The sequence below is a fragment of the Nicotiana tabacum genome, chromosome 20, assembly GCF_000715075.1.
Source record: "Nicotiana tabacum cultivar K326 chromosome 20, ASM71507v2, whole genome shotgun sequence".
NCBI lineage: Eukaryota > Viridiplantae > Streptophyta > Magnoliopsida > Solanales > Solanaceae > Nicotiana > Nicotiana tabacum.
Genome location: NC_134099.1, coordinates 12,166,666 through 12,310,844, shown reverse-complemented (window position 1 = coordinate 12,310,844; position 144,179 = coordinate 12,166,666).

The following is a 144,179-nucleotide window of genomic DNA, read 5'->3' as shown; positions in this document are numbered from 1 at the left end:
ACCATAACAAACGAAAAAAGCCTTATTTAGTAATTATGCAATTCATAAGAAAATAATACATATTAATTAATGCTTATTAAGAGTTGAGCAAGTTGGGCTATGACCCAAATTTTAATCCATCTTGACCCAGCACATCTCAGCCCAATAATTTTAGACCGGCCCATTAATTGATTAAGTCAATTTAGGCCCGCTCAAAATTGGTCCAACCCTCCCATTTAAAACCTCTATATATATATCCAACAATCAACCATCTTAAACAAATAGCTTGAGTCATGAAATCTCATAGCACAAGATGAATTTATTTTTCAAAATGGAGTAGGGAAAAAAATAACCTTAACTTTTGTGAATTGTCGTACATTATATGCCTCTCAAATTTCTCAAAGATTCTTTAATTTAGATGTAGGTATTTTTAGATAAACTTAACATTTTGAGAGGAATTACTCATAAAGCTAGAAATTGGTAGGAATTACTCATAAAGCTAGAAATTGCTGAAGAAGGTTGTATAAGGTAAGATATGCTATGCTAGATGGCCGCTTAAAAGAATGACACGTGGAATCGAGAGCAATTATTCTGTTTGGCATCATGGGTAATGAGACTCATAAAACGATAATAAATACTTCCGCCCGGTGACATTAATAAAGAATATTTCAAGGCATTAAGTGCACTGTCCATTATGAGGAATTTGTCATTTATGCTCACCATCACATCTTCATTAATGGCCCTCATAATTGATATTAAAGAAGAGCACGATCCTATGACCTAGTTCCCTAGACGTAGATACAAATAGTGAGCTCTGTTATTATTGTAAGGACACGAATTTTCTATAAACTAACACTGCAATCTATTCAAAGCTTCATATAATTTTGTCTTCTTATTTTCTGTTCTTATTACTGTTGCGTCGTGAGGCTTCACTGCCAGAATCTTTATTTTTGTCATTTAGTCTTCATATCAAGGGTAAATGTTATATACTTCTTCAATTATCTTATTATTTTAGGATAAAATTAATTCACTTGTCTAGAAACTACGTATAAATTCAACTGTATCGTTTTACGGGTAAACAGTTTGGCGCCCACCGTAGGGCGTAGATAGTCGTGTAATTAAGTTGATCCTTACCGTTTTCACTAACGTGTTTTGATTATTTTGACTTAGAAAAAATCATAAGAAATGGAAGATAACGGTGTTAACAACACACACAATCCCGAGGTTCGAGGATAGTAGCCTCATTTTGAGGATTTAATCAGTGATACCCGCAATAATGGGAACGATGCCACGCTAGTACACGACATGCGATATCCTCGACATGTTCGGTAGGTAACACTCGATGACGCTGAAGAGGGGCATGTTGTTGATGAGGTAAGGGTCCTATAAGAGCAACAAGCGATTATTCTGGGCCACCTCACGCGACAGAATAAGGTTATGACAGAGTTGAAGCATGCGTTATCTGGGGCTTCCAATAACACAAATAGGCGAGATACAGTTCTTCCTGATGCTCCCAAAAATCAAGCAATGCAGATAGTTGGATAACAACACCCTGAGGGGGGAGATCGGTTCTGATGGAGCTGGGTGAAGCAGATCCAGACCCAATAGTGGAAATGACTCCTTCAAAAATGAACTTTTACGGTTTATGAGAGGGATAGACACTCGCATGGACCAAATTTCGAGCGCACAACAAATGCTTAAAGGACCGAACTCAAAGAAATATACTCAGTTGCCATACAAATCGAGCGCTACACTAGAATTAATCTCGAAGCGGTTTAAAATGCTTGACGTACCAAAGTGTGATGGAACATCAGACCCTTAGGAACATATAACCACTATATGATGGCAGTAAAGGGAAATGATATAGCTGCTCATGAGATTGAATATATTTTGCTGGAGAAATTTGGAGAGACACTCACGGAGGAGTCTTGACGTGGTATTCAGTATTACTCGAGCATTCCATAGATTCATTTGATATGCTCGTAGATTTTTTTTATTAAGGCTCATGCTAGGGCCCGAAAGGTGTGGGCCCGAAAGGCTGGCATATTTAAAATTGCACGAGAAGAATCCGAGTTGCTATGAGAATTCGTTACCCGATTCATAAAGGAAAGGATGTTGCTACTGGTTGTTCCCAATGAATAGGCGACTGAATTATTCACCAAAGAACTGAATCCGAGAAGTTCAGATGCTTTCCCGAAACTGAAGCAAAGTTTGCTTGAGTTCCAAGCAACTACTTGGGTGGGCGTACACAACTGATATGTGTCAAAGATAATGATCAAAGATTATCAGGTTGCTTTTCCATCATCGGCGAAGGGATGGGAGAAGAATAATGAAAAATCAAAAGATGAGTTCGATGCGGATAAACAGTCTTCGAGGGGCCGATTTTTTCCCTACGAATGGATAGACGTCTGCAATAGAGGTTTTCGATCAAGAGATATATTCACTATGGATAGAAGGTCTGATCGCGGTCGAAACAATAGATCGTTGCAAGACAAGTAAGCACCAAGTTAGCGGGATCCTTCCTACCCCAGGCTATCAGAATACAATTTCAATGTGAACGTAGTAGAATTGGTATTCGCTATGAGAAACATCAAAGAAGCACTGTTTTCGAAGCCAATGAGATCCGATCCCGGCTAGAGGGATCCTAACCTGTAGTATGATTACCACGGGACGAATAGACACCAGACTAGGGACTGCTGACATCTCCGGGAAGAAGTGGCGACATTGTTAAAGAAGCGTCATCTTAGAGAATTCTTGAGTGACCGGGCTAAGAACAATTATAATCTTAAACGGGACAATGCGAAACCCTCGAAAGCATTGAAAAATCCCCCGTGTCTGACGGTCAACATGATCTTCGGGGGGAACAAGATCAACTCGGTCAACTTCTTGGTAGGAAAAAAGATGAAAGCATCAATAACCCATAGCAAGAGGCTCCAGGAAGTCACCGAAGACAATATCACTTTCACGGAGAAGGATACAGATGGATTGCTGCTGCCGTATAATGATGCACTGATAATTTCTTTAAATGTGCTAGATTTTAAAATTAAAACTGTTCTAGTGGATCGAGAAAGTTTGGCTAATATCATATAATGGAGAGTATTAGATCAAGCTAAACTCATCGGAAGCATTATTCTGGCCACAAAACTCCTCGCCGGATTCAACCTCACGAGCTTGACAATTGAGGAGAAATTTTGTTACCCATGAACGATGAAGGAGTGATGAAAATAACTCTTTTTGAAGTAGTAGATGGTGATATAGGACATAACATTATTCCTGAAAGACCCTGGTTGCACGAGATGAAAGTTTTACCATCATCAATTGTTGAAGTTTCCAACGGCTAAAGGAGTTAAACAGATAAGAGTGAGCAATCGGTGGCAAGAGAAATGAATGCATTTTTGTTCTCTATCAGCAAAGGGAAGGAACATGCGGCAGAGCATCTACGGGAACCGGCGCCCTCTCCCGAATCGGATGAAGTTATCCAGGGGTAGAAGCATCATAATCTTATCAGGTGCCAAGGTATTTATCGGTTCCAGAAGAAACGGACACAACAAAATCCATAACGGAAGAGATCGAGCAAGTTGCATTGTTTGAAGAGTTCTTAGAAAGGAAATTCTACTTGGGAACATGACTACACCCCAAGCTTTGGTGTGGCTTTATTGAATTTCTTAAATCTAATAACAATTGTTTTGCATGGTCGCATGCGGATATGACAGGTATCCCGATGGAGGTAGCTGTACACAAGTTAAGTATGGATCCCAACATACCTCCAGTAAGACAAAGGAAATGCCGTATTCTTAAAGCCCGAAATAAATTCGTCAAAGAAGAGGTAACTCGCTTACTTAATATCGGTTCAATCTGAGAGGTAAAATATTCTGACTGGTTAGTTAATGTAGTCATAATTCCTAAGAAGAACAACAAATCTCGCATGTGTGTAGATTATAAGGATTTAAATAAGGCATGACCGAAAGACTCGTTCCCACTGCCAAATATCAATGAAATTATCGATGCGATGGTCGTGCACGAGTTAATGAGCTTTCTCGATGCCTATTCCGAGTACAACCAAATTAAGATGAACCCAGATGATTATGAAAATACTTCATTCATAACAATTTTGGCACATATTGCTATAATGTATTCCCTTCAGATTGAAGAATGATCGCAGCGGACTCAAACTGAGGAAGAGTGGGCACTAATACTTTTACCCAATAGCGGTATCGGGGTCAATTTTCCACAGGGAACTTCAATTTGGAGTTGCGTGTTTGTATAGTCTAGGATTATGTTTTAGCTCCTAATTGATCTTCTAACATTTTTGGTTTTCTTTTGATTAATAGCTACAATTTATCAACTACAATTGTAAAACTAAGTTATGCTAAAATTATGATTCTAAGTTGTATGCAATATAGAGAAAGGCACTAGGGTCGTGGCATGTACCTAGGTGGTCAACTAACAGGTAGAGATTCCTAATGCAAGAATGATGACTATGGGACTTATGCTATAACCGTTGCATTTTTGCACTCACTCTCACACCTCTCGGTAGAGAGAGTGATTTTGCCCAATTGACTTTCTCGAGACCAATTGGGTAGGCCAATTTGCCCAAGCAACTTATGGTTCAAGTTGGGTAATTACTCTCTCGAGGTTTAACCCGTTAATTGGGACTACCATTCTCATGGGTCCATCCCAATTCCTTGTTGGAATTAATCTTGGGGTCATAGACTCTCTTTCTCAAGAAGAGTCAAGACTTACTAAGCTAGACTTAGTATTTGCAACCACCAAATCTTAATAAAAACATAAGATTAATTCAAATAACAAATACCCAACATCATTCATGCACTAAACAATCACACCCATTAATTACCCACACTAGGGTTGAGCCACAACCCTAGCTAATGGGTTTAGCTAGCCATAATAGAAACAAAAATTGAAGAAATAATAGATGAAATTGACATAACAATTAACTACAATGTTAATCTACTCAAATCCATGTTAATACTAGAAGAAATTGCCCAAAATAGGCTAAAAATCATGAAATCCCGAGTTCAGCTACTCTATGCTCTCAAAACAGATTTGGAAAAACTACTGCTAAAAAGTAAAATGTTCTATTTATACTACACAGGAAAAACCGGATAAAAATACCCCTGAGGGTCTGGCGCTGATCCCGCACAAATGACGCATGGCCGTATAGGGGTTTGGGCCTTCATATCTTGCTTCTAGCATTGGGGGGGGGGGAGGGGGCGCGGACCGCACAAAAGTGACGTGTGGCTGCGTGAACTTCATCCACGCAGACTGCACTGATTAGGTGCGCTGTCGCGTGGGATTTTACCTTGAATGATTGAGTCTCTGATACTCTTAGGCGCGGACTCCGTAAAAAGGGGCGCGGACTGCGTGAAAATGGGTCGCAGACCGCGCGAAAAGAGGCGCGGACCGCGCAGCTTGACGTGAAGATATCATGACCTCTGAACTTTCCTGCACGGCCGCGTGGCAGAGCAGTGCGAACCGCGCAGGTTGAACTTGAAGATGTCCAGCTTCTAAACTCTCCTGCACGGCCGCGTGACAAAACAGTGCGGACCGCGCAGGTCCTTTTGATCCCCCCTTTCAGTTGTCTTTTGACACTTGGCAGATTTCACTCCTTTTTGAGCCGATCTTTAGTATTTGTCATCTTGTCGCTCAAACCTGCAATCCGGCGCAACTTGTAAGCATTTTGGGACTAATTTCTGGCAGTTAATGCACAAAGCTTAGGTAAGAATGGGTATAAAACATGTAGGAATCACAGTTATCAACTCCCCCAAACTTAAACCTTTGTTTGTCCTCAAGAAAATAAAATGAGACCTACCCTTCAATGGACAACACTCGAGTAATTCCTGTTTATCCTAAAATAATCTCAACAAGCATCAACTGGGACTAACAATTGCCCTCAATGCGAATGCATCATTAACACATTAAACTTTGCAAACTTGTGGATCAAGTGCGACGCAAGAACATCAAGAGTTGACACATTTTATCAAGGAACCTTTCTCAATTTCTTTGGTCATTGTGGAACTCAAATTCACACATCCTCGACTTTCCCTGAGTGAACCTCACCTTTTAGAGTATTTTCACACAAATCGAGGTGAATGGACTTCTCTCTCATCTCTCACAAAGAAAAGGCCCTAACTCCGTCTCTAAGTACCATATGCTTGCCCCTTATGTAAGTATCCACTAATGTAGGCTTCCCTCAACTCAAGATCATATATGGCTTTTGAGGAGTCATGAAGGCTTTGGGTAAAGGTAGGACGTGTTTTTGTTCAAATGGGTTCAATCTTCCCTCAAACACTTCTTTTGATTTATTTTGGCACACTTTCTTGACTCAATTGAGTAATTCACTTCTCTCAAGGGGTTAGAGGGACGCATTGTCACTCTTTCTTTTGCAATTCAAATCCTTTCTCCTTTTTATCCCTTTTCCACACCTTTTTCACCTTTTTGTTGTCCTTGGATTCCCTTTTCGGTTCTTATTCATTTTTGTCTTTCTTTTGTCTTTTTGTCTTTTTCATTGCCTTCCTTTTCCTTTGCTTTTGTGCCTTTTTACCACATTGATGCCTTTCTTGTCTCTCCCCCCCCCAAACTTAGACATTTGCCATTTACTCAAGGGAAAATTTGGGTGCCAAGAGAGGGTTTAGTTAACAACGGGTATATGCTTGTAGCTTGGTTCATGAACAAAAAAGGTTTAAGGCTCAAAGGGGTTGAACTAGGGATTATTTCATTGGTAGGTCATGGAAATTGTTCAAATTTTGCATTTTGGATCAAGGAGAGCCTATAATCACGTCTCAAGTCAAGTTCCACCTATGATTTCGCCTCAACAAACATTCAGGGCAAGTTCTAGACCATCGGCTCGGTACTTGGGCTCACGATTCAAATTCTCACTACACACACTCAAGGATTGCCTAAGACGGAATCGAGGTCCCACAATGACCTTAGATATGATTCAAGCGCACAATGGCCCAAAATGACCACATGATGATTGTTTGGTCAACACAAGAGTCTCAAGGCCAGAACTTTCACCATCCTAAACACAACATAATGTCTTTGACCATAGGATCAAAGGCAAATGTGCTAGGTCCAAGTGAGGCTTTGCCTGAGGTACCCTTTACTATAAAAACATGAAAATCAAAAAAAGAAAAATAAAAAACGGACTCAAACCCTTAAGAAGGTTGTCATGCCATCTATCATTGGGAAGAGCCACCCGGTTCGCACAACATCTACCCTTGGAAAGAACCGTGGCATTAAGAAAACCAAGGGCTTATTGCAAACGCCAAAACAAGATAAAAAGTCTACGAGCCTCACTTTGCAACTAAGACGAAGAATTTTAACGAGAAATAGAAAAACATGCAACTAAAACGAAATATTTTATCGAAAAATAGAAAAACAAAATGAAAACCGAATGAATATGTACAAAAGGGGAGTAGAATATACAACCAGAGGGGAATGAATATATACATAAAATCTGAAGAGCATCTGGAATGAACAGTTATATACTAACCATCTACCAATCACTATTGTCAACAAGCTAAATGTAAAGATAATATGTACAGTAATCTAGCAGTTAATCAAAATAGTAGGGCCACACCCCCACGAATAAAATCTAGCATTGTCCCCAATGCTAACTACCAAATAAAACATCAAAAATCAGCAAAGGATATAGAGTGGCCCCTCAAGCCTTATCAAACTGGTCCCCAGCCTGCTGCTGTTATGCTGTTGGGACAGGTGTCTACTCCTGATCCGACTCATCAACTGGTAGAACTGAAGAGGGCTCAACATCTGCAGTACTAGAAGGGCCTACCTGAACTGGAGCCACCTTGATCACTATTCCCTCTGTGCTAGGGATCTTTCTCTTCTTCCTTGGACTATCCTCCTCTGCCTGTGGCTGCATTGTTGCTGGCTCTCCAGCTGGATCTCCAAATTGTAAGTCAAGTGGCATCTGATCCGCTAGCAGCTTGTCCACATCCACTCTCAATTGTGCAACTGACTCCTTGGAAGCTTTCTGCTTCCTTAGCTTCTTGTGCTCCCGAGCCAACTTTTCCAATGCCTTTCCATGTGCCCCAACCACCTTAGTCAAGGCATCCTGCGTCGCCATCATCTTTTCCTGGTTGGCCAGGATCTTCTTTAATGCATCCTCAATGGAGGAGCGAATCTCAACAGTAGCTGGTGCTCCCTGTGCCTGCACAACAGTGGTCAAAGTAGACAACTTGGATGTCGCAACTGACATCCAGTTGTTCAAACTAGCAAGGGAGTGAGTGAGCTGGTTGGCAGTGAACCGGTGAGTCTTTGATGAAGGAATCACCGGATCAACTGCGACAGATAGATCAGCTGTGGAGGAAGGGCCTGGGGGCAGTGCCTCATCAGTAGTAGGCTTAGGGGGCTGCTCAGTAGCAACTGGCTCTTCAGACTGGCCAGGTGCGGAGGAGGTAGAAGCTTGATTCTTTTTGCCTCTCTTTGGGTTCAGCGCGGACCGCATAAAAATGGCACGCGGACCGCGCTGAGAAGGTTCGTCATTGCACACAAGGGGCCACGCGGACCGTGCAAGAATGCTGCACGGCCGCGTAGGGCAAATATAACTGAGCCGGGATATTTTTCCATTAAGTCCCATTTTTGTTCATAATTTGAGTCCTAAGTGTCCCTACTCAATTAATTAACATGCATTTATTCCCCATGATTCAACCAAAACAATAAAAATCTAAACTAATAGTTAACTAAGAAGAAAAAGGACGAAAATAAGAAGTTATACTAGTAGGGAGTGATTAAAAGAAACAAAAATTAGGCTATGAATGAAATAAACAAGAGTTGTTACCAGGGATTAATGAGAAATCAACTAACTGAGCAACAGATGCGGATGTACAGTGAAATTTAAAGCTCCAGATGAAAATTTGCGAAAATGTTCAAATGAGGCCCAAGTCTTCTATTTATAGAAAAACCCTGGGGACTCACAACTTACCTACCAGCGCGGCCGCACGAAAATGGCCGCAGTCCGCGCTGGTTTTCATTCCTTCACATTTGACTGCTCAGCCCACGCGGACCGCATTGTTTTGGTGCACGGCCGCGTGGAAGTTATCAGAGACTTGGTGATTTCAGCTTTTCCCACGCGGACCGCACTGCTTCGGACCGCAGCCGCGTAGGAATTTTATCAGAGAGCATGCTATTTTAAGTTTTCACATGCGGACCGCACAGCAAAGGATGCGGACCGCGTTGAATCTTCTATGAATGAACTCTCAGCTGCTCAAGCCCACACGGACCGCACTGCTTTGGTGCGCGGCCGCGTAGGCCATTATCAGGGACTGACCATTTTTTGCACTTTTGCCCTGAACTGGTTCAACATTATTCCCTGCAACACTTCAAAAATTATCAGCTCAAAAATCCTACTCTACAACAGAAAAACAAAGAAAAGGAAAAAAAAGGACATGGGTTGCCTCCCAAGAAGCGCTTGATTTAATGTCGCGGCACGACGCATGTTACCATCACAGTCATTTCAAATGAATGCGTGCCACCACGTGGCTGTCATCAATCTTTCCCAAACAGTGCTTGACACGATGCCCATTGACTCGAAAAACTTCACCATTTTTATTTTTGAGATCAATGGCACCAAAGGGAGTTACACCAACCACTTCAAAAGGGCAGCTCCACTTAGACTTCAGCTTGCCCGGAAATAACCTCAACCGGGAATTGAAAAGAAGAACCATGTCACCAACTTTGAATTCCTTCCCTCGGGCATACTTGTCATGAAGGTACTTCATCTTGTCCTTATACAAGGACGAGCTAGAGTAAGCATGAAACCTAAACTCATCAAGTTCATTCAATTGCTCAACCCGGAGATTTGCAGCTACATCCCATTCTAAGTTCAACTTTTTTAGAGCCCAAATAGCCTTATGTTCCAATTCTACCGAAAGATGACAAGCCTTCCCAAACACCAAATGATACGGCGATATACCAATCGGAGTTTTTAAAGCTGTACGATAAGCCCAAAGAGCATCATCTAATTTCTTCGACCAGCCGGTCCTATTTGCATTGACAGTCTTGGACAAAATACTCTTGATCTCATGGTTGGACACCTCAACTTGGCCACTCTCTTGAGGATGATAAGGAGTGGTCACCTTGTGATTTACCCCATACTTGGCTAGCAAAGAGTCAAAAGCCCGGTTGCAAAAATGAGAACCCCCGTCATTGATGATAGCACGTGGAGTGCCAAACGTCGTGAAAATACTCTTTTTCAAGAACGCCACCACACTTCGAGCTTCATTATTTGGCAAAGCTGTGGCCTCAACCCATTTCGACACATAATCAACCGCTACCAAGATGTAAGTGTTGCCACAAGAACTTACGAATGGTCCCATAAAGTCTATCCCCCAAACATCAAAAATGTCAACCTCTAGAATCGTGTTAAGGGGCATCTCATCTTTCTTCGAAATCCCTCCGGCACATTGGCATTCATCACATCTTTTCACAAAGTCACCGGCATCCTTGAACAAAGAAGGCCAATAGAAACCACAACTCAACACTTTAGACGCCATCCTCGCCCCGCCATGATGGCCACCATAGGGCGAAGGGTGACAAGCTTCCACATTACTCAATTGCTCTTCTTCGGGAACACACCGGCGAATTACACCATCAGTGCAAATTTTGAAAAGATACGGCTCATCCCAATAGTAGTCCCAGCAATCCCGCTTGAGCTTCTTCCTTTGGTTAGAAGAGAGCTCATACAGAACAACACTGGTAACAAGATAATTGGCAATGTCGGCAAACCATGGCATGCTAGCATTGAAACCGAGAGGAGTTGTTCATCCAGAAAAGCATCATTTATCTCAAGGCTGTCCAAAGGCTTCCCTTCCTCCTCCAATCGAGACAAGTGGTCCGCCACTTGATTTTCACTACCCTTTCTATCAACAATCTCCAAATCAAATTCTTGAAGAAGAAGCACCCATCTCATTAACCTCGATTTAGAATCTTTCTTCATCATCAAATACCTAAGGACAGCGTGATCGGTATGAATAATCACTTTGGCCCCCATAAGGTATGGGCAAAACTTCTCCATGGCAAAAACAATGGAAATCAATTCCTTCTCGGTGACCGTGTAGTTCCTTTGAGCTTCATTCATTGTCTTACTTGCGTAGTACACCAGATAAAACATTTTGTTGATTCTTTGGCCCAAGACCGCCCCCACCGCAACATCACTAGCGTCGCACATGAGCTCAAAGGGCAAGCTCCAATTTGGTGTAGTAATGATGGGTGTAGTCGTCAACTTTTGCTTTAGAAGCTAGAAAGCCTCCATACATTTCTCATCAAACACATATTTGGCATCTTTCTCTAGCAATTTACACAACGGGTTAACTACCTTAGAGAAGTCTTTGATGAATCTTCGGTAGAAACCCACGTGACTAAGAAAACTCCTCACCCCTTTGACAGAAGTAGGGGGAGGGAGCCTTGAGATAACCTCAATTTTCGCCTTATCAACCTCAATCCCTCTTTTTGAAATTTTGTGACCCAACACAATTCCTTCTTCTACCATAAAATGGCATTTCTCCCAATTGAGAATCAAGTTTGTGTCTTCGCATCGGGCCAATACACGATCCATGTTTTGCAAGCAATCACCAAATGAGTCCCCAACCACACTAAAATCATCCATGAAGACCTCCAAAATGTCCTCCACCATGTCGGTGAATATTGCCATCATACATCGTTGGAAGGTCGTCGGTGCATTGCATAATCCAAATGGCATTCGAGAGAAGGAGAATGCGCCATAAGGACATGTGAAGGTTGTCTTTTCTTGGTCTTCCGGGGCAATGAGAATTTGGTTATAGCCTGAATACCCATCCAGAAAACAATAGAAAGCCCGGCCCACAGGACGATCAAGCATTTGGTACAAGAACGACAATGGGAAATGATCCTTTCTAGTCACCTTGTTCAACTTCTGGTAGTCTATGCATACCCTCCAACCCGTCACCGTACGAGTCGGACAAAGTTCATTGTTGTCATTGGTCACCACCGTCATTCCTCCCTTCTTTGGCACACATTGTACCAGAGAAGTCCATGAACTGTCAGAAATTGGATACACCACACCGGCGTCAAGTCACTTGATGACTTCCTTTTTAACCACCTCTTGCATGGCCTCATTGAGTCTCCTTTGATGTTCAAGAGACGGCCTAGCATCCTCCTCCAATATTTTCTTGTGCATGCAAAACGCGGGGCTAATACCCCGAATATCCGCCAAGGTCCATCCAATCGCCCGCTTGCACTTTTGAAGAACCGCCAAAGTGGCATCAACCTGCAGCTAGTCAAGTAAGAAGAAAGAATAACCGGCAAAGTGAAATTAGGACCAAGAAATTCATACCTGAGGTGAGTAGGAAGTGGTTTTAACTCCAACACCGGTGGCTCCTCAATAGATGGCTTGGTGGGAGGAGTTTTGCGATTTTCAAGATCAAGAGATAACTTCCTCGGTTCATAAGAATACGAGCCCATTCCATGTAATGTGTTCACACACTCCACCCTTCTAGCATCATCATCAACATCCATGTTCAATAGCACGGCCTCAAGTAGGTCCTCAACATTTGCCATTGCGCTTGTGTCATCCACTATCACTGCCATGACAATGTCAACAAACGAGCACACCTCGGTGCTATTTGGTTGCCTCATTGATTTGCATACGTGGAACACCACCTTTTCATCACCAACACGGAAGGTCAATTCTCCCACTTCCACATCAACCAAGGCCTTCCCCGTAGCTATGAAGGGCCTCCCAAGAATAATAGGCACCTCGAAATCCACTTCGCAATCCAAAATTACAAAATCGGCTGGCAATATGAACTTATCAACATGAACAAGGACATCATCAATAATTCCCAAAGGCCTCTTCATTGACCGGTCCGTCATTTGATGCCTCATAGAAGTTGGACGGGGTTGTCCGATTCCCAAGGTCTTGAAGACCGAATATGGAATTATATTGATACTTTCCCCCAAGTCACAAAGGGCTTTTGCAAAGTCGGCACTTCCAATGGTACATGGGATAGTGAATGCACCGGGATCCTCAAGTTTTGGAGCCATAGAATGCACAATTGCGCTCACTTGGTGGTTCATATTGATTGTCTCACACTCCATATATCTCTTTTTTGTAACCAAATCTTTCATGAACTTTGCGTATCCCGGCATTTGCTCGAGTGCCTCCACCAAAGGCACGTTGATAGTCAAACTCTTCATCATTTCAATGAATTTCTTAAATTGGTTGTCACCCTTTTGCTTGGCCAACCGTTGAGGATAGGGCGGAGGAGGTCTAGGTAAGGGTGCCTTGGCTTTTGGCACCACCAGTTCAGGTATATCAATGACGTGTTCCCTAAACGGGTTCACGGCCTCTTGAGTCTCCTCCTCACCTTCATCAATTTCAATTCTCACATCATCATTTGCACTTGGTTCAACAACATCCTCAACTACCAACGGGATCTCATCATTTTGCAACTCATCTTCATCTACCGTAACTTGGTTTCCTCTTCAGGCATGCACATCACCGCCTCTTCCACTTCACGTTGTCACTGCCATCACATGATTTTTGTGCCCACCCTTGGGGTTTACTACCGTATCACTCGGTAGAGCACCCTTTGGGCGAGTATTTAAAGATTGAGAGATTTGGCCTAATTGCACTTCCAAGTTCCGGATAGATGTGTTATGAGAAGCTAATTGGGCCTCGGAATCTTGACTCTTTTTCATCATTTGCTCGAACATGCTCTCTATTCGACCCGTGTCATTGCCCGACGAACTCGACCCTTGAGATTGAAATGGAGGCGGGTTATTGGGTTGTTGATACATTTGGGGCCTTTGAAAGCCTTTCCCACTCTTACCTTGTCCACCATTGTTGTTCCAACCACCTTGACCACCATTGTTGTTGTTCCAATTGTTGTTCCCGTTCCAATTACCTTGATTCCCCGAATTATTGTTCCCCCAATTGCCTCCTTGATTGTTGTTGTAATTCCAATTGCCACCTTGTTGATTGCCCCAATTACCTTGGGGTCTCCATTATTGATTCCCTTGATTACCTATATTCCCTTGGTAGTTGTTGACATATTTGACTTTCTCACTTTGGTCATCAAAACCTTCATTCGAATATCCATTACCATCATTGTTGTTGTCATATTGTTCACAATTACCTTGAGGTTGTTGCCCCCTTTGCCTCCTTTTCAACATAGTAACACCTTCCATTGCGTTGACTTGGCGCGGGTTTTGGACTTGTTGCAATTGCGCCTTTGACAATTGATTCATAGTTGTTGTAAGTTCGGCTATAGCTTGGCCATGATCATTCAATTCCTTGTGCAAATGGATGATTGTGGGGTCACCTTGGGGCATGTTTGCTCGGCTTTGCCATGCTGAAGAGGTGTTGGCCATTTCATCAAGTACATCACATGCCTCTTGGTAAGAAAGTTTCATAAAATTCGCTCCGGCCAATTGGTTCACAATGCATTGATTTGTGGTGTTGATGCCCCGATAAAAGGTTTGTTGAATCATAGCCTCGGTCATGTCGTTATTAGGGCACTCTTTCACCATTGTTCTATATCTTTCCCATATCTCATGCAAAGGTTCCGTTGGCTCTTGCTTGAAAGCTAGAATTTCATCCCGAAGAGCTGCCATATGACTTGGAGAGAAGAACTTGGCAATAAATTTGTCCGCCAATTCATCCCATGTTGTAATAGAATGATTGGGGAGCCTTTCTAACCAATCCAATGCTTTACCCTGAAGAGAAAATGGGAAAAGCCTCAATCTCAACGCATCCTTGGACACGTTTGTCTGCTTGCTACCCCAACATGTATCCACGAACCCCTTCAAGTGCTTGTAGGCGTTTTGATCGGAGGCACCCGTGAAATAACTTCTTTGCTCGATCAAGGTCAGCATAACATTTGTGATTTGAAAGTTCCCCGCCTGGATTCGTGGAAAAACAATAGCACTGGCGTATCCTTGATTTGGTAGAACTCTGGGAGCCACTCTCGACGGTTGCGAAGGAGGGTCTGGAATGTTGATGTTCTTATTTGCATTTATATTGACATTTCGGCCTCTCCGTGGAAGTTGAGGTAAGACCTCATCTTGTTCTAGATATTCTACCTCCTCCCCCGCTATCACATTGCCGAGAGGGTCATTTGCATTAAGAGCCATTGTACCTGATTGATCAACTCACACAAAGTTAGTAAATAAGGAGGAAAGAGAAGCAAAACACAATACTAGCTGCACAAATAGTCAACACCGTAAAGTTCCCCGGCAACGACGCCAAAAAAGTGATCGTAGCGGACTCAACCTGAGGAAGAGTGGGCGCTAATACTTTTACCCAATAGCGGTATCGGGGTCAATTTTCCACAGGGAACTTCAATTTGGAGTTGCGTGTTTGTATAGTCTAGGATTATGTTTTAGCTCCTAATTGATCTTCTAACATTTTTGGTTTTCTTTTGATTAATAGCTACAATTTATCAACTACAATTGTAAAACTAAGTTATGCTAAAATTATGATTCTAAATTGTATGCAATATAGAGAAAGGCATTAGGATCGTGGCATGTACCTAGGTGGTCAACTAACGGGTAGAGATTCCTAGTGAAAGAATGATGACTATGGGACTTATGCTATAACCGCTGCACTTTTGCACTCACTCTCACACCTCTCGGTAGAGAGAGTGATTTTGCCCAATTGACTTTCTCGAGACCAATTGGGTAGGCCAATTTGCCCAAGCAACTTATGGTTCAAGTTGGGTAATTACTCTCTCGAGGTTTAACCCGTTAATTGGGACTACCATTCTCATGGGTCCATCCCAATTCCTTGTTGGAATTAATCTTGGGGTCATAGACTCTCTTTATCAAGAAGAGTCAAGACTCACTAAGCTAGACTTAGTGTTTGCAACCACCAAATCTTAATGAAAACATAAGATTAATTCAAATAACAAATACCCAACATCATTCATGCACTAAACAATCACACCCATTAATTACCCACACTAGGGTTGAGCCACAACCCTAGCTAATGGGTTTAGCTAGCCATAATAGAAACAAAAATTGAAGAAATAATAGATGAAATTGACATAACAATTAACTACAATGTTAATCTACTCAAATCCACGTTAATACTAGAAGAAATTGCCCAAAATAGGCTAAAATCATGAAATCCCGAGTTCAGCTGCTCTATGCTCTCAAAACAGATCTGGAAAAACTACTGCTAAAAAGTAAAATGTTCTATTTATACTACACAGGAAAAACCGGACAAAAATACCCCTGAGGGTCTGGCGTGGACCGCGCACAAATGACGCGCGACCGCGTAGGGCTTTGGGCCTTCATATCTTGCTTCTGGAACTGGGGGGCACGGACCGCACAAAAGTGATGTGCGGCCAAGTGAACTTCATCCATGCGGACCGCACTCATCGAGCTCAATCTCACATCACAATGGGTACCCGCACTCACTGGGGGTGTACAAGCTCCTGGAGGGGCCCCTTATGACCCAAACGCAATATCAAGCCACCTCGTGGCATCATTACTAGGCCGTCGGCCTCATATTAATCAAGCCACCTCATGACTTACATATCTTAGGCTCTCGGCCTCATAATCAGTATCAAATCCTCACAACATAGGCCCTCGGTCTTACTCAGTCAAAATCCTCACAAGCCACTCGGGAAATAGTAAAACATGTTTCTCAGCCCAAAATATCATTTAAAAGATCATGTAAATGCTAAAACAGAGTAAACATGGTTGAGTACGAAAACATTGAAATATAACATGACTGAGTTCAAGTAAAAAGTCAAAACATGAGGAAATATCAATAAAAAGCCCCGAAGGGTTCAAATAGTTGGCATTCAGCCCAAATAATGATGATAACAAATAGTTTTCAATCAAATACGCTGTAAAATCATCAACCGGGACGGACCTAGTCACAATCCCCATAAGTGAATGACCCCACGCTCATCATCAAACATGTGCCTCACCTCAATATAGCACTACTATGCGCAATTCGTGGTTTCAAACCCTCAAAACATCATTTACAATCATTACTCACCTCGAACTGGTCAAATCTCTAACTCGCGACGCCTTTGCCCCTCGAATCGGCCTACGCACATCGAATCTATCCAAAATTAGAATGAGGATGTCAAAATATGCTAAGGGAACGAAGCCGAAGTGAAAACAATCAAAATATGACACAAATCCTGAAATTACCAAAACCCAACATCCGGGCCCACATCTTGGAATTCAATAATTTTTACATCAATAGATTTCGTATCTCCCCACGAGTTCATACATATCAAAAATTCTGAAATCCGACATCAAAAGGTCCTTCAAATCCCCCAAGCAAAGGTCTATGTTTCCAAGCCCTAGTTTTCCCAATTTTCACCCTTAATTTCCATGATTTCTAGCTCTAATCCATGAAGTAATAGCATAGGAACGAGTTTTAGGTCCAAATCCCTTACCTCAATGAAGTTCCCTTGAAATCCCTCTTTCAAATCGTCCAAAAAGCTCCAAAGCCGAAGTCAAAAATGGTGAAATAGCTCAAATTCGCGAAGGCCACAATTTATACCTTTTGCCCAGGACTTTTTGCACCTGTGACACAATACACGCTTCTGCAGTACCGTATATGCGGCCAAATTACCTCTTCTACGGTCAACTCTCCGCACATGCGCCTTCGCAGGTGCGGTCACACTACCGCATCTGCGTCTCCTGAGGATTCCTCCAAAATTTGCTTCTGCGGCTCCTCTTCTGCACATGTGGCATCGCACCTATGGTCCCCAATCCGCAGGTGCGAAAATACCAGAAGCAACTGAGATTCTGCAACTTTACAAGTCTCAAACCTTTCCGTCAACCATCCGAAATCACCCCGATGCCCTCGGGACCTCAACCAAAAGAACAAACATGTCCTAATACCTTGTTCAAACTTGTTCCAATCATCAAAACACCTCAAACAACATCAAATCACCCAAAACACATCGGATTCAAGCCAAACTTTCTAAAATCTTCCAAATTCCGCTTTTGATCAAAAGCCCAACCAAACCACGTCCGAATGACCTGAAATTTTGCACACAGATCCCAAATGATATTACGAAACTACTTTAACTCTCGGAATTCCATTTCGACCCCTATATCAAAATCTCGCCTACCAACCGGAAATCGCCAAAATATCAACTTCGCCAATTCAAGCCTAAATCTACTCCAAACCTCCAAAACTCATTCCGATCATGCTCCTAAGTCATAAATCACCTCCCGAAGCTAACCAAACCATCGAAACTCACATACGATCCCTCTAATACATAAGTCAACATCCGGTTGACTTTTCCAACTTAAACTTCCTTAAAAGAGACTAAGTGTCTCAAATCTTGCCAAAATTATTCTGGTTTCGATCCAACCAACCCGATACTACAAAACATAGATAACAAGGCATAAAGAAGAAGAAAAAGGGGAAACAGAGCAGTAACTCATGAGATGACTGGCCGGGTCATCACATCCTCCCCAACTCAAACAAATGTTCGTCTGCGAACGAATCAAGAAACATACCTAAAGCCTCAAATAGGTGAGGATATCTGCTCTGCATCTCCCACTTGGTCTCCCAGGTAGCCTCCTCCACGGGCCGACCTCTCCACTGCACTTTCACTGAAGCTATATCCTTTGACCTCAACTTTCGAACCCAACGACCCAAAATAGCTACTGGCTCCACATCATAAGTCAAATCATCATCCAACTGAACCGTGCTGAAATCCAGAACATGAGATGGATCCCCAATATACTTCCGAAGCATAGAAATATGAAATACCGGATGCACACTCGACAAGCTGGGTGGCAAAGCAAGCTAATAAGCCACTTCCCCAATCCTCCGAAGCACCTCAAAAGGACCAATGAACCCGAACTCAATTTCCCTTTCTTTCCAAATCTCATAACAGCCTTCATGGGCGAAACCTTCAACAGAACCTTTTCACCAACCATGTAGGACACAACTCGAACCTTCCTATTAGCATAGCTCTTTTGTCTTGACTGCGCTGTACAAAACCTCTCCTGAATCACCTTTACCTTTTTAAGGCATACTGCACCAAGTCTGTCCCCAATAGCCTGGCCTTACCGAGCTCGAACCAACCAACTGGAGATCTACACCACCTCCCATACAAAGCCTCATATAGAGCCATCTGAATACTCGACTGGTAGCTATTGTTATAAGTAAACTCTGTGAGCAGTAGAAACTGATCCCATGACCCTTCGAAATCATTGACACAAGCACGCAAAATGTCCTCCAATATCTGAGTAGTGCGCTTGGACTGCCCGTCCGTCTGAGGGTGAAAAGTTGTGCTCAACTCAATCTGAGTACCCAACTCTTGCTGCACAGACCTCCAAAACTGCAATATAAACTAAGTTCCCCTATCTGAAATGATGGAAACTGGGACACCATGCAAAAGAACAATCTCCCAGATATAGATCTCTGTCAACCGCTCTGAAGAATAGGTAGTAAACACAGGAATGAAGTGCGCGGACTTGGTTAGTCGATCCACAATCACCCAAATAGCATCGAACTTTCTCAAGGTTCATGGAAGTCCAACAACAAAATCCATAGTGATCCTCTCCCACTTCCACTCTGAAATATCTATTTGCTGAAGCAAGCCACCCGGTCTCTGATGCTTATATTTCACCTGCTGACAATTGAGACACCGAGCTACAAATCCCACAATATCGTTTTTCATTTTTCTCCACCAATAGTGCTGCCTCAAATCCTGATACATCTTTGTGGCACCTGGATGAATGGAATACTGCGAGCTATGGGCCTCCTCCAGAATCAACTCCCGAAGCCCATCTATATTGGGCACACAAATCCGGCCATGCATCCTCAACACCCCATCATCTCCAATGGTCACATCTCTAGCATCGTCATGGTGAACTCTGTCCTTAAGGACAAGAAAGTGCGGATTATCATACTGGCGCTCTCTGATGCGATCATATAAGGAAGACCGAGAAACCACACAATCCAATACCCGACTGGGCTACCAAATATCTAACAATACAAACCGATTGGCCAAGGCCTGAACATCAACTGCAAGAGGTCTCTCCCCAACTGGAACATATGCCAAACTCCCCATACTCACTATGTTTCGGCTTAAAGCATCGGCCACCATATTGGCCTTTCTCGGATGGTACAATATAGTGATATCATAATCCTTAAGCAACTCCAACCACCTACGCTGCCTCAAATTGAGATCCTTCTGTTTGAACAAGTGCTGGAGGCTGTGATGATTAGTAAACACCTCACAAGACACACCATACACGTAATGCCTCTAAATCTTCAACGTGTGAACTATGGCGGCCAACTTCAAATCATGAACGGGGTAGTTCTTCTCATGGGGCTTCAACTGACGAGAAGCATAAGCAATAACTCTACCCTTCTACATCAGTACACAACCAATGCCAACTCTCGAAGCATCACAATACAAGGTATATGAACCTGAAGCTGATGGAAAAAGCAACACTGGAGCTGTGGTCAAAGTTGTCTTGAGCTTCTGAAAGCTCTCCTCACACTCGTTCGACCATACAAATGAAACACCCTTCCGAGTCAACTTGGTCAAGGGCGATGTGATAGGTGAGAATACCTGAACAAACCGGTGATAATATCCTACCAAACCAAGAAAGTTGCGAATCTCTGTAGCTGAGGACGGCCTGGGCCAACTTTGAACCACATCTATTTTCTTCGGATCAACTTGAATACCCTTGCTGGACACCACGTGCCCCAAGAAAGCTACTGAACTGTGCCAAAACTCAGACTTGGAGAATTTTGCATAAAGCTTCTCCTCTCTCAATCTCTGCAACACAACTCTCAAATGCTCTGCGTTCTCTTCCTGACTACGTGAATACACCAAAATATCATCAATGAAGACTATGACAAACGAGTCAAGATAAGGCCGGAACACACTGTTCAACAAATGCATGAACGTTACTGGGGCATTAGTCAGCCCAAAAGACATCACCAAGAACTCATAATGACCATATCGAGTCCTGAAAGCTGTCTTAAGAATATCTGAGTCCCTCTTCAACTGGTGATAACCTGAATGGAGATCAATTTTGGAGAACACTATCGCTCCTTGAAGCTGGTCGAATAAATCATCTATGCGAGGCAAAGGACACCTATTCTTAATTGTCACCTTGTTCAATTGCCTATAATCATTGCACAGTCTCATAGTGTTATCCTTCTTCTTCACAAATAAAACCTGCGCACCCCAAGATGACACACTAGGCCGAATGAACCCTTTATCAAGGAGTTCCTGAAGCTGCTCCTTTAATTCTTTCAACTCCGCTGATGCCATATGATATGGTGGAATAGAGATGGGTTGAGTACCTGGCACCAGGTCAATATCAAAATCAATATCCCTGTCTGGTGGCATGCCCGACAGGTCTGCAGGAAACACATCGGGAAAATTCCTCACAACTGGAACAGAATCAATACTGGGAGTCTCAACACCGACATCCCTCACGAAGGCTAGATACAAAAGACAACCCTTCCCAACCATACGCTGGGCTTTCAAGAATAAGATCACTCTACTAGGAACATAATGAGTCACACCTCGCCACTCGATCCATGGCACACCCGGTATAGCCAATGTGACTGTCTTAGCATGACAGTCTAGAATAGCATGATATGGAGATAGCCAATTCATGCCCGAAATGACATCGAAATACACCATACACAATAATAAAAGAACCACACAGGTCTCCACACTCCCAATAGTCACCACACACGATTGGTACACATGGTCTACAATAACAGTATCGCCCACTAGGGTAGATACATGAACAAGTAAAGCAAAAAACTCATGGGGCGTACCCAAATAGCGAGCAAAGTATGATGACACATAAGAAAAGGTGGAATCGGGATCAAATAATATAGAGGCATCTCTGTTGTAGACTAAAACAATACTTGTAATAACAGCATCTGAAGCAATAGCATTGGGTCTTCTTGGAAGTTCATAAAAAATGGATCTGACCACCACCTGATCGACCTCCCCCTCTAGGCGACCCCTAACATACTGACCTCCACCCCTAGCTGGCTAGGCAGGTGGAGGTGAAGTAACTGGCACTGAAGCTGATGACTGACCCCTCTGCTAAGATGAGCTCACAAGACGATAAGGGCACTGCCTCTACATATGACCCATCTCACCACACTCATAACAACTCCCAGGTGCTGGAGAATGGGACTGAAGGGAACCCCTCGCACTCGAGTGACTAGCAGATGCACTCGGCATAGAAGAGCCCTGGACTGATGGAGCACGAGACGAACTCTAAGCTAGAAGGGCACTAAGTGATGACTGGCCCTGATGAGAACCATGGCCCGATAACGCCCCATGATAACCTGGGCGAGCTGGCTGAGCATGCCTGAATGGACGACCTCTGCCATGCTAAAACTGACCCCTCGAAGGAGTACCACTGTAACTACCAAATCCTCGAGGCCTCTTGGCCTCCTTCTCCTCTCGCTCCTGGTGAAGAGCACACTTAATCTCGCAGGCAATATCCATAACCTCCTCGAAAGTAACACCAATCACCCTCTCCCTGGTCATGAGAATACGAAACTAATAAGTGAGGCCATCAACAAACCTCCTAATTCTCTCTCTATATGTCGGAACCATCCAAATAGCATGACGAGATAACTCGGACAACCTCATCTCGTACTGTGTCACAATCATCTCTCCCTAATGCAACCACTCAAACTCTCTACGCTGCTCTTCTCTGTAGGACTGCAGCACATACTTCTCCAGAAAGAGAACGGAAAACTGCTGCCAGGTAAGTGGTGCTGCACCAATAGGCCTACGCCTCTCAAAAGCCTCCCACCAAGTAAAGGCAGCTCCAGAAAACTGATAAGTAGTGAAGCGACCCCGCTGGTCTCCAGAATACCCGCTGTACGAAGAATCCTTTAATACTTATCTAAGAAACCCTGGGTATCCTCACCCTCTTCACCACTGAAGGTCGGAGGCTACAATCTACCACACCTCTCCAACCTACGCTACTCATCCTTCGGCATAGCATGAACTACATAGTCCTGAGCAGCTGCAAACGGCTGGGCTAGATGTGCCCCAATGGTTTGAAGTCCCTATACGACCTGCTTAGGTGTGCAAGCAGCGGGAGTCTGATTGCCTCCCCCTCCTGAGAAGTAGTTGCGACTGTAGTAGTTGAAACCGCCTGAGCTAGGCTAGTGCAAACTAATAAGATCTGAGCCAAGGCCTCCTGAAGACCCAGAATCACAATGGGCATAGCTGGTGTATGAGCTAGTGCTGCAGGAGCATCCATAACTTGGACCTGATCCTAACTGGGGCATCTGGTGGATCTGCAGGTGCTGATGTAGCTGCTCTGCCTCTACCACGACCACGACCGCATCATCGGCCTCTGGTATCCATGGCCGGTGGTACTGGTGGTCGTCCATCCTGACCGGTAGCGTGTGTCCTCACCATTTGTGAGAGAATAGAATAATAGAAGTTTAGAACTCGGATCAACAAGTTCGCACGACAAGAATTTCAAGAATATGAAACTTTTCCTAAAGGTTGTGCAGCTTCTCGAGGATAAATACGGACGTCTCTGTTCCAATCTGCGAGACTCTACTAAACTTGCTCCTGACTCGTGAGACCTATGTAACCTAGGATCTAATACCAATTTGTCACGACCCAAAAGCTAACCCCTTCGTGATGGCCCTCTTGTGAAGACAAGACCAACCAACTATCCCCAATTCAATGTTAAACAGTTAAACAACAGGAAAACAATCTAAAACATGATAAAATAATCCAACGTAGCAGATAATTTCATAAATACGCGGAAGAACGACCCAACATAGCCCGAAACTGGGGTGTCACTAGTCATAAGCATATATAAATCCTACTACAAATCCGATAAGTCTATAAACTATTGCAAATATCTGATAAGAGATAGAAAAGATAAAGAAGTAGAAACACGGGTCTGCGAACGTCAAGAAGCTACCTCGTGAAATTTGAATGTCCGCCAGGAGCTCTGAACTCGCACTGGCATGATCATCAATGCCTGAATCTGCACACAGGGGTGTAGGGAGTAAAGTGAGTACTCCAACTCAGTTAGTAACAAATGTAAATAAGGACTGAAAGTAAGAAATCACGTAAGACACAAACCATTCCATAATGAAGCAGTAGAACCATTTAATATTAGTAAAATAGTGAAAGATAAGTAAAATCCTTTAACTCAAATGTAGTTACATAAAAATCTTTTTTCAATAATTAAGCAGGTAATTGACGGTCAACTATGAAAAAGTAAACACATAAAGTCTCGCCCTTCGGGCACTGTATCAATAAATCAGCCCCTCGGGCAACATCTCAGAATAGTACCAGCCCTTCGGGCAATCACATAGAACAATACCAGCTCCTCGGGCTCAATCTCATATCACAATGGGTACCCGCGCTCACTGGGGTATAAAGACTCTGCGCTACCCACGAGTCCATACATATCAAAAGTTCTGAAATCCGACCTCAAATGGTCCTTCAAATCCCCCAAGCAAAGGTCTAAGTTTCCAAGCCCTAGTTTCCCCAATTTTTACCCTTAATTTCCATGATTTCTAGCTCTAATCCATGAAGTAATAGAATAGGAACGAGTTTTAGGTCCAAATCCCTAACATCAATGAAGTTCCCTTGAAATCCCTCTTTCAAATCGTCCAGAAAGCTCTAAAATAGCTCAAATTCGCGAATGCCACAATTTATACCTTTTGCCTAGGCCTTTTCACACCTGCGACACAATACCCACTTCTAAGGTACCGCATATGCGGCTAAATTACCGCTTCTACGATAAACTCTCCGCACCTGCGCCTTCGTAGGTGCGGTCACATTACCACATTTACGGTTCCTGACAATTCCTCCAAAATCCGCTTCTACGGCTCCTCTTCTGCACGTGCGGCGTGGCACCTGTGTCCCCAATCCGCAGGTGCAAAAATACTAGAAGCAACTGTGTGATGACTCGGCTGGTCATCTTAATAATTAACGCCCCAATCCTTTATTAACTGCTTTCCCCAAGTTTATTTCTCCTAATGTGATTTGTTGGGATGCTCGATTTTGAGTTTTGGGGAGTTTTGGAACACTTAGTCCCTAAATGAGAGCTTAAGTGTTGGAAAGTTGATCGTAGTCAAATCAGGGTAAAGACTGACTCAGAATGGAAATCTGATGGTTCCGTTAGCTTTGTTGGGTGATTTTGGGGGTTAGCATGTTCGGACTGTGCTTTGGAGGTCCGTAGCTAATTTAGGCTTGAAATGCCGAAAATTGAATTTTGGAAGTTTCTAGTTCAATACTGAGATTTTTATCCGAGGGTTAGAATAAAATTCGAGAGTTGCAGTAGTTCCGTTATGTCATTTGGGATGTGTGTACAAAATTTCAGGTCATTTGGACGTGTTTTGGTTGGATTTTTGATCAAAAACGGAATTCGAAATATTTTGGAAAGCTTAGGCTTGAATCACATTTGTTTTGGTTGATTTGATGTCGTTTGAGGTGTTTTGAAGATTTTTACAAGTTTGAATAAGGTTTTCAGATATGTTGGTGCTTTTGGTTGAGGTCCCGGGGGCCTCGAGTATGTTTCGGATGCTTAACGGATCATTTTTAGTTATTAAAAAGTTGCAAAATTGCAGGTTCAGCTGTTGCAGATATTTACTCTCCGCGTTCGCGAGTGGACCCTTGTGTTCATGAAGAGTTAGTGGAGGTTAGTGAAATTTTAGCCTTCGCGTTCGCGAGGAAGGCTCCGCGTTCGCATAGGGCTAGATACTTATGAACCGCGTTTGCGGTTGGTCTTCGCGTTCACATAGGTGGAAAATTGGCTCCGTAGAATTTACTCATCGCATTCGCGAGTCCTTGTCGCGTTCGCGTAAGAGGACTTTTGGTCAACGTCATTTTTATGCTTCGCAAACGCGAGGCCTTAACTGCATTCGCGAAGAAGGAATTATATGCCTGGGCAGAATGTTTTAAAAGGGTTATTTCGTGAATTTTAGCCTAGTTTCCTCCATTGAAATTTTGAAGCTTTTAAGAGAGATTTTTGAGTTTAAGAGGCCTTTAAATGAGGGTTTGAGGGGTCATTTGGACTCCGATTTCAGTGTTCTTGTTATGTATAGACTCGTGAGAGTACGAGGTTTTTGAAAAGTTTCACCTGATTCCGAGACGTGGGACTAAGGGGCATTTTGCTCATTTTACATAATTTCTTGTATTAGCTTAGAGTTTAATTGTAGAATCAGTTACTTGAAGTGTTATTTAAATTATGCAATTGAATTGAATAAATTTGGGTCATTTGGAGTCGAGTACTCGTGGCAAGAGTGTGGTTTTGGATTGATTATTGAGCTGGTTCGAGGTAAGTGGCTTGTCTAACCTTGTGTGGGGGACTTTTCCTTAGGATTGGTATTGTGATAATTGAAATGCCTTGTACATGAGGTGACGAGTGCGTACTTGTGCTAATTGTCGAAAATTCGGTTTTCATTAAGTAACTTTAATTGTGTTTTCCCTTTCTATTTATGTTACTTGCACCTTTAAACCTGTTGTTAGTTAGAGAAGCATGTCTAATTGGCTTAATTTCTTTATTTTATTTAATTGCCTTATTTGTATTACGTGAAGCATGCTAGGTTAGAATTGTATGTGTTACCTTGTTATGAAGTTGAGTTTATTTGAGTATTCTTTGCTCCATTGTTGTGTGTTTTACTTTGGGACTACAGGACGGCATCCTGGGAGATCCCTTGTACGCATTTACAATTTGAGCTGAATGGTGGGATATAGAGAGATCCCTAGCACGTATATTCAGGATACCAAGAGATCTCTAGCATATATTGAGGATACCGAGAGATCCTCGGGATACCAAAAGTTCCCTAGCATATATTGAGGATACCAAGAGATCCTCGAGATACCAAGAGATTCCTAGCATATATTGAGGATACCAAGAGATCCCTAGCATACATTGAGGATACCAAGAGATCCCTAGCATATATTGAGGATACCGAGAGGTCCTCGGGATACCAAGAGATCCTATCATATTTTGAGGATACAAAGAGATTCTCAGGATACCAAGAGATCCCTAGCATACATTGAAGATGCTGAGAGATACTCGAGATACCAAGAGATCCCTGGCACATATTGAGGATACTAAGAGATCCTCGGGATACCAAGAGATCCCCGGTTGTCATCCTTGTTATGAGTGGTACTTCCTTGTGGTTTGCCTTCATCTCTGTTTCCGTTATTGTACTCTTATTATCCTGTATAGATTCTTGCTGTAGATTCTCAATTGCACTGCTTATCTTATTTTGTCATCTTTATATTTTATTTAACATCAGTAGGGCCCTGACCTTCCTCGTCACTACCCAACTAAGATTAGGCTTGGCACTTACTGAGTACTGATGTGATGTACTCATGCCCCTTCTGTGCATGTTTTCAAGTGGAGATCCAGGTACCACTACTCAGGACTATCATCCTTAAGGAGGCGATTGCTCTAGAGACTTCGAGGTACATCTGTCGCATCCGCAGATCGAGAAGTCCCTTTCTATTCCTGCTTTAGGTATTTAGCCCTTCTGTATTTTTCTGTTCTTATTAGACATTCCAGATTTAGATCCATGTAGTATTGATCTTAGCTTGTGATTCATGGGTTTCCAGGTCTTAGATTTATGTTTGGTGTTGAGAGTTAAACAGGGTGTATGTCGAGCAACACATTTAAACATTGTTACTTCTTTATTTATGTTTTAAATTGTTTACTTCCGCAAATTTTGGTTTTTCTTCCGCATATTAGGCCTACATAGTCGTACAAACTAGGTGCCATCATGATGGTTCACGGAGGGCGAACCGGGGTCGTGATAAGTTGGTATTAGAGCTCTAGGTTCATAGGAGCCATGGATCACATGTCGGTTTATTAGAGTCTTGTTGATCGGTACGGATATGTTTGTACTTATCTACGAGAGGCTATGTAACCGTTAGGAAAATTCCACTTTATTTGATTTCCCTGTCGTGCGAGATTTTTGACATCACGAATTCTGTACTTCTATCTTCTATTCTCTCAGTGATGGTGAGGACACGCGCTACGTGAAATGATCAGGCACCCGCGCCCTTGCGAGAGTCACCAAAAGTCGGGGTCAAGGTAGAGGCCGAAGATGCGCACGCGCACGCGATGAAGCAAGAGCACCTGCGCGAGCTGCCATCGAGGAGCCACTAGCAGTTCCAGCCAGAGCCCAGGCACTGTATGCGCCTATTGCTATTACTGCTCTAGCCTTTCAGGAGACATTTGCACAGTTCTGAGCATGTTTGGTATGTTAGTTCAGGCAGGGTTAATTCAGGTTGTACCAACTACTTTACAGATCGGGGAAGGGACCCCGACTTCCACCACCCCCACACTAGAGCATCGAGTTCCCATTGTTCAAGTTCTAGGTGTCATGGCGACACAACTTGTGGTCCTAGTTCAGTGGGTCGTGAGGACCTCTCGCTGAGTAGAGGACAGGTGGATCTAGGAGAGAAAGGACAGATGAGGTTAGGAGAAAGAGTATAGGGAAGTAAGGAGACCTTATAGATTGGAGAGACCTATTGGTCCTTATTTTGGAGAAAGAGTATAGCATGGTAGAGTTTTTGTGGGTCAGCCGACTCAGTTTGTATCTCAAATTTCACACAGTGTTTCAGGTGTTCAGAGGTGTTGGGGTACCCGTACCGCATAGTTACCACTACCACGTCCTCCTAGAGCTTGTATTGAGTGTGGTGACACACGCCATGTGGTGAGGGATTGCCCCAGACTTGGTAGTGTCGCACCTCCTTTTTACCGCGCCCGCGGGGCGCGTGGGGGAGTTTTCTCCAATTGAAGGACAGTCGAAACGGGATTTATTTAATTATTTTAGAGTCGCCACCTGGGAATTTTAAGGCGTCCCAAGTCACCAATTTTAATCCCTGAATCGAGGAGAATATGACTCTGTTTATTATTCTGCGAACCAGAAATCCTGAGTAAGGAATTCTGTTAATCCGGAAGAAGGTGTTAGGCATTTCCGAATTCCGTGGTTCTAGCACGGTCGCTTAACTGTTTTTATTATTGGCTTAATTATCTTGATTTTACTAAATACTTTTTTATTGCATGATTTTACTACCGCTTTTTAACTTATTGTTTACAATTATATGGACGAATTACGCATACATATATTCGTATTATATACTTTTTATAATTATCGGGGATCATGCCACGAGTACGTGTACACAATAAAATTGTCCATGTTATAGTTTTTATAAAAAATATATGTTCGAAATTTAAAATAAAATCAGGAACATCATCACCCTTTTTTATTTAAATAATGAACTGCACACCTCGGGTTATATGAAATTATTTTAACATCCTTGGAAAAATCCTTTTCTTAAATATTCGCTCGAAATTACGCGTACGCATAATCCGAATTTGCTTTTTAAAAAATAATCAGGGCACGCGAACGTATCCCTTATTGCGTAAAATTTTTGTAATAATATTATGGATTTTCCACAAAATTGTTTATTATATCTACATATTTTTTATATGAAATTCTTGTAAAATTCATATTTTAGGGGATGCCTTTAAATTCTTAAAAGAATTCACAATTTATTAAGTATTGCCTGTTGACTATAATTTCCGAGTATTAATTATGTTCATCCCAAGACTATTCAAATTCAAAGTAAAATAAGAACATGATTAATACTATTCTTCACAAATACAACATATACATATACCAAAGGATGAATGCCATATGAAACTCACAAAAATAATTTATGAAGGGAAGAAGTATTTTTGAACAATTTTTATTTATTTTAATTAGTGCAAATTCTACTTTTATTTACCATTGATATAAAGTGTTGCGATTTGTTCTTATACATATCACCTCATTCTCACATGCTTGTTTTTTATCCAGAATTATAATTGCTCAGTTTATTTATAACGATAAATAATCAAATTGATGAGAAAAGAGTTATTATTCAAATTGATTCAATTCGAATTGTATTACATACAACATAGTTGTACGCCTAAACATTCATAATATTCTTAACATCATGACGAGCTATACCAACTCACTTTACTCATATGATTATACCTGTCATCATACCATATAATAACTTATACCAACCTAAACAAAATCATATTTGTTACAAGATATACTACTAATGTAACTTCTTAATATTTCCATTCTACTTTACATTTAGCTAATGGTATTATGGGATGTAATCAATGGCCCATTTTTATGCCTTACTCCCTGTTTTGACAATTCACATATACCTATACCAATGAGATTTCGGAATGGCTAACATTATTACAAAGCTTTATATGAATTTCAAAATAAGACAATTAACTCATAGCTATCAAATTGAATTCACTACTAGTTAACTACATGAAACAAAAAAAAAATGAAATTTAAACTAATGAACTTGGACAATTGGAAACGGAATTGCAATTCAGGCTTCATGGATTTGTCATGTTGAATCTCTTTTCAACATAAAATTCAAAAGATAAGTACCTGGAAATGAAGGTAGAAGAAGTAAATTTCAGCAGTAGCAGCAGTAACAAAATACAGGTAGAATATCAGTATTTCCACAGATTTGAGCAATAACAAGACCCGAGAAACCCAGATTCACAAGAGTAAAGCTTCTTAAAGAACTTCAGATTTTAAAACCAAATAGTATCAGTACACAGACCCGGACAGATTCCAAAAAGAACAACAAAGTCAGATTCCTAAATCAGATTTCTTCTTCTTTCAAAATCAGATTTTTCTTCTTAAAATCTTTCTGTTTTAAAATCTGCCTATATCAGATTTTTCTCTTTCAAAAAGTGCCCTCAAATCTGATTTTTTTTTCTTTCAAAAAAAAAATTTCTCTTATCAGATTTTTCTCTTTCAAAAATCTGACTGAAAGCTCTCTTTTTTCCTTGTTTTTCTTTCTTCCAAAGAGCTCCCTTAAATCAGTCCCAATCCTCCTCTATTTATACAAGGTTGTCCTATACCCTTCTAGTGCTGTCAGGGCCCTTTTCTCCTTTAAAAAAAATCAGAAAAGTTCCATTAAAACTACTTTTGAATACTTTAAATCCTATTGAGTGCTATTATCCTGTTTTCAGCAGCCCATTATCCCTTGTTCCCCATTAGTATCTTAAATTATAGCCATTAACATCCCACTTTCAGTCCACTATTCTATCACATTACCCTTACTGTTCTGTCCCAAAAATATCCCAGAATTCCTACTGTAATTACTGTTATTACTGCCTTAAATTCAGAATCTAACAATACAGATTTTAAAATCTGTTTAAGTAGTTATAACCAATCCTATGATTTGAGACAGTACATCACATTTATGCACAAGAGTTGAATTTAAATAGATGATTCTCAATTGAGTACTGAACCTGAATAACACACACTAACATTACACAGAACATGCAGGATTATTTCAACTGAGATTCAAAACTGAACCAAAAAGCAAACAAATACAAGAGCATTGTCAATATACTGACAATGCCCTAAAACTCAATGCTCAGAAATCAACACATACACCACATTCATTTGAATTTACTGGTTTATTAAACAAGAACCAACTGATTAACAATAACTAATTAAATGGTTATAGCAAAATAATCTGCTCAAAACAGGTTGTCTCAGTCAACATTTTCAGAAGCAAGATTCACAATACAACTAATCGACGAACTTAATCGAGTCGATTACACACATTGTACATAATCACAATCAACATAAACAATTCACATTTAGAATCAAGTAGACGGGTAGGGGACAGTATAACAAAATTTGACTAGAAAATTATGAAAAATTAAACAAACTAATGAAACGAACATAGAATACACGTAGAATGCACATAAGAAATAGAATTTTCCTCTGAACCTTCAAATTCAACCGGACTCAACTCAATTTGGATTTGGACTTTGTTTGAAATCAAACAGACCTTAGTCGAAGTATTTTCTATTGAAAATACTTTGACTAAGGTCGATTAAACCTCAATCTTTCGTCTGAAGTGCACAGAATCCAAAAGTCTGGTATTTCTAGGGTTTTAGAAGGTTCGATTTGGGACTTAACCATTTCTGGTCAGATTCGAGGGGGACCAAATACGACACAAAGGTGAGGGTAGCCTAGGGGTCATTTGGTGTCAGTTTAGAACGGATCTGAGTTTGTTCTTGTTTGGTCCGAATCTTCAAAAGAAGATTCGAGAAGCTCGGAACTGATTCGAGCCAAACAAACATCAGATCCATAACAAGGCATGCTAGGGGGTACTATGGTGTTAACTAGGGGTTGTTTGGTTTAGATCTAAGCTCGGCTCGAATCTTCAAATGAAGATTCAAGAACCTTCAAGAAGATTCGAGCCAAGTGGCTAGCATATCTGGATAGAGGATGTTCAGGGGGTTCTAGGGTGTTATTTTGGTGACCGGCGGCGTTGTTGCCGCCGGGTTTCAGGCGGTGGGATCCTAGGGCGGCTAGGGTTAGGGGTGAGTTTCGGTAGGGACGATGAATAGGGAAGGAGGGGGGGTTGGGGGTTTGGCTAGGGGGCCGGGGTAAGGTTTTGGTCCTTATATAGGGGTGGGGTGGATTAATCTTGACCGTTGGATCAATGAGAATAGATGGCCAGGATTAGTTCACTTAGCCAAACGGTGTCGTTTGGTTTACTGCTGGGGTCGGGCTGAATCGGGGCACTGGGTCGGGTAATGGATATGGGTTAAGGTTCGTGGGATCTCAGCCGTTGGTTGGCTTTGATCCAACGATCCCTGATAAACTACAATCAAACGATGTCGTTTTGACTCATTTGATTTGGACCGGTGCCTGGGTTGCCTGATTGGGCCGAAGGGGGAGTAATTTGGTTTTGGGCATGGATTTTAATCCAGGTCCAATTTTTATTTTACAACTTATTTTATTTTATTCCATTTTATTATTAATTAATAAAATCCTAATCAAAAATTATAAAAACAAAATTATCATTACAATAATACTAATTATCTTTAAATAACCATTAACACGTAGATAAATCATTAATCACATAACGACACATTTAAAAATAGAACGAATGCATATTTTTTGTGATTTTATTTAAATTATCTTTCAAATGCATAATTAAATCCTATATGCATGCAACATGTATTTTATCTTAATTTGCATTTCATTATGACAAAGTAACATTTACGGACATAACACAAATATTTAACACCACGCAAAAATTCAAAAATTACACAGTAAAAGAAATTTATTTTATTTTTTGATTTATTTTGGAGTAGTTTCCGTAAGGCAAAAGTCACGTGCTCACAGCTGCCCCTCTTTGTGCGGAAACTCGAAGAGTTTTCGTGCAAAGATAAAATGAGCGGATACGAGCGATTTGTGCCCGTTCAAATACTCCGTGGGAAGCATTTTTTGAAAGATTTGACTGAACCTATGCTTCAAAGATTTCCTACATATCCTTGGCTATAAAGGAATCAGGTCAATGTAGTTCGGGAAGTTTTGGGTAGCTGGGACTACCGTGGGACTGTGATGTTACTGCTGCTTCGTGCTGTTTTTACTGCTTGCTGACCTCCTTATTACACCTTACTTCAAAGGTAATACAAAAACTAAACTAGATTATGGTACAGGAATTAAAAAAAACTTAACTAGATCATGCCCTTGCCTTTCTTGTTGTCTTGATATCTTGGTGACTCTTGGGCATTTGGCTTATTCCGTATTCTTTTTCATTATGTCCCGTATTTTCTTTTGGGACTCTTGTTGTTTCTTGCTGGGGATTTTGTTGGACTCCTCTGCTTTATTGATTCTAAATGTGCTCCTTTATCATATGAGCGGGCTTTTGATTTCAACACTTCAATTGTTTTCCCTCGTTCTCCAGGTGGGTGCCTTGACTGCTTCTTTTCTTTCTTCATCCTCGTTCTCCAGGTGGACGCCTGACTTCTTTTTAACTTCTTCATCCTCATTCTCCAGGTGGACGCCTGACTTCTTTTTAATTTCTTATCCTCATTCTCCAGGTGGACGCCTGATTTTTTTTTAAATTCTTATCCTCATTCTCCAGGTGGACGCCTGATTTCTTCAGTTCTTTGTCCTCATTCTCCAGGTGGACGCCTGACTTCTTTAATTCTTATCCTCGTTCTCCAGGTGGACGCCTGACTTCTTTAATTCTTATCCTCATTCTCCAGGTGGACGCCTGACTTCTTTAATTCTTATCCTCATTCTCCAGGTGGACGCCTGACTTCTTCAATTCTCATCCTCATTCTCCAGGTGGACGCCTGATTTCTTTTTAATTTCTTATCCTCATTCTCCAGGTGGACGCCTGATTTCTTCAATTCTTTGTCCTCATTCTCCAGGTGGACGCCTGAATTCTTTTCTCATCCTCATTCTCCAGGTGGACGCCTGACTTCTTCTTTTCTCATCCTCATTCTCCAGGTGGACGCCTGACTTCTTCAATTCTCATCCTCATTCTCCAGGTGGACGCCTGACTTTTTTTAATTCTCATCCTCATTCTCCAGGTGGACGCCTGACTTCTTTAATTCTTCATCCTCATTCTCCAGGTGGACGCCTGACTTCTTTAATTCTCATCCTCATTCTCCAGGTGGACGCCTGACTTCTTTAATTCTCATCCTCATTCTCCAGGTGGACGCCTGACTTCTTTAATTCTCATCCTCATTCTCCAGGTGGACGCCTGACTTCTTTAATTCTCATCCTCATTCTCCAGGTGGACGCCTGACTTCTTTAATTCTCATCCTCATTCTCCAGGTGGACGCCTGACTTCTTTAATTCTTATCCTCGTTCTCCAGGTGGACGCCTGACTTCTTTAATTTTCATCCTCATTCTCCAGGTGGACGCCTGACTTCTTCTTTTCTCATCCTCATTCTCCAGGTGGACGCCTGACTTCTTTAATTCTCATCCTCATTCTCCAGGTGGACGCCTGACTTCTTTAATTCTCATCCTCATTCTCCAGGTGGACGCCTGACTTCTTCTTTTCTCATCCTCATTCTCCAGGTGGACGCCTGACTTCTTTAATTCTCATCCTCATTCTCCAGGTGGACGCCTGACTTCTTTAATTCTCATCCTCATTCTCCAGGTGGACGCCTGACTTCTTCAATTCTCATCCTCATTCTCCAGGTGGACGCCTGACTTCTTTAATTCTTCATCCTCATTTTCCAGGTGGACGCCTGACTTCTTTAATTCTTCATCCTCATTCTCCAGGTGGATGCCTGACTTCTTTAATTCTCATCCTCATTCTCCAGGTGGACGCCTGACTTCTTTAATTCTTTACCAGGTATTTCCTGACACAAATATTGTCTTTGCCCCTGTTTTAAATCAAAGAAAACTTCGTTAGTTTAAAGCAGGGTGGTTAACTGGGGTATTCTTGCCGATGGTGAGGCTTCTCTTCGTCTCTTTTTTATTGCCTTGGAATGGTTGAAAAAGACCGTTTTGTCCTTGTAATTAATCCTTGACTATAGGATTTCCCTCTGTATGTTTTCCTTCAAATCCTTTTAACTATAATCATATGTCCCTTCTGACTTTGCTGATCCACTTTTGATTTCACTTTTCTTACACCTATATCTTTTTATCTCCCGCCTTTCATGGCCGTATTTTGCATCATGTAACCTTGAATCTTGGTAGTATACCTTGACATTCCTTCTTATTTGTTTGGAATAAAACTTATCTCAAAGCTTTAGAAAAGTAAGATTATTAGTGACGAAACGCGCTGATTTCGACAATTATAGAATGAAAAGAAAAATCCAAATTTGGATGACTGTCGGAGAAGGAATAAAACTTATCTGATTGGAGTTACTGACGCCAATGATCAGGGTATGCATTTCGGATTAATCAACCCAGTCTTTTAATCAATCTCCTCTCAATTGTCTCTTATTTTTGTTTTCCCCAAAATTTCCATAATTCAACTTCATTTTTCATTTCACAGACCTGTTGGACTTGCAATATCTCAAAGAGTTTTCACCGATAAACCTTCCTCATTTGTTCATTTCTCACTTCCTTTTCGCCTTATGGTGCCTACGAAGGTTTTCACCAATAAGACTCTCTCATTTTTACTTTTCTCTCAACTTCCGTCACCTTATGGTGCCCGTGTGGGTTTTCACCTATAAGAATCTCTCATTTTTACTTTCTTTTCTTGTTTGTACCAGAGTGTTATGAACCATCTTCATTTGCTTGTCTCAGCATTTTTCTAAGATTGATCGAAAGGTCTTTTTGGTATGGGGTTAGAAATGGAAAAGGTATTAAAAGCTAAAAAGTTCTTGGTATGGGTTAAAAATTACAACTCTTGGAATCTTTTTCTTATTTGCAATACAGTTTCTTTGCCCCAGTTTTTGATTGGGGTCACTTGACATAACCTTTTGTTCACATTATGTATATTGTGCACCCTATGACCGAGCCGTGAGGCGCCTACGTATCCTTCTTTGAGGAATCAGGTCAAACGTAGTTCACTAAATAATAGTGATTTTCTCTTCTTTTTTTTATTATTATTATTGTTATTATTATTATTGTTACTTCAATTTGATTTTCATCGATTCCAAGAGAGGGTAGGAACGAAACAAATTTGGCTCAAAAGGGGAAGCAAAGGGTATAGTGTTTGGATAGCATAATAAATTGCCTTTGTCATTCCAATCTTCGAAATAATGCTAAATACAAACATTCAAAAGTTATGCGTAATATCTCTTTACCGCGTCAGAATTGATCGCCATGTCCATGCATTTGCCTTCAATATTTGTTAAGCATAGTGCACCATTTGACAATACTCTGGTCACAATGAATGGTCCTTGCCAATTCGGGGCAAATTTGCCTTTCGCCTCAACCTGATGTGGAAGAATACGTTTCAGCACATGCTGACCCACTTCAAACTTCCGTGGACGCACCTTTTTGTTATATGCTCTTTCTATTCTTCTTTGATATAATTGACCATGACATACTGCGGCCAATCGTTTTTCATCAATCAAGTTTAACTGTTCCAGACGGGTTTTGACCCATTCATCATCATCAATCTTTGCTTCGGCGATGATCCGAAGGGAAGGAATCTCAACTTCTACAGGAATTACTGCTTCAGTGCCATATACCAATAAATAAGGAGTTGCTCCTACTGAAGTGCGAACAGTAGTGCGATATCCCAATAATGCAAATGGTAATTTTTCATGCAATTGTTTTGAACCTTCTACCATTTTCCGAAGTATCTTCTTTAGGTTTTTGTTGGCTGCCTCTACTGCTCCATTCGCCTTGGGCCGATATGGGGTAGAGTTGCGATGTGTAATCTTAAACTGTTGACATACTTCCTTCATTAAGTTGTTGTCAAGATTAGCACTGTTATCTGTGATGATCACCTTCGGGATTCCGAATCGACATATGATATTTGAGTGGACAAAATCGACCACAGCTTTCTTGGTCACTGATTTAAATGTTTTGGCCTCAACCCATTTGGTAAAATAATCAATGGCTACCAGAATGAACCTATGCCCATTGGATGCTGCCGGCTCAATTGGTTCAATCACATCCATGCCCCAAGCAACGAAGGGCCATGGTGCCGACATTGTGTGCAATTCGGATGGTGGAGAATGAATCAAATCTCCGTGTATTTGGAATTGATGACATTTGCGTACAAAACTGATACAATCTCGCTCCATGGTAAGCCAATAGTAACCAGCTCGGAGGATTTTCTTTGCCAACACATATCCACTCATGTGGGGTCCGCAAACTCCCGAATGTACTTCAGACATGACAGCTGTAGCTTGTCTGGCATCTATGCATCTTAATAATCCAAGATCTGGTGTTCTTTTATACAAAACTCCTCCGCTTAAGAAGAATCCATTTGCCAATCGCCTAATGGTCCTCTTTTGATCTCCTGTGGCTTGTGCGGGATATATCCCCATCCTAATATACTCCTTGATGTCGTGGAACCATGGTTCACCATCAAATTCTTCTTCGACCATATTGCAATAAGCGTGCTGATCGTGGACTCGAGTATGTATCAGATCTACATAAGCTTTGTCCGGATGATGTAACATTGATGTCAGGGTAGCCAATGCATCGACAACCTCATTACGGATTCTTGGAATATGTTGGAACTCCACTGATTGAAACCGCTGACAAAAATCATGTAGACATTGTTGGTATTGTATGAGTTTCAAGTCTCGAGTTTCCCATTCTCCTTGAATTTGATGTACCAAAAGATCTGAAACTCCCACGACTAAGATTTCTTGGATACCCATATCTGCGGCTAGCCTTAACCCCAAAATGCAAGCTTCATATTCAGCCATATTATTGGTGCAATAAAATCGCAATTGAGCCGTAACAGGATAGTGATGCCCTGTTTCAGAAATGATTACGGCTCCTATCCCGACTCCTTTCATGTTAGCGGCTCCATCAAAGAAAAGTTTCCAGCCAGGTTTTTTAATTCGCTCCACCTCGTCGATATGCATTGTTTCTTCATCAGGAAAATAGGTTTTCAACGGCTCGTATTCCTCATCGACCGGGTTTTCGGCTAAATGATCGGCCAGTGCTTGAGCCTTCATTGCAGTTCGAGCCACATAGATGATGTCAAATTCTATGAGCAATATCTGCCACTTTGCAAGTCTTCCTGTTGGCATAGGCTTTTGAAAAGTGTATTTCAATGGATCCAACCGAGAAATGAGGTAAGTAGTGTAGAATGACAAATAGTGTTTCAATTTTTGAGCTACCCATGTTAGGGCGCAACATGTCTTTTCCAGATGAGTATACTTAACCTCATAAACTGTGAACTTCTTGCTAAGGTAGTAGATGGCATGTTCTTTTCTGCCAGTGAGGTCATGTTGCCCCAATACACAACCAAATGAATTTTCCAAAACTGTTAAGTAAAGAATCAAAGGTCTTCCTGGCTCTGGCAGGACCAACACGGGTGGGTTCGACAAATACCCTTTTATTTTGTCGAACGCTTCTTGACACTCATCGGTCCATTTGACCGCAGCATCCTTTTTCAACAATTTGAAAATTGGCTCACAGGTTGTTGTGAGCTGAGCAATAAAGCTGCTGATGTAATTTAACCTTCCCAGCAAACTCATTACTTCAGTTTTGTTCCTTGGAGGTGGCAATTCTTGGATGGCTTTGATTTTTGATGGGTCTAGCTCGATACCTCGTCGACTGACTATGAATCCTAGCAACTTTCCAGATGGAACTCCAAATGCACATTTGGCAGGGTTAAGCTTGAGGTTGTACCTGCGAAGTCTTAAGAAGAACTTCCTCAAATCCCCAACGTGGTCGGCCTGATGTTTTGATTTTATGATCATATCGTCCACGTATACCTCAATCTCCTTGTGTATCATATCATGAAACACTGTGGTCATTGCTCTCATATAGGTTGCTCCGGCGTTCTTTAAACCGAATGGCATTACCCGGTAGCAATAAGTTCCCCATGGTGTGATGAATGCCGTCTTTTCTGCGTCTTCTTCATCCATTAGAATTTGATGATACCCGGCATAACAATCCACGAAAGATCCTATATCATGCTTGGCACAATTGTCGATCAAAATATGGATATTAGGTAATGAGAAATTATCCTTTGGACTTGCTTTGTTGAGATTGCGGTAGTCAACGCATACTCTAATTTTGCCGTCTTTCTTTGGTACAGGAACGATATTAGCCAACCAAACAGGATATCGAGTGACTCGAATGACCTTTGCTTCCAATTGTTTGGTGATTTCTTCCTTCATTCTCACACTCATGTCAGGCTTGAATTTTCTCAGCCTTTGCTTGACAGGAGGCACCGTTGGATCGGTGGGCAATTTGTAAACTACTAAATCAGTGTTCAGGCCCGGCATGTCGTCATATGATCATGCAAAAACAACTTTGAATTCTATGAGTGCTTTAATTAACTCTTCTCGGATCTTTGGTTCGAGACGGACACTTATTTTGGTTTCCCGGACATTACTCGTGTCCCCTATATTGATGTCTTCGGTATCACTCAAGTTAGGTTTGATTTTTTCCTCAAAGTGAATTAACTCTTTACTAATCTCTTCAAAAACCTCATCTTCATCATATTCTGATTCATAATCACAATATATTTCTTGAATTATTACTTCGGAACCAGATTGATTTTTAAGATTGGGCTGAGGATTCCTCATGCATGCCATATCACTAGAGCCAGCGTAAAAAGAACTGTACAGAAAAAAGAAAAAGAAAAGAAAAATATCAGGAATGACAATAAAAAGGAAACTGCTTTTTATTGGATGATGAAAGATAACAAGGTTTTCACACTTCAAACAAACTGTAAGATAAGCTTTGGGATTACAACCCTGAAATAACCCAAACAAACTCGAAAGAAAATCAAAATAAACTACCAAGACTCCTTTCGAATGGGGAGAGGAATGGCTTTCCAATTATTAAGATTTGTTTCTGGCCCAACGAATTGAACTTCCGCGTTGCTACACCCTTCTCCGCTTTCCAACATATTCACATCATCAAACAACTTCTCAAATCTTTCAATTAACTCCTCCTCAGGATTGACCCGGGATTTAGGAATTGCTGTTATCGGGCGATTTCTAGCACCGGTCTTGACAAAAGATTTTGACAGACGTGGGACTGGTTTTGGAAGAACCCATGCTTGGTGTTTCAACTTTCTGGCTTTTATTACGTCATTTATAGTGGGTGTGAACCCCAAACCGAATGTTCCCCAGTTCTCGGGGAGAGATAATGGTTGTATAATTCCTTGCAAAGATAAGCCCAGACCTTTGCCGGGTATAAAACCATTCTTTAACATTTCATAAGCTATCATGACTGATGCAGAGGATATCTTTGGATTCGGAAGGTATTTCCCCTCTGGAATTTTCTCTACCGACACTGTGTCGGATACTTGGTATACCCATGGTCCCTGGTCATTTTCTGTTCCCTCGACCGGTACAATGGTACTGCTGCGAGCATTTAAACTTTCTTCCCCATGCACAACTATTTCTTGATGATCCCATTCAAACTTGACAACCTGATGTAGTGTTGACGGGACTGCTTTAGCAGCATGGATCCATGGTCGGCCCAATAACAAGTTGTAAGAGACAGTTATGTCCAACACTTGAAATTCCATTGTGAATTCAACTGGCCCTATTGTTAGTTCCAACACTATGTCGCCAAATGAATCTCTGCTTCCACCGTCAAACCCCCGTACGCAGATACTATTCTTCTGGATCCTCTCCTCTTTAATTTTTAATTTGCTTAAAGTGGAGAGAGGGCAGATATTTGCACTTGACCCATTGTCAACCAATACCCGGGTTACTACAGAGTTTTCACATTTCACGGTGAGGTAAAGAGCTCTGTTGTGCTCAGTACCTTCCACAGGTAATTCATCATCAGCAAATGTAATTCTGTTTGTCTCAAAGATTCTGTTGGCTATTCTTCCTAAATGATTTACGGAGATCTTTTCAGGAACATGAGCCTCATTTAGGATTTTCATCAAAGCCATACGGTGCTCCTCTGAATGAATCAGTAATGACAACAATGAAATTTGAGCGGGCGTCTTCTTTAATTGATCCACAACAGAATAATCATGGAGTTTCATTTTTCTTAAAAACTCTTCCGCCTCTTCTTCCGTCACAGCTCTCTTTATTGGTGTTGGATTGTTTTTAGTTTTTCTTAACTCTTCGGGCGTAAAACATCTTCCCGAACGAGTCAAGCCTTGCACCTCACACACTTCTTCCTTTACTTCTTTTCCTTTGTACATTACAGTCACCCGTTCGTAGTTCCATGGGATGGCTTTGTTGTTGATGAACGGCAGCTGGATTACAGGTGCGATAATAACCCGATCTATATGGGCTCCTTCCACGAATACAATGGGTTTGTTAGCAACCCTTGGTACTATCATTTTTGGCCTTTCTTGTTTTGCGGTAACTTTGCTCGATGATCCCTCCTCGATTATCATAGATGGTCCATCACCGTTTCTGTTCTGCTTAGGTACCGGCTTCTCCTCTGTTAACTGCTTATCTGATTTGGCTTCATGAGACTTGATCATTATGACAGTTTGTGACGGCTTCTTTGTCTCCCCATCAGCTTGTATGATTTCTATCATATTAGCCTCTTGATGGGCTGGCATTGGATTTCTATTGATATTTGGGGCTTCGGGGGTTTGAACCTCGATTTTATTAGTATCAATCAGCTCTTGTATTGCATTTTTTAAATGCCAGCATTTCTCCGTATCATGGCCTGGTGCACCGGAGCAATATTCACAGCTAATGGTGTAATCCAGATTCTTTGGAGGAGGATTGGGTAGCTTGGATTGTATTGGTCTCAACATGTCTAGCTGTCTCAGCCTGTGGAACAGACCAGTGTAAGACTCTCCCAATGGAGTGTAAGTTTTCTTTTTCTGTTCTCTTTCCCCCTGAACGCTGGCCTCGGCCTGAAACCTGGTCCGGGATAGGCTCGTGGGTAAGTACTTGGTGTGTCAGGAGCACGCCAATTGGTGTGAACATGTGGCTGATTGTATGCTTGAGCATGGTTAATGGAGAAATGAGGCTCCGAAGGGTGATAGTAGTGTTGGGATGAATCATGGTGGTAAGCTGATTGGCGAGGTCGTTGTTGATTATAGTAAAGCGGTGAACCTCTGGGTCCCGACCAAATTCCTGAATCAACTACCGCTGCTTCCTCCCTCTTCTTTCTTCCGATTCCTCCTACCCCGCCTTGAATAGCTTGAGTAGTTGCCTTAATTGCTGAATAGCTCATAATTTTATTTGTTTTGAGACCTTCTTCCACCATACCTCCCATCTTCACCACTTCGTTGAATGATTTTCCAACCGCTGAAACCAGATGGGCATAGTAAGTTGGCTCCAAGGCTTGGAGGAAGTAGTCTACCATTTCGCTCTCCTTCATAGGAGGATCCACTCTTGCTGCCTGTTCTCTCCACCGAAAACCATACTCTCTGAAACTTTCATTGTTTTTCTTCTCAAATTTTGTCAAATATAATCGATCTGGGATGATTTCCAGATTGTATTGGAAATGGTATGCGAATGCTTGTGCCAGGTCATCCCAGGTGTACCATCTCCCATGGTCCTGGCGTGTATACCACTCCAAAGCTGATCCGCTTAAACTTTGACAGAAGTAAGCCATCAATAATTCATCCTTTCCCCCAGCTCCTCGCATCTTGCTACAGAAACCCCTTAAGTGGGCTACTGGGTCGCCGTGCCCGTTGTATAGGTCAAATTTGGGCATCTTGAAGCCAACTGGTAATTGTACATTGGGGAATAAGCACAAATCTTTGTATGCTACACTGACTTGCCCACCTAATCCTCGCATGTCTCTGAACGATTGTTCTAAACTCTTGACCTTCCTGAACATCTCTTCTTGTTCAGCATTTTTGGCTGGCTTGTCAATTTCGGTTGGGAGATCAAAACGAGGAGCAGTTGAATTAATTTCGGAGGCTTTGAGGATGGGTTCCGGGGGGTAATATTGGTTGTCCTGGGCTTGGAATGTAGGCTCACTAGGAGATTTGTGAAATGTAGCAGGGGGAGGTGCTACGAAAACAGGAGTCATAGGTGGAGGAAAGTATGGAACTGGTTTCGGAGGTGGAGACTGTGGTGTCTGAGAGGTGGTGCCTCGGTAGTGCTGGTAAATGGGGAAGTTTGGGGATAATTCAGTGGTAATATTATCCTGAGTTTGGGTCATTGATGGAGCAGGGTTATTTGGGTAAGATGGGGGTAACTGTACTGTAGACCAGGCTTGGTACATCTCAGCCATTTGCTGCTTGAGTTTAAACATCTCTTCTTTCATTTTCCCGACATCCATCTCCTCTAGCTCCATACCTGTGTCAACATCTGGGACAGACATACTTTCGGGTATTGGTCCTTTTGATATTGTGTGATAGTGATAATATGCCAGTATACTCTTTAGAGAAACTAACTGCTTGAATTCTGGAAATGAACAAACTTGTTAGTTTTGAGAGTTTAACACATATATAATCACACGTTGAGATGCAATGCTCCTAGACAAATAATCCCTTTCTGTTATGCATTTGCTCGACTGCTTGTGTTGTCCCAGCTTTCTTATTGTTATTCACTTCTATTTATTATATATATCTTTCATCGTGGTGGTCGAATCTTATAGAGATTGCCTACGTATCATGCCCTTACATGAATCAGACCTTGCGTAGTTCGGACTAAAGGCAATCACTTTTATTAATTATACAAAGATGGAATTACATTTGAAAACTTTAAGAAAATGTCTTGAAACACACACACACTTAAATCAAAATAAAAGATACAATTCTTAACATCTCACAACGTGCCCCACTTTCCACTTGTGTTGTATATTATTAGACTATTTGCTCAATGTGGAGCTTGACCTGGATGACCTCCCAGCATACGATACATCCTTTCCAACTCCATTGCTAGATGACGAGCAAAAGTGGGTGCATGCTCTGTAAACCTTTCATAATCCATTCCTTGGCAGTTTACATAACTTTGAGATGTGAAGACTGCCAGGTCATGGATTTGTGCCCTGAAACCTTGGAGACGTTGGTCTTGGTCTTGCAATGGCTGCTGACGAGTGGTGGCTATATCTCTGACACGGTTTTCACGATCTAGAGCTAATTCTAACAAAGCTCGGAGTCTGGCCTGCTCTAATCTTGCTTGCGCTCTTTCTCTGTCGAGGTCTGCTTGTTGATGTTCTCTGTTGCATCTTCTTGCCTCTTCTAGTTGTGCACGAAGCTGGTTTTCTGATCGTATCCAATGGTCCTTTTCCTTCTTGAATTGTGCCCTGTCTTTTTCGGATTGCCTATCTTGGCGTTCCTTATTAGACATGGCTTCTTCGTTTATTCGTTGGATCCTTTCTTTTGCTTTGCTCAACGTCCTTTCGTTTTTTGCAAGAATAGAATCATAATCTTGCATTCTTTCAAAAAGATTGGCGATGGTTTTTTGATCCTTCCAGCTCCTCTTTGGTGTTTCAGAAACTCTTTTCATTTTTTGGAATCGAGCATGAAGATTTTCATTCTCACAAGCTAGACTCTTCTTCTTGCCTTCGGCTTCTTGTGCTTGCAAATCTTTCTCCAAACTGAGGCTTCTCAGATTTTCTTTTAGGGCATGGATAGTTGCTTTGTACCCTTTTTCCTTTTCTCCCCAGATCAACCGCTCTTGGATTTTATCATTGAAATTTTGAACATGGGGTCTTTTTGTTGGCCTTCTTAGCTCAGGCTCTGGTACATCATCCACGCGAGACCGTTTTTCAAACCACCTTGCATATCCGGGATTTATCTCACCCTTTGTAGTGTCTGGGACTTGAGTATCACTTTTTAAGTATCGACATCCATTCCACATCTGCTGAAGTAGAGCCTCGGGAATAGTGGCTTCTGGGTGTAATTCGATTACTTGCATACTCAAATCTTCATCATCAGGAACTACTTGATATCTCCCTAGTTGCCTTAAGACTCTTAGTGGCGCATACGGCTGAATGCTTCTCAATCCCAATAGTAGTAGATAACTATTTGAGGTTGACATGTGTATTACTTCCCTCATCGGGAGCCATCCCAAAGTCCATTCAATCTGATTTGCCGTTAAAGCCTTTAGATGAGATACCCATGCTTCTATTCCTTCTGGAGCCTGATAATTTTTTGTTCTTTCCTCATACCTCTCGATGCAATTATCATTGTTTGACCCATACTGTATGATCTTGGCTGTTGTTGGAGATGTTCCATCACCCACATTTGCAACAAAATTTTGCATCCTTCGAAGACCTTTGCTCCTGATTTACATAAAGTCAAAGCCCGATAAATGTCTGATAGAATGATGGGGACAAGGGTGTGATTTTCTTTGGTGGTGAGGATTTGCACAATTTTTGCGGTGCGAATATCAATTGTTCGCTCTTTGTTTGGGAAGATCACGATTCCTAGAAAAGCCACCATGAAGGCAAAGCGACGGTGAATCTGCCAGATGTCTTTGTTTTGCTTGTTAGTAAGGCCTTTCTCATGAATTTCGAACCCATCTGACTTTCCGAACCTTGAATACAAAAAGTTGAAGGAACAACATCCATTGATGACATTGCTTTTCCTGATTTGACTGCTGATGTTCAGAAGGCCGAAGAATCAAAGTACCGAAGGAGCCTTTGTGAATATCAGGCTTTGATTTCTTAGACTTCCGTCAAAACCAGCATATCCAGCTATTTCCTCTAATGTAGGAGTAAGCTCGAAGTCAGAGAAACGAAAGACATTGTGAGCAGGGTCCCAAAAAGTTACTAATGCCGCAATCAGATCATCACGGGGTTTAACCTTCATAATATCCGTGAGGTTTCCCAAATGCTTGACGACCCATTTTTGACCGTCTTCGCCTAAATCATACCACCATATTTGAAGCTAAAAGAAAAATTCTTCTGTACTCGTGGATGAGGGGCTTTGTGTGGTGCTCATTTTGTATCTGAAGTTTAATTTAATAAAGTTAAGACTCATTTTGAAAATAAAAAAAAACTATTTTCAAAATTTTATACGTTTGAAAATTTACACTAAAAAAAATCATTTCATTTATTAAATATCTTTATTTCAAGATTTAAAAAAAAACAACCCATTTTATTCCTCTCTTCTCACCATGATTTCGTTTAAGCTGGTCAACAAGCATGTTCGAGGCAAATGAATGCACAAGTAGCAAGTAGGATGCATCAGGATGGTCTTTTTGTTTCGGGTTCACCTGTCCTAGACAGACCCAACCCCTGTGTTGAGTCTCCAAGGCCAAATGTATATGATGCAAATATTCGTTCCTACTAGGGATCCGGTACATGGCTGAGTTATTCTAAGTGTAAAACCTGAGGTTGATTGTTCTAAACCTGGCTTACCCAAACGGACAGTTTGAGCCGAAGCGGGGGCAACGTACCGGGAGCACGAAAGTCTGCCCGGCCTAGTTACTTGTCCCAACTCCATCTTATTTGGTATGACTTTAACAGAAAGGTGGGTCACGCGCACGTGTACACCATAAATTCAGAAGACTCAGAAAGAAGGGGGTTTCGTAGCAGTTGTATATATTCACAATTCAAATAATATTAAAGCGGTAAAAAACAACATTTAGCATATTAGCATATAAACTGTTGAAAATCATATAGTAAATAAAGCCAATTAACACAGATATTTTAAGCTCGAATTCTTTAAACCCTGAACCAATGGTTCTGGGTTACAGTTTACACTGTAAAGTCCCCAGCAGAGTCGCCAGAGCTGTCGCACCTCCTTTTTACCGCGTCCGCGGGGCGCGTGGGGGAGTTTTCTCCAATTGAAGGACAGTCGAAACGGGATTTATTTAATTATTTCAGAGTCACCACCTGGGAATTTTAAGGCGTCCCAAGTCACCAATTTTAATCCCTGAATCGAGGAGAATATGACTCTGTTTATTATTCTGCGAACCAGAAATCCTGAGTAAGGAATTCTGTTAATCCGGAAGAAGGTGTTAGGCATTTCCGAATTCCGTGGTTCTAGCACGGTCGCTTAACTGTTTTTATTATTGGCTTAATTATCTTGATTTTACTAAATACGTTTTTATTGCATGATTTTACTACCGCTTTTTTACTTATTGTTTACAATTATATGGACGAATTACGCGTACGTATATTCGTATTATATACTTTTTATAATTATCGGGGATCATGCCACGCGTACGTGTACACAATAAAATTGTCCATGTTATAGTTTTTATAAAAAAATATATGTTCGAAATTTAAAATAAAATCAGGAACATCATCACCCTTTTTATTTAAATAATGAACTGCACACCTCGGGTTATATGAAATTATTTTAACATCCTTGGAAAAATCCTTTTCTTAAATATTCGCTCGAAATTGTGCGTACGCATAATCCGAATTTGCTTTTTAAAAAATAATCAAGGTACGCGAACGCATCCCTAATTGCGTAAAATTTTTGTAATAATATTATGGATTTTCCACAAAATTGTTTATTATATCTACACATTTTTTATATGAAATTCTTGTAAAATTCATATTTTAGGGGATGCCTTTAAATTCTTAAAAGAATTCACAATTTATTAAGTATTTCCCGTTGACTATAATTTCTGAGTATTAATTATGTTCATCCCAAGACTATTCAAATTCAAAGTAAAATAAGAACATGATTAATACTATTCTTCACAAATACAACATATACATATACCAAAGGATGAATGCCATATGAAACTCACAAAAATAATTTATGAAGGGAAGAAGTATTTTTGAACAATTTTTATTTATTTTAATTAGTGCAAATTCTACTTTTATTTACCATTGATATAAAGTGTTGCGATTTGTTCTTATACATATCACCTCATTCTCACATGCTTGTTTTTGATCCAGAATTATAATTGCTCAGTTTATTTATGACGATAAATAATCAAATTGATGAGAAAAGAGTTATTATTCAAATTGATTCAATTCGAATTGTATTACATACAACATAGTTGTACGCCTAAACATTCATAATATTCTTAACATCATGACGAGCTATACCAACTCACTTTACTCATATGATTATACCTGTCATCATACCATATAATAACTTATACCAACCTAAACAAAATCATATTTGTTACAAGATATACTACTAATGTAACTTCTTAATATTTCCATTCTACTTTACATTTAGCTAATGGTATTATGGGATGTAATCAATGGCCCATTTTTATGCCTTACTCCCTGTTTTGACAATTCACATATACCTATACCAATGAGATTTCGGAATGGCTAACATTATTACAAAGCTTTATATGAATTTCAAAATAAGACAATTAACTCATAGCTATCAAATTGAATTCACTACTAGTTAACTAACATGAAACAAAAAAAAAATGAAATTTAAACTAATGAACTTGGATAATTGGAAACAGAATTGCAATTCAGGCTTCATGGATTTGTCATGTTGAATCTCTTTTCAACATAAAATTCAAAAGATAAGTACCTGGAAATGAAGGTAGAAGAAGTAAATTTCAGTAGTAGCAGCAGTAACAAAATACTGGCAGAATATCAGTATTTCCACAGATTTGAGCAATAACAAGACCCGAGAAACCCAGATTCACAAGAGTAAAGCTTCTTAAAGAACTTCAGATTTTAAAACCAAATAGTATCAGTACACAGACCCAGACAGATTCCAAAAAGAACAACAAAGTCAGATTCCTAAATCAGATTTCTTCTTCTTTCAAAATCAGATTTTTCTTCTTAAAATCTTTCTGTTTTAAAATCTGCCTCTATCAGATTTTTTTCTTTCAAAATGTGCCCTCAAATCTGATTTTTTTTTTCTTTCAAAAAAAATCTCTCTTATCAGATTTTTCTCTTTCAAAAATCTGCCTGAAAGCTCTCTTTTTTCCTTGTTTTTCTTTCTTCCAAAGAGCTCCCTTAAATCAGTCCCAATCCCCCTCTATTTATACAAGGTTGTCCTATACCCTTCTAGTGCTGCCAGGGCCCTTTTCTCCTTTAAAAAAATCAGAAAAGTTCCATTAAAACTACTTTTGAATACTTTAAATCCTATTGAGTGCTATTATCCTGTTTTTCAGCAGCCCTGCTAACTTAGGAATATATTCTCTTACTTGGTTAACCAATCCTAAAAATGATTGTAACTTCTTTTTTGTATCAAGTGTTTCATTCAAGTTAATTATTTTTTGTACTACATGGGTTTGCATTTTTATTCCGTTTTTATCTATTTGTATACCTAAAAATTCTATTTGATTTTTCATTACTTCTGCTTTCTTTTTACTTAAACTTATTCCTGATATTTCTACAATGTGTATGAATTTTTCTAGTAGTTTTATATGTTCGTTCTCTGTTCTAGAATATAGCAATATATCATCTATATATATTATACAATTTTCTAATTGGTTGAAGTAATTATCCATAAAATGTTGATACCTACCTGGTGCATTTTTATATCCAAAAGGTAATACGTTCCATTCGTAAAATCCTTGTGGTACTGTGAATGCTGTTAACTTTTTAGATTCATCTTCTAGTTTTAAATGGTAAAATCCTGATTTACAGTCAAATTTACTAAAATAGTTATATCCTTGTATTTGTCTAATTTTTAGTATTTTATTTGGTATCGGATAATTATATGTTTTTGTTTTTGCATTTAAGTTTCTATAATCTATAACCATACGGCTTTTTCCTCTTTTTTGTTCACTATGCTTATTTACTATAAATGCTGGGCTAGTATGTTTACTATTACTTTCTTGTATGTAGTTATTATCTAATAATTCTTTTATATGCATTTTAAATTCTGTTAAATCATTAAAATTGTATTTTAAAGGTTTTTGTGTTATTATGCTATTTTCATCTATTAGTTCAATCTTTATTTTTGTTTGATGTTTTTCCCATCCTTGGAGTGGATTATCATTATATAGTAATTCTAGTTTATCTTGTAGTGGTTTTATCTTATTTATTGAGAAAATGATTATCTCTATATTATGGTTACTTTGTATTACATTTTCTAATTTTTGGGTAATCTTTTCACTTCCTTTAATCCAGGGTGTTGTTTTTCTTACTTTATTATTTACTCTTTTTGCTCCTAATTTTTGTTTACACGGGGTAGTAAACCACCAATGTGTTTTTGTTATAATATGTGGGTATAATTTATCTAAAAATGGCATTCCTAATAATATATCTTTATTTGTGAATTCGTAACTATATATTTCTTCTATGGTTAATATTTTATCCCATATTTGTATTTTTATATTTCTTGCTTTATATGTTATCATACTTCCTTCATTATTAAATCTTGTTACTACTATGGGGGTTTTTAGCTTTTCCCATTTACTTTCTGGTAAACAATTATGTCTACACATATTAGCTTCTGCTCCTGTATCCACCATAGGTGTATAATATCTATTATAATATCCTTCTACTATTATTTTGGAAAGTATGTATATCTTTGGCATTATATCAAAGTTCTTTTTATTATTATTTTCTTATTTTCATAACTTATTGTTAATTGCCTATCTTCTAATTTATATGGTTTGACTTTTTCTAACCATTTTATCCCTAGTGTAATATTTTTATCTCCTTGATATATTTTAAAATTTATTAATATTGGTATTCCTCCAATAATTAATTCTTTTTCAGTTGTTTCTTCGTTTTTTCTTAACGCTTTTGGTAGTTCTGAATTTTGTTGTTCTATTGTTACTATCTCTTGTTCTGGTATTAGTTCTCTTATAACATAATTCTCTTCCTGCCCTGTATTTATTAGTATTAAATATTTTCTTTGGTCCATTATTCCTGTTATATAATAATGATGTGGGTTTATTTCTTCTATTTTTTGTTCTATTAATTTTTGTGGAGTGGTATAATTTATTCTTTTTGATGTACTTCTTGATGTACTTCTTGATGATGTTTCTGGCATTTCATTATTTATTCGTTTTGATGTGCTTAATCTTTCTTTTACTATTTCTAAATCTTCATCCATGTCTATTTCTGTATAACTGTAATCATTGTTGTCTATAACTGATACTATTCTTTCGAATGGATTTTCTATTTTTATTTTATTTATTTTATTTTTAGCTGTTATCTTATGTTTCGTTGTTAAGACATATAGATTTTTACATCTTGCTGTGAATATTTTACTTCCTGGTGCTAATTCTATTCCAGACATTTTCCAGTATAATACTAATGATTTATCTATATTTTTATCATCTACTGCTACTGAATAGTTAGCACTTACTATAAATTTAAATTTTTGGTATATTAAGTTACCTCTTACAGCACTTATTATACTCTTTTCTATAGGTTGTACAATCCTATCATCTGCCAAGTATATTTCTATAGGGGTATCTATTCCTTCCCTAAAACATGCTTTTATTAGGATCTCCGTTCCTCCTAAGTGTACATATTTTATTGGATTTTTTGCTTTTATATCTTGTATTTCTTTATTTAGTAGTCTTTTATTGGTATTTGTGCTTTACCTTTGATGTATTTACAATCTATTATATGTTCTCTTTGGCTTACTACATAGTATTCTTCTTTTTGTCTTTTAAACCAATTCTTTATTGTTGGTACTTCTAATATTTTGTCTATACTTAGATCCAATTCTTTTCCTTTTATTTGTTCAAATATATTAGCGTCAAATATTATTTTTTGTTCTGAAGATTGTTCATCTTGGTGTTCTTCTTGTTGTATAATTTGTATATCTTTTTCAGTCATAATTTTCTTCATCTGACTCTTCTATGTCCTTGTTTATTTCATTTTCAGAGAACTCGTTTTCTGATATCTCATATATGCTGTCTTCAGTGCTTAATTCATAATCTACATATTCTACTTGTGTATATTTATCATTATCTATCAATATTTCGGTAATTTGTTTCTTCTTTGGGTTTTTGGGTAATTTACAATCTTTGGCTAAGTGTCCTAGCTTTCCACAATTATAGCAAGTACATTCTGTTAGTTTTCTTTTTCCTATATGGTTTTTTATGTTTATAATTTTTTACATAATATCTTCTTCTTGGTTTCCTATATTTATACTTTGAATATTTTGATTTAAATTTCTTTTTCTTTCCTTCTTTTTTGTAATATTTATCTGTGCAGCCAAATTGGGGTGCTATTCTACTTTTGCAACATGCCAAATTTTTTACTAATATTTTTTCCATTTTCATGTTTTCTTTATATTTTTCACATAATTCTATAAACCAGTTTTGTAGAAATTTTATCCTTACTCCTAATGTATCTGCTAGTCCTGCTTCGTTCCAACTTTTTATTATTTTTGAGCTAAAGGGTTCTGGTAATTTTGTAAAATATAATTTTCTTATCTCTTTACTTTCATCTGGACTATATGTTCCTTTATAATAATAGTCTCTAAATGCACAAGTATATTCATCTATATAACACATATTACATATTGCTAATTTTGTCATTAAATTTCTATTTGTAATTTTTTCTTTATTTTGTTCTTCTACTTCTGTTGTCATACTACTAAATTCATTTCTTATTGCTATTTCATATTTATTTAATATATCTGTAACTGTTGTTGTAGTTGTACCGTCAAGTTTTTTATTACTCCTTAATGTGTCTAAGCTTTCACTTGATAAATTTTGTAACCATAATTTTACAGTTCCTATTAATGTTCTTTCAATATATCCTGGTGTCTCCGTTATTGTTATTTTATTATCTATTAGTTGTTTTGAGATATATCCTATCCATAATTGTATTGTTTTATTTATATCTGCTACACAATCTAGATCTAAAAAATTATATTGTTCAGTTATCTGTCTTGGTGCCCATTTCTTATTTAACCTTTTATCCCATAATATTTTGTTTCTGTCATATGCATCATAACTTACTCTGTAATAGGTTGGGTTTAATTGTTTTGGATTTTTTATTCCTGATATGCTTGGTTTATCTTCGTTCATATCTCCTGTATTTATTTCTGGGTTTATTTTTATCTTTTCTGTTTTTTCTATAAGTTCTGTGTATGTTTCACTTGTTTCTGAATAGTTTTCTCCTAGTTTTGTGTCTTTATCACTTTGGTCATTTATTTCGTTTATACTTATTTTTGATGGACTCTCCTGTACTTCTTCTAACTGTAATTTGAATCTTTCTATCTCATTTGTTAGTTTTAGTTCTTCTTCTTCTTCTTTACGTTTTTCCTTTTCTTTTAGTTTATTTGCATACATCTGTTTTAGCATCTCTAATTCTTTTTCTAATTCTGTTATTTTAGTGTTTTTTACTTCCTCTATCTGTTGTATTTTTTCTTTAGCTTGCTGTTGTATTTCTTTAATCTCTCGTTTTCTATCTATTTCTTCGTTTTCTTTTGTTATTCTAACCATGGCGGTTAAACTATCCTCTAGTTTTACAGTTTCTTTTTCTAACATTAAGTTTAGGTTATTTCCTACTTTTTTATATCTTCTTCCTAAGTTAGAAAATATTATTGTTATTTTTAATCCTTCTGGATTCTCATATGTTTTCTCTTCTAATGCGAATTCTTCTTTATTCATCTTTTATCCTTTAGATAACAAACATATTTATATTCTGTTTTAGATATTATATTGATTAATTTGGACAGCCTAGCTTTGTTTATTTTTGTGATACTCAAGTATTCATATTCTATATATAGTTTCTTTAGTTTCTTCCTAATTTTCTGCGATTTCTTAGTTATTTTGATTGTTTCACTGTTTTGCGGGTTTGTACTATTAATGTCAGTGTTATTTTTCATGATTTGCTTCTTAATATAAATGTTTATTTTTCATAGCTCTGATACCAATTTGGGGGTGGTTACCAATTTGGGGGGGGGGTTGTTTGAGTTCATCTTATTTTTCATAGGATCTTTTTTATGTAGTTGTGGAATTAAATGCTTTTTCATGATTATCTGTAGCTAGCGAAATTAACCTTGAAATTTCTTTTATATTTTCAAGTGTGTATTCTAAGTATTTAATATCTTTAGTTTTTTGATATTCTTCTATATTTTTTTCTAATATTATTTTTGACATATTTATATGTTTTAGAATTTCTAACCAGTACTTAAAATATTTGTAACTATCAATTTTTGATTTGTTCATATTAATACTGAGATGTATACCTGTTGATACATATATCCATGGTTTCTATATTTCTCAGTGTTATTTCTTTTCTGTGTTGATAACTTTCAAGTTTATCTTCATAAAATTCAATTTCATTTTCTATAGTTAGTAAAGCTTTATTACGTAATTTATTATATCTAATAATATCTTTGCAGGTTTTAATATTATATTTAACACAATCTATTTTTCTATTTATGTTACTGAGGTTTTTAAGAAGTTTCCATTTCTGGGTATTATAGAATCTTATATAATGAAAAGTGTTATGTTTCATTTATAAAAAGATTTTATTAACTTGATATGTGATCATTAGTCTGAATATAAATCTAGTTCATATAGATCTAATATATCTATTTCATGTGATACAATTAGTTCCGTAAATGCTTGTTCCATTACATATATTATTTCAAAAGTAACTAAAATATCGTAAATTTTTCTTTTAACATCGTTATTAAGTCTCTTAAAGATATATAACATAAGTATTTTGTAGTCAATATTTTCTTCTAATAAATACGTGTGGTTGTTCATTCAGATTTCTATTTATCCTTATCATGTGTTTACTAAACATATTCCCTCTAACCTCTTTGTTTATCATAGAGTTTATCATATTTTAATAAGTTATACTGAACAATCTTTTCTGGTCACTACCATGTTTTTCATGCTTCAATCATTTACCCTAACAGCGCCTCAACTCTGTGTACTCCCCTAAACGGCTTCCTTGCCTACTGGTTTCCACTTTAGGATGGCATAGTCTGGGCTTAACTACTCTCAGCATTATTAGACAGGCAAACTTTCTCAAGATGTTCTTTATAACAGTACTATAACATGATAAACAATTATGATATTCAAGAGATTATAAGGAATATAAGAGTTTAGTTAAACATGATTATAAATAAACTTACCTGGTTTTGTAACTCGTTTGAATGCTCCATAGCTTTCAGAAGTTTGTATATAATTAGATATTTTATTGAGAGAATATAAGAGAGAGAAGGTGAGGATGAGGATGTCTGAGGATGTCCTCCTTCCTCAGATTTACATTCTATATAAAGAAAATTAAAACGACTCTTACTGTTTACAAATGACTCCTACTATTCATGAACGACCTTTACTGTTCATGATTATGACATATACTATTTACTTTATGACTCTTACTATTCATGAACGACCTTTACTGTTCATGATTATGACATATACTATTTACTTTATGGCTCTTACTATTCATGAACGACCTTTACTGTTCATGAATGCGACTAGTACTATTTACTTTACATTATATGTTTCCAGTAGCTGTCTTCTTCTTTTGTCTTCTTGTTGATACCTTCATTCTAGTTGGACTTCTGGTACATAGTTATCATCTCCGTTGCACTTTGAACATATGTGGTCTGGATATTTGTGTCCTACTAGTTTGCAGTATCTTGTTAATAACTCGTTTGAAATAAATTCTTTTTTCAATGCTCTGGTAGTTGGTTGCATTTCTGGTTTTAATAATGATAAAATCCATTTCTGGACTTCATCCATATCTCCTTGTCGTAGTTCCTTCGAGTTGGCATATATCATCAATTGGTCTCTGGAATAGTAGCTCCAGATAGCATTTCCTTGTAGATAATTGTTAGCTAGTTCTTGAATAATAGTTGCTATACCAATTATTCTTTTATTAGCATAGAAACTTGGTATCTCCATTTTCTGTATCTCCGGTTGTTTCTCTATCTCTTCCGGTATTATCATATCTCGTGTTAGTCCTATTTTTATCACCTGTATTATGGGTTTTATTTCATCATATAGTATTTCCGCTGGTGCTGTATAGAATTTGATGAAGAATAGGTTGCCTTTTGTAATTCTCTTGAAGGTGACAAATGCTTTGTATAGCTCTGGTATTCCAATTATTTCTTCTCCGTCATGGGTATATACTGTGCTGAGTAGTCCGTAGTTGTAACATGTTTTTACTAGGTTTGCTTTTGTTTTTGGCTGGGCTATAAGCCTATTATATCCCTGTAGTTTTTGGGTTACATAATCTTGTGTTGGATCTGTAGTAGTTGTTGATCTAGGGTTTAGGTTCAGAAATGTCTGGATTTTATATATATTCTCAATATATGTTTGAGTAATATGGTTATATACCTTTTTGTTGTGGTGTAGGCTATTAGCATAGGTTGAAGTTTGTGGGGCTATAACTATTGCTTCTCTTGGCTTTTTTGATGTAAATGGCTTATCAAATACGGTATTTAGGTTTACATTGTTATATGGCTTTTTGCTAACTTGTTTGCTTGTACCTGCAGCTGTATATAAAGCAACTGTGTTATGGGTTTTTTGGAGTTTCCCAACGTCTCCTTCTACCTCTGGAAGTTTAGAGTCTTCCGATTGACTTAGCTCCGCATTTTTATAGTCATGCTGCTGACTTTCTAGCTGTTGTAATCTTTTTCCCATACTCTCCATCTGTAAGGATAGAGTAGTAAGGATTGTAAATATGTCTTTTGATTCTTGGCTTTCATCTGTTTGGGTACCTTTGTCTTGATAGGTAGTCTGCAATAACATTCTTGTCAGTCCGTATTACTTCAATTGTAAATGTAAAATTTTGTATATTTAATACAAGTCTCCTTATTTCCTTTGTAGTTACTGAATCCTGTACTTTCCGAGTTATCCACCATTTTACTTGTGTATTATCTGTTCTTACTATAAATTTGTTATAAACAATATATGGCTCAAATGCTAACAAACATTTATATAATCCAAGATTTTACCATTTAAAACTAGAAGATGAATCTAAAAAGTTAACAGCATTCACAGTACCACAAGGATTTTACGAATGGAACGTATTACCTTTTGGATATAAAAATGCACCAGGTAGGTATCAACATTTTATGGATAATTACTTCAACCAATTAGAAAATTGTATAATATATATAGATGATATATTGCTATATTCTAGAACAGAGAACGAACATATAAAACTACTAGAAAAATTCATACACATTGTAGAAATATCAGGAATAAGTTTAAGTAAAAAGAAAGCAGAAGTAATGAAAAATCAAATAGAATTTTTAGGTATACAAATAGATAAAAACGGAATAAAAATGCAAACCCATGTAGTACAAAAAATAATTAACTTGAATGAAACACTTGATACAAAAAAGAAGTTACAATCATTTTTAGGATTGGTTAACCAAGTAAGAGAATATATTCCTAAGTTAGCAGAAAACTTAAAACCATTACAGAAAAAATTAAAAAAGGACATAGAATATCATTTTGACGAAAAAGATAAAATACATATACAGAAGATAAAAAATATGTGTAAAAAATTACCAAAACTATATTTTCCAGATGAAAAGAAACAATTTACATATATTGTAGAAACTGATTCTAGTGATCACAGCTACGGAGGAGTTCTAAAATATAAATATGATAATGAAAAAATTGAACACCATTGTAGATATTATTCCGGATCATACACGGAACCACAATTAAAATGGGAAATAAATAGGAAAGAACTATTTGGATTATATAAATGTTTGTTAGCATTTGAGCCATATATTGTTTATAACAAATTTATAGTAAGAACAGATAATACACAAGTAAAATGGTGGATAACTCGGAAAGTACAGGATTCAGTAACTACAAAGGAAATAAGGAGACTTGTATTAAATATACAAAATTTTACATTTACAATTGAAGTAATACGGACTGACAAGAATGTTATTGCAGACTACCTATCAAGACAAAGGTACCCAAACAGATGAAAGCCAAGAATCAAAAGACATATTTACAATCCTTACTACTCTATCCTTACAGATGGAGAGTATGGGAAAAAGATTACAACAGCTAGAAAGTCAGCAGCATGACTATAAAAATGCGGAGCTAAGTCAATCGGAAGACTCTAAACTTCCAGAGGTAGAAGGAGACGTTGGGAAACTCCAAAAAACCCATAACACAGTTGCTTTATATACAGCTGCAGGTACAAGCAAACAAGTTAGCAAAAAGCCACATATCAATGTAAACCTAAATACCGTATTTGATAAGCCATTTACATCAAAAAAGCCAAGAGAAGCAATAGTTATAGCCCCACAAACTTCAACCTATGCTAATAGCCTACACCACAACAAAAAGGTATATAACCATATTACTCAAACATATATTGAGAATATATATAAAATCCAGACATTTCTGAACCTAAACCCTAGATCAACAACTACTACAGATCCAACACAAGATTATGTAACCCAAAAACTACAGGGATATAATAGGCTTATAGCCCAGCCAAAAACAAAAGAAAACCTAGTAAAAACATGTTACAACTACGGACTACTCAGCACAGTATATACCCATGACGGAGAAGAAATAATTGGAATACCAGAGCTATACAAAGCATTTGTCACCTTCAAGAGAATTACAAAAGGCAACCTATTCTTCATCAAATTCTATACAGCACCAGCGGAAATACTATATGATGAAATAAAACCCATAATACAGGTGATAAAAATAGGACTAACACGAGATATGATAATACCGGAAGAGATAGAGAAACAACCGGAGATACAGAAAATGGAGATACCAAGTTTCTATGCTAATAAAAGAATAATTGGTATAGCAACTATTATTCAAGAACTAGCTAACAATTATCTACAAGGAAATGCTATCTGGAGCTACTATTCCAGAGACCAATTGATGATATATGCCAACTCGAAGGAACTACGACAAGGAGATATGGATGAAGTCCAGAAATGGATTTTATCATTATTAAAACCAGAAATGCAACCAACTACCAGAGCATTGAAAAAAGAATTTATTTCAAACGAGTTATTAACAAGATACTGCAAACTAGTAGGACACAAATATCCAGACCACATATGTTCAAAGTGCAACGGAGATGATAACTATGTACCAGAAGTCCAACTAGAATGAAGGTATCAACAAGAAGACAAAAGAAGAAGACAGCTACTGGAAACATATAATGTAAAGTAAATAGTACTAGTCGCATTCATGAACAGTAAAGGTCGTTCATGAATAGTAAGAGCCATAAAGTAAATAGTATATGTCATAATCATGAACAGTAAAGGTCGTTCATGAATAGTAAGAGTCATAAAGTAAATAGTATATGTCATAATCATGAACAGTAAAGGTCGTTCATGAATAGTAGGAGTCATTTGTAAACAGTAAGAGTCGTTTTAATTTTCTTTATATAGAATGTAAATCTGAGGAAGGAGGACATCCTCAGACATCCTCATCCTCACCTTCTCTCTCTTATATTCTCTCAATAAAATATCTAATTATATACAAACTTCTGAAAGCTATGGAGCATTCAAACGAGTTACAAAACCAGGTAAGTTTATTCATAATCATGTTTAACTAAACTCTTATATTCCTTATAATCTCTTGAATATCATAATTGTTTATCATGTTATAGTACTGTTATAAAGAACATCTTGAGAAAGTTTGCCTGTCTAATAATGCTGAGAGTAGTTAAGCCCAGACTATGCCATCCTAAAGTGGAAACCAGTAGGCAAGGAAGCCGTTTAGGGGAGTACACAGAGTTGAGGCGCTGTTAGGGTAAATGATTGAAGCATGAAAAACATGGTAGTGACCAGAAAAGATTGTTCAGTATAACTTATTAAAATATGATAAACTCTATGATAAACAAAGAGGTTAGAGGGAATATGTTTAGTAAACACATGATAAGGATAAATAGAAATCTGAATGAACAACCACACGTATTTATTAGAAGAAAATATTGACTACAAAATACTTATGTTATATATCTTTAAGAGACTTAATAACGATGTTAAAAGAAAAATTTACGATATTTTAGTTACTTTTGAAATAATATATGTAATGGAACAAGCATTTACGGAACTAATTGTATCACATGAAATAGATATATTAGATCTATATGAACTAGATTTATATTCAGACTAATGATCACATATCAAGTTAATAAAATCTTTTTATAAATGAAACATAACACTTTTCATTATATAAGATTCTATAATACCCAGAAATGGAAACTTCTTAAAAACCTCAGTAACATAAATAGAAAAATAGATTGTGTTAAATATAATATTAAAACCTGCAAAGATATTATTAGATATAATAAATTACGTAATAAAGCTTTACTAACTATAGAAAATGAAATTGAATTTTATGAAGATAAACTTGAAAGTTATCAACACAGAAAAGAAATAACACTGAGAAATATAGAAACCATGGATATATGTATCAACAGGTATACATCTCAGTATTAATATGAACAAATCAAAAATTGATAGTTACAAATATTTTAAGTACTGGTTAGAAATTCTAAAACATATAAATATGTCAAAAATAATATTAGAAAAAAATATAGAAGAATATCAAAAAACTAAAGATATTAAATACTTAGAATACACACTTGAAAATATAAAAGAAATTTCAAGGTTAATTTCGCTAGCTACAGATAATCATGAAAAAGCATTTAATTCCACAACTACATAAAAAAGATCCTATGAAAAATAAGATGAACTCAAACAACCCCCCCCCCCCCAAATTGGTATCAGAGCTATGAAAAATAAACATTTATATTAAGAAGCAAATCATGAAAAATAACACTGACATTAATAGTACAAACCCGCAAAACAGTGAAACAATCAAAATAACTAAGAAATCGCAGAAAATTAGGAAGAAACTAAAGAAACTATATATAGAATATGAATACTTGAGTATCACAAAAATAAACAAAGCTAGGCTGTCCAAATTAATCGATATAATATCTAAAACAGAATATAAATATGTTTGTTATCTAAAGGATAAAAGATGAATAAAGAAGAATTCGCATTAGAAGAGAAAACATATGAGAATCCAGAAGGATTAAAAATAACAATAATATTTTCTAACTTAGGAAGAAGATATAAAAAAGTAGGAAATAACCTAAACTTAATGTTAGAAAAAGAAACTGTAAAACTAGAGGATAGTTTAACCGCCATGGTTAGAATAACAAAAGAAAACGAAGAAATAGATAGAAAACGAGAGATTAAAGAAATACAACAGCAAGCTAAAGAAAAAATACAACAGATAGAGGAAGTAAAAAACACTAAAATAACAGAATTAGAAAAAGAATTAGAGATGCTAAAACAGATGTATGCAAATAAACTAAAAGAAAAGGAAAAACGTAAAGAAGAAGAAGAAGAACTAAAACTAACAAATGAGATAGAAAGATTCAAATTACAGTTAGAAGAAGTACAGGAGAGTCCATCAAAAATAAGTATAAACGAAATAAATGACCAAAGTGATAAAGACACAGAACTAGGAGAAAACTATTCAGAAACAAGTGAAACATACACAGAACTTATAGAAAAAACAGAAAAGATAAAAATAAACCCAGAAATAAATACAGGAGATATGAACGAAGATAAACCAAGCATATCAGGAATAAAAAATCCAAAACAATTAAACCCAACCTATTACAGAGTAAGTTATGATGCATATGACAGAAACAAAATATTATGGGATAAAAGGTTAAATAAGAAATGGGCACCAAGACAGATAACTGAACAATATAATTTTTTAGATCTAGATTGTGTAGCAGATATAAATAAAACAATACAATTATGGATAGGATATATCTCAAAACAACTAATAGATAATAAAATAACAATAACGGAAACACCAGGATATATTGAAAGAACATTAATAGGAACTGTAAAATTATGGTTACAAAATTTATCAAGTGAAAGCTTAGACACATTAAGGAGTAATAAAAAACTTGACGGTACAACTACAACAACAGTTACAGATATATTAAATAAATATGAAATAGCAATAAGAAATGAATTTAGTAGTATGACAACAGAAGTAGAAGAACAAAATAAAGAAAAAATTACAAATAGAAATTTAATGACAAAATTAGCAATATGTAATATGTGTTATATAGATGAATATACTTGTACATTTAGAGACTATTATTATAAAGGAACATATAGTCCAGATGAAAGTAAAGAGATAAGAAAATTATATTTTACAAAATTACCAGAACCCTTTAGCTCAAAAATAATAAAAAGTTGGAACGAAGCAGGACTAGCAGATACATTAGGAGTAAGGATAAAATTTCTACAAAACTGGTTTATAGAATTATGTGAAAAATATAAAGAAAACATGAAAATGGAAAAAATATTAGTAAAAAATTTGGCATGTTGCAAAAGTAGAATAGCACCCCAATTTGGCTGCACAGATAAATATTACAAAAAAGAAGGAAAGAAAAAGAAATTTAAATCAAAATATTCAAAGTATAAATATAGGAAACCAAGAAGAAGATATTATGTAAAAAATTATAAACATAAAAAACCATATAGGAAAAAGAAAAAACTAACAGAATGTACTTGCTATAATTGTGGAAAGCTAGGACACTTAGCCAAAGATTGTAAATTACCCAAAAACCCAAAGAAGAAACAAATTACCGAAATATTGATAGATAATGATAAATATACACAAGTAGAATATGTAGATTATGAATTAAGCACTGAAGACAGCATATATGAGATATCAGAAAACGAGTTCTCTGAAAATGAAATAAACAAGGACATAGAAGAGTCAGATGAAGAAAATTATGACTGAAAAAGATATACAAATTATACAACAAGAAGAACACCAAGATGAACAATCTTCAGAACAAAAAATAATATTTGACGCTAATATATTTGAACAAATAAAAGGAAAAGAATTGGATCTAAGTATAGACAAAATATTAGAAGTACCAACAATAAAGAATTGGTTTAAAAGACAAAAAGAAGAATACTATGTAGTAAGCCAAAGAGAACATATAATAGATTGTAAATACATCAAAGGTAAAGCACAAATACCAATTTTAAATAAAAGACTACTAAATAAAGAAATACAAGATATAAAAGCAAAAAATCCAATAAAATATGTACACTTAGGAGGAACGGAGATCCTAATAAAAGCATGTTTTAGGGAAGGAATAGATACCCCTATAGAAATATACTTGGCAGATGATAGGATTGTACAACCTATAGAAAAGAGTATAATAAGTGCTGTAAGAGGTAACTTAATATACCAAAAATTTAAATTTATAGTAAGTGCTAACTATTCAGTAGCAGTAGATGATAAAAATATAGATAAATCATTAGTATTATACTGGAAAATGTCTGGAATAGAATTAGCACCAGGAAGTAAAATATTCACAGCAAGATGTAAAAATCTATATGTCTTAACAACGAAACATAAGATAACAGCTAAAAATAAAATAAATAAAATAAAAATAGAAAATCCATTCGAAAGAATAGTATCAGTTATAGACAACAATGATTACAGTTATACAGAAATAGACATGGATGAAGATTTAGAAATAGTAAAAGAAAGATTAAGCACATCAAAACGAATAAATAATGAAATGCCAGAAACATCATCAAGAAGTACATCAAGAAGTACATCAAAAAGAATAAATTATACCACTCCACAAAAATTAATAGAACAAAAAATAGAAGAAATAAACCCACATCATTATTATATAACAGGAATAATGGACCAAAGAAAATATTTAATACTAATAAATACAGGGCAGGAAGAGAATTATGTTATAAGAGAACTAATACCAGAACAGGAGATAGTAACAATAGAACAACAAAATTCAGAACTACCAAAAGCGTTAAGAAAAAACGAAGAAACAACTGAAAAAGAATTAATTATTGGAGGAATACCAATATTAATAAATTTTAAAATATATCAAGGAGATAAAAATATTACACTAGGGATAAAATGGTTAGAAAAAGTCAAACCATATAAATTAGAAGATAGGCAATTAACAATAAGTTATGAAAATAAGAAAATAATAATAAAAAGAACTTTGATATAATGCCAAAGATATACATACTTTCCAAAATAATAGTAGAAGGATATTATAATAGATATTATACACCTATGGTGGATACAGGAGCAGAAGCTAATATGTGTAGACATAATTGTTTACCAGAAAGTAAATGGGAAAAGCTAAAAACCCCCATAGTAGTAACAGGATTTAATAATGAAGGAAGTATGATAACATATAAAGCAAGAAATATAAAAATACAAATATGGGATAAAATATTAACACAATCTATTTTTCTATTTATGTTACTGAGGTTTTTAAGAAGTTTCCATTTCTGGGTATTATTGAATCTTATATAATGAAAAGTGTTATGTTTCATTTATAAAAAGATTTTATTAACTTATTTTTATGCATAATTTTTAATAAATTGAACATTTAAACAATTGAGGGTATTTTAGTAAACTTATCAGTTACAGTACAACGATACAGTCAAACCAAACAACCATTCACTTCATATACCTTGTCATTTCTCCTCCACACTCTCTCTCTCTCTATCTCTCACTCAATCTCAAATCCTCCTTACAACTCTTACCTTCTTATTTTGATCATCAAACCCCATCTTAAGAAAACCTCAAATTTTCTCTTTCTCTTCTCTCTCCATCTCCTTTTAACCTCAAAATTTAGCTTCTAGAGTCTTCCGATTGACTTAGCTCCGCATTTTTATAGTCATGAATATTTTCTTTGGTCCATTATTCCTGTTATATAATAATGATGTGGGTTTATTTCTTCTATTTTTTGTTCTATTAATTTTTGTGGAGTGGTATAATTTATTCTTTTTGATGTACTTCTTGATGTACTTCTTGATGATGTTTCTGGCATTTCATTATTTATTCGTTTTGATGTGCTTAATCTTTCTTTTACTATTTCTAAATCTTCATCCATGTCTATTTCTGTATAACTGTAATCATTGTTGTCTATAACTGATACTATTCTTTCGAATGGATTTTCTATTTTTATTTTATTTATTTTATTTTTAGCTGTTATCTTATGTTTCGTTGTTAAGACATATAGATTTTTACATCTTGCTGTGAATATTTTACTTCCTGGTGCTAATTCTATTCCAGACATTTTCCAGTATAATACTAATGATTTATCTATATTTTTATCATCTACTGCTACTGAATTCAGACTAATGATCACATATCAAGTTAATAAAATCTTTTTATAAATGAAACATAACACTTTTCATTATATAAGATTCTATAATACCCAGAAATGGAAACTTCTTAAAAACCTCAGTAACATAAATAGAAAAATAGATTGTGTTAAATATAATATTAAAACCTGCAAAGATATTATTAGATATAATAAATTACGTAATAAAGCTTTACTAACTATAGAAAATGAAATTGAATTTTATGAAGATAAACTTGAAAGTTATCAACACAGAAAAGAAATAACACTGAGAAATATAGAAACCATGGATATATGTATCAACAGGTATACATCTCAGTATTAATATGAACAAATCAAAAATTGATAGTTACAAATATTTTAAGTACTGGTTAGAAATTCTAAAACATATAAATATGTCAAAAATAATATTAGAAAAAAATATAGAAGAATATCAAAAAACTAAAGATATTAAATACTTAGAATACACACTTGAAAATATAAAAGAAATTTCAAGGTTAATTTCGCTAGCTACAGATAATCATGAAAAAGCATTTAATTCCACAACTACATAAAAAAGATCCTATGAAAAATAAGATGAACTCAAACAACCCCCCCAAATTGGTATACATCTCAGTGTTAATATGAACAAAAGAGTCGCACTACAAGGGAAAACGATGTAGACAGCCTATCATAATGCAAGTATCAATAACTGATTTCACAACTCGAAACAACTTTGCTGTTGTCCCAAGGCTCATATGTGTGAGTGAATTAGTAAAAGAGAGGAGGGAGAGACACAGGGAGAGACTAACCACATGAAAAGATCAATGAGGTGACTAAGAAAAACCCGATCATTGAAGTCTTGTCCAATAACAATAACAATAATTACCTAGTAAAATCTCATAAACTGAGATCTGAAGTTTAAAAATTGGCATATGAAGTTGTCAGAATACCGAAATATAAATTTGGAAATCGTTAGGCTTGTACCTTGTACAGTAATATCAATATTGGTCCTGGAAGCTACTGGTGGTTTTGTAACAATTATCTTTGTCTCACTGTTAAAATTTTTGTCATTAACCATATCTTTTCTTGGCATTCTAACATTTTCCACTACATGTAATAATCTCAGCAGATAATATGAATTCGTTTAATTCTACATATGAATTGGTTCAACTTAATTAAATGGGAAAGTATATCAAAGGAAACAAGATTAGAGATCTAAAACACAAAGACGACAATTTCAACAAAGTGGCAAAGGTCAATCACTGCTACACGGAGGTTAACAAAGGGTGTGTTTGGTATAACGGATTTCTTGGAAAATAAGTAGTAATTTTATTCATTTTTCAATGTTTGCTATGCAAATTAAGAAAAATAACTTCTCAAGAGTATTCATAAATAATTTAGATATAATAAACATGAAGTCATAAACTTCCGAACCAACAACCTTCGGAACCGACAAATTCATAAATTTCTGAACCGCTAAACTTTCGAACCAGTAAACTCTATATTTCTAAATCCGTAAAACTCCAAACGCATAAACCTCCGGACTCATAACTTTGAGACACGTAAAATTTCGAACCTGTAAACTGAAAAATAAGAAAACCAAAACTGAAAATATAAAAATAAAGAAACAATTGTGGGGGAGGGGGGGGGGGGATGCTGCAGAAAAACAAAAAAATAGAAAACAGTAAATTGAAAATACAAAAAAAAGTTTAAAAAATATATTTTTTTTGTCGGGGGGTGGGGTGGGGGGTGGGGGGTTTTTTGAAAAATGAAAAAATAGAAAACAGAAAAATAAAAATTAAAAAAATAAAAAAATAATATTTTTTTGCGGGAGGGGGGAGGGGTGGGTTTGGGGGAGGGTTAGCAGGGTGGGTGATGACAGAAAAGAAAAAAAAATGAAATCAAAAAAAAAAAAAAAAACCTTTTGTAGTGAGGGGGTGGGAGAAGTGGGGTAGGGGAGATAAGGGGGAGGGATTGTGGTTAGATGTGAGGGTATGTGAAGTTTTTGGAAAATGTTTTCCTAACTTTTTTTAGGGAAGTCATTTTCCTCTAAATTCAGAAAAATGTGATATTTAAGAAAAAATTTCGAAACTATTTTGTGCAACTAAACAATAAAAAATGAAAAAAAAAATTCCAAAAAAAAAAATACCACCCAAAATGACAGACAATTCATCTAACTATGGTTTAAATTGTAGCGCCATCATCTGGTATACAACCTTTCAAAATCTTCCAAGATAGGTCCGAGGGGATATATGGATAAGCTTAACTTCCTTTCATTTAAGATGAAACAAAAGAAGAACAACTTTACAATGAATCGACAACTATTTAGAATATATTATTTTTGTTATGATAAATATCATATTATGGTGGATGTCTACTCTTCTTCCATGATCTTCATCTCAAATGCTTAATGACATATTGAATGACATATTTTGTATGTTCAATGACATATTCCATGACATATTTTCTTCACTTTTTATGCCTATATAAAGGCTTTGTAATAGATAGGAAAATACAAACAATTGAAGAAGAAATAAGAATTTCTCTTCCTCTCTTTCTATCTATATCTGTTAGTTTGTTTTGCTTGTTCTATATTATTATTTTGGGTTATATTTTATAACACGTTATCAGCACGAGGCTCTACCATCTCAAGAAGATCTTTGAGAAAATTAAGGTATAATTTTTCTCAAATTTGTATTTTTTTAAATGTCTGATATTATGAAAAGAAAGTTCGTTGCCCTTGAAATTTCGGGCAAGAACTATATGACATGGGTATTGGATGCTGAAATCCATTTAGATGCAATGGGTCTTGGAGACGCCATTAAAGATAAAGATAAAGCATCTACACAAGACTGTGCTAAGGCCTTGATTTTCTTGCGCCATCAGCTTGATGAAGGGTTGAAAATTGAATATCTCACAGTGAAAGATCCATTTGTTTTGTGGAATGGTTTAAAGGAAAGATATGACAACTTAAAGTTGGTCACTCTTCCACAAGCACGATATGATTGGGCTTATCTTAGGCTCCAAGACTTTAAGTCTGTTTCTAAATATAATTCTGCTATGTTTAGAATTACTTCCAAATTGAAACTCAGTGGAGATAATATCAGTGACTATGATATGCTTGAAAAAACGTTTACAACGTTTCATGCTTCCAATATGGTCTTACAACAGCAGTACCGAGAGAAAGGCTTCACAAAGTATTCTCAGTTGATTTCTCTTCTACTTGTGGCTGAACGAAACAATGAATTGCTTATGAGAAATCATGAAAATCGACCCACTGGGTCTACACCATTGCTTAAAGAGGATGAGGTGTATTCCCATTATACTAATCGTGGAAAAGGTCGTGGCCATATTCGTGGTCGTGGTCGCGGTCGTGGCCATGTCCAAGGAAGAAATTTTCCTAGTGTTAATCATCTCCACCGAAAAATAACTTACAAAAATGGAAAGGTAAAGATGAGAAGCGAAATGCAGACAGTTCAGAAACTAAATGCTATCGTTGCGGTGGAAAAGGGCATTGGACAAAAATTTATCGCATACCAAAACATTTGGTTGAGCTTTATCAAGCATCTCTGAAGAATAAAGGCTCTGAAGCCAATCTTGTCTATGATAATGAATTTGACATCACCCACTTGGATGTGGCAGATTTTTTTGAGCACCCTGATGAAAAAATAAACCACTTGATCGGTGATGGATCTGTGGTTAGAGATGATTGCGCAATTTAATTTTTATGCTTTTCTATTCGTAGTATGTAATGAATAAACATCTCGTAATTTTTATTGCACTCTATAATTCTTCTTATGTAGTTCTTAAGAATATTTTTATTTCCGAAATTTTATAAATTTCACAAACAATTAGTAATATCCTATTAATTAGTATTCTAGTCTCAGTGATCTTTTAACGATTTTAACTTTCCTATACATTGCTTTAATTCTCTTTAAGAAAAGGTTTACAAGCACCCTGGAACAACTTTTGTTACTTCACCCTCAATTTTTTTTATGAGTATGTTCTTTTCTTACACGAATCAATTATGTTTCATACAATGTGTAGGAAAATGCAAATAATTTATACTTGTAAATAAATTTGTTGTAGTTGTATTAGTCATATGTGTACTTGTATTATTTTTTGCGTAATTATTTGTATAATAATTAGAATTTGCTAGAAAATCCATTAAAGGCTACTATTGAATTATTGGTTTAACTTTATTTGTTTTCCATTTTTCTCTAAAAACACTAATATTTATTCATATATTTCTTTTGTATGTCAAACTATGGGAAGCAAATATGGATATCTTTCAAAGCAAACTTGGATCAAAGTTCAATTACAAAAATATTTGCTTAATTGATTCATGTACGACACATACAATATTCAAAGAGAAGAAATATTTCTCTCATTTAAGTATGTGTAAGGCAGATATTATTATAATTTCTGGTAGTAGTAATCTAATTGAAGGCTCTGGAAGAGATACTATAACTCTGCGTATGGGAACAATATTATCATTGAGAATGCAATGTTCTCCTCCAAGTCCAAGAGGAACTTGTTGAGTTTTAAAGATATCCGCAAAAATGGTTTTCATATTGAGACAATAGATGAGAATAATATGGAATATCTCATCATTACCAAGAATGTCTCTGGCCAGAAAAGAATTATTGAGAAGTTTCCATCTTTATCTTGTGGCCTGTATTGGACAAAAATTAGTGCAATTGAGGCACATTCTACCTTAAACCAAAAGGTTACTGCTTACAATACTTTTGTACTTTGGCATAATCGATTGGGCCATCCTGGATCAATTATGATGAGACGAATCATAGAAAACGCAAATGGGCATCCATTAAAGAATTTGAAAATTCTTTTAAATAATGAATTTTCTTGCACTTTTTGTTATCAGGACAAGTTAATTATAAGACCATCACCAACAAAGGTTGGGATTGAGTCCCCTGCTTTTTTAGAACGTATACAAGGGGACATTTGTGGACCTATTCACCCACCTAGTGGGTCGTTTAGATATTTTATGGTCTTAATATATGCATCCTCTAGATGGTCTCATGTATGTCTATTGTCGTCTCGCAACCTCGTGTTTGCAAAATTAATGGCACAAATAATCCAATTACGGGCACAATTTTCCGATAATCCAATTAAGTCTATTAGACTTGATAATGCTGCTGAGCTTTCATCCCAAGCATTTAATGGTTATTTCTTATCAATTGGGATAAAAGTGGAACATCTTGTAGCTCATGTTCACACTCAAAATGGCCCTGCAGAGTTTTTAATTAAACGTGTGCAATTGATAGCAAGACCGTTACTCATGAAAACGAAGTTGCCCACTTCTGTTTGGGGTCACGCCATTTTACATGCAACAATTCTAATTCGTCTCAGACCGACAAATTATCACAAATATTCCCCGTTGCAATTAGTTTTGGGTCATGAACCTAATATATCTCATATAAGAATTTTTGGATGCGCTGTATATGTGCCTGTAGCACCCCCATATCGCACCAAGATGGGTCTCCAAAGAAGGTTAGAAATATATGTTGGGTTTGAATCACCCTCCATTATTCGTTACCTTGAAACATTAACGGGAGATTTGTTCACTGCTCATTTTGCAGATTGTCGATTCGATGAGGCATTTTTCCCAAAATTAGGGGGAGAAATTAGTGAAACAAAACGTGAAATTTTGTGGAAAAATACATCATTGTCTCATCTTGATCCACGTGCATCTATTTGTGACACAGAGGTGCAAAAGATTATCCATTTGCAAAAAATAGCAAATCGAATGCCAGATGCATTTACGGATTTGAAAAGGATAACAAAATCACATATCCCTGCAGAGAATGTTCCAATCCGTATTGATGTCCCTATTGGACAATCTTCTAGTGTCATAGCTAATGAGTCAAAAGCATGCCTAAAACGTGGCAGACTATTAGGTTCTAAGGATCAAAATCCTAGAAAAAGAAAAACAAATGATCAAGATGACACTACGAAAGAGTCTCATAAAGAAATTCACGATTTAACCAATCCTGAGATTCATGAAGAAATCAATGAGCCTGAGACTCAAGAAAATAAGGAACTATCAATAAATCCAATCGATATTGAGACAAATTTGAATCGAATTGATATAGTGGCAGATTACATCTTTGCATATAATGTTGCATCTAGCATTATGCAAGAAAGTGAGGATCTTGAACCTCAGTCTGTTGGAGAATGTCGACAAAGACTTGATTGGCCAAAATGGCAAGAAGCAATCCAATTAGAGTTAAGTTCACTTGCAAAACGTGAAATTTTTGGGCCTGTAGTCCAAACACCTAATGGTGTTAAGCCTGTTGGCTACAAATGGGTCTTTGTACGCAAAAGGAATGAGAAAAATGAGGTACAAAGATATAAGGCACGCCTTGTTGCACAAGGATTTTCACAAAGGCCTGGTGTCGATTATGAAGAGACATATTCTCCTGTTATGTATGTTATAACATTCCGTTATCTCATTAGTTTTGCTGTCCATGAAAAGCTTGACATGAATTTAATGGATGTAGTTACAGCCTACCTTTACGGCTCACTTGATAATGAGATATACATGAACTTTCCCGAGGGATTTAAAATGCCTAACGCACAGAATTCAAATTCCCGGGAAATATTTTCAATCAAATTGCAAAGATCTTTGTATGGTCTAAAACAATCAGGAAGAATGTGGTATAACCGTCTTAGTGAGTATTTATTAAAGGATGGTTATATAAATGATGCCATTTGTCCATGTGTTTTTATAAAGAAAACAACATCGGAGTTTGTTGTACTTGCCGTATATGTTGATGACATAAACCTTATTGGAACTCCTACAGAACTCCAAAAGGCAACTTATTATTTAAAGAAGGAATTCGAGATGAAAGATCTCGGAAAGACAAAATTATGTATGGGTTTGCAAATTGAACATTTGACAAATGGGATTTTTTTTCATCAATCTGCCTACATTAAAAAGGTATTGAAACGGTTTTACATGGATGAAGCATATCCATTAAGTACTCTGATGATTGTTCGATCACTTGATGTGAATAAGGACCTGTTTCGACCTCAAGAAAAGAATGAAGAGCTTCTTGGTCCTGAAGTACCATATCTTAGTGCAATTGGTGAACTAATGTATCTCGCTAACACTACAAGGCCTGACATAACTTTTTCGGTTAATGTCTTAGCAAGATATAGCTCTACTCCTATAAGGAGACACTGGAATGGGATCAAACACATATTGCAATATCTAAAAGGGACTACCGATATGGGCTTATTTTATGGCAATGATTGCAATCTCGATCTTGTTGGTTATGCCGATGCTGGGTATTTATCTGACCCGCATAAGGCTCGATCTCAAACAGGTTATGTGTTTACATGTGGCGGCACTGCCATATCTTGGCGATCGACTAAGCAATCAATCGTGGCTACTTCTTCTAATCATGCTGAGATAATTGCTATTCATGAAGCAAGTCGAGAATGTTTTTGGTTGAGGTCTATAATACATCTTATCCGAGACAAATGTGGTTTGAAGTGTGAAAAACTACCCACAATTTTGTATGAAGACAATGCAGCATGCATAGCCCAATTGAAGGGAGGATTCATAAAAGGAGATAGGACAAAGCACATTTCCCCAAAGTTATTTTTTACACATGATCTTCAAAAGAATGGTGATATCAATGTGCAACAAATTCGTTCAAGTGATAATATGGCTGATTTGTTCACCAAATCTCTACCAACATCAACTTTCAAGAAACTGGTGTACAAAATTGGGATGCAAAGACTCAAGGATGTGAGTTGATGCTCTCATCAGGGGGAGTTAATACGCGTTGTACTCTTTTTCCCTTACAAGGTTTTGTCCCACTGGGTTTTCCTTGCAAGGTTTTTAACGAGGCAACCAAAAGGCGTATTTCTAAACATGTGTACTCTTTTTCCTTCACTAGGATTTTTTTTTCATAGAGTTTTTTTTCCTAATAAGGTTTTAACGAGCCACATTATCTTTGGACATCCAAGGGGGAGTGTTATGATAAATATCACATTATGGTGGATGTCTAATCTTCTTCCATGATCTTCATCTCAAATGCTTAATGACATATTCAATGACATATTTTGTATGTTCAATGACATATTCCATGACATATTTTCTTCACTTTTTATGCCTATATAAAGGCCTTGTAATAGATAGTAAAATACAAACAATTGAAGAAGAAATAAGATTCTCTCTTCCTCTCTTTCTATCTATATCTCTTAGTTTTTTTTGCTTGTTCTATATTGTTATTTAGGGTTATATTTTATAACAATTTTGATGTATTTTGATTTTTCTTTTTGTAGTATATATAGGGAAGATTTATCACTCCCTACCCTCCTTTTTAAACATATCTGATGACCCACCTATGTATTGGTTGGAACATGTTCCACTTCTGTAGGAACAGAGAGTTTGGGATGCCTTTCAGAATGGAATAAAAACAGGTCCGTTGATTTTAAAATTTTAAAAAGAAAAAAACAATTTCAACAGACACTTTTATTAAGGCTCATGCCTGGGTCAGAAAGATGTATGTCTGAAAGGCCGACATATTCAGGATTCCAAAAGGAGAGGATATTGATCCCGCTGTTCTGGATGAGTGGGAGGCTGAAGCATTCACCAAAGGTTGGAATCTGAGAGGTTTAGACGCTTCCCAAAAATTGAAGAAATGTTTGCTTGAGTTCCAAGCAATGACTTGGGTGGATGTCCGTAATCGATACGAGTCAAAAATAAGGATCGAGGATGATCAGGTTGGTTTTCTGTCATCGGCAAAGGGACGGGAAAAAAATAAAGAAAAATTAAAAGACGACTTCAACACGAATAGACGGTCTTCAAGGGGCCAATTTTTGCGCTACGAACGGACCGAAGGCCGTGGCAGAGGTTTCCCGTCAGGAGATAGATTCGCCACCAACATAAGGTCTGATAGTGGACGAAACAACAAATCATTATAGGACAAGGAAGCGTTAGGTATGCGGGATCCTTCGTACCCCAAGCTTTCAGAATACAATTTCATTGTTAGCATAGTAGAGTTGGTATCAGCCATGAGAAATATCAAGGATGCACAGAATCTGAGGCCAATGAGATCTGATCCCAGCTAGAGGGACCCCAACTTGTTGTGTGAATACCACAGGACGAATGGATACCGGAATGGGGACTGTTGACATCTCCAGGAAGAAATGGCGACACTATTGAATAATGATCATCTCAGAGAATTCTTAGGTGACCGATCTAAAAACAACTATGATCACAACCGAGACAATGCGGAACCCTCGAAAGCAAGGGAAGATTCCCCGCGCCAGACGATCACCATGATGGGGGGGGGTGGACGAAATCAATGTGGTCACCTTCTCGGCAGCAAAAAGGATGAAAGTATCAATAACTCATAGCAAGAGACTCTAGGAGGTTGCCGAACATGACATCACTTTCATGGAGGAGGACGCAGACGGATTGTTGCTACCGCACAATGACGTACTGGTAATTTCTTTAGATGTTCTAGATTTTAATATTAAACATGTTATAGTGGATATAGGAAGTTCGGCCAATATCATACAATGGAGAGTATAGGAGCAAGATAAACTCATTGGAAGCATCATTCCGACCACAAAAATTCTCGATGGATTCAACCTCGCAAGCATGACAATCTTAGGAGAGATTGTGTTGCCCATGAATACTGGAGGAGTGATGAAAACAACTCTTTTTGAAGTGGTAGATAGTGATACAATATAATATTTTTCTGGGATGACCATGGTTACATGAGATGAGAGTTGTACCATCAACGTATCATCAGTTGCTGAAATTCCGAATGCCCGAAGGAATTAGGTAGATAATGTGCGACCAACTGGCGGTTAGGAGATGAATGCGATTTCAGTCTACAATAGAAAAGCTAAGGAATACGTGGCATAGCAACTATAGGAACCAGCACCCGCCCCAGAATTAAATAAAGGTAGCAAGGTAGCCCGGGGGCATAAGTATCAGAATCCTATCAGGTGCGAAGGTAATTCTAGGTACCAGAAGAAACGAAAGCAATAAAGTCCACGACAGAAGAACTCGAGCATGTTGCATTATGTGAAGAATTCTTAGAAAGGAAATTCCACTTGGGGTTAGAACTGCACCCTCAGCTCAGGTTTGGCCTTATTAAATTTTTTAAATATAATGTTGATGGTTTTGTGTAGTTGCATGCGGATATGACAGGTATCCCGATGGAGGTATCCGTACACAAATTAAGACTATATCCCAACATACCTCCGATAAGATAAAAGAAACACCTTATTGCGGAGGCCAGAAATAAATTCGTCAAAGAGGATGTAACTCGCTTACTTGATATCGGTTCGATCCGAGTGGTAAAGTATACAGATTGGCTAGCTAATGTAGTCGTAGTTTATAAGAAGAACAATAAATTTTGCATGTGCGTAGATTATAAGGACTTGAATAAGGCGTGCCTAGAAGACTTATTCCTACTGCCAAACATCGATCAAATTATCACATCGATCAAATGATCGATGAACAATGGCCGAGCACGAGTTAATGAGTTTCCTCGATGCTTATTACGGGTACAATCAAATAAAGATGAACCAAGAGGATTAGGAAAAGACTTCGTTCATAATGAATTTTGGCACATATTACTATAATGTGATGACCTTCGGGTTAAAGAACACCGGAGCCACTTTTCAGCGGCTCGTAAAAAAAATGTTTGAGAAACAAATAGGAAAAACTATGGAAGTTTATATAGAAAATATGCTCGTTAAGTCTTTGAATGCAGGTGATCACCTTAAGCATTTGCAAGAGACTTTTGACATCCTAAGGAAACATAACATGAAGCATAACCCCGAGAAATGCGTGTTCGGGGTTAGCACGGGCAAGTTCCTAGGATTTTTGGTATCACAAAAGGGGATTGAGGTAAACCCTGATAAGATCAAGGCCATCGAAGACATCCCGGACCAGCAAGCATGAAAGAAGTCTAAAGGCTCACGGGGAGATTGGTAGCTTTGAGTAGTTTCATTTCCTGGTCATCGGAAAAATGTCACCGTTTCTTCGCACTGCTCAAAAATAAAAATAACTTTGAATAGACTCTAGAGTGTCAGAAGGCTTTGAGTGATTTGAAAAGTTAACTGTTAAGCCCTCCGTTACTTTCAAAATGAAAGGAAGGTAAAACACTGTTGGTCTACCTCGTAGTCTCGGAAGTAGCAGTATCTGCAGTTTTAGTCTGTGAGGACGAAGGTACGCAATCTCCCATTTATTATGTTAGTAAAATTTTAATGGGAGCAGAAACTCGCTAACCGCATTTGGAGAAGCTGTCCTTGGCTCTCGTAGTATCTGCTCGAAAGCTGAGCCCCTACTTTCTTTGTTACCCGATAATTGTAGTAACCATATTTTCCCTGCGGAACATCCTTCACAAACCCGAACTCTCGGGTAGGTTGGCCAAATGGGCCATTGTAATGAGTGAGTTTGACATAGAATATAAACCAAGGACTGCAATTAACTCACAAGTCTTGGATGATTTTGTGGCAAATTTCAGTCCGATATAACTTCAAAAGAGGTCAACTGTACAAAAAATCTTTCCAATGCCCGTTGGCCTATGCTTGGGGGAATCCGAATGTTATACGAGAACTCTACGAAGGGATATGCAAAAACCATTCAGGCGCACATTACTTCGTACTAAAACTGGTAAGGGCAGGACATTATTGGCCCGCATGGAACAAGACGCCAAAGCCTTTGTACAAAAATGCAATAAGTGCCAATGTTACGCACTGCTATTACATCAAATGGAAAAACCTCTATATTCTGTTCTATCTATGTGGCCGTTTATAAAATGATGGATGGACATCATCGGACTAGTGCTACCGACTCCCGTTAAGGTAAGATATCTTTTGATTTTGACCAACTATTTGTCTAAGTGGGTGGAAGCAGGTCCTTGTCAGAAGATCGACGAATGTGAGGTAGTGGATTTGTTGTGGAAAAACATAATTTGCAGGTTCAGAATACCCAAAGAGATAGCATGCGATAATGGGTGGCAATTTATCGGCGCAAAAAATCACAAAATTCCTCGAAGATTTGAAAATAAAGAGGATAACATCTTCACCCTACCATCCGAGCGCAAATGGACAGCCGGGGTCACCGAACAAAGTAATTATACAAAACCTCAAGAAAAGGTTTAAAACTGCTAAAGGTAAATGGCCCGAGGAACCACTTGGAGTTTTATGGGCATACTGAAGTACGACCAAATCAAGCATAGGAGAAAATCCTTTTCACTTGTGTACGAAGCAGAAATCTTAATTCCAATGGAAGTAGGGGAACCCACTTTGAGATATTGCTAAGAAAATGAATAGTCAAATAACGAGGCAATACTTGAAGCTACTCGATGAGCGCTGGGACTTGACATATATAAGAATGGCAGCCCAAAAGTAGAGAATGGAACGATATTATAATCGAATAGACAACCTCTGTTCTTTTAAAGTAGGACACTTGGTCCTAAGGAACGTAACTCAAAATACTCGTGAGCTCAATGCAAGGAATCTAGGTCAAACATGGGAAGGCCCTACTGGGTTTCTGCTGTCACCGGGAAAGGTTTGTATCAATTGGAGAATCAAAATGGAGAAAAGTTGCCCAGCAAATTGAACGTGGCACACCTCAAAAGATATTATTGTTAATGAACATTACATGTACTGAAAGTATATGCTGCACTCTTTTTCCCTTTGTTCAGTTTTTGTCCCAATTGGTTTTTTTTGGCAAGATTTTTAACGAGGCAGAAACAGAAAGCATACTATGAAGAAATCTTCAATAGTAGCAATAAGACCTTTAATAACAAGGCACAGAAGCAAAGAACTACTCCGGGACATTTAGATAATCTTTGGCTCTATAGCAAAATTCCCACCGTGAAATAAAGTTTGCTATCGAGCAAAAGTTACCCGACCATTCACAAGTGCAGACCACTAGACGGTGTTTAGATAGTCCTTCGCTCGATAGCATTAATTCCTAAGGGGAAACAAAGTATGTTACCGACTTAAGGATTGTATAGCAATTCAATAGTGGGATCCTCAAATGTGGAAGACTTCCAGTATTCCAATTCACATTCTTCGCATTCGAACATTAGGAGAATGATATGAGAATGCGGCAATAATGACTGCCATTTCGGCTGGGAAATGAAAATCGGAAATATAGTTGTATCATTAGGACCAGGGACTGTGCGGCCAGCCCTGTAGAAACAAGTTGTACAAGTTAGCCACAAGTAATGGTAATTTCTTTTTTAGCATAACAAAGGTTTATGTATTTTTTTGAAAATAGAAGTAATAAAATGAATTCCTGTTATTTCTATCTTGTTTCTTGTCTAAACGATGAATTAAGTTTGTCATTTGAAAGTTAAACAAGTACTTTAAATGCTAGTGCCATAATGAACAGGAGACGCCCTCTTCAAGAGTACCGTAAACATAAGAGGGTCGTCTCTTATAAAAACCCTCACGTTAAAGGATTGATTTCAGAAGAATTTATGCCCGAAATAAAAATGCCTTCGGCGAAAAATATACCCGAAGCCTTTCACAAAAAGAGAGAAGAGCAAACTTGCACAAATACTGACAAAAATCCTCACGTTAAATGGTAGATTCCAGACAAATTTGTATCTGAAATACAAATTCTTTTGGGGGAAAATACACCCAAGGGTTTGCATAATTAGAAGCAAACAGTAAACCTTGCTAAACACTTAAGCAGAAATGAATGCAGAGGTTAAAACTTGCATAAGTGTTCAAACGAAAAAACGTAGAAAGACTCATGCAAAAAAAGATGTGTTATTTACAATAAACATACCATAAATAGCACAAGTACAAAAGTTGGGAAAATAAAAGAAAAGCTAAACTACTGACTCTCCGGAACCCAGAGGAATAGAAGTGTCCACGCCCTAGGGGAAGTATGTAGATCCCCCGATGGATCAACATTTTGGCCTTCATCATTTTGGCCCTCAGCATCATCATCTTCTAATTCTTCTTTAGTTCTCAAGAACTCGGATCGGGAACCAGAAGAACTAGGAGCATTAGGCCCTGCCAGGAGATTGCTTTTAGCAGCTAACTCAAGCTCATAGGCCTTAGCAATTTCGACATCAAAGTCAATGATACCATATTTAGCCTCTTCCAAGGTTTTTTCCCTCAAACTGTACATAGCATAAGTTTTCTCAACAATGAGGGAAGCCGCTCGGCGCTTAAGTTCTTCATTGAGTTGGGTTACCTCGACAGAAAGGTTTTCCCAAGCGGATCTAATGGACTTGAGGCTAACATCAAGAGCACTGACAATAGAACTGAAAATAAGCTCAATGGTCCTCTTAAGCTTCTCTTCCAACTGGGCATACTTCATCCCCGCAACAACAAGCTCTTTAGTCTTGGAATTCAAGACTGCCCATAAGTTGGTCAATCTTTCAATGGAGGCAACCTCACGATCGAATGTAGAAAGAATGACATTATGAACTTCAACCCATTTGGCCCTAGAATCTTCAAATTTGACACTCAACTAGGTAATCTCTTAACTAAGGGTCTCCAGTTCCTGCTCACTTTGCTGCAAACGAGTTTCCAACACAACAACCTCAGTATCTTTGGTTTCCAATTCTGAGAGGCGACTAACAACTTGATCCCTTTTAACCAAAAGTTGATCCTGGTCGGAGATAAGTTCCTCATTTTTCTGAATCAACCTCTGAAGGCCCTCGGAAGCAAGAAAGTTTGCCTACAAAGTAAGAAAGGCAAATTCAGGATATGTTCAGGCAAAAATAGAAGAAATAACAAAGGAAGTAAAGAATATATCACTGCAGCATTGTGGATGGCGTTCTTCAACAAGTACTCTCCTAAGAGAGCCTATATCTTTTCCTAATCTTTCTCTAAAGCCAAAGGCTTTAGTATAGCAAGCTCCACCGGTCTGGATAGGAAGTTGTATCCGGTGAAGACCAAAAGAGTAGCGTTCCTCCTCCTTTGTGGATCTTCAGAAAGGGTAGCATAATTTTTCCCAAAATTTTCATGAACTGGGGACTGGGAAAGAGGAAAATTTTCTTCTTGGTCGGGTGTAGCAGGTGTAAGCACGTGATTTTTGCCCTATATGAGAATTACTCCCAAAAATTCAAAAATAAAATAATTTTTCTTGGTGTGCAATTTTGTGGTATTTTGTGATATTTTGAATAATTATTTGTTTTTGTCTATGCATGTTTATTTGCTAAATTAATAAAAAATACAAAAATATGTCTCATTTTGCATGTAGGATTTAATTCTACAATTTGTTAGTAATTAAGTTTGTTTACAAAAAATAAAAATTTACAAAAATAGGCATCGTTTGCATTTTTAGCATTTAATGTCCAAATATACAATTTTATGCTTAATTATTACTTAATTGTCCGATAATTGTTATTTGGACAGATTTTTGAAATTATAACAGATTTTGAATCAGGGCAGTAGTTTTAGGGGTAATACGAGAATTAACAAATTGCAGATTATTTAATTATGGTGGGGACAAGACATAATGATAAAAGCAAAAAGAAAAAGGTGGGTAATAATGTCTTCTTTTCAAAAAGAGGGAACACGGGGGCCCACTTTGACTACTTTTCAAAAGAGGGAACACAGGGGGGCCACGTTGACTACTTTTACTAAAGTAAAAGTGTGGGTAATAATAAAAGTTAAAGGGGAAAGAGGTAAAAGGGGGTCTTGCTTTGTATATAAGGAGAAAGAGGGGAATTTTGGGAGAGATTTTGGGAGGAATTTTAAGAGATTTTAGGAGGAGAAGTTTTAGAAAGAGGTTTTTTTTGGGAGAATTTTGGGAGAGAGGAATACATTCTGAAAATCCCAAGAGAGTGTGGTAGAGTTTAAAAAGAGAACAAAAACAAAGTGAGAAGTTTCGGGTTTAATACACGCGTGAGTTGTTGTTGTTTAGTTTGTTTACATACTTTTGGTTTTGTTCTATTGAGTTGTTCGGTTTTCTTCAAAGTTTTCTGGGGCTTGAACCTGGGTCGAATTGTTGCTGGGGTTGCTGTTGTTGCTGTGTATTTACACTACTGCTGCTTCTACTGATCTTCATCTTCTTTCATTGCTTTCCAAATACCAGGTACACAAACTGATACACTGGTTCATCTTGTAAGCCACTCGAAGCATGAATGCAAAAATGTGAAAGATTTGAAGTTGTAGTTTAATGTAGTCTTTTCTTTCTTTTATTGTTTGTATGTAGAATATTCTAGGCGCTGCCCATGTAAACTCTTTAAACGACTCACTTTCGAAACTTAACTATAATAACTCGAAGTATGTAAATAAAGTAGGATCTTTTCTTCATTTATTTTAGAGAAAAACGAAAAATAAAAAATGTAGTTGCTCTAAGATTATCCTTTTTTAAAAAAATAATGAGACGAGCCTCGCCAAATAAAAATACAAAATTGCGGGGCCCTCAATAAATATTTGCCTTAAAATTGCTTAGACTTCGGGATGGACCGTTTAGTAAAATTCCACGGCCCTACCCAAAGTAATTGATACGCTAGTCGCTTTAGGCACGCCTTTAATAATTTAATTTCCTTAAACTCGGGTGCACATTGATGTGACCCAAATCCAAATCTCAACGGAGTCAAAGTGTGTCGACGACCACGGGTAAATTGATTGTAACGCGGTTCGAGATACATTTTCACAACGTTGCAATTCCTTGTAAAAAATAATAATAATTATTATGAAAGCGGTAAAAAGTTAAAATTTGCACATAAGTTCATATTTGTATAAAAAATCAGATAATCAAGCCGAATATAACAGTTGAGCGACCGTGCTAGAACCACGGAACTCGGGAATGCCTAACACCTTCTCCCGGGTTAACAGAATTCCTTATCCAGATTTCTGGTGAGCAGACTGTAATATGGAGTCATTCTTTTCCTCGATTCGGGATTAAAATTGGTGACTTAGGACACCCTAAATCTCCCAAGTGGCGACTCTGAAATAAATAAACAAATCCCGTTTCGATTGTCCTTTAATTGGAAAAACTCCGTTGTCCCCTGCGGGTGTATAAAAAGGAGGTGTGACAGCTCTGACGACTCCACTGGGGACAAACCCAGAACCACTGGTTCAGGGTTAGAAATTCGAGCTTAGATAAATTGTTATATTTGGCTTTATCTGATTTTTACATGTTTGAGCCTAATGTGCTAGATGCTGCTTTTACCGCTTTGATATTATTGGACTGCATATATAAACTATGCCGAACCCTTCTCTCTTCACCTCCGGGGATGTGCTTACTGGTTGAGACTCCCTATTCTGTTAGTGTCATACCCTGAAATAAAAAAGAGGCTCGGATAAGTTACGAAGCCAGATGGCCTTTTGGTTCCCGGTAAGTTGCCCCCTCCTCGACTTGAGTTGTCCGCTCGGGTACATAGTCTAGAACACCGACTCAGGTTTTGAACATATAATAACATGACTTCATGACGGATCCCTAGTAGGAACGATTATTTGCATCATGTTGCATTTGACTTAGGGGACTCAACACAGGGGTTGGGTCCGTCTAGGACTAGCAACCTGAAATGAAAAGACCATCCTGCTGCATCCTATTTGTGCTGTGCATTTATTCCGAACCCGCATGTTGACCGGTTTTTGAATCTCGGGAACGTTGGAAAATTGAAAAAAAAAGAGAAAAAGAGAGAAATAACAGTTAGGGAGTTAATTGATTACTTTAGAAAAACCCAGTGTCCAAGTACTGTTGGAACTCAGCCGAAATATATTTTACTTTTAAAATTATTTGTTTACCCAAAAAAAAAAAGCGGGAAGTGTGTAGGAAAAAGTCCTTTATTTTAGTTTGCTTTGTTTTCAAAAAAAAAGGAAAAATATGTTTGTTTTCAAAATCAGTTAGTTTACTTGCCCGGACTACGCGAGTTTGATTCTCACCGGATGTGAGATACGTAGGCAACCCTCATCGGGTCCAACCCCACATTTTGCTAAAATAGCCAAAAACAAATGAAAAAAACATGTCAAAATTTTAATTTTGTCATGAAGAAGTCGGGTGACGCTGTTTTGTCAAAACATAGCCGAATGTTCCCGAAAGGGACGCTGGAAGGCTGACTTTGCATAAATAGCCACCTTTTGGGTCATGTTTAGGATTTGGTCCAGTTGACCCACACAACCTTAAAAATCTTCGTCCCCGAGGCGTTGAAAGGCCGTGTTTGCAATATTGAGTTTTCTATTTTTGAAAAATGATAAAAAGAGTCATAAACAAGTCGGGTGATGTTGTTTTTGTCAAAACATAGCCGAATGTTCCCGAAAGGGACGCCGGAAGGCTGACTTTGCATAAATAGCCACCTTTTGGGTCATGTTTAGGATTTGGTTCAGTTGACCCACACAGCCTTAAAAATCTTCGTCCCCGAGGCGTTGAAAGGCCGTGTTTGCAATATTGAGTTTTCTATTTTTGAAAAATGATAAAAAGAGTCATAAACAAGTCGGGTGATGTTGTTTTTGTCAAATATAGCCGAATGTTCCCGAAAAGGACGCCGGAAGGCTGACTTTGTATAAACAACCACCTTGGGTCGTTTTTTTAGGATTTTTGGTCCAATTGACCCACACAGCCTTAAAAATTTTCGTCCCCGAGGCGCTGAAGGGCTGTGTTTGCCTCACCTGGTTTTTATTGTAATTTGAAAAGAAAGAAAAAAAACAAAGAGTCATCGGTCAGGCGAATACAGTTTGAATTTTTAGTCAAAATAAGTTGAGCCAGCTTTGGCCGCGTCTTAAACCGTTCTTGCCGAAATAGCCTTAGAGTACCTTTCAGTTGTTGAAAGGTTATTTTCGTAAAAGAACGGACAATTTTGTAAAGTTTCATAAAATAATCCTCCCCGGCCTCAAAATTCATGTGGAATTTGGAAGGGACCACGTTTGCAAAAATAACCGTTCGGTTGCATTTGTCAAACGGAGAAAGGAAGCTAGCCATTTGTTTTTGGAGTTTGTAAATCTTCTAATTATGATATGTGGGTTGTTTGATTTTCCAGTTTGTAGGTCATCTTCAAACCTTTGAAACTCAGTTTCTAATAATATGAAAAAACAATGTTTAGTATTGTTTATCTTTTATTGGGTCCGAACTACGCAAGGTCTGATTCATGCGGGGTCATGATACGTAGGCAATCTTCATAAGATTCGACCACAACAAAAATGAAAACAAAAAATGAAAAAAAAGAAGGAAAAGAAAAGAAAAACAAATGAATGAAAAAATCGAAAAAAAGAAAAAGAAAAAAAATGAAAAAAAAATGTTGTTAATAATGGGGACCGACTGAGTCCATTTTAACCTGTTGTTTCGAATCACAAAGAAAGAAGGTGGTTGGTTTGTGGTAAGCCGGACAATGACACCCAGAATATCGCGCAGAATCCTTTACTTGCACCTCATGATACACACTCTGCGGGAATCGGGTCTGATAACAGAAGCACTCGAATCCTATTGGGGACTTGTTGACGGAGGTTGATGATATTAAAGATGATAATGGTCTTGGCAGTATTGATGCGAACGCTCAATGGCTAAGATGCCAATTTTGATAAAGTGGGAGGACGCTCCGTTCCTTGGTTAGCAAGAGAGAAGCTTGTGGTGGCTTATTTTGTTGTCATTTCTGTTGTCCGGATTATTCTTAGGGTTGTAATCCGAATATTGTCTTGTGTCAAACCTTCTTATCTTTCCAGTTTGTCATATCAGTTTGTTTAAGTTTTGTCGAGGATGTGTTAGAATTTTATTCTGGTTGTTTTGTTTGTTTTATTATTCAAACCATTTCGCCGGTAGTCTAACACAAAAGCCGGTCTTTTATTGTTTCTAGTCATCTTTTTGTTTAGTCCTTTTATCATTTTGTTCAGCGCCGATTCTCGTGACATGACATGCGCACACATTTGGGCCTAGTCTTTAAAGTTAATCATAAAACCCTGGAGAGGTGATCAGAACATTTAAAGGAAATAAGGACGGTTTGAAATTATTCGGAGCTCGAGTCATGTGGAACTGGGGCAAGTAAAACATAAAGAAAATCGTTAAAGGCAAGATTCGCCAAATTGACATGAGGGTCATTCATGATAATGAGAGTGTCGCCCAACGGTGCTTTAGAAATGACAAAGGGAAAAGCAAATGTTTAACATAATTGTCAAGTCCAGCACCATCGGAAGAGACTATAAATCTGTTGTTTAATTATGTTGTTTGCACTTGGCATGTCTTGAATACTGGAATGACGAAGACATTTTGTTCTGCTACCCAAACACTTTATCCTTCGTTACCCCTTTTGAGCCTTATTTATTTTCTTTCATACCCCTCATTCGGAATCGGTAACAACAGGTTAGAAATACAAAACATAGAAGATAAAAAGAAAAAAAAAGAGAAAAGAAAACAACAAAACGAAAAAAGAGGAAAATAAAAGAAAAGAAAAATGATAACAGAAAAAAAAAGAGGAGAGTCAAATGAAAAAGAGGAATTGGGAACTACGTTTGACCTGATTCCTCAAAGAGGATACGTAGGCGCTTCACGGCTCGGTCATAGGGTGCATAATGGCCACAATGGTCACAGTGTGCATGGTGTAATAAAAATTAAAATAAATAATCCCCAAGCAAATAATCATCCCCAAGCAAAAAAAAAACTGGGGCAAGGGTTGCGCTTGTTGTAAACAAAATTGGTTCCTAAGGTTGTAATTTTAAACCCCAAATTTATTTTGTTTTTGAGCCTTTAATACCCTTTCTTTCTAGCCTGTCCAAAAACCCACATTACGGTCCAAAGAAAGACCTTCTGACTAGTCTGCAAAAGATGTCAAGTCAGACAAATGAGAGTCTTACCGGCGAACATAACATTCTGTTCCACAGCTGTCACACCTCCTTTTTACGCACCCGCGAGGGCGCAAGGGAGTTTTTTTTCAATTAAAGGACAATCGAAACGGGATTGGTTTAATTATTTCAGAGTCGCCACTTGGGAGATTTAGGGTGTCCCAAGTCACCAATTTTAATCCCGAATCGAGGAAAAGAATGACTCCATATTACAGTCTGCATACCAGAAATCCGGATAAGGAATTCTGTTAACCCGGGAGAAGGTGTTAGGCATTCCCGAGTTCCGTGGTTCTAGCACGGTCGCTCAACTGTTATATTCGGCTTGATTATCTGATTTTATACAAGTGTGAACTTATGTGCAAAATTTAACTTTTAAACCGCTTTTGTCATTTACTGTTATTTTATCCAGAATTGCAACGTCGTGAAAACATATCTCGAACCACGTTACATCAATGCACCCATGGTTGTTGACATATTTCGACTCGGTTGAGATTTGGATTTGGGTCACATAAATGTGCACCCGAATTAAGGAGAATAAATTATTAAGACGTGCCTAAAGCAACTAGCGTATTGTTGTTTTGGGTAAGGCCGAAAAATTCGCTAAATGGCCCGTCCCGAATTCTAAGTGTTTTAATGTATATACAGTTAGAGGGCCCCACAGCTGTGTATATTTTTATTTGACGAGGCTCGTCTCGTTCTACTTTTAAAAGGAATTCGCGACATCATGGATATGCCTCTCGGATCACGTCACAATCAATGTACCCGTGATTAGAAATACATTTCGAATCCGTCGAGATTTGGATTTGGGTCACATAAATGTGCACCCGAGTTTAAGAAGGTAAGGTTTATTAAAGCGTATCCTAAAGAGACTAACGTGTTGTTATTTTAGGAGGGTTGTGAGATTTGCTAAGCAACCCGTCCTGGAAACTAAATGCTTCAATAATATACATTTAACAAGGGCCCCGCATCTGCGCGTTTTGTTTGTTTTCATCGAGGCTCATCTCGTTCTTATTTTTAAAAAGGATATCCTATAGCAACTATGTTTCTTGTCGTGTTTGTCTCTATTAATCGAAAGAAGTAGATAGTCCTAATTAATTAATGCTTGCAAGTTATTTATAACAGAATTCGGAAATGCTTAAAATCAGGGACGAGGCTGCGTGCACAGTCAGTCGAATAAATAATCATGGGCCCAAATCCAACCCATGCGTGATGGGCCAAACCTGGGCCACTGCTTGCTCGAAGCAGGCCTGCTTGGCCTGTTTTGACCTGAACTCGACCTTCACGGGGTTTATATTACAAATTTTATGTTCTTTGTCTTAACAGGTAGTTTATTAGTTATATGAGACCATTAATCAGAAAAGGAAGAACTTAAACCCCTTGTGTACAGTTTTCATGTTTGGCATACGTTACAGCATATATGGCAAAGTAAACTAAATCTGAGATGCAAACTACTTCATTGAGACCACTTTTATCTAACAGCATACATATACAATTATCATTCGATACCCTACATTAACATCAACTAGGCTTGCAAGCTAACTTCAGTATCCCAAAATATGAGCTATTAGACATTACATGACATTCAACACAACAGTACATATATATAAACGACATCTGCAAATCTTCTCTTTTATACTCATTGCTCAAACTTTCGAGTTACATTGGTAGTGTAATTGTGTACCTGGTATAGAGGACAAAGAAGAAAGGAATGATCAGCTGGGCAGTATGCAGTAAACACAGCAACAACAGGTACACAGCAACAGCACAGCAACAAACCAACAACCAAATGTTTTCCACAATCCACGAACAACCAACAATAATTCCCAGAACAAAAGAAACCAGCAAATAGTCGAGTGCCAAACCAGTAATTCCAGACGAAGAGTAATGAAACACCAGAAGTAAAAGAGTGTTCAATGCCGCCGGGTTTTGGTGGAGGGGAAACTAGGGTGGCTTGCTAGGGTTTGGGGGTTTCAGGTTGGGGAAGGAGACGAGTGAGGGGTGGGGTTCGGATAGGGGGTGCGGGGTGTAAGGGAAGGTTTATATATGGATTGAGGGTTTAGATCCTGGCCGTTGGATCAATTGAGATCAAGGGCCAGGATCTACTCATTGAGGAGAGACGACGTCGTTCGGGAGCTGATAGTGGGTTAAGACCGGGTAGGGGATTGGATCGGGTCATGTTGACGGGTTTAGAGGAGGGCCTGGATCCGTTGGATCAATGGGGTTGGACGGCTTAGATCATCTTGCCTGAAACGACGTCGTTGAGGCGAGTTGAACAGCCTGATCTGGACTGTTCGTTTGAATCAGATCAACGGCTTTGGTAGGGACGCCGATACGGCGTCGTTTGAGTCCGTGTTTGGGCAGGCTCGTCTTGGACTGGATCAGTATTTTGGTTTTGGGCCTTGTTTCGGGGCCCAAATCAGATTTTCCTTTTCCCCTCTCTTTTTTTTTCAAATTAAACAAAAATTCCTAAAACAATGTAAAAATTAAAATAAACCTACACACATATTGAGTGACACCCACAACGATAAACACAAAAATAAAATAAAATAAAATAAAAATGGTTAGATCACAGCTTAGAACGAACGATGCACACATACATATATTTTTTGAATTTTCTTTTAACGACAAGCATTTTTGTATTTTTGTTTGATAATGACTAGATGCAAAATGGACAGTCCTACAAACGACTAATAACACATGTCACGAAAACTTGAACAATTGAAACCATTTGTCACTTATTTTTATTTTCTTTTGGAATGATTGTCGGTGAAGCAAAAATCACGTGCTTACAGCTGCCCCTCTTTGCACGAAGACACGAAGGGTTTTCGCGCAAAGATAAAGCGAGCAATTTTTGCCCGTCCGAATACTCCGTGTGAAACATTTTTTGAAAAAGATTTGACCGAACCTTTGCTTTAGAGGTTTCCTACATATCCTGGGCTGAACAGGAATCAGGTCGATGTAGTTCGGGAAATTTGGTAGCTGGGACTACCGTGTGACTGTAGTGCTTGTTGTTGTTGTGCGCTGTTGTATGCTGCTGTAGGATGTTACTGCTCAACCGATCTCCCTGTTACATTGCTCTAAAAGGAAAAACAAGAAGCTAAGCTAGACTGAGGATCATGAAATCTCGTCCATCTTCAACTTGTTCTTGCCGCCTTGCTTTCTTGTCGGCTAACGCTTTCCTCTGATGCCTTTATCTTGTGACTTTGGGAGATGACGCCGGTCCTTCGCTGACATTTGAATGCCAGTTTTCATCACTTTGCTTGATTTGCTGGGAACATGGCTTTCTTCTTTAAATCTTCCACTAGTTTCTTCAGTGGTATGACTCTTCATCAGTATTGTCATACTGGGCATGCTACAATGTTTCCGAACTGCTTCTTCTGAGACACGTTCTTTCTTCCTTTTGAATGTGCGCTTGCTTTGGCAGACTTCTGCTTCTTGGCGCTGGGGATTTTATTGTTTTTCCTGCTTGGGGCTCTCTGTTGTAACCTTCCGTCTTCAGGTGGGGCTACTGATTCCAAACTCTAGAGCTAAAGTATTCCCGCATTATACTGGTGGGCGACCTAGAACTTAAAAGTATTCCCGCATTATACTGGTGGGCGACCTAGAACTTAAAAAGTATTCCCGCATTATACTGGTGGGCGACCTAGAACTTAAATGTATTCCCACATTATACTGGTGGGCGACCTAGAACTTAAATGTATTCCCGCATTATACTGGTGGGCGACCTAGAACTTAAATGTATTCCCGCATTATACTGGTGGGCGACCTAGAACTTAAATGTATTCCCGCATTATACTGGTGGGCGACCTAGAACTTAAAATGTATTCCCGCATTATACTGGTGGGCGACCTAGAACTTAAATGTATTCCCGCATTATACTGGTGGGCGACCTAGAACTTAAAGTATTCCCGCATTATACTGGTGGGCGACCTAGAACTTAAATGTATTCCCGCATTATACTGGTGGGCGACCTAGAACATAAAAGTATTCCCGCATTATACTGGTGGGCGACCTAGAACTTAAAAGTATTCCCGCATTATACTGGTGGGCGACCTAGAACTTAAATGTATTCCCGCATTATACTGGTGGGCGACCTAGAACTTAAAAGTATTCCCGCATTATACTGGTGGGCGACCTAGAACTTAAAAGTATTCCCGCATTATACTGGTGGGCGACCTAAGAACTTAAAAGTATTCCCGCATTATACTGGTGGGCGACCTAGAACTTAAAGTATTCCCGCATTATACTGGTGGGCGACCTAGAACTTAAAAGTATTCCCGCATTATACTGGTGGGCGACCTAGAACTTAAAAGTATTCCCGCATTATACTGGTGGGCGACCTAGAACTTAAAGTATTGAAATTGCTTCCCCGTTTTTCTAGAAAATTTCCGACAATCGGCAGAAAATTTTCTGCCCCGGTTTTTGGTGACTTCCATGGCGTTGCATCTTGCTGCCATCATCAATTCTTTGCTCTCCTGCAACAGACAAAAGGATTTAGTCAGTTTTAATCGTGGTGGTAGAGGGTGCCTTTCTGGCGAGCCATTTTTCTCTCTTCCCCTTTTCTTGCTCTTTGTCCCCATAATTGGTTGGCGGGCAAAGTTGATTGTTGGGGGTCTCTAGCCTGCTGGGGATTGGTTTTCAATTTATCCCCTTTTCTGCTTTCTCTTTGAACACATGATGTGGGAGTCTGCTTCTAACTCCCGAAACCACTCCCTTTTGGAGCTTACTTCTTCAAAATTTCCGGGCACAATCACTGCATTGCCTGGGACCGGCCTTTAAGACTGTTTGTGTTATCCTGCATTGGGATGAATTCCCCTTCGGTTTCTGGTAGTAAGCTTTGAAAAATCCTTTCAAGACACATTTTAGGAAAATAAATAAAGATATGGAAAGGAGAAAATCTCTCTGAACCAATATTTTGTGGGAGGAGACAATCAAAAGAACTTATCTGGAGGACACAACTGGTCCCCGTGATCATGACGTGCACCATAGATTCCCGACCCAGTCTATTTGTATCAATTGATCTGCTCGATGGTTTGACTTGCTGGGGATGATAAAGGAGTGTTCATTTCGTTTCGAATGTGATAGCTTTGCTGATCTGTCTTGTCGCCTCATAGTGCCCTTCGAGGGGATTTCACTAATGAGACTCTCTCTTTTCTCTCATCTCCCGGCGCCTTATGGTGACTGTGAAGGTTTTCACCAATAAGACTCTCTCATTTCATATCCCTCATCTTATATCGCCTCTCGGTGCCTGTGAAGGTTTTCACCGATAAGACTCTCTCATTTTATTTCTTTCGAGGATCCGGGGTGTTGTAGATACGACCCTCTCTTCCGGGGATTCTTTTGACTATCAACTCATTCCCAGTCTTACGATCCTCTTCTTTGCTGGGGATCAGTGTATTATTCTAGGACTTATTTGCCGGATTTGGCATCTCTCGAACATTGATCGGGAGGTCTTTTGGATGTTGATGTTGGTTTTGGTGTGGGATTGAAGAAAGGCTACAAAAATGAAAACAATTTGAAGGGTGATGTGCTACAACTTTTGGAATCAAACCTTTGTTGGAACTTAAAACATAACCTCTGCCCCAGTTTTCTTGCTTGGGGAATTTATTTTTTATGCTTATGTTGAGCTCTATGTGCGTTACGCACATTGTGCCTATTATGCACACTATGTACATTATGCATCCTATATTTGCTATGATGCGTACTATGACCGAGCCGTGAGGCGCCTACGTATCCTCTTTGAGGAATCAGGTCAAACGTAGTTCCCATCGGTTTTGTATTTCTTGTGATTTTATCTTTTTTTTTTCCTTCTTTTTATTTTTCTTTCTTTTCTTTTCTTTTTTTTTTCATGTCTTTTCCATTAGTGATTCCAAAAGAGGGGTATGAAAGAATAACTTAAGGCTCAAAAGGGGGAAGCAAGGGTTAAACAGTGTTTGGGTAGAAGAAAGAATTGCCTCCATCATCTCATTATTCAACAAATGTCAAATACAAACAAATAAACCAAAAATCGCCATAATTAAAGCAGTTACGCATAATATCTCTTGACTGCATCTGAATTGATAGTCATGTCGACACATCTACCTTCGACATCTGTCAAGCACAAAGCACCGTTGGACAATACTCTGGTCACGATATAAGGCCCTTGCCAATTTGGGGCGAATTTGCCTTTTGCCTCGACCTGATGTGGGAGGATCTTCTTCAATACTTGCTGCCCTACTTCAAACTTCCTGGGGCGCACCTTCTTATTATACGCTCTTGCCATTCTCTTCTGGTACAGCTGACCATGGCACACTGCTGCCAATCTTTTCTCATCTATCAGGCTCAACTGTTCCAATCGAGCTTTGACCCATTCATCGTCATCAATCCCGGCTTCAGCGACAATTCGGAGGGACGGAATTTCGACCTCTGCTGGTATCACGGCCTCATTTCCGTACACCAACAAATAAGGAGTTGTGCCTATGGAAGTCCGGACGGTAGTGCGGTAACCCAACAAGGCAAAGGGTAATTTCTCATGCCATTGTCTGGACCCTTCCACCATTTTTCGCAGTATCTTCTTGATATTCTTATTGGCTGCTTCGACTGCTCCATTCGCCTTGGGACGATATGGGGTGGAGTTGCGGTGTATAATCTTGAATTGTTGGCATACCTCTCTCATCAGGCTGCTATTAAGATTCGCACCGTTATCCGTGATGATTACTTTTGGGATCCCAAATCTGCAGATGATATGGGAGTGAACAAAGTCCACCACTGCCTTCTTGGTTACTGATTTGAAGGTTTTAGCCTCAACCAATTTGGTGAAGTAATCAATGGTCACTAGAATGAACCTATGACCGTTGGACGCTGCTGGCTCGATGGGCCCGATGACATCCATGCCCCATGCTACAAACGGCCAGGGTGCTGTCATCGTATGTAACTCTGTTGGCGGAGAATGAATCAAATCTCCATGTATCTGGCACTGATGGCATTTCCTCACGAAAGTGATACAGTCGTGTTCCATGGTTAGCCAATAACACCCTATTCGAAGGATCTTTCTCGCTAACACATATCCGCTCATGTGTGGCCCACAAACTCCAGCATGTACTTCTGCCATAACCGACGTTGCCTGCCCGACATCTATGCATCTCAACAATCCCAAATCCGGGGTTCTTTTGTACAATATTCCCCCACTGAGGAAGAAACCATTCGACAAACGCCGGAGGGCTCTTTTTTGGTCTCCAGAGGCATGTTCTGGATATATCCCCATTCTGAGGTATTCCTTGATATCATGAAACCAGGGTTTGCCATCTGCTTCTTCTTCTATGGTATTGCAGTAGGCGTGCTGATCACGGACCTGGATGTGTAGAGGATCAACATACATTTTGTCAGGGTGGTGCAGCATTGATGCTAAGGTGGCTAAGTCATCCGCAACCTCATTGTGAACTCTCGGGATGTGTTTGAACTTTACCGATCGAAATTGCTTGCTCAGATCATGCAAGCATTGTCGGTATGGTATGAGCTTTAGATCTCGTGTTTCCCATTCACCCTGAATTTGATGTACCAAGAGGTCCGAGTCTCCCAAGATCAAGACGTCTTGGACATCCATGTCAGCAGCCAGGTGCAGACCCAGAATGCAAGCCTCATACTTGGCCATATTGTTGGTGCAATAGAAGCGTAGTTGAGCCGTAACAGGATAATGTCGTCCTGTTTCAGAAATGAGTACTGCCCGTATTCCAACCCCTTTTGCGTTTGCAGCTCCATCGAAGAAAAGCTTCCAACCCGGTTCCTCAGGTAATTCCAACTCATTCGTATGCATCACCTCTTCGTCAGGAAAATACGTTCTTAAAGGTTCGTATTTTTCATCAACAGGATTCTCCGCCAAATGGTCTGCCAATGCCTGGGCTTTCATGGCCGTCCTCGTTACGTAGATGATATCAAATTCTGTGAGCAGAATTTGCCACTTCGCCAACCTTCCCGTGGGCATAGGTTTCTGAAAGATATACTTTAATGGGTCCAAACGGGATATGAGATAAGTAGTATATGAAGACAGGTAGTGCTTCAACTTCTGAGCTACCCAAGTTAGGGCACAGCATGTTTTCTCGAGTAGAGTGTACTTGACCTCATGTACTGTGAATTTCTTGCTAAGATAGTAGATGGCCTGCTCCTTCCTTCCTGTGTCATCATGTTGCCCCAGTACACAACCAAATGAATTTTCCAAGACCGTCAGGTAAAGGATTAAGGGTTTCCCGGGCTTAGGCGGGACCAATACGGGTGGATTAGACAGATACCCTTTGATTTGGTCGAAGGCCTCCTGACACTCTGCTGTCCAACCTACCGCAGCATCCTTTCTCAGCAGCCGAAATATGGGCTCACAAGTTGCTGTGAGTGGAGCGATGAACCTGCTGATATAATTGAGTCTACCCAGCAAACTCATTACCTCTGTTTTGTTCCTTGGTGGTGGCAAATCTCGGATGGATTCAATTTTGGATGGGTCTAACTCAATCCCCCGTCGACTGACGATGAATCCTAGCAACTTTCCTGATGGAACCCCGAATGCGCATTTGGCCGGGTTAAGCTTGATATCATACCTCCGGAGTCTTTGGAAAAATCTCCTTAGGTCTGCTACATGGTCCTCCTGACGCCAAGATTTGATGATCACATCATCGACGTACACCTCAATTTCCTTGTGTATCATGTCATGAAACACCGCAGTCATTGCTCGCATGTATGTTGCCCCAACGTTCTTTAACCCGAACGGCATTACCCGATAGCAGTAGGTTCCCCATGGCGTAATAAACGCTGTCTTCTCAGCATCCTCCTCGTCCATTAGGATCTGATGATAACCCGCATAGCAATCCACAAAGGATCCAATCTCGCGCCCTGCGCAATTGTCGATCAAGATATGAATGTTGGGCAGCGGAAAATTGTCCTTGGGACTTGCTTTGTTGAGGTTGCGGTAGTCAACGCACACCCTGATTTTTCCATCCTTCTTTGGGACTGGTACCACATTGGCCAACCATTCGGGATATCGAGTGACCCGAATGACCTTCGATTGTAACTGCTTAATTACTTCTTCCTTGATCTTTACACTCATTTCTGTTTTAAATTTCCTTAGTTTTTGCTTGACCGGAGGGTATGCCGGGTCAGTGGGTAATTTGTGAACCACTAAATTGGTGCTTAATCCAGGCATATCATCATATGACCAGGCAAAAACATCTTTGAATTCCCTGAGAGTTTTGATCAATTCTGTTCTGACATTCGGCTCAATGTGGATGCTAATTTTGGTCTCTTGGACTTATCAGCGTCTCCTAGATTCACCGCCTCGCTGTCATTTAGGTTAGGCTTGGGTTTCTCTTCAAATTGGCACAGTTCTTAGTTTATTTCTTCGAAGGCTTCACCTTCGTCACATTCAGATTCATCGTCACAAACGACCTTTTGCATCATTGAGTCGGTTTCAGATTGATTTATTAGACTAGGTCGAAGATCCGCTGTGCATGCCATGTCACTAGAACCAGTAAAAAGAGAACTGTTCAGAAAGAAAAAGAACAAGACAAAAATTAAAATGAGACAAAAGAAAAGAACTTTATTAAATTTGCGGGATAAAAAGGGTTCACACTTTTACAAAAACGAAAGTAAAATTTGGATTACACCCTTGAATAATCCGATCAAACAAACAAACAAACAAAACATTAATCAAAGCCTACTACCAAGACTCCCCTCGGACAGGAAGAGGAGTAACCGTCCAATTGTTGGTCTTGGCCTCAGGCCCCACAAATTGTATCTTTGCTCTGCTGGAACCTTCTCCAGCTTCCACCATACTGACATCCGCGAATAGCCTCTCAAAACTCTGATTCAGGTCTTCATTTATACCGATCAAAGGTCCTCGAATCTTTGGGATCGCTGACCCCTTGGCACTTGCTTTAACAAAAGACCTTGAGAGGCGTGGCACTGGTTTAGGCAGAAACCAGACCCTCTTCTTCATTCTTCGCGCCTCCTTCCTGTCTGCTGCGGTTGGTTTGAACCCCAACCCGAAGGTTTCCAGATTCTTAGGAAGGGAAACAGGTTGGACTATCCCTTGAAGTTCAACTCCCAGGCCTTTTCCCGGCACAAATCCATTACCCAGCATTTCTGATACCATCATGACTGTTGCGGCAGCTACCCTAGGGTGCGGGATGATTTCTCCTTCAGAAATTTTGTTGGCCGACCCTGTATCGAGAATCTGGTAGACCCAAGGACCTTTGTCATCAGTGGTCTCTATGAAAGGCACAATGGTTCCGCCCATGGTGCATGCTGTATCCTCGCCGTGTAACACGACCTCTTGTCTTTCCCACTCGAACTTCACCGTCTGATGTAGGGTGGAAGGCACCGCCTTGGCTGCATGAATCCAGGGTCGTCCTAACAGCAGGTTATAATATACTGTGGCGTCCAACAACTGGAATTCCATGGTAAACAGGACCGGACCAATGGTCAGTTCAAGTACAACATCCCCCAAAGTGGCTGTTCCGTTTCCGTCAAACCCCCGGACACAGATGCTATTCTCCCGGATTCTTCCACGGTCAATCTTTAACTGGTCCAGGGTGGATAATGGACAAATATTGGCGCTTGAGCCGTTATCCACCAATACTCGGGTTACCACCGAGTCTTCACATTTGACAGCTAGGTATAGAGCTTTATTGTGCTCCGTTCCTTCCACCGGCAGGTCATCATCTGAGAATGTCACTCTGTTCACCTCGAAAATCTTGCTGGCAATGGTTTCCAGGTGGTTTACAGAAATCTCACTGGGTACATGGGCCTCGTTCAATATCTTTAACAGGGCCCGACGATGTTCCTCGAAATGGAGGAGTAATGACAATAGTGAGATCTGGGCAGATGTTTTTCTCAGCTGCTCAACCACAGAATAGTCTTGTACTTTCATCTTCCTCAGGAATTCTTCAGCCTCTTCTTCTGACACTGGCTTCTTGGTTGCCACTGGGTTGGTTTTTCTTAACTCCACCGGAGAAAAACATCGACCTGATCGAGTCAGCCCTTGTGCTTCACAACTGACTTCTTCCACCTGTTTTCCTTGGTACGTCACCACTGCCTTTTCATATTTCCAGGGCACAGCCCTGCTGTCAATCATCGGCAGTTGGACCACAGGCTTTATGGTCACCCGCTCTCTACATACCCCTTTCAACACGACTGCCGGTGTGGGCAGGATCCCTGGTATTACCAACTTGCTTGGCTCGGGTTTGCTTGCTATGACGGACGGGCTCTTCCCCAATATCACTACCGGCTTGATGCCTTCTCCCTGCGACCGTACACTTGTTCCTCCACTGGTTAAGACTTCTTTCGGGGCGGCTTGGATCATCATCACTATTTGTGAGGGTTTTCTTACTTCTCCTCCCTCACACACAAACTCAATCATGTGAGTTTCGTGGTGCGCTGGTAGTGGGTTTTGGTTGATGCTAGGAGCCTCCGGTGTCTGGACCTCGATCTTATTGGTGTCAATAAGATCCTGTATGGCATGCCTTAACTTCCAGCACTTTTCGGTATCGTGCCCGAGCATCCCTAAACAGTATTCACAACTGATTGAACGATCCAAATTCTGAGGTGGGGGATTTGGTTCCCGAGTATGGACGGGACTAACCAAACCCAATTGCCGCAGCTTGTGGAACAAAGCGGTGTAGGTTTCTCCCAGCTCTGTGAAGGTTCTTTGCTTCCGCAACCTGTCATTCCTAGCATCTGGATTTCCCCGGAAGCCTGCCCCTGAAGGGTTTCTATATGCCTTGGGTGGAGGGTAGGTGTTTTGTGGTGGTGCATATATGTTCTGGGGAACCGGTGCGCGCCATTGTGGGCGAACCGGAGGCTGAGTGTATACCTGGGCTTGGTGTACAGAACAATGTGGTTCTCGAGGTGGATAGAAATTCTGTGGTGAGTTGTATGGGTATTCTGACCTGGGAGGTCTGGGTTGGTTGTAGCGTGGCCTGCCAGCCCTGGACCAACTGCCTGCCTCGATCGTGGCAACCTCTTCTTTATTTCTTCTCAGCGCACCTCCCGTGCCACTTTGAATAGCCTGGGTTGTGGCCTTGAGTGCCGAATAGTTCAAGATTTTGTCCGACCTCAAACCTTCTTCTATCATGACCCCTATTTTGACCACTTCGTTGAAAGATTTTCCAACCGTTGTCACCAAGTAACCAAAGTAGGTCCAATGTCTGCAAAGAATAGTCCACCATCTCTCCCTCTCTCATGGGAGGATCGACTCTAGCTGCTTGTTCTCTCCAGCGGAACCCGAACACGCGAAAACTTTCCCCGGGTTTCTTCCCAGTTCTCAATAACGTGAGACGGTCAGGGACTATCTCCAGATTGTACTGGAAATGACCTGCAAAAGCCTGCGCTAGATCATCCCACGTGTACCACCTGCTGAAATCTTGCCTGGTATACCATTCCAGTGCAGATCCACTCAGACTTTGGCCGAAATAAGCTATCAGAAGCTCATCCTTGCCTCTTTCCCCTCTCATTTTGCTACAGAATCTCCGCAAATGTGCCATGGGATCACCGTGCCCTTCATATAAATCAAACTTGGGCATCTTGAACCCAGCCGGGAGTTGGACATCTGGGAAAGGGCATAGATCTTTGTATGCCACACTGACTTGATTGCCCAGCCCGTGCAAGTTCCTGAAGGATTGTTCCAGGCTTTTGAACTTTCTCAACACTTCATCTTGTTCAGGGGCCTTAACCGGCTTTTCAATCTCTGCCGGTACTTCCAAATGGGGATTGTAAGCCTGTGGTTCGGGTGCATGGAATGTAGGCTCAGGGGGATAGTATTGGGTATCGTGAGCCTGAAACAATGGCTCACTGGTCGTTCTCTGCAAAGGGGCTGATGTAGGTCCCACAAAAATGGGAATATTGGGTGTTGGGAGAGGTTGATAAGGTGGTGGAGCTTGTGAATCATGAGGGCTTCTTTCTTGATGATAGAGGGGATTTGGGCGGCTTGTGGAAGGGCCAGAGTGAGGGTACTCCGGCAGGTGTCCCAGTGTTTCGGGACTCTTTTGTGTTTTGGCTAGGGCTAGTTGCATTGCATTCATTTCTAGTCCCATCCTTTCAATCTTTTCCATCGCTTCTTTTAACAACTGGTTCATCGGCCTTTCTTCTTCATTGCTATTCTCCGAAGTAGTCATGCTTGATGCTATCGGTCCTTTGGATCTGGTTTGGTATGAATGTGTTGCCAGAATTCTTTAACAACTAACTGTCTGGTATCAGACAACAACAAACTTTGTTAGTGTTACAGCTTAACAGATTTGATCATAACACATAGAGGATGGAATGCACCTAGGCAGTTAACCGTTTCTACATGCTTTGCTTCAAACAACATGCGTCATCCCGGTTTGCTCATTCGTCTCTTTTAAAGTATTTTGCGAAACCCTGCGTTTTATTTTATTTACATTTTCTTTTCTTTATTTATTAAAAGCGGTCGAATCTTATGTGGATTGCCTACGTATCACGTCCCCGCGTGAATCAGACCTGGTGTAGTTCTGCCTTAAAGTAAAGAAACACACAATTCTTGTGAAATCATTAAATTCATTCTCAAAATTTTGCTATTACAAATTACTTCAAGCAAGGAATAGCAATAGTACAGACTCCACAGTTCTTAACCCGTTTTGACTAAAAGAAAGGAAAACAACATATGGAAAAGCGACAAAGCCAAATAAACAGGACTCAACCAAAGATTAATTTTCCAACATAGGGACCCGCGAGGCATCATTCGGCCTTTTCGCGGCCCTTGGTGTGAGGTCCCTCTGCAGGTTTTTCAGCTCATTCATGATTCGGCGGACGCAACCCATGATGGAAACAAGGAGGGTCTTTCGAGGCTTTTGCTCGCATGCCAGGCATCTCATGTAGATGTAATGCCCAATCTCGTCGATCTTTCCCCGAATGTTGTCCCTTTCCGCGAACAACTGCCTTATCTGTCGGTTCTTCAATCCTAGTGTTTGTGCATTGCTGGCAAGCTGGTCCTGGAACATCTCCATTTGCCTTTCCATTCTGGTCATTGCCTCGTAACATCGCCTTCTGTCGGCTTGGGCATCTCGTGTTTGCTTGAAGATCCTCTCTTGAAGAGAGGCATTCGTTTCCCTTAATGTCCCGATGCTCAGTTCATAATCCCTTATGACTCGTTGCAGGCGCTGCCTCCGAGCTATCGCACCCTTTGCCCACTTGGTCCGCAATCTTGCTGTGCTGGCCTTGGCTCTTTCCAAATCTTCCTGGCATTCCGCAACCTGATCCTTTAACCCTGCTATCAATCTTTTATCTGCCCGGCTTCTCAGCTGGCTATTAGCCTCCTTTTTTATTCTCCGGATCTGAGCTTTGAGGATTTCGCCTTCTCTGATTAATCTGTTCTTTTCTCCCTTGTGGGCGGCAGACTGTAATTGGTACTCAAACCTCATATCCTGAACTTGTTGCTTCAGTTTGCCTGCTTCGGCAAGATATTCCCGCTCTTTGGCCAACCAGCCCCACTGCTCTTGTGAAGATTTGGCAAATTCTTGCAGGTGAGGTCTTTTGGTCGGTCTTCCAGATGATGTCTCCCCTTTGTACCAGGCCTGATACCCGGGCGAAACTTCCCCCTTTGCCCGATTCATTACACAAGTATTTGCTTCTAAGTATTGACATTGGCTCCAAATTTGACGCACCCTTGCTTCGGGAAACTGGCCGTCGGGACTGATCTCGATCACCTGGGTGCTTAGATCCTCATCTTTCGGCACTATCTGATACCTTCCCAGTTGCCTTAAAACCCGATGCGGCGCGTATGGTTGAATGCTCTTGAGTCCCATTAAGAGAAAATGGGGTCTGGCTGCTGGCATGTATATGACTTCGTCGATCGGTAACCATCCTAGCGCCCACTGTATTTGACCGGCGTTGAGGGTATGGAGATATGAGGTCAATGCTGTGACTCCTTCTGGCAGGTAGGTTTCATTAACTTTGGTATAGAACTCCTCTATGCAGGTCTTTTCAGCGGATCCATGGCTCAGAAACTGGGCTCGGTGACATAGGTGTTCGGTCATCCACATTTGCAACAACAAATTGCAACCCTCGAAAAAGCTTCCTCCAGCTTTGCAAGATGTGAGAGCCCGGAATATATCAGATACTATCATGGGCGCCAACGTACTATCACTCTGTGTGAGCAACGTACTGACGACCCCTGCTATCTTTATGTCAATATTCCCGTCTTTTCTTGGGAATACTAGTAGTCCTAAGAAAGTTATCATGAAAGCAATCCATCTATGTTCTTCCCACTTTTGGCGATTACCTTTGCTGCACAACTGGTTTTCTGGCTTGTCGAATCCTCCTATGTGACCATATCTTTGATATATGAAACTCATGCTGCAAAAACCTTTTGCCAAGTCAGGGTTATTAATTGTTCTGACTATCTTTAAGGAGTCCAGAAACCGGTGTATTGCTACAGCTCTTGGAGCAATCAGATATTTGTGCCTCAAAGGAGTCTCAGCGCTGCCGATATACCCTGCTATTTCTTCTAAAGTTGGGGTAAGTTCAAAATCTGAGAAACGGAAGACATTGTGCGCAGGATCCCAGTGGGGAACTAGTGCCCTTATGATATCTCCTCGTGGCCTGATATCCAACAAACGCGTGAGGCCTTTCAGATACTTCTTGATTTCGTCATGCCCTTCTTTGCCTAAATCATTCCACCAGAGCCGCAATTGGAGGGGGATTTTACTCATGATTGAAAAGGGTTCATTCGGAGTCGTGCTCATTCTGCACATTTATTAATAAGATTTTAACAAACGACACTTATTCTGATAAAAACAAAAATATATGCGATTTTTTGAATTTTGAATTTTCGTATATATATAAAAAAAAACTTTCTAAAGAAGTCAATAACGGAAAATATTTTTGATTTTTGTTTCGAAAACTGGGAGCCTAAAAGAACTCTCTAGACCTTTGGCAAGACAAATACTTTTGCAACAAATAAAGATATATATACATTTTTGAAGTAAAGAAAGACTTTTTGAATTTTTCATATACATATATATACACATATTTGCAACAAATAATAGAAGTAAAGGCAAAATAAGACTCCCCTTTTTTTTATTATTATTTTCGAATTTTCATAAAAACCATTTTAAAAATAAGATTATTTTTTTTTATGGCAAGACAAACTATATATTTCTATTTATATTTTATTTTTGAAAAAAAACAAAACAGAACAATGACTTTTCAAAATTTCGGCAGGGTTTTGACAGTATTTGTTTTTTTTTTCAAAAATAATCAATCAATTCCCTAACCGTTATTTCTTTTTTTTCACAATTTTCCAAATATTCAAACACCGGTCAGCATGCGGGCATGAGACAAATAAATGCATGGAAAACAATAGGATGCATCAGAATGGTCTTTTCATATCAGGTCGCTAGTCCTAGACGGACCCAACCCCTCTGTTGAGTCCCCTAATTCATATGCAACATGATGCAAATAAGCGTTCCTACTAGGGATCCGGCATGAAGTCACGTTATTCTATATTCAAAACCTGGGTCGGTGTTCTAGATAGTGTACCCGAGCGGACAACTCGAGTTGAGGAAGGAGCTCCTTTCCGGGAACCAAAAGGCCAGCCGACTTAGAAACTTTCCGAGCCTCTTTTATTTAGGGTATGACACTAACAGAATAGGGAGTCTCAACCAGTGAGCACATCCCCGGAGGTAAGAAGAGAAAGGTTTCGGCACAGTTTATATACAGTTCAAATAATATCAAAGCGGTAAAAGCAGCATTTAGCACATTAGGCTCAGAACATGTAATAAACAGATAATAAATAAAGCCAAATAATAACAATTATTCTAAGCTCGAATTCTTAACCCTGAACCAATGGTTCTGGGTCAAAAGAATCCCCAGCAGAGTCGCCAGAGCTGTCACACCTCCTTTTTATGCACCCGCGAGGGCGCAAGGGAGTTTTTTTTCAATTAAAGGACAATCGAAACGGGATTGGTTTAATTATTTCAGAGTCGCCACTTGGGAGATTTAGGGTGTCCCAAGTCACCAATTTTAATCCCGAATCGAGGAAAAGAATGACTCCATATTACAGTCTGCGTACCAGAAATCCGGATAAGGAATTCTGTTAACCCGGGAGAAGGTGTTAGGCATTCCCGAGTTCCGTGGTTCTAGCACGGTCGCTCAACTGTTATATTCGGCTTGATTATCTGATTTTATACAAGTGTGAACTTATGTGCAAAATTTAACTTTTAAACCGCTTTTGTCATTTATTGTTATTTTATCCAGAATTGCAACGTCGTGAAAACATATCTCGAACCACGTTACATCAATGCACCCATGGTTGTTGACATATTTCGACTCGGTTGTGATTTGGATTTGGGTCACATAAATGTGCACCCGAATTAAGGAGAATAAATTATTAAGACGTGCCTAAAGCAACTAGCGTATTGTTGTTTTGGGTAAGGCCGAAAAATTCGCTAAATGGCCCGTCCCGAATTCTAAGTGTTTTAATGTATATACAGTTAGAGGGCCCCGCAGCTGTGTATATTTTTATTTGACGAGGCTCGTCTCGTTCTACTTTTAAAAGGAATTCGCGACGTCATGGATATGCCTCTCGGATCACGTCACAATCAATGTACCCGTGATTAGAAATACATTTCGAATCCGTCGAGATTTGGATTTGGGTCACATAAATGTGCACCCGAGTTTAAGAAGGTAAGGTTTATTAAAGCGTATCCTAAAGAGACTAACGTGTTGTTATTTTAGGAGGGTTGTGAGATTTGCTAAGCAACCCGTCCTGGAAACTAAATGCTTCAATAATATACATTTAATAAGGGCCCCGCATCTGCGCGTTTTGTTTGTTTTCATCGAGGCTCATCTCGTTCTTATTTTTTAAAAAGGATATCCTATAGCAACTATGTTTCTTGTCGTGTTTGTCTCTATCAATCGAAAGCAGTAGATAGTCCTAATTAATTAATGCTTGCAAGTTATTTATAACAGAATTCAGAAATGCTTAAAATCAGGGACGAGGCTGCGTGCACAGTCAGTCGAATAAATAATCATGGGCCCAAATCCAACCCATGCGTGATGGGCCAAACCTGGGCCACTGCTTGCTCGAAGCAGGCCTGCTTGGCCTGTTTTGACCTGAACTCGACCTTCACGGGGTTTATATTACAAATTTTATGTTCTTTGTCTTAACAGGTAGTTTATTAGTTATATGAGACCATTAATCAGAAAAGGAAGAACTTAAACCCCTTGTGTACAGTTTTCATGTTTGGCATACGTTACAGCATATATGGCAAAGTAAACTAAATCTGAGATGCAAACTACTTCATTGAGACCACTTTTATCTAACAGCATACATATACAATTATCATTCGATACCCTACATTGACATCAACTAGGCTTGCAAGCTAACTTCAGTATCCCAAAATATGAGCTATTAGACATTACATGACATTCAACACAACAGTACATATATATAAACGACATCTGCAGATCTTCTCTTTTATACTTATTGCTCAAACTTTCGAGTTACATTGGTAGTGTAATTGTGTACCTGGTATAGAGGACAAAGAAGAAAGGAATGATCAGCTGGGCAGTATGCAGTAAACACAGCAACAACAGGTACACAGCAACAGCACAGCAACAAACCAACAACCAAATGTTTTCCACAATCCACGAACAACCAACAATAATTCCCAGAACAAAAGAAACCAGCAAATAGTCGAGTGCCAAACCAGTAATTCCAGACGAAGAGTAATGAAACACCAGAAGTAAAAGAGTGTTCAATGCAGCAAATACCAACAGTTCAGCAACCAACAAACAGCTCAGTCAATGCAGACGACAGAACTTGGCCAAGGCAGCTTGACCAATATGAATTCTTATTCAACTTTCAGATGGTGTTTGGTTACAATCTATTTGGAAACTAACTTATGTTTTTCAGCTTTCTTTAAACTCAGTAAACCTTTCTTCAGACTAAAAGTTTCAGCTTTAAGACTAAAAATTCCAGCCTTTTTTTTTTCTTTTTCTGAAGACTAAAAAGTCCAGCCCCTTTTAAGTTCTCAAATGGCCTATTTATAAGCCAAATGAACCAGTGCAGCTGAGCTGCCCTCGTGCTGCAACTTGCAGCCTGCCCATACTCTTTAAAGCCCATCCTTGAGCATCTTTTTATGCCAGCCATTGGTTCCCCACGCCTGGTTTTGTTTAATCAAGAGTGATGGGCTCATTTTATTATTCATTTTAAGCCCCATACCCTTGTGTCTTGTTCCCCATTAGTATTAGTTTAATCTTAATTAGTACCCTACTTGTCAGCTTCATTTAAACTAACCTTTTCTTCCCTTTTCAAACCCCAGACTACCCCTGTCAACCTTGATTATTACTGCCCCGCCTATTGCAGCATCAGGGCACTTTGGGCTTTGAACATTCGATTTCAGAACTGCCCCAACCTGGCTTTTTAATTGTTTACAATGTAGTTACAAACTAACATTCATAGGTAATGCCCAACATTCAAATCACAATACAGGCCCATTCAGAATATTCGAACATTCAGTCGTAGGAGACTAATCGACGACATTTATCGAGTCGACTATACTAATTATAACAGGTAATAACCAGTCGCTCATATAAACAATACGTTCAGGGACCTAAAGGGTATCAGACAACTTTTGTTAAATTACTGGGCCTATATGAATTAATTCATTTGACGACTAATCTAACTGACGATCATGTTTATCACAGAGTGTATTCAGAACACAAACAGAAGACAATCGACCAAATAAAAGGCCTTTAACAGAGATGGAAGAAATCCGAATGAAAAATAACAACATAACAAATAAACACAACGGAACATGCTGACAACTTAATTAGAACTAAAACAAAAGAAAGGAAACCTTACCAAAAAAGGTTTGAAATCAAAAATGACCCAAATTCTGATTCAAATTCGAACTCTTGAGGCCGAACAAACTTTAATCAGGGTGTTCTCACATGAGAACACCTTGATTAAGGTCTATTAGACCTCAAACCCTTGTCAAGACCGGCCGGATTCCCCAGGTGCATGTGTTCTAAGGTCTGGATTTCCAGATCTGATTTTTTAGGGAGTTGTGGGTAGATTCGGACCAAACCAAGCTTGGTTTGGTCACGAGGAAGGTCAGGGGAGTGTCTGATACAAAGATGGTGAGGTTTGGTGTAGATCGAGTTTTGTCTCGAATCTTCAAATCCAGATTCGAGACGATAGGAGATGATTCGAGGTTCGTGGTTAGTGGATTCGTGTTCAGGGGAGTGAGGGGGTCTTAGGGTGTTCGGGAGGTGGCCACCGGCGTTCATGCCGCCGGGTTTTGGTGGAAGGGAAACTAGGGCGGCTTGCTAGGGTTTGGGGGTTTCAGCTTGGGGAAGGAGATGACTGAAGGGGGGTTCGGATAGGGGGCGTGGGGTGTACGGGAAGGTTTATATATGGATTGAGGGTTTAGATCCTGGCCGTTGGATCAATTGAGATCAAGGGCCAGGATCTACTCATTGAGGAGAGACGACATCGTTCGGGAGCTGATAGTAGGTTAAGACCGGGTAGGGGATTGGATCGGGTCATGTTGACGGGTTTAGATGAGGGCCTGGATCCGTTGGATCAATGGGGTTGGACGGCTTAGATCATCTTGCCTGAAACGACGTCGTTGAGGCGAGTTGAACAGCCTTATCTGGACTGTTCGTTTGAATCAGATCAACGGCTTTGGTAGGGACGCCGATACGGCATCGTTTGAGTCCGTGTTTGGGCAGGCTCGTCTTGGACTGGATCAGTATTTTGGTTTTGGGCCTTGTTTCGGGGCCCAATTCAGATTTTCCTTTTCCCCTCTCCTTTTTTTTCAAATTAAACAAAAATTCCTAAAACAATGTAAAAATTAAAATAAACCTACACACATATTGAGTGACACCCACAACGATAAACACAAAAATAAAATAAAATAAAATAAAAATGGTTAGATCACAACTTAGAACGAACGATGCACACATACATATATTTTTTGAATTTTCTTTTAACGACAGGCATTTTTGTATTTTTGTTTGATAATGACTAGATGCAAAATGGACAGTCCTACAAACGACTAATAACACATGTCACGAAAACTTGAACAATTGAAACCATTTGTCACTTATTTTTATTTTCTTTTGGAGTGATTGTCGGTGAAGCAAAAATCACGTGCTTACAACAGCAGAAATAACTCTAATCTCCAGCAGAGAGACTCATACCAGCAACACTCCAAATCTCTAGTTGAAAAGTGATACAAATGAGAGAGTCTTATCGGTGAAAATCTTCACGGACACCATAAGGCGATGAAAGCTGAGAGAAAAACCAAAATGAGAGAGACTTGATGGTGAAACCTTTTGGGCACTACAAGTTGAATAAGATTGAGAATCAGATGGGGAATTGCCAATTGAAGGTCTTGAAAGACGATTGACGGCGAAGGATAGTCCACATGTGCATGTCATGACCATTAGAGTCGGTGTATGTGTTTGATAGGTTTTTATTTATAGTATCTTTTGTCAAAGAGTCATCTTTTTCCTTTGTCTTTTATTCTGTTCCCTTTTATCTTTTCCTTTCATAGAAAAATTCCCCAGTAGAGTCTGTCTGGTCAGAACAAGTGGGAAATGACTTCAAAATAGGCCATCAGCTTTCCAATTATGCAAGACGAGATCTGACTAGTACATCCAAGTGGTATAGTCAGCAAGGAACAAGCGCGAGGCCAGTGTCAAGAAAGATATCCCCAACAAAAGGGAATTGACAAAAGGATCGACGAGTGTCAAGAGGGATATCCTTGCCGAAATCAAAGGTTATTAAACCTCAAGGCCAAGGCCCGTGGACAAATCAGAGAAAGCAATAAGAATGATTTGGGAAATTCATGCGAGACTAAAAGGTCAGGGAAATGCCAGTTTTCAAGCTGTGCCACAAAAGAAGAGGGATATCCCCAGCAGAAAGGGATCATTCCCAGCAAATAATATCATCCCCAACAAGTTGTGGAACGCAGAGCAAGGAAGGAGAAAGGGAAAGTCATCCCTAGTAGGAGTATCACAACCAACCACCGTGTTTTAAACTAACAAATTTTGTTTAATTTGAAACAGGTAAAGGAAATGGCATTGATGACAGAAATGCATGCCATAAGGGAGACTGTCAAACTGGGGCAGAAAATTTTCCTTTCATTTGGAAAATTTTCTGGAAATCAGGTACCCATTCGAAGAAGAATAAAGATAACACCAGTCTCAAGGGAAGTGGTCTTTTAACCAGTGTTGCCCTAATATAATAAGTTTCAATGGAGGAAGTTGTTCCCCAGCAGACAGAACAAAGGGATGACACTTGTGCTCAGAAAAGCAAAAGGCCAGTATCATTCCCAACAGCCTTTCGAAGAGTGAAGCACTAGTTCTGAAAGAATCAGAATCCCCCAGCAGTGTTATCCTCGACAGCGTTATCCACAGCTAATAACATTTTATCCCCCAACAGGTAAGTAAACAATTCCCCAACAGTCTTATCCCTAGCAGTTTCGAGGAGTCCAACACAAGTTTGGTGAAAATCGGTATCCTCAGCGGTTCCTTTCGGGGAAAGGCAAAACGAGTCTTAAGGGAGGTAGTCTTCGATGGAAGAAGCTATGCAAAAAAAAAAAAAAAAAAAGGGAAGCAGTTTGCAGAGGAATGAAACATCCTACTTAAAAAGAAGTAATTTTGGAAGGAGTAAGATAATATATTTACTCAGCAGAGTTATCCTCAGCAGTGTTATCCCCAACGGATCATCGAGATGTAGAAGCATCCTCGACAGAGTTTCGAGCAACCCAGAGTGGGTAAAGAAGAAAGGGGAAAAGTCATCCCCATCAAAATAATCCCCAGCAGTTTCGAGGGAAGACACCACAGGTAAGTAATTAATTCAGGAAGAAGGAAATGGTTCACGCATAGGAGACGCACTTCCTAAGTAAAGATTTCATTAATATGAGACGCACTTCCAAGTTTGAAATCATTAAAGTTTTACCCATAGGAGATGCATTTCCTCCTAAGTTTGTTTAGTTTCTCCCATAAGAGATGCATTTCCTCCTAAGTTTACTTTTACCCATAGGAGACGCATTTCCTCCTAAGTTTAGTTTTACCCATAGGAGATGCATTTCCTCCTAAGTTTGTTTTAGTTTCACTCATAGGAGAGGCATTTCCTCCTAAAGTTTATTTTTACCCATAGGAGAGGCATTTCCTCCTAAGTTTATTTTCTCCCATAGGAGATGCATTTCCTCCTAAAGTTTATTTTTACCCATAGGAGAGGCATTTCCTCCTAAGTTTAGTTTCACCCATAGGAGAGGCATTTCCTCCTAAAGTTTAGTTTTACCCATAGGAAATGCATTTCCTCCTAAAGTTTATTTTTACCCATAGGAGAGGCATTTCCTCCTAAGTTTAGTTTCACCCATAGGAGAGGCATTTCCTCCTAACGTTTAGTTTTACCCATAGGAAAGGCATTTCCTCCTAAGGTTTGTTTTACCCATAGGAGATGCATTTCCTCCTAAGTTTGTTTTACCCATAGGAGATGCATTTCCTCCTAAGTTTGTTTTTACCCATAAGAGATGTATTTCCTCCTAAGTTTGTATTTCCTCATAAGTTTATTTTTATCCATAGGAGATGCATTTCCTCCTAAGTTTGTTTTACCCATAGGAGATGCATTTCCTCCTAAGTTTGTTTTACCCATAGGAGATGCATGTCCTCCTAAGTTTGTTTTTACCCATAAGAGAGGCATTTCCTCCTAAGTTTGTTTTTACCGATAGGAGACGCATTTCCTCCTAAGTTTGTTTTTTTAACCATAGGAGACGCATTTCCTCCTAAGTTTATTTTCTCCCATAGGAGACGCATTTCCTCCTAAGTTTAGTTTTACCCATAGGAGAGGCATTTCCTCCTAAGTTGTTGTTTCACCCATAGGAGAGGCATTTCCTCCTAAGTTTGTTTTTTTACCCATAGGAGAGTATTTCCTCCTAAGTTTGTTTTTTACCCATAGGAGAGGCATTTCCTCCTAAGCTTGTTTTTACCGATAGGAGACACATTTACTCCTAAGTTTTTTTTAACCATAGGAGACGCATTTCCTCCTACGTTTATTTTCTCCCATAGGAGATGCATTTTCTCCTAAAGTTTATTTTTACCCATAGGAGAGGCATTTCCTCCTAAAGTTTATTTTTATCCATAGGAGAGACATTTCCTCCTAAGTTTAGTCTTACCCATAGGATAGGCATTTCCTCCTAAGTTTATTTTACCCATAGGAGAGGCATTTCTTCCTAAGTTGTTGTTGAAATCAAGAGTCCGCCTGGAGAATAGAGACATTCAATTTTAAATTTAGCAATCAGAGTCTGCCTGGAGAACAGAGACATACTTTTCAAGTTTGACAGCAGGAGTCCGCCTGGAGAATAGAGATATTCAATTTTAAATTTAGCAATCAGAAGTCTGCCTGGAGAACAGAGACATACTTTTCAAGTTTGACAGCAGGAGTCCGCCTGGAGAATAGAGACATTCAATTTTAAATTTAGCAATCAGGAGTCCGCCTGGAGAATAGAGACATACTTTTCAAGTTTGACGTCAGGAGTCTGCCTGAAGAACAGAGACATACAGTTTATATTTCAAAAGTCAGGAGTCCGCCTGGAGAATAGAGACATTCAATTTTAAATTTAGCAATCAGGAGTCCACCTGAAGAACGGAGACACACAGTTCAAGTATTGGTTGAAGTCAGGAGCCCCCCTGAATAACAGAATGGCGATTTATTGGTTGAAGTCAGGAGCCCGCCTGAAGAGAGGAATGACGTTTATTTTTAAAGTTGTTGTTGGAGTTGGGAGCCCACCCATAGAATAGAGGCATACATTTCAGTCTTTTCATTCCAAGTGTTGAAGTTTGGAGCCCGCCTATAGAACAGAGGCATACATTTCAGTCTTTTCATTTCAAGTGTTGAAGTTGGGAGTCCGCCCATAGAACAGAGGCATACATTTCAGTCTTTTCATTTCAAGTGTTGAAGTTGGGAGGCCGCCCAGATAACAGAGGCATACATTTCAGTTTTTCATTTCAAAGTTGGGAGCCCGCCCATACAACAGAGGCATACATTTCAAGATCAAGTCAGAGGACAATAAAACAGAGGGTTACAACAGGAATCCCCAACAGGAAACAATAAAAATCCCTAGCACCGGGAAGCAAAAGGTTGCAACAAGAGGTCCCAGCACAAACTCAAGTGCATGTGTCAAAAGGAAGAAAAGCATCAGAAGAAAAGCACCGGAAGAAATGCAAGCAAACAAGAAAGCAAGGCAACAAGAACAAATTGCAGTCTAGTCTAGCGTCTTGTTTTCTTTTAAGCACGGTGTAACAAGGAGATCGGTAAGCAATGGTAATAGCATGCAACAACAGTAACATTGCAGTCCTACGGTAGTCCCAGCTACCAAAAACTTCCCGAACTACATTGACCTGATTCCTTTTTAGCCCAGGATATGTAGGAAACCTCTAAAGCAAAGATTCGGTCAAATCTTTTTCAAAAAAAAAAATGCTTCGTACGGAGTACTCGGATGGGCAAAAATCGCTCGCTTCATATTTGCATGAAAACCATTCGTGTCTTCGGGCAAAGAGGGGCAGCTGTAAGCACGTGATTTTTGCCCTATATGAGAATTACTCCCAAAAATTCAAAAATAAAATAATTTTTCTTGGTGTGCAATTTTGTGGTATTTTGTGATATTTTGAATAATTATTTTTTTTTGTCTGTGCATGTTTATTTGCTAAATTAATAAAAAATACAAAAATATGTCGCATTTTGCATGTAGGATTTAATTCTACAATTTGTTAGTAATTAAGTTTGTTTACAAAAAATAAAAATTTACAAAAATAGGCATCGTTTGCATTTTTAGCATTTAATGTCCAAATATACAATTTTATGCTTAATTATTACTTAATTGTGCGATAATTGTTATTTGGACAGATTTTTGAAATTATAACAGATTTTGAATCAGGGCAGTAGTTTTAGGGGTAATACGGGAATTAATAAATTGCAGATTATTTAATTATGGTGGGGACAAGACATAATGATAAAAGCAAAAAGGAAAAGGTGGGGAATAATGTCTTCTTTTCAAAAAGAGGGAACACGGGGGCCCACTTTGACTACTTTTCAAAAGAGGGAACACGGGGGGCCACGTTGACTACTTTTACTAAAGTAAAAGTGTGGGTAATAATAAAAGTTAAAGGGGAAAGAGGTAAAAGGGGGTCTTGCTTTGTATATAAGGGGAATGAGGGGAATTTTGGGAGAGATTTTGGGATGAATTTTAAGAGATTTTAGGAGGAGAATTTTTAGAAAGAGGTTTTTTTTGGGAGAATTTTGGGAGAGAGGAATACATTCTGAAAATCCGAAGAGAGTGTGGTAGAGTTTAAAAAGAGAACAAAAACAAAGTGAGAAGTTTCGGGTTTAATACATGCGTGAGTTGTTGTTGTTTAGTTTGTTTACATACTTTTGGTTTTGTTCTATTGAGTTGTTCGGTTTTCTTCAAAGTTTTCTGGGCCTTGAACCTGGGTCGAATTGCTGCTGGGGTTGCTGTTGTTGCTGTGTATTTACACTACTGCTGCTTCTACTGATCTTCATCTTCTTTCCTTGCTTTCCAAATACCAGGTACACAAACAGATACACTGGTTCATCTTTTAAGCCACTCGAAGCATGAATGCAAAAATGTGAAAGATTTGAAGTTGTAGTTTAATATAGTCTTTTCTTTCTTTTACTGTCTGTATGTAGAATATTCTATGCGCTGCCCATGTAAACTCTTTAAACGACTCACTTTCGAAACTTAAATATAATAACTCGAAGTATGTAAATAAAGTAGGATCTTTTCTTCATTTATTTTAGAGAAAAACGAAAAATAAAAAATGTAGTCGTTCTAAGATTATCCTTTTTTAAAAAAATAATGAGACGAGCCTCGTCAAATAAAAATACAAAATTGCAGGGCCCTCAATAAATATTTGCCTTAAAATTGCTTAGACTTCGGGATGGACCGTTTAGTAAAATTCCACGGCCCTACCCAAAGTAATTGATAAGCTAGTCGCTTTAGGCGCGCCTTTAATAATTTAATTTCCTTAAACTCGGGTGCACATTGATGTGACCCAAATCCAAATCTCAACGGAGTCAAAGTGTGTCGACGACCACGGGTACATTGATTGTAATGCGTTTCGAGATACATTTTCACAACGTTGCAATTCCTTGTAAAAAATAATAATAATTATTATGAAAGCGGTAAAAAGTTAAAATTTGCACATAAGTTCATATTTGTATAAAAATCAGATAATCAAGCCGAATATAATAGTTGAGCGACCGTGCTAGAACCACAGAACTTGGGAATGCCTAACACCTTCTCCCGGGTTAACAGAATTCCTTATTCGGATTTCTGGTGAGCAGACTATAATATGGAGTCATTCTTTTCCTCGATTCGGGATTAAAATTGTTGACTTGGGACACCCTAAATCTCCCAAGTGGCGACTCTGAAATAAATAAACAAATCCCATTTCAATTGTCCTTTAATTGGAAAAACTCCCTTGTCCCCTGCGGGTGTGTAAAAAGGAGGTGTGACAGCCGGTAGATATGATGTAGCATATACTGATGGAAGAGCTGGTAAAGAAGGAGATGAGGATGATGGAGGTGAAGAGTGAGAAACAGTTGCAGGGAACACAATGCCGATTGTTGGTTTCTCATCAACTGAAGATAGCAGGGGCCCGGTACTCACCCTCATGATACTAGGTGCAGTGACTGGGATCGGGCAACTATAGTTAGCATTTTCTACCATTTCAAACTCTTCCAAAAGCACCGAGACATCATCCTCGGTTGGTGTAACTAACTCAACAGGTTGAGTATCCTGTTGAGATGATAAGGATCGTTGTCTTCTATGTAGAGAAGCTCCCTCATCACTAGCTTCTCCATCATCATCAATCATCACGGTGTCTATGACCGGACTAGGAGGTAGAGGTATTAATCGGGCCGGGTTGACCCACTTATAACCCGGTTCAACCCGAGCCAGCCCGGGCTAGCCCGTTACTGTGCATATGTGTGCGGGTTGGGACGGGTTGGACGGGGGGCGGGCTAGTAACGTTAAGTTTTCGCCAAACGGGTACCCGAACCCGCCACAACCCGTTAAGGGCTTAACGGGTTCTTAACGGGCCTCAGCCCGCGACAGCCCGCAAACCCGCCTAAATTTTTTTTTTAAAATTAAATCTGACTGTTGCCAACGGTCAAATTTCAAAAATGACCGTTGGCCCGAACCCGTACGGGCCCTATAGAACCTGAAAAATCCCAGCCCGCCACCAGCCCGTTAACTCCAGCCCGCTAACAACCCGCCCGTAAACCTAACGGGCTGACCATTTTTGTGTCCAGCCCGTCCCAGCCCGCCCGATAAACACCTTTACTAGGAGGAGGGCTAGTCGCCATAACTTTCGAAGACGACTCGATGGAAACAGTTTTCGCCCTCTTATTCTTTCCCTCGGCCACGGAGGAACACCTTCTTTTTGGTTGCTTGTTCTCCGACCAGGGACTCTGTAATTAAACACTTGTACCTGAAGCAGGCCCAGAGACACCTATTTGAGTAAGCGCCTCCTGAAGCAGCCTTAGCGCATCAACAGGGTCAGCCAAAACATCCTCCTCGGGGATGATAACCGAGCCCGCAGGTAGACCTAATTTCAGAAAAAGGTAGAAGGGATCAATTAATCTTTTCACGTAAAAAGTTGAAACAAGGTGAGTCTAAGTTACCATGATTTTTGGCCTTCTGCCTATATTTGAGGGCCAGTTCTATCCACGTACGGGTTTCGGGCGTAGTGACGTCCAAGATTTTGGGACCCACCGGTCCAAGCCTTCTACCCTAGGTGGAACCCATTGAGTTGCTGAAATAGGCGTAGAATAGAGGATCAATACGAGTATGAAAAAATCTCTAATGAAAGGAATATTGGACAAGGAACTTACGAGTGCGGTTTTATGATCCCGAAAAGGATGATGTCATTGCCGAAATAATGTCATTGGTGGCAACTGCAACAAACTGTTCCATCCATCCACAATCGTTGTCATCATTCATGCTAGATAATAGAGCATGGTGGTCGCATTTGCTGAAGTTTATCATTCCCCCACGAAAGATTTTGGGGGAATAGAGATTTATTACATGAGCTAAAGATAGGTTCTCACCTGTTTCTTGACACAAGCACCGAACACAGGCAATCGTTCTCCACACAAAAGGACTTACTTGTGCCATACACACTTGGTAGAGGAGGCAGAACTCCGCAATAACGGAGTCAAGCTCTCTGCTCAATATGAACGCACCCAAAGTAAAGGGATACGTGTAAAAATATGTAAAACCATACCTAGGTAGGGTTACTCGCTCTGTTCGATCAGGAGCAACAATTTCCAAATCAGGACAACGGCTAAATTCAAGGCCATGATTATCTTGATAACCGGCAAAAGCTATGCTGAATCATGAGATGATGCATGTTCGTGGCATTAAATATGGAGAGACATGCGTCTAATCAACCGTCAAAGCCTTCAAAAAAATCATAGTATTTCCCGCCAAAGGAGTATTTCTAACAACTTCCCAGTAACACAAAGCTATTTGTATAGGGTAAAATATGCTATGCCAGGTGGCTGTTTAAAATAATGACACATGGAACCGAAGGCAATTATCTCATTTGATACCGGAAGGAATGACATTCATAAAGAGCTAATAGATACCCTCCGCCTAGTGGCATTAATGAAGAATATTCCACAGCATTAAGTGCATTGCACGTTACAAGGAATTTGGCATTTATGCTCACTGTTACATCTTTATCAATGGCTCTCATAATTGACATTAAAGAAGGGCACGATCCTAGGACCTTGTTCTCTAGACATAACTATAAATAGTGAGCTTTGTTATCATTGTAAAGAACATGAATTATCTGGCAAAACTGATACTATAATCTATACTAAGTTCTATACAACTTTGTCTTCTTGTCTTACCGATTTTTGGTGCTTTCACACAAGATTCTGAGTACTGGTGTTTATGGTTTTACCGATTTCCAGGATTGAGTTTATTTTCGTAAGTTAACTACCTTACTTTCTTGTGTTTCCTTCCTGTTATTATTATTATTATACTACGGACAGGTTATTGTAAGTGACCCACCTTAGCCTCGTGACTACTTCGTCGAGGTGAGGCTAGGCACTTAGAGAATACATGGGGTCGGTTGTACATATACTACACTCTACAATTCTTGTGCAGATTTTAGAGTCAGTCCTAGCGGCAGTCATTAGATTGCTCGGATTGATTGCCTGACGCAGACTTGAGGTACAATTGCTCGGCGTTTGCATCCCTAAAGTCCTCTTCCACCTTATTGTAGTTGTTATTTCATTTCAGACAACAACAACAATAATAAACCTAGTAATTTCCCACAAGTGAGGTCTGGGGAGGGTAAGATGTACACAACCTTATCTCTACCCCTGAAGGGCAGAGAGGCTGTTTCCGATAGACCCTCGGCTAGAGAACGACTAAAAAAAAGGTAATCACAACAAGTAGGAATTATAACAAGATGAAATAAGATCAAATCCAAAAATGCAGTCAAACACTAGGTAGTAATAGCCTTATATGAATAAAAGATATTATACTAACACTAATGCTAGAGAACTTAGTAAGACCAAGAGAAACGCTCGACCACCTACAAACTGTCTACCCTAATATTCGACCTTCACACCCTCCTATCTAGGGGTATGTCCTCAGTCAGCTTCAGCTGCGCCATGTCTCGCTTAATAGCCTCTCCCTAAAACTTCTTAGGTCTACCTCTACCCCTCCTACTGCCTACCGAGGCTAACCACTCGTACCTTCTGACTAGGGCTTCTATACTTCTCCTCTTAACATGCCCGAACCATCTCAACCTCTCCTCCAGCATCTTATCCTCCACAGAGGCCACTCCCATCTTTTTCTGAATAACTTCATTCACAATCTTATCCAACCGGGTATGCACATACATCCACCTCAACATCCTCACCTCAGCTGCTTTTAGCTTCTCGGTATGAGAGTTCTTGACCGGCCAACACTCTGCTCCATACAACATAGCCGGTTTAACTACAACCTCGTAGAGCTTACTTTTAAGTCGCACACAAGACATCGGAAGCGAGCCTCCACTTCATCCATCCTGCTTCGGTACGATGCGTGACATCTTCATAAATCTTCCTGTTACCTTATATCATTGATCCAAGATACTTGAAACTACCTCTCTTGGAGATGACTTGCGTATCAAGCCTCACCGCCATATCCCCTTCCTGGGTACTGTTGTTGAACTTGTACTCCATGTATTCCGCCATTTCAGACAGTTGTACTTTCATTCAGACGAATATTTATATTATTCTAGTCGCTCGTGCACTTGTGACACCAATTCGGGGATTATATTAGATATCATGGTTGTATGATTTTCTCACTCTATTTCAGTTTATTTAGTTCTTGATTATTATATAATTTGAATTGTTAAAAAATGGCTAGAAATTGTTAATCTCTAAGACAAAAGGGCATAGGCCCTCAGCTATACAAAAGACATCGGGTTTATTTTGGTTCAACCTTGACCGTTAGTCGTGTTAACTAACCATTAAATTCATATATATCCGATTTTGGGACACCATTAAAGTCTTATCTATATTGTACAAATATTTACAACTTTACCCACTTTAGAACTCAATTAGAACAAATGCCTCTGAAGTTTTAAAAATTGGCGTTTAAAGTTGTCGAAATATATGAGTACTACAACATATCATGAATAACATTACCGAAATCTAACTTTGGAAATCGTTAGGCTTGCTGTACCTTGTACAGTATGATATCAATATTGGTCCTGGAAGCTAGTGGTGGTTTCGTAATAAATATCTTTGTCTAATTGTTAACATTTTTGTCATTTTTTTTTAAAAACTGTTTTTGTCATTAACCATATCTTTTCTTGGCATTGTAGCATTTTCCACTACATGTCATATTCTCAGCAGATAATACGAATTTGTTTAATTCTACATATGAATTGGTTCAACTTAATTAAATGGGAAAGTGTATCAAAGGAGACAAGACTAGAGATTTAAAACACAAGACAACAATTTCAACAAAGTGGCAAAGGTGAATCACTACAACAGGGAAGGTAATAAGTGGCAGACAATTTATCTTATTGTGGTTTGAATTGTAGCGCCATCATCTAATATGCAACTTTCTGTGATGATTCAAAAGGTCATCTTTCGTTTTAGAATCCGATTCTGTATTTTGAGGCCTTAAAAATCTCATTTTCTTTCTCTTCGATTTATGCGCGCAGTTCGAACAAACTTCCGGAAAGCCTTATATGAAAATTTGAAAAAAATATTGAGTTTTGCCTTTAAAATTAATTTAAGTTAACTTCGGTCAATATTTTGAGTAAACGGATCCGGACCCGTGATTGGACAGTCCCGGAGTGTCCATAGTAAAATATGGGACTTGGGCGTATGTCCGGAATGGAAATACGAGGTCCCTAGCTCGAGAAATGAATTTTTGAAGAAAATTGTTAAATGAAAAATATAATGGTTTTTGGAAATTTAATAAGATTTGATCTTGTTGGTATCGGGTTAGTATTTTGGTTCCGGAGTCCCGTACAGGCCCATTATAGTATTTAAACTTTATCTGTAAAATTTGGTGAAAAAAGAAAGATATTTGATGTAATTCGGACCCTTGGTCGAGAAAATAGAAATTTTGAACTATCTTGAGAATTTCATGAGTTTTGTGTTGAATTCATTGTTCTAGATGTTATTTTCGTGATTTGATCGCGCAAGCAAGTTCATATGATACTTTAAGACTTGTGTGCAAGTTTGGTTTGGAGCCCCGAGGGCTCGGTGAGTTTTGGATAGGCTACGGAGTGACTTTTGAACTTAGGGAATTGCTGGTATGCTCTAGACTTCCCAATTCCTACGTAAATCTTTCGCATTTGCGAGCTTTACAGACTTGACAATTGCGAGGTCTTTATCGCAATTGCGAAGGAAACCTGGGCCGGCGTGATTCGCAATTGTGAACATATTCTTCGCATTTGCGAAGAAGTCAAGGCAGGGGGAACTTCACTTTTGCGACCAAATGGCTTGCATTTGCGACAACAGCAGAAACGTAGAAGGTTCGCATGAGTAAAAGGGTTTTAGACGGGATTTTCACCTATTTTTCAAATCTCTCGAACCCCAAACCTCCATAGGCGATTTTCCAAATACCCAAACTTCTCCAAATTATAGGTAAGTGATTTTTAACTCATTTCTTTCAATCTATTTCATCTTTTTGCAAGATTTCATCAAAAATCTATGGTTTTTCATGGGAAATTGGGTGTTTTTTAGTAGAATTTAGGAATTTTGAAATTTTGGGAATTTAGACCTCAATTTGAGGTCGGATTTCAAAATCAATTGCATATTTGGGCTTGTGGGTAATCGGGTTTTGGCCCGAAATTCTAGTTTTGACAAAGCGGACCCGTGGTCGGTTTTTGACTTTTTGGGAAAAATATTGGGAAACCTATATTTAAGCATTAGAATTGAGTTCTTTAGTATTTATTGATGTTATTAAGTTAATTATGACTAGATACAAGCGGATTGAAAGTAGAATCGAGAGGTAAAGCGGTATTTGAGGTTTGATTTTGGCCGTGGAATTGAGGTACGTGTTTGGTCTAACCTTAGCTTGAGGGAATATGTGTTGTTGTCCTATTTGCTATGTGTTAGTATTGAGTACAACGCATAGGTGTGGTGACGAGTATCTATACATTGACGTTGAGCATGCAAGTGAGTCTTATATAGTGATCGTTGTGTCTCTTATTACGTACTGTTCATGCTTAAATTGATGATTCTCCATGTTGAACAAGTTTTATGATATTTTCTTGGTATTGGATCATTTTTGAGTATTGACTCAAGTTGAGACTTATTTTGTGAAGTTAACTGTTGAAATGAGATTTGTTATTGTTGATTCTCTTGCCGGAATGTTGTTATTTCTACTGTTTGGGTGAGGAAGAGTGTAAAGCAAGAAGGGTGATGCCGTGCACGATATTGTGTGTGAGTGTTAATGCACGAAGGGTGATGTCGTGCCATACTCTATGAGTTAATGCACGAAGGGTGATGTCGTTCCATGATTATGAGAGTTAATGCACGAAGGGTAGTGCCATACCATTTATGTTCTTTCTTATGGTGAGGACGAGTGTAAAAGCACGAAGGGTGATGCCATGCATGTGTTACTATATTAATATTTCTGTTGGTTCAAATATGGTGTTTACTTTGCTTCTCCATTGAATTACTGTCAGAATCTCATATTTCCCGCAGCCTGTTTTCCCTTCCCGCCTTTATCTATTAAATTTATGTTATTATTATTTTCTTGTATATGATTTAACTGCACAAGTTTATATTGTTATCATGTCCTAGCTTCGTCACTACTTCGCCGAGGTTAGGCTCGACACTTACCTATACATGGAGTCGGTTGTATTGATACTACACTCTGCACTTTCTATGCAGATTTCGGTGTTGGACCTCGTGAGTAAAGTTTGGGTTGGTGCCTTCAATCCACGGGAGACCCAAGGTAGATCTGCTGGCGTTCACAGACCTTGGAGCTCCCTTCTTCCTCATTTTGGATTTCCTGTCTCTTTCTATTTTGAGAACAAATGTACTTCTTTTAAACCTATATTTATAGAATTTCTTAGATGTTCGTGGATTGTGACACCAGATCATTGGGGTAGTAATGTATTAGAGTTGTTGAACTGTTATAACACTTCCGTACTTTATCTCTGCTTGGCTTTAGCTATTATTTATTTATGTTATGGCTAATAGTTAATGTGGTAAAATTGTGTCTGTCGGCTTGCCTAGCTTTCAAGAGTAGGCACCATCAAGATTCCAATGGTGGGAAATCCGATTATGAAAAGTTGGTATCAGAGCACTAGATTGCCTAGGTCTCATAATTCACGGACAAGCTAGGTAGAGTTTGAGGGATCGGAACAGAGACGTCTGTGCTTATCCCATAGAGGCTACAAAGTTTAGGAAAACTTCACATTGTCACACCTCCTTTTATAACCCGAAGAGGTATTAGGGAGTTTTTTCCAATTTAAGTGAGAGTCGAAACGGGATTATTCATTTAAGAAATTTAGAGTCGCCACTTGGGATGATTTATGGTGTCCCAAGTCACCGATTTCAAATCCCGAATCGAGGAAGATTTGACTCTATTTATATCTGCGAACACAGAAATCCGGGTAAGGAATTCTGTTAACCCGGGAGAAGGTGTTAGGCATTCCCGAGTTCCTGTCTCTAGCATAGTCGCTCAACTATTATTATTGGCCTAATTATCTGATTTTAAAACACTTTTAAACCTATTTGAATTTTTAACCTTTTAGCCGCTTTAAATTATTTTAAAACACTTTTAGGGAGATTCACCGTTATTTAAAACATGCCTTGAACCACCCACATGAATTGCACCAGCGGTTCAAGACACGTTCTATTTAGCATTGTTAAGAATTGAATTTAGGTCATATGAAATGTGCACCCGAGATTAATAATTAAAAGAAAGTCAGTTTAAAGAATGCGCCTAAAGCAACTACGAAGGTTCAAATTAATAATAAAGTTGCGAGGGCCATGAAAAATTCAATTGATGGCACACCCCAATTTTTAGAGAATTAGTACTAATTACATGAGGTCCATGAGTTATAAATTTGTTTAGCATGGCACGCCTCAATTTATTTCTATTGAAAGGGGTTTCTTAATTTAGTCCTTGAGGGCCATACTTTGTATGTTTGACTAATACAGCACACCTCAAACTAATTAAAGGATTCATGTCTAATTAAAGAGACTAAAAACGATTTGAATTTTAGCCCAATTACATCCTATACGCGCCAGTATGGACTGCTTATGTAAAGTACTGCTATAGCCTAACATTTAATGGGAAGAATCAATTCCTGGCTTACAATAACAAAAACAATATTTAAAAAGGGAGTTGGGCTCAAGATGAGACCCAAATTACACGGGATCAGCCAAATGTCTAACTGGGCCAACATTAAGGCCTAGATGCACTATTGGCTTTGGTTTGTTGATTTTAAAATCAACTCCCATTCGAACCCCACATCCCAAAGGATGCCCTTGCCAAACAAATTCATTGAACATTTTATCCACTCCATAAATCAAATTAATTATTAACAAAAGAACAGTTTTAATACTGAATATTTTACCACAACAAGAATTATAAGACACCCAGCTAGCCTTAGTCCTAGAATGCATGCCTCGTACTTAGCCATGTTGTTCGTACAATAGAAACGAAGCTGAGCCGTAACAGGGTAGTGATGCCCTGTTTCAAAAATGAGTACGGCTCTTATCCCGACGCCTTTCATGTTAGCGGCTCCATCCAAAAAGAGCTTCCAACCGGGCTTTTCCTCCTTTTCGACCTCGTCAATGTGCATTACCTTTTCATCAGGAAAATAAGTCTTCAACGATTCATATTCTTTGTCCACCAGTTTCTCAGCCAAGTGATCGGCCAGAGCTTGGGCTTTCATCGCTGTCCGAGTCACATATACTATGTCAAACTCCGTGAGCAAGATCTGCCTTTTTGCGAGCCTTCCTGTGGGCATGAGCTTCTGAAAGATATACTTCAAAGGATCCAGGTAAGAGATGAGGTAAGTAGTGTAGGATGACAAGTAATGCTTCAACTTCTGTGCTACCTAAGTCAGGGCGCAACACGTCCTCTCAAGGGGGGTATACTTAACCTCATACGACGTGAACTTTTTTCTAAGATAATAGATGACTTGCTCTTTCCTACCGGTGATGTCATGCTGACCCAATACACATCCGAATGAATTATCCAGGACTGTCAAATAAAGAATCAAAGGTCTCCCGGGCTCTAGCGGGACCAGCACAGATGGGTTTGACAAGTACCCCTTTATCTTATCGAATGCTTCCTGGCACTCATCAGTCCATTTGACCGCAGCATCCTTCTTTAGAAGCTTAAAGATATGCTCGCAAGTTGTTGTGAGCTGAGCAATAAATGTGCTGATGTAGTTCAACCTCCCTAACAGACTCATCACCTCGGTCTTGGTCCTTGGCGGTGGTAATTCCTGGATAGCCTTGATCTTTGACGGATCCAATTCAATACCCCGCCGACTGACTATGAATCCCAACAGTTTCCACGATGGAACACCGAATGTGCACTTTGCAGGATTGAGCTTAAGATTGTACTTGTAGAGTCTCTGGAAAACCTTTCTCAAATCTTTGACGTGGTCAGACTGCTTCCTGGACTCTATGATCACATCGTCCATGTAAACCTCGATCTCCTTGTGTTTCATGTCTTGGAATATGGTTGTCATTGCCCTCATGTAAGTTGCCCAAGCATTCTTTAAACCAAAAGTCATGACCCGGTAGCAATATATTCCCCATGGCATGATGAATTCCGTCTTTTCCGTATCTTCCTCATCCATTAAGATCTGATGATAGCCTGAATGGCAATCCATGAAAGACCCAATCTCATGTTTGGCACAATTATCAATAAAAATGTGGATATTTTGTAGCGGGAAGTTGTCCTTTGGGCTTGCCTTGTTGATATCACGGTAATCAACACACACTCTGGTCTTACCATCCTTCTTTGGCACAGGCACAATGTTGGCTAACCACGTGGGATACCGCGTGACTCGAATGACCTTTGTAACAAGCTGCTTTGTGACCTCTTCTTTAATCTTCACACTCATGTCAGTTTTGAATTTTCTCAACTTCTGTTTGACGGGAGGGAATGCTGGATCAATTGACAATTTATGGACCACCAAATTGGTATTCAAGCCTGGCATGTCATCATACGACCATGCAAAAATATCCTTATACTCAAACAATACTCTAATTATCTCTTCCCTGATTTGCGGTTCAAGATGGACACTTATCTTAGTTTCTCTGACATTATCTGGGTCCCCTAAATTGATTGCTTCTGTATCATTCAGGTTAGGCTTAGATATTTCCTCAAAATGACTTAGTTCCTTACTAATCTCTTTAAAGTCCTCATCCTCATCATATTCTGATTCATCATCACACTCTATTTCTTGGATAATTATTTGAGAACTAGATTAACTTTTAAGACTGGGCCGAAAATTCCTCATGCATGTCATGTCATTGAAAATAAAGGATAATAGGGTTTGTACATCAACAAGCAAAAAATAGAAGTTTGGGTCACAGCCCTGGAATGACCCAGCTAGAAAGGAAAACAATAAAAACTACCAAGACTCCTTCCGGGTAGGGAGAGGAGTAGATATCCAATTGTTAAGCTTTATATTCGGCCCGACGAACTGCATGCCCGCTTTGCTAGAACCTTCTCCAACCTCTACCATGTTCACATCATCAAACAACCTCTGGAACCTTTCGATTAACTCCTCATCAACGTCAACCACAAAACTTCTAATTGTCGTCACTGGGCGTTTCCTAGCACCGGGCTTGACAAAAGACCAGGAGAGACGTGGAACAGACTTTGGAAGTGCCCACGCCTTTTGTTTCAACCTTTTAGCCCTTTTCACATCTGATGTTGTAGGTTTGAATCCAAGGCCAAACGTACCCAAATTTTCGGGGAGGGACACTGGCTATATGATACCCTGCAGAGATGCACCCAGACCTTTACCAGGCACAAAGCCATTTTTCAGCATTTCAAAAGCCACCATGACTGATGCAGATGTTATCTTTGGAGTTGGAACACATTTCCCCTCTAGAACCTTCTCGACCGGCACTGTTTCAAAAACTTGATAGACCCAAGGCCCTTTGTCATCTTCAACCTCAATGAACAGGACAAAGGCATCACTATGAGCACACAACTTATCCTTTCTGTGCACGACGATCTCCTGTCTATCCCAGTCGAACTTCACCATCTGATGCAGAGTGGACGGGACTACTTTGGCGGCATGAATCCAAGGTCAACCTAGCAGCAAATTATAAGAGATGGCTACGTCCAGCATTGGAACACCATGGTGAATTCCACCGGTCCTATTGTTAACTCGAGCACTATATCACCAACTGAGTCTTTCCCTCCACCATCAAATCCTCAAACGTAGATGTTGTTCTTGTGAATCCTCTCATCATAAACTTTCAACTTGTTCAGTGAAGATAGAGGACAAATGTTTGCACTAGAACCATTGTCGACTAACACCCTGGTAATCATAGAATCTTCACATTTTACCGAAAGATAGAGAGCTCTGTTGTGTTCAGTACCTTCCACTGGCAACTCATCATCAAAGAAGGTGACCCTGTTCACCTCAAATATTTTTTTGGTGATCTTTTCCAGATGGTTTACAGAAATTTTGTCCGGAACATGAGCCTCGTTCAGAATTTTCATCAAGGCCCGACGATGCTCGTCTAAGTGGATTAACAATGACAGTAAGGAAATCTGAGTAGGCGTCTTTTTCAACTGCTCCACGATGGAATAATCTTGTACCTTCATTTTTCTCAAAACCTCCTCCTCCTCTTCCTCAGTCACTACTTTCTTTACTAGGACTGGATTATCTCTGGATGTTTTAGCTTTCCTTAATTCTTCCGAGGCAAAGCATCTCACCGAACAAGTTAATCCCTGGGCCTCATTGACTTCTTCTTTCACTTCCTTTCCCTTGTAGGTCACTATCACCCATTCATAGTTCCATGGGATAACCTTGTTGTTGACTACCGGCAACTGTGTTACAGGCATGATGATGACAGGATCCGTATGGGCACCCTCTACAATTATGATATGCTTATTTGCCACTCCTAGCATAACCACTTTTGAGTTTTCTTGTTTCGCCGCAACATCACTAGGGGATCCTTCCATGACTAACACAGATGATTCACTATTTTCCCTGCTCAACTTGTTCACTGATGCTTCAACTATTGATTTTTTAACTGGCTTGACTTCACTGGACCGAATCATCATGACGGTCTATGAAGGCTTCTTGGTCTCCCCTCCCTTATGTACTATCTCGATCATGTTTATTTCCTGATGGATTGGCAATAGGTTCTGGTTGATGTTGGGTGCCTCTCGAGTTTGGACTTCAATCCGGTTCGTGTCAATGAGCTCCTGGATGTCATTTTTCAGGTGCCAGTACTTCTACTTATCACTCCCCGGAGTACCAGAAAAATATTCACAACTCACGGAATAATCAAGATTCTTTGGAGGAAGGTTTGGCAATTTCGACTCAATTAGCCTCATCATGTCCAACTACCTCAATCTATGGAATAAACTGTTATAAAATTCCCCCAATGGGGTGAAGGTTTTCTTTCGCTGCAACCTCTTATTTTTGAATGCTGGATTGGGTCAGAAACCCGGACTGACAGGGTTTCGGTAGGCTCGTAAGGGTGGGTAAGTATTTTATGGAGCTGGGTAGGTGTTTTGTGGGGCTGGGGTATGCCATTGTGAGTAGGCAAGAGGTTGAGTATATGTCTGGGTGTGGTGGACAGAAATATGGGGGTCTGGTGATGGGAAGTAGTGTTGGGGTGGATTATGTGAGGTTTGAGTGTAGGCTTGGTGGTGGGGTCGAGGCTGAGTATAATGGTGTGACGGGCCCCTGGGTCCAAACCATGATCTTGAATCAATTGTTGCCATATCTTCTTCTTTTTCTTTCTGATCACTCACCCAGTACCTTTCTGAATGGCTTGGTAGTTGCCTTAATAGTCGAGTAACTCATAATTTTGTTTGATTTAAGCCCTTCTTCCACCATGCCACCCATCTTCACTACCTCGTTGAAGGACTTGCCTATGGCCGATACCAGATGTCCAAAGTAAGTAGGTTCCAAAGCCTACAGAAAATAATCCACTATTTCGCTCTCCTTCATCGAAGGGTCAACTCTTGCCGGTTGTTCTCTCCAACGAAAACCGTGCTCCCTGAAACTTTCACTCGGCTTCTTCTCAATCTTAGTTAGAGGCAAACGATCTGGAACAATCTCGAGGTTGTATTGGAAATAAAAAGCGAATGCTTGGGCCAAATCATCCCATGTATACCATCTGCTGTGATCCTGATGAGTGTACTACTCCAACGCCGTGCCGCTCAGACTCTGGCTAAAGTATGCCATCAGTAGCTTATCATTCCCATCGGCTCCTCTCATTTTACTGTAGAATCCCCTCAAATAGGCCACTGGGTCTCCATGCCCGTCATGTAGATCAAATTTAGGCATCTTGAATCCCACTGGCAGTTGAACATCAAGAAATAGACACAAATCTTTGTAGGCCACGCTCACCTGGCCTCCCAAATCCATGCATGTTCCTGAATGACTGTTCTAGGCTTTTAACCTTCCTGAACATCTCCTCATATTCTGGGGTTTTAGGTGGTTTCTCAGTCTCACCTAGGAGGTCAAAACGAGGAATGTAGGAGTAATGCTCTAGGGCCTTTAAAGTAGGCTTCTAGGGTAGTACTGGTTATCCTGGGTCTGGAATAAGGGCTCACTGGAGGATTGGTGCAGTGTAGCGGGTGGGGGTGCCATGAAAACAAGGGTGGCTGGTGGAGGGGGTATGGGATTGATTTGGGTGGTGGAGCTTGTGGGGTTTGGGAAGTAGTGCCCTGGTAACGGTGGTAAATGGGAAAGCCTGGAGATGAATCAATAGTGGGAGGTTCTTGGGATTGAGCTAGTGGCGGGACAAAAGTAGGGTTGGCGGAGTAGGATGGTGGTGGATGCCCTTTTACCCATGCTTGGTATATCTCTGCCATCTGGTGTTTCAGCTTATACAATTCCCCTTTCAGATTAACATCAGACTCTTTCCCCTCTCTTGTTGGATCAATAACACTTGTATCCAGTTCTTGATTAGCCATGATCAACTTGCCTTTGGACCTGGTGTTGTACGGGTGAGTTGCCAGAGTGCCAAATAAACTAACTACCTGCTTGAACTTGATGACAAAAACAAACTTGTTAGTGAATAGGGCTTAACAGATAGGCAACCGCACGTTGGTGATGCAATGCACCTAAGCAATTAACCATTTCTATTATGCATTTGAACGGTTGCTTGCGTCATCCCGACTTTCCATAATTTTCCTTTTGCAATATCTCCTTTCTCTCTCTTTCTTTGCATTTCTTTGCTTGATTTTGCCTTTGTTCACTCATTTTCACTCTCTTGTTTTGCCATTGTTTCCTTCCCACAATTCTCTTGTTTTCACTCTTTTTTCTTTGCTTGGTTTTCTCATTTTCATTCTCTTCTTGTTTTTTTTCCTCTCTTTTCTTTCTTTTCATTTCACGGTTATGATCGAATCCTATGGGGATTGCCTATGTATCATGATACCGCATGAATCAGACCAAGCGTAGTTCTGGGGGATAAGTGTAAAATAAATAAAAAAGAGCATTTTGGGGTTTTCAAATTTTTTCATATAATAACAACATCTTGATTACAAAGATTTATCCTACAGAATTTAATCATAAAACTAACAGACTCGAAAAAGGGGGACTAACAGGCTCTAACAGAAAGATGAAAGTACAGACATGAAGACAGACTAACAGACTCCAACAAAGAAAGTGAAAATACAGACTCGAATGAAAATCATGAATACATTAATGCCTCAACTGCTCCAGGGGCCCGCGGAACACCGGTCGGTCTTGCCACGGGCCTATCTGCAAGATCCCCTTGAAGGCGCTCCAAGTCACTCATTATTTGGCAAACAAAGGTCATTACCGTAGCAAAGAAGGTGTTTCTAGTCATGTCTTCACATTCATGACACTTCATGATGATGCAGTCTGCAATGTCTCTTACCCTCTCCCTGTTGATACCCTTTTCTTGGAGCAAACACCTTATTTGCTGAGACCTAGCTTCTAGTACTTGGGCATCATGAAAGTTTTGACCCTGCAACTGTTGCATATCTTCCTCTAATGTGGCCATTAATGCATAGCAATGTTCCCTTTCTGCTTTAAAGTTCTTAGCTTGTTTGTCTATCTCATTTTTGAGGGTAGCTAGCCTTTTCTTCAAATTGGTGACTATTCCTTCATATTTCCTTTTCAACTGTCGGACAAACTCTGCTCGTCCCTCTACGTTCTTCGCTAACTGTGCCTGGGCACTTGCCAGATTACCCTCAAATTTTTCCATATCATCCTCACACTCAGCTAATTTCCTCGTCAGACCAATTATGAGTCTTTCATCCTTTCGGCTCCTTTCCCGATTCTCAGCAGCCATTTTCATTTTTTGGATCTGTGCTCGAAGGGCCTTATTTTCTTGAGACAATTTCTTCTTCTCCCCTTCATCGGCCGCGACTTTTACACTTTTGTCAAATTTAAGATCCTGGATCTGTCCCTCCAATTTTCTTATGGTGGCTCTGTAGTTTTCCTCTTTTGCCAACCAATCCCATTGCTCTTGCTCTTCATTAGTGAATTGTTGAATATCGGGCCTTTTTGCGGGCCGTTCGGGCTCTTGATGGACTTGCAACCTTTTACCTTACTTAGCTGTGTAACTAGGCTCCAACTCGCCTCTGGATAAATCTCGTACCTGAGCTTTTGGCTCTAAGAACCTACATTTATGCCAAATTCGACGCACTCTTTCTTCTGGGAAAGCAACTTTGGGTTCAAATTCGATGACCTGCCGTCTCAAATCCTCATCAAGTGGGATGGTGTAGTACCTGCCTAACTGGCATAGAACTCTATTCAGGGCATAAGGCTGAATGCTCCGGAGACCCATCAATAGAAGAAAACACACCCCAGCCGACATATAAATGCATTCACTGACCGAGAGCCACCCGAATATCCATTCAATCTTGTTTGCAGTCAGGGAGGTCAAGTGTGCAAACAATTCTTCCGTACCATCCAGAAACTCATAGCCCTTGACCCGTCATTCATGTTTTTCAATGCATTGAGGACCGGTCATACCGTAGTTCATGTACCCCGGACGGTGGTAAAGGTGATCCACCATATAGAGTTGGAGAAGTATATTGCATCCTTCAATAAACTTTCCTCACTCTTGGCAAATAGTTAGAGCTCGGTAGAACTCTACCAAGATCATCGGTACAATGGTGCCATTTGCCTTTTTAGTCATGAAGTCGTCTATCCCCACAAGCCCCAATCCTATGTTTCCATCTTTTCTTGGACAAATAAAAACACCCAAGAATGCCACTATGAAAGATAATTCCCGCGAGCTTCCCACTTATCTTTGTTCCCCGAATGAGTAAGACCGCTATCTGGCATCTCAAAACTGCGGGGGTTCCCGTAGCGTCGGTACAAGAAGTAGAATTTGCATAATCCCTTGGCCAAATTTGCATCTTGAGCTTCCTGACTGACGCTTAGAAGGTCCAGAAATTTATGAGGATTCACAGTTCTTGGTACCACCGGGTATTGATTTCTAACATTCCTATTAAAACCAGTGTATCCCGCTATTTCCTCAAGCGTAGGGGTTAGCTCAAAATCAACAAAATGGAACACATTATGTACTGGGTCCTAGAAGGGTATCAAAGCCTCAATTATATCCTTCCTCGTCTTAATCTTCAAAATCCCAACAAGACCATCCAAAGCTTTTATCACAGTTTTTCTACTGACTTCACCCAAATCATTCCACCATATATGTAGTTCTAACGGGATTTCCTCGCAGACTATGAAAGGTTCATTTTCAATTGTGCTATCCTGCACATTTATTTAAGGTGATTGATTAAAAGACTATGTATTACTTTGACTCAAGAGAAAAATACCCATTTTCACAAAATTTAGAACAAAACATTCTTGCGAATACAGCCCTTCAGCACCTCAAGATAGAAACAACAAAAAATTGTTTTAGGGCTATTTTTGTTAACCAACCAAATTTGTTTTGAAAAAGGACCCTAAGTGGCTGTTCTTGCAAAAACAGCCTTCTGGCACCCTTTGGGGCATTTCTGGCTATTTTGAACAAGAATGGCGCCACCTAATTTATTTAAGACAAAGCAACGTCACTTCAATTTTTGGGGTTCTTTTTGCAAAAGGAGTTGGACCCGATGAGGGTTGCCTACGTATCCCACATTCAGTGGGAATCAAACTTGCGTAGTTCAGCCAATTTTGAAGCAATAGAAAACACAAACTTTTGAAGTAGCTTTTTTTCGAGAATTTTGGCAGAGTTTTGGGGTATTTTGGACACCAAGTTTTTCATAGGCGGGTAATTTCCTCTCTCTCACCTCAATTTGGTTTTTCTCCATTTCTCCCTTATACTATAAGCCGGTTAACATGCAACCCGAATCAAATAAATGCGCAAGTAGCAAGAAAAAATGCATCAGGATGGTCTTTTGATTTCAGGTGCGCTTGTCCTAGACGGACCCAACCCCTATGTTGGATCCCCAAAGTCAAAATGCACATGATGCAAATAAGCGTTCCTACTAAGGATCCAGCATGAGGCTACATTATAGTAGGTTTGAAAACCTGGGTTTATTTGTTCTAGACCTGGCTTACCCGAGCGGACAGCTCGAGCCGATGGGGGCAGCGTACCGGGAATATAGAAGCTTTACCAGCTTTGTAACTTGTCCGAACCTCGTTCTAAAATTGGGATATGGCTCTAACAGAAAAGAAGTCACACAAAGTGCACACTTCCCAGATGATTTAGAAGGCTCCGAAAGAGGAGGGTTTCGCAACAATTTATATACAGTCCAAACAATATCAAAGCGGTAAAAAGAAACATTTAGCACATTAGGCCCAAACATATAATAAAACCAGATAATAAATAAAGCCAAATATAACAATTAATCTAATCTCTATGTCTTGAACCCTGAACCAGAGATTCTGAGTTCTTGTCCTCAGCAGAGTCGCCAGAGCTGTCACACCTCCTTTTATCAACCGAAGGGATATTAGGGAGTTTTTTCCAATTTAAGTGACAATCGAAACGAGGTTATTTATTTAAGAAATTTAGAGTCGCCACTTGGGATAATTTATGGTGTCCCAAGTCACCGATTTAAAATCTCGAATCGAGGAAGATTTGACTCTGTTTATGTCCGCGAACACAGAAATTCGGGTAAGGAATTCTGTTAACCCGGGAGAAGGTGTTAGACATTCCCGAATTCCTTGGTTCTAGCACAGCTGCTCAACTATTATTATTGGCCTAATTATCTGATTTTAAAACACTTTTTAACCTATGTGCATTTTTAACCTTTTAGCCGCTTTTAATAATTTTAAAATGCTTTTAGGGAGATTCAACGTTATTTAAAACATGTCTTGAACCACGCCACGTAAAATGCACCCGCGGTTCGCGACACGTTCTATTTAGCATTATTAAGAATTGAATTTGGGTCACATGAAATGTGCACCCGAGGTTAATAATTAAAAGAAAGTCAGTTTAAAGAACGCGCCTAAAGCAACTACGAAGGTTCAAATTAATAACAAAGTTGCGAGGCCCATGGAAAATTCAATTGATGGCATACCCCGATTTTTAGAGAGTTAGTACTAATTACATGAGGGCCATGGGTTATAAATTTATTTGGCATGGCATGCCTCAATTTATTACTATTGAAAGGGGTTTCTTAATTTAGTCTTTGAGGGCCATAATTTGTATGTTTGACTAATACATCGCACCTCAAACTAATTAAAGGAGTCATGTCTAATTAAAGATACTAAAGACAATTTGAATTTTAGCCCAATTACATCCTATACGCGCCAGTATGGACTGCTTATGTGAAGTACTGCTATGGCGTAACATTTAATGGGAAGAATGAATTCCAGGCTTGCAATAACAAAAAAACATTTAAAAAGGGAGTTGGGCTCAAGATGAGACCCAAATTAAACGGGGTCAGCCAAAGGTCTAACTGGGCCAACCTCAAGGCCCAGCTGCACTATTGGCTTTGGTTTGTTGATTTTAAAATCAACTCCCATTCGAACCCCACATCCCAAAGGATGCCCTTGCTAAACAAATTCATTGAACATTTTATCCACTCCATAAATCAAATTAATTATAGACAAAAGAACAGTTTTAATGCTGAATATTTCACCACATCAAGAACTATAAGACATCCAGCTCCCTTGTTAACCTATCAGAACAAATTGTATACATACATGATTGACAAGATACCATATCAAATGACTTAAACCTTTTATGATTCAAATGACCTTAAACAGGTAATGAATTGCCAAAATCATACATTCAACTACACATAACAACATCTGACTTCTAATGTGACATTTTGGACAATGTTTTATGTAGTCACATTAAATTTCCTCCACAGTACACACAACATGGGTTCAAAATTTATTCCTCGAGATGACATGCAAACCCCAAACCCATTACAAACGTTTAACTCCCCATTTCAATCAACAATAGGCTAACAGGACTATTATACAGACTTCTAACATCAGCATGAGTTTTTTTTTTGAATATATTCTACTAAAAGCTTCATTAACCAAAAAATCACAATAAGCTTAAACATTACAAGAAAAGAAATAGACAAGAGAAAATGAAATGAAAACTGAATAGCCAAAACATGAAAAACTAAAACAAAACCAAACAAAATGATCCTTATTAAACTTCAGTAGAACCAGATCTTCCATACACACATATTCATAGCTCCATTTGTCATTCAAGGTTCAAAAGATTACCTGGAATAATAAGAACAACCAACAGAACTTCTCATCAAGGAAATAACTGTAGCAACAACCTTTGAACAACAGTAAACAACAAACTTTAAATAGCTAAAGCCATCTTTCGAACCCAGGAGATTAATAGTCTTCTTGAACTTTTAAAAATTCCCAGAAATATAAACAAAGCAAAGACTGTAATGGAACAATGATTGTGAGATTTTTCTCCTTTCTTTCTAATTTTTCAAAGCTTTTATCAGTGAGTAGCTATTTGTTCAGTCGTTTCTCAGTTTTCAGTATTCTAATTCTCTAAAATGTCCCTTGGCTATGAAGGAACATGCCTTTTATAGAAAACTTCTAGGGCAACAGAAATGGTTTTAGATTTTACCAATTACCCCTTCTTTGAATTTTCATTTTTGCATTTTAAACCCTGATTTTAAAACCAATTTCTGAAATTACCCAACCCTCTCTTTCCTGGAAGCTTCTCATTCAGTTTTTTAAAGATTCGCTAGATAAAAATCCCCTAAATACCCTTTAATCCCTTGTTATTTACCCTCAAAAAGCACCACTAGTTGGGCTAGACCCTAACACATTTGAACCCATCCCCTTTTCCTTTGGGCTTCCGAACTATGAAGCCCAATTTATGGTCCACAGACCACAAACAATCATAACAAAAGAGTTCAGAAAACTGCGGGCATACAAAATTCTAAAAGAGAAAAATAAAAAAAAATGGAGCAACAGGCAGTACATGAAACTAAAAGTACTAAAGAAACTGTGAACTACACTATTTATGCTAACATCACCATGAATTAATATGACTTGAATCTAATCATGCAAACAGGGGATCGACTTGAACTAACAAAGAAGAAAATAAAAACAAGAAGAAGCAGAAATATGCAACTAATTAATCAAAAGAAGAGAGAGAGAGAGAACAGGCTGATTGACCAAGACTGAAGCATTAGCCAAATCTCAGACAAAAAATGTAGCCACTCGAATTGTTCTACCAAAGCTTGAAACTCACCCTAACGAGCACCTTTTGTCAAGGATACTCTATCAAGGCATGTTTCAAGCTTGATGAACAGAAACTTCTACAAACCCAAACCCCGAAATTAGGTTAACTCCAGATCCCAAACTCAACAATTTCCAAGGTTCAATTGGAAAGGTTATCAGGAGTTCTAGGTTTGGGGATACATAAGGATCGTAAGATGCAAATCTGTGCCAATTTGAGGAGGCTAGGGTTCGAGAATCCAAACTTCGATCTCAGATTCAAAGAGTTCTGAGACGATTTGAAAGAAATAGGTGGTATATTTGGTATGAGGGGATGAAGGGGGTGGTGTGATGTTAATTTGGAGGTGGTTTGGGGTGGCGCTGCCACCGGAGTGGTGAGGCATTTTAGCGCGGCGTTAGGGTTCTTCATATTTCTGAGTAGAGACGATGAGTGAAGGAGATGAAACGGGGGGGATAGGTTAGGACACCTATATAATAAAACAATGGCCAGTTCTGGACCGTTTGATTGAGTGAGATCGATGGCTCAGATGAGAGGGTCGAGACGGGGTCGTTTGATTAGGCTGGGGGTTTGGATCGGGTAAAGGCGTGGGTCTTGGGCCGGATTTGAATGGGTAGGGGCGGAAAAATGTTTTGGCTGGATTAGATTTTTGGCCCAATCAGCCTTTTTTCATGATTTCAACCTCTTTTGTTTTCAATTTTCAACTTTTTTCTTCTTTTCTTCTTTTCTTCTTTAATTAATTAAAACAAAAATTAAACTCTTAAATTAAATTAATTTACAAAAACTAAACTAATTACTTATCCTAACATTTACAAAATTAGACAAACCCCTAAATTAAAATTAAAATTATAAAAAATTTAAATTAAAAGGTTAAAATGCAAAGTGAGTCATTTTTTGTGATATTTTTCATTTTTATACAACAACTAATTTACTAATTAATCTAAAAGTGTAAAAATAAATCCTACATGCAAATGTAGAGTATATTTGTTTTCATGATTTAAATAAAAATTAAACATGCACAAAGTAATGCAAATAATTATGAAAATTCCACAAAAATTCCTAAAATGGCAAAAAATAAAAAAAAAAACTATTTCTTTGGGATTCTTTAGGAGTAATTCATATAGGACAAAAATCATGTTCTCACACACATCTATTCTTTTTTGTCGTGCGATTTGATTTCTCAATGCTAATTGAACTTCCAATTTGTTCTTTCGCATATGGCGAGAACATGTACCGCTTCATCAGTTGATCAGCAGCCCGATCCCCCAGGTGCGGCTCCTACGAGGGGCAGAGGTCGAGGCCGTGCTAGAGGCCGAGGTAGGCACAGGGCTCAGCCTAGAGCTCGAGCGGCAGCACTAGTGGTGGAGCCTCTGGTAGAGTTTGAGGATGAGGTTCCATCCTAGACCATTCCAGCAGGGCCAGTTCAGGTTCTAGAGGGGTTCATCGCCACCTCGGTACTCTATGATGCTCTAGTTTATCTAGTGGGACTTATGGAGAGTGTCACTCAGGCATGCATACTTCCTGTAGCACCATCCATCTCACGGGCTGGGTGAGGAGCACAAACTCCTGCTACTCGCACTCCGGAGCAGATGGCTCCCCAGTTCCAGACTCTAACAGCTCAGCCAGTAGGAGTAGCTCAGCCAGTTGTTGCGGCTCAGCTCGCTGGTGGATCATCTATGTCTTCTGAGGCCTTGTTGAGGTTGGATAAGATCAACAAGCTTTTTCCAGTTCATTACAATGGGGCATCTTCTAAGGACCCCCAGGATTATCTTGACCACTGCGATGAGGTGTTGCGGAACATGGGGATAGTAGAGACTAACGGGGTCAACTTCGCCTTATTCCAAATGATAGGGTCCACCACGAGATGGTGGAATGATTTTGTGTTGACTAGACCAACTAGGTCTCCCACCTTGACTTGGGACCAGTTCTCTCAGCTATTTCTCGAGAAGTTCCTTCCTATCACTTAGAGAGAGATAACTATCACAGGCGGTTCAAGCATCTTCAATAAGGTTGTATGACTGTCACCCAGTACGAGACTAGGTTTGTTGATTTGGCTCGTCATGCTCTTCTTATACTCCCCACCGAGAGAGAAAGGGTGAGGAGGTTCATTGAGTTACTTTCTCAGCCTATCAGATTGCAGATGGATAAGGAGACGGGTAGCGAGATTTTGTTTCAGGATGCGGCCAATGTGGCTCGGCGAGTTGAGGTAGTTCTATCTTAGGGGAGTGGTCAAGGATCTGACAAGAGGCCCCGTCTTTCTGGTAGGTTCAGTGATGCCTCGTCTGGAGGTAAGGATTCTTTTGGTAAGGGCCATCCTCCCAGACCGTTTCATTCAGCATTTCAGGCTTCTCATGGTGCTTCAGGTAGTCGTAGTTCTCATATGCAGTATTCTGATCAGCTACCCTACAATGCATCACCAGCTCCTATCAGTGGACCTCTACTCCAGAGTTTTCAGGGTGGTTACTCAGGCCGTAAGGGTCAGTTTCAGGGTCAGCGGTCCCAACAGTCCCAGCAACTGAGGACTTATTATACTTGTGGCGATCTGAGAAACATTTCTAGTTTTGGCCCTCGAGCATCGAGCAATTCTCAGCATCAGGGTTCTCGTGTTGTAGTTTTGGCACCGGGTGTTCCAACGCCTGCTCAGCTAGCTAGAGGTAGGGGTCAGGCAGCTAGAGGTGGAGATCAAGGTATTAGAGGTGGAGTTCAGGCTGCCACAGGTGGAGGCCAGCCAATAAGATTCCGTCCTAGGGATGTAGTTCAGAGTGGTGGGGCCCAGCCCCGATGTTATGCTTTCCCAGCCACACCTGAGGCTGAGGCATCCGATGTCGTTATCATAGGTACAGTTTCAGTTTGTAGTAGAGATGCTTCAGTTCTATTTGATCCAGGGTTTACATACTCCTATGTGTCATCTTATTCTGCTACATATTTGGTTGTGCCTCGTGATTCTTTGAGTGCTCCTGTATATATGTCCACACCGGTGGGTGATTCTATTCTCGTAGATCGTATCTATCGCTCGTGTGTGGTTATTATTGGGGGTCTTGAGACCCATGTAGATCTCCTACTTCTTGATATGGTCGATTTTGATGTCATTTTGGAGATGGATTGGATGTCACATTATCATGCCATATTGGACTATCACGCCAAGACCATGACCTTAGCCTTGGCGGGGTTGCCTCGATTGGAGTGGAGAGGGACCCCTGGTCATTCTACCAGTTGGGTCATTTTTTATATGAAGGCTCGGCGTATGATCGAGAAAGGGTATTTGGCTTATTTTGCTTATGTTCATGATTCCAGTACAGAGGTTCCTTCCATGGATTCTGTACTGGTTGTTTGTGAGTTTCCAAAGGTATTTCCTACAGATTTGTCAGGGATGCCGCCCGACAGGGATATTGTCTTTTGCATTGATGTGGCTCCGGGCTGTTACAACCCATATCCACATGCGTTAGTTCATGTCATATATTATTTAACATAAATCCAAGAAGAAATTACCTTTGAGATGATAAGAAGTTAATCCTATTGGTCTTAAGTGATACAAGGGTGTATAAGGGTGATTAACACGTATTAGAAGTTAAACGAATCAAGGATGTTGTAACTCTTGTTTTCAGGTAAACATAGAGGTTTTTAATACACTCAAAAGGTAATGTATTAAGGTATTTGAATCATATAATATCCGTATCATAATTCTTGAAGTCAAACGAGTTATGAAACAAAAGTCGACAAACATTGTCGCAACTTAGGTTCATAATTTTACTTAAACATTAGGTCAAATGTTTCTAAGCTTTTCTCCCAATTTACAAGGAATTACGGGGTGATATACCTACCAAATTAAAGATCTATGAGTCTAGTTTTCAACGCATTAAACCGTTTGCCAATACAATCTCGAAGTATAAAACATTTGTATTTTCCCAAGTCTGCGCAGATTGTTAGGTGACAAGTAGGTGCATCACCTACTTGCCAAAATGAGAGGACAAAAATAAAAGTCCCAAAGTCGGCCAAGAGAGGACTTTTAAGAGATTATAAACTCAGTTATTTCACCCTTATTTCAGACCTTCAAGACCAAATTAAATCCCTGCAACTCCTCCCCAAAAATCCCACACAAACCCTAATCGATTTTCCCTCTCTTTCAAGTTCTAATTGAAGATAAAACCTAGAGTTTGAAGAACCAAGGGAAGGGCTGAGTTATCCAACAAGTAAGGTAAGTTACTTCCCTCTTTTATACATTTTGTTCTGCTGTGAATTCATGGTAATTCCTTCTATACCTGTAAGAACTCACGGGACGGTGATCGAAAGCCGTGAGTTCGAGTTATTCACTTGTATCAGACTGTTTTGTGGACTGTTTTGTGTTGCTGTTGGGCTGCGTGGTTTACTACTATTTTGTGGAGTTTTGGAGGTGCAAGGGGGTGGAGAAACACCATATATATGTAGGGTTGTGGGCTGATAGTTCTTCATAACATTTCCGGGTTGTTTGGCACGACTACGGTGGCCGTCGTATGTATGAAGTAATTAGTTTGTGTGTGGACTGTTTTGGGAGGCTCAATATGATTATTATTGATGTTGTTTGGGCTGTTTGGTGTTTGTTTTGAATTGTGTGAAGTCATATATATAGGGGAGGTGTTGTCCGTTTCATCGTAAAATAGGTTGTGGTCGATACATAATAGTTATGACGCTTAAATGATAACGATAGTATCGTTTCTCTTATTGTAGACTAAGGAGTTGTGACAATTACATAACTTGAGATTGGGGCAGTATATACAAGGTATGTGAGGCTATCCTTTTCCTTCTTTTCCACGACTCCGATTGTACATAATGTAATGAACGAGCTTCCAAAGATACTTTACTCTTAGAAGCTAGCAGTATTTACATTGTTTTCCCTCTTGTGGAACGATTGATGTTAATGTTGCTTCTCTTATTCTTATGTTATCAATGTTGTTGGTACTTCCTGATTCTTATAAGGTTCATAGTGAAGAGTTAGTCCTAATAACGTGTACAGAAGATACCGACCTTACGTCACTCCGAAAGGTTTAGAATGTGATTCCATGAGTCGAGCATGCATTATATATATGTATCTATTTTACTCTACCGAGCCACGCTATAGTTGGTCGGGTACGACACCTATTGTGCAACCACTGATCAGTTGGGTTTTACCGAGCTCCACGTGGCCGGGTACGATTCTACCGAGCCTTATGATGGCCGGGTACATTTTTTTTACCGAGACTATTACGGCCGGGTACGATATGATGATGATGATGCCCACAGAGGCGTATGATTTAAAAGTTTATGTATTTATATATATATGTATCATGCATTTCATGTCAGTAACCCTTGTCACACCTCCTTTTTACGCACCCGCGAGGGTGCAAGGGAGTTTTTTCCAATTAAAGGACAATCGGAACGGGATTTATTTAATTATTTCAGAGTCGCCACTTGGGAGGTTTTAGGGTGTCCCAAGTCACCAATTTTAATCCCGAATCGAGGAAAAGAATGACTCTATATTATAGTCTGCGTACCAGAAATCCGGATAAGGAATTCTGTTAACCCGGGAGAAGGTGTTAGGCATTCCCGAGTTCCGTGGTTCTAGCACGGTCGCTCAACTGTTATATTCGGCTTGATTATCTGATTTTATACAAATGTGAACTTATGTGCCAATTTTATCTTTTAACCGCTTTTATCATTCACTGCTATTTTATAGGACTTGCAACATCGTGAAAATATATCTCGAAGCACGTTACATCAATGCACCCGTGGTTATTGACATATCTCGACTCGGTTGAGATTTGGATTTGGGTCACATAAATGTGCACCCGAATTAAGGAGAATAAATTATTAAGACACGCCTAAAGCGACTAACGTATTGTTATTCTGGGGAAGACCGTAAAATTTGCTAAACGGCCTGTCCCGGATTCTAAGTATTTTAATATATATGCATTTAGAGGGCCCCACAGCTTCTACATTTTTGTTTGTGGAGGCTCGTCTCATTTTACTATTAAAAGGAATTTACAACGTCATGGAAATACATCTCAGGCCACGCCACAATCAATGTGCCCGTGACTGGAGACATATTTCGACTCCGTTGAGATTTGGATTTGGGTCACATAAATGTGCACCCGAGTTTAGGGAGATGACATTATTAAAGGCGCGCCTAAAGCAATTAGCGCATTATTTTTTTTTTGGGTAGGGCTGTGAAATTTGCTTAAACGGCCCGTCCCGGAATCTATGTATTTAATACATATATTTTTGTGAGAGCCCGGCAATTTATCCCTTTATTTGGCGAGGCTCGTCTCATTTTATTTTTTTAAAAGGGTATCCTATAGCAACTACGTTTCTTGTCGCGTTTGTCTCTACTAATTGAAAACAGAGATGGTCCTAGTTAATTACATGCTTGCAGGTTATTTACAGCAGGATTCAAAATGCTTTTATAGAATAAGAAAACGTGACTATGCACACGGACAACTGATTGAACATTGCGGGCCCAAATCCAGCTCATGCGGGATGGGCCAGACCTGGGCCACTGTTTGATTGATGCGGGCCTGCTTGGTCTGTTTTGACCTGGGCTCGACCTTCATGAGGTTGAGATTGCAAGCTTTGTGTTCTTTGTTCTAAAGTATGGCTTACCAGTTATATGAGATAATTTATCAGAAGGGAAAGAACTTAGCTAGTAGTGGATAGTTTTCATGCTTGGCCTACATTAAAGAATATACTACACAATTAAACTAAGTCTAGGATACAACCTATTGCATTGGGAATATTTTCACCTAACAGCATACATATATAAACTAACATTCAACTAATCTACATTGATATATACTAGGCATGCAAGCTATCTTCAGTGTCCAAACAAAACTGCAAACTATTGTACATTACATGAGGTTTAACATAACAGTCTATGTATGAAAAAAAATCTTCAGATCTTCTCTTTTGTATTCATGCTCAACTTTCAAGTTACATTGATAGTTTATTAGTCGTGTACCTGGATAGAGAACAAAAGAAGGAGAAAAATGATCAGCTGAGTGATACGCAGCAAGCACAGCAGCAGCAGATAAATAGCACAACACAGCAACAACCAAACAGCCACAATGATGAAACTCAACAATGTGATCGAGCAATGAACAAGCAATCCCAGAAAACAGAGTAGATAGACAGCAAGAAGCCCAGGATATCGAATGTAACAGCAACAGAAATCCAATGACCACAAAAAGCTTGGCAAACAACCAACAGCAAACAACAAAGACAGCCTGACCACCTTGAACTCTTACACAGTTTCTTTTAGACAATACTCATTCACGGTGTTCTGAAATTTATTTCTGTTTTTTTTCTTTTTCAGTTTTCTTACTCACAGAATCTCTGAAGACTAAAAATGTCCAGCCCTTAAGAAAACCCTTTCCCCAGGCTCCAAAAATCTCTCAAAAAATCCCCCCCTTCTAAATGGAAGGTCTGCCTCTCTTATAGCCTGAATTCAGCACTTTACAGTCTGTGTGACAACTCAAAATTCCCCCTCCCTGTTGTTTTTCCACTCAGTTATTTTAAATAACCAGACCTCCCATGAGATCCCTGACAGCCCCTCTCTATTTTGTTGTTAAAGTGTCCTAATCTCTTATTTATTTAGCCAAAGCATGGGCAACAGGAATATAATCTGACATCACATGCTGTCTAATTATTTTAATTCCTTAAAGCTAACCATACACGTGTTGCCCACAGTCTAAGCCAAGAGAACATGTTATCCATAAAAAAAACACTGCCTGGACTGCAACTATAACACACCCTCAAATGTTTTTGATTCAATTCGAACAAATCTCAGGCAACACACTCAGTTCCTAATTGAATTCAACAAAATCTCAGCAGGCAAACCAACGACAAAGATCAGATTCCAAACTGAACTAATTTACGATGTATATCGACTCGACTATACTAATTGTGATACATACAATCAAAACCAAGGATTAGAATCGAACAGTGTTGCACCAAGGGTTCAAATTGCACTGGCAACACAGAGGTTAACTTGGGGATTGATTAATCCAACAATTTCAATTCAGTCGATTATGCAGTTTTACATACACACACATTATCAGTGAATGAGGAAACATTTGACCAAATACAGAGGGGTACAGGCAAGGTGGACAATCAACAGTTGATAAAAATTCAAAAACACAAATTACACAAAACATTTGGCCATACGAACAGACCTTAAAACTACACACGTACCGAATAAAGGAGAAGGAGAACAAACTCACCTTAAATCCCGAAAAATCAAAAAGTCTTAGCTTGGATTCGAACAGACCCTTCTCAAGGTTGAACGGACTTTAATCAAAGTGTTTCTCAAAGGAGAAACACTTCAATTAAGGTCCATTAGACCCTAATCTCTTGGTTTAAACAGGCACGGAACAAGCACGAGGTTTAAACCTAATCTCTTGGTTTAAACAGGCACGGAACAGACCCTTGGTTTAGCTTGGATTAGACCCTAATCTCTTGGTTTAAACAGGCACGGAACAGACACGAGGTTTAAACCTAATCTCTTAGTTTAAACAGGCATGGAACAGACACGAGGTTTAAACCTAATCTCTTGGTTTAAACAGGCACGGAACAGACCCTTGGTTTAACTTGGATTAGACCCTAATCTCTTGGTTTAAACAGGCACGGAACAGGCACGAGGAAACCTAGGGTTCAAAAAATCAGATCTGGGATTCGTGTTTCCCTGATTAGTTTTTGACCAAACCAAACATGGTTTGGTCATGAGGGAGGTTCGGGGACTATCTGGTGCGAAGCTAGGGTAGATCGGGGTAAGTCATAGTCCGACTCGAATCTTCAAATGAAGATTCGAGAAGCTGAGGACTGATTCGAAACAAGAGGATAGCAGATCCATGTTCAGGACAGTGAGGTGGTCCTAGGGTGTTCAGGAGGTGGTCACCGGCGTTCATGCCGCCGGGTTCTGGTGGAAGGAAAATCAGGGCGGCTGCTAGGGTTTGGGGGGTTTCAGTGTTTGGTGAAGACGATGAGTGGAGGGGGGTTCGAATAGGGGGCGTGAGGTACGATAGAAAGCTTATATACGATCTAAGGGTTTAGATCCTGGCCGTTGGATCAAATGAGATCTATGGCCAGGATCTATTCACTTAGGAAAGACGGTGTCGTTTTGGGTTTGATAGTGGGTGAGACCGGGTAAGGCTGGATCGGGTCAAAATTTGACGGGTTTAGGGGGAAGGCCTGGGTTCGTTGGATCAAGGGGTTGGATAATTCAGATCAATTGCCTAAGACGACGTCGTTCGGGGTTGAATGAGTGGCCTGATCGGGACCTCTCATTCGAATCAAATCAACGGCTCCAATAAGTACGCTGATACGGCATCGTTTGAATTAGTGTTTGGGCAGACCGGACTTGGACTGGACTTGTGTGCCGGTTTTGGGCCTATTTTTGTTTTATTTCTTGAGCCCAAACGGATTTTCATCACTTCTTTTTCTTTTGTTTTTCCTAATTTTAAAACAAAAAATGAAATAAAATGAAAAATGAAATTAAAATAAACAACAATGTAACACTTTAACATAATTATCACACACATATAAAAATATTTAAGTAAGTTAAATCACAACCTAGAACGAACGATGCATATATATATTTTTTGAATTTTCTTTCAACGACCGAATTACGGTTTGATTACTATGACAGACATACTTTGTATTTTGATTGATAAGATCAAAAAATGCAAAAATGGGACGAAC